Source organism: Malania oleifera, chromosome 4 (assembly GCF_029873635.1).
Source record: "Malania oleifera isolate guangnan ecotype guangnan chromosome 4, ASM2987363v1, whole genome shotgun sequence".
In the NCBI taxonomy this organism is placed as follows: Eukaryota; Viridiplantae; Streptophyta; class Magnoliopsida; order Santalales; family Ximeniaceae; genus Malania; species Malania oleifera.
Window position 1 is genome coordinate 123,207,665 of NC_080420.1, and position 135,253 is coordinate 123,342,917.

The 135,253-nt window shown below is 35.5% G+C and overlaps 4 protein-coding genes and 1 non-coding gene across 9 annotated transcripts; all 5 read left to right on the top strand.

Moving 5' to 3' along the window:
* Nucleotides 1-912: 912 nt before the first annotated feature.
* LOC131154392 (peroxidase 5-like) lies at nt 913-2,401 on the top strand. The gene is made up of 2 exons (XM_058107122.1): nt 913-1,288; nt 1,486-2,401. Exons 1-2 carry the CDS (start codon nt 1,046-1,048, stop codon nt 2,257-2,259), a joined length of 1,017 nt encoding a protein of 338 aa, XP_057963105.1. The 5' UTR covers nt 913-1,045; the 3' UTR covers nt 2,260-2,401.
* Nucleotides 2,402-9,926: 7,525 nt separating this feature from the next.
* LOC131154393 (uncharacterized) lies at nt 9,927-24,802 on the top strand. Of its 5 annotated transcripts, none has more exons than XM_058107126.1 (9): nt 9,927-10,193; nt 10,274-10,330; nt 11,463-11,671; nt 21,189-21,491; nt 21,795-22,003; nt 22,094-22,142; nt 22,245-22,334; nt 22,461-22,523; nt 22,724-24,802. In XM_058107126.1, the coding sequence occupies exons 3-9, from the start codon at nt 11,504-11,506 to the stop codon at nt 24,392-24,394; spliced, it is 2,553 nt and encodes an 850-aa protein (XP_057963109.1). In that variant the 5' UTR covers nt 9,927-10,193; nt 10,274-10,330; nt 11,463-11,503; the 3' UTR covers nt 24,395-24,802. The 5 variants fall into 5 exon arrangements, with proteins under 5 accessions (XP_057963109.1, XP_057963106.1, XP_057963110.1 ...); XM_058107123.1 differs by having other exon boundaries at nt 9,973-10,193; nt 10,274-10,415; XM_058107127.1 differs by having other exon boundaries at nt 9,973-10,193; nt 11,463-11,675; nt 21,196-21,491.
* A 7,374-nt stretch (nt 24,803-32,176) lies between these two features.
* On the top strand, nt 32,177-32,249 carry TRNAF-GAA (transfer RNA phenylalanine (anticodon GAA)). Its single transcript has one exon. It is a non-coding gene; the product is annotated as a tRNA-Phe (tRNA).
* Nucleotides 32,250-35,748: 3,499 nt separating this feature from the next.
* Nucleotides 35,749-101,158, top strand: LOC131154394 (mediator of RNA polymerase II transcription subunit 13). Its single transcript, XM_058107128.1, has 23 exons — nt 35,749-36,125; nt 42,328-42,432; nt 57,435-57,508; nt 57,608-57,747; nt 57,848-57,934; nt 58,103-58,190; nt 58,266-58,349; nt 67,536-67,613; nt 67,836-67,912; nt 78,149-78,227; nt 78,346-78,669; nt 79,118-79,177; nt 80,231-80,474; nt 84,177-84,446; nt 85,188-86,552; nt 93,008-93,275; nt 93,352-93,499; nt 94,296-94,383; nt 94,716-94,794; nt 95,441-95,736; nt 96,816-97,920; nt 98,923-99,288; nt 100,210-101,158. Exons 2-23 carry the CDS (start codon nt 42,409-42,411, stop codon nt 100,818-100,820), a joined length of 5,955 nt encoding a protein of 1,984 aa, XP_057963111.1. The 5' UTR covers nt 35,749-36,125; nt 42,328-42,408; the 3' UTR covers nt 100,821-101,158.
* A 13,849-nt stretch (nt 101,159-115,007) lies between these two features.
* Nucleotides 115,008-119,457, top strand: LOC131154395 (S-adenosylmethionine synthase 1-like). The gene is made up of 2 exons (XM_058107129.1): nt 115,008-115,312; nt 117,967-119,457. Exon 2 carries the CDS (start codon nt 117,976-117,978, stop codon nt 119,155-119,157), a length of 1,182 nt encoding a protein of 393 aa, XP_057963112.1. The 5' UTR covers nt 115,008-115,312; nt 117,967-117,975; the 3' UTR covers nt 119,158-119,457.
* Nucleotides 119,458-135,253: the final 15,796 nt, after the last annotated feature.

Sequence of the window (135,253 nt, forward strand, 5' to 3'; positions counted from 1 at the left end):
GGATCTAAGAACCCGACAGATATGTTGACTAAGGGTGTCACTATTGAGAAGCTGAAGCTGTGTGCAGCTTCAGTTGACTTTCTAACTTAGGATAGGAGGATGAGTTATAAGGATAAGAGATTGTTCTTTTGGAGGATTGCGGTTGATGTTGGTGATTGAATTAGTCTCCAAGTGGGAGATTTGTTGGGTTTTATGGAGTCTAATTGTGTTTGATCCGGATAATGATCCGGCTTGAAATAATGTTACGTGATTTTTTAATGGGAGATTTTTTACTAAAGCTTAATCCATGGGTGGAAAAAATTTTAGAACCTGTTTTGTAGTCCATTGTGAATTCTACGCGTAGAATATATATAGAAATAATTGTTTTTTGGTGATTAGTATTTTTTTTATGCAGTTTTAGAGAGAGAGAGAGAGAGAGAGAGAGAGAGAGAGGAAAACTGTACGACCGCACTCTGTATTTTTTCCCGATAATAGTGAAATTCCTGCAACTTTGTGAACGTATGTAAAATTACTGAATCACGTAAATATTGTGTTGTGCGTGTAATTATTTTTGCTTCTATTTTTCTTTATTTTTATTTGAAACGAGTGTTTTGGGAATGGAAATTGCGTGCTAATTCCCCTACATTAAATTATTGCTACTTGCTGGTGGACATTGTTGAAAGTCAAAAAAAGACGACAAGCAAAGGCGCTCACTTCAAGCCTGAAACTGAGATAGAAGAACAGGTAAAAACAAGATTGAAACCTCGCAAGGAGCAGAAAGAGATGAATATTTCCATTCCATGGGACTACTGTTCAAACTTGGACAGCTACAGCCGCAGCTTTACACGTTTTGGTTTGGTTTACTGAGTAAAACACTGCTTTCAATCCTTCTTCTAACCTATATATGCTCTGCTGATGTCTCCATTTCTCTCCATCTCCATCACCTTATCTCTCTCCCATTTTCTCCCCCAGTATCAACATCTGCATCACATATAATTACCTGAATTTCCTCTTGTTCTAGCTCTTTCATCCTTTGTTGTTTCTTTTTCTTTGCCCATTTCAATCAATGATGAGTTGCTGTGATTGTAGAGTAGTGAAAATGACAAACTCATTCTTTTGCTTGGTTTTAATCGTGGATGTAATTGCAATGGCATCCCTCTCATCAGCATCCCTCCTAGTCGGTTTCTACCGATCCACATGCCCCTCCGCAGAGGCCATTGTGAGGAAATCTGTGAACAAAGCTGTGTCAAGAAATCCTGGACTCGCCGCCGGCCTCATCCGAATGCATTTCCATGATTGCTTTGTCAGGGTACGTCCATTTGCTCTATCTTCATAATCATAGATATATAACTATATAGTATGCAAGAGTTCAGTGCCTGCAAGTTTCATTTGTTACCCAAAAACCAAAAAGATTATTCGCTATTATGTGCTATGCTATCGGCAGCTATCGCTACTAAACCCATGAAGTTACTAATGAGTGTGATTGATTGGACTTTGTTAAAACAGGGCTGTGATGCATCTGTCCTACTTGACTCAACACCTGGGAGTCCATCAGAGAAAGAGCATCCTGCTAATGATCCGAGCTTGCGAGGCTTCGAAGTGATCGACGAAGCAAAATCCGAACTTGAAGCTCAATGCCCACAAACAGTCTCATGCGCAGACATTTTAGCCTTCGCTGCTCGCGATAGCTCCCTAAAAGTTGGAGGAATCAACTATGCAGTGCCTGCAGGACGCCGGGACGGGAGGCTATCCCTCAAGGATGAGCCTACTCAACATCTCCCCCCTCCTTCCTTCGACGCCAAACAACTGGAAGAAAATTTTGCACGAAAAGGACTAAGTCTCGACGAAATGGTGACACTCTCCGGGGCGCATTCCATTGGAGTTTCCCACTGTTCTTCCTTCTCGAACCGCCTCTACTCCTTCAACGCCACCCATCCACAAGACCCTTCAATGGATACCAAATTTGCTGCAGACTTAAGAGCCAAGTGCCCTCCAAATTCTGGACCTGGCAGTGATGATCCGATCGTGAATCTCGATGTTCTTACACCGAACAGGCTGGATAATAAGTACTACGTGGATTTGGTTAACCGCCGGGGACTATTAACATCTGACCAGACACTTATGAGCAGCCCTTCAACTGCAGGGATGGTGAGGAACAATGCAAGGCAAGGTGGGGCTTGGGCTAGAAAGTTTGCTGCAGCAATGGTGCACATGGGTTCCATAGAGATTCTCACAGGAACTCAGGGTGAGATCAGGAGGAACTGCAGGGTTGTGAACTAGTGCTAGCTCATTTCTATTACACAGTGAATTTCAGTATTTTTGTTGCATTAATTGTTTCATTTTTGATTTATGATTCGAGTGTAAAAGTCATCTCAATTGTAAGTTCTCAAGTTGATTAATTTCATCAGTTCAGTTAAAAATATTAATTGCATTCCTAATTTGAACTTGTCCTCATCAACATGAACAAACTGGTTCTCTGTTCATCTGTTGTCTGCAGTATGTGATTTGGTTTGTGAAACAATTGAAAAAACTGAAAAGAATAGGTATCTCTTTTCAGAAATATAATTATTATTACCAGTTTAACAAAAGAAAATGACAAGCATAGCCCACAGAAAGCCAGAAAATGAAATAAAAGAACAGGTGAAGTTAAGATTAATGAAGCCAAGCAGCCATGCAATTAATAAGGATCAAAAGCCCTAGGGCAATGTTTCAAGTGGCAGGTGCGGGCTTGGGATGGGCCACTTGGTTTAAGTCACCGGTTTGATTCCTGTCCGAGTGAGCAAATCTTGTATTTACCCCTATGCAGTGAGAGGGGCGTTGTTGCATCGGCGTGGGAATAGTTTGAGTACCCTGTGTTGCCACCATAGTGTTGTGCTAGGCACCCTACTTGTGCCAAACATCTACTAGAACTATTACTATTGAATATATAAGAAATTAAAACAATGCAGAAACTAATAAAAAAACAATAAAAAGAACAAGACAAGAAATTTACGAAGTTCGGTATAGAATTACCTACGTCCTCGGGCGCCGAAAATCAATCCACTACTTCTTGATAAAATACAACTTTGAGGTGTGTTTTACAAATGAAGAGTTGAGCTTTTTATATAACTTCAACCTCAAGTCTAAAAAACACTTCTCTCCAATATGGGACAAATAATATAAAAAATTCAAAACAACCTTTTACACTAATGTGGAAGTATTCTACCAATGTGAAACAAAAAACAACAAATCTCCACCTTGACGACAAATTCAACAAAGTTTTTAGTCACCAACATTTTCTGGAGTTCCACATCGGCGCCTTCCAAAAATATTTAGATTTGCAGGATATTGATCAAGTCCAAACAATGTTTGAACTTGATTGTTGTCACAATTTTGGTCAACACATCTGCAGGATTTTCAGTTGTAGCAATCTTCTAAAGAAGTATCTTGCCTCCATCAATAATATCCCGCATAAAATGAAACCGAACGTCGATATGCTTCGTTCGTGCATGGTAGACTTGGTTCTTTGCCAAATGAATAGCACTTTGGCTATCACAGAACACAACAATGTGCTTCTGAACAACTCCCAAATTTTCAAGTAAACCCTACAACCAAATAGCTTCCTTAACAGCCTCTGAAGCTGCCATGTACTCTACTTCTGTTGTAGACAAAGCAATGGTAAACTGTAAGATAGACCTCCAACTCACTGGACCATTAGCAAATGTAAAAATATATCCAGTAGTTGATCGACGTTTATCCAAATCACCTGCAAAATTTGAATCCACATATCCAACAATAGGTTGATCAATAGTATTATTTTTCTCAAATACTGTACCAATATCAATCGTATTCATAATATATCTCAAAATCCATTTCACAGCTTGCCAATGTCCTTTAGCCGGATCATGCATATACCTGCTCACCATACTAACAGCTTGTGAAATATCAGGTTTAGTACAAACCATTGCATACATTGGACTACCAACAGCACTTGCATAAGGAACCTGTGACATATACTTACATTCCTCATCTGATTTAGGAGATAAAGCAGCACAAAATTTGAAATGAGGAGCAAGAGGAGTGCTTACTGGTTTTGACTGCTCAGACATGCCAAAACTTTGTACTACCTTCTTCAAATACAGTTTCTAAGACAAACTAACTCTTCCTCTCATTCGGTCTCTGTGAATCTCCATGCCAAGTATCTTCTTTGCTTCACCAAGATCTTTCATCTCAAACTCTTGATTTAACTGACTTTTCAACTTGTTGATTTCTTCCCTATTCTTTGAAGCTATCAACATATCATCAACATACAAGAGTAAATATATAAAAGATCCATTTTGTAGTCTGCGAAAATAAACACAATGATCATGTTTATTTCTAATGTACTTCTGACCCATCATAAACTGATGAAATCGTTTGTACCACTGTCTTGAAGACTGTTTTAAACCATACAACGATTTACCCAGTTTACATACCCAATTTTCTTTTCCAGCAACCTGAAATCCATCTAGCTGAGTCATATAGATTTTCTCTTCCAAATCACCATGTAAAAATGTAGTTTTTACATCGAGTTGAACTAGTTCAAGATCAAATTATGCTACCAAAGCCAACAAAATTCAAATGGAAGAATGTTTAACAACTAGAGAAAATACCTCATTATAATCAATGCCTTCCTTCTATGCGTAGCCCTTAGCTACCAATCTAACTTTGAATCGAACATTATTTGCATCTGGAAATTCTTCTTTCTTTACATAAACCCATTTACAACCAATTGCTTTCTTATCCTTGGGCAGCTGAGCTAGCTCCCAAGTCTATGAAGAGATTGCATTTCTTCATCCATTGCTTTTTTCTACTTGTCTGATTTAGAGTTCCTCATTGCTTATTTGAAAGTGTAAGGAACATTATTATCTACAACTGGAAGTGCATAGGCCACCATATCAGTATACCGAGCAGGTTTTCGAATTTCTCGTCTTGGCCTTTAAGAAACAATTGATTCTTGTTGCTATGAAGATTCTCGAATTGAAATCTCCTCTTCTTGAACATTATTCCCCACTGTAACTGGAGTGTTGCCTTGTGTAGTCTCATTTCTCACTAGGTTTCCCAAAATTGTCTCAACCTCCACCTGTTGTTGAGTACCACTGGTCTTCTCTTCAACTTGTGACTCCTTGCGTATTGTTTTTTTCATCATCGCAAGTTCATCAAAAGTTACATCTCTACTTAAAATCATTTTTTTCGTCTCTAGACACCAAAGACGGTATCCTTTGACTCCTGCGCTTATCCCTAAGAATATTACTTTCTTGGCTCTTGGATCCAACTTAAATTCTTTAACATGATAATAAGCCATAGTACCAAATACATGTAAAGAATCATAATCACTAGCAGGCTTTCTAGATCATACCTCATAAGGTGTTTTTCCTCCTATTGCAGATGATGGTAGACGATTGATGAGATGCCACGCATACCTAACAGCCTCAGCCCAAAACCTTTTGTCTAACCCAACATTAGACAACATACATCGAACTTTCTCCAGCAAAGTTCGATTCATGAGCTCTGCCACCCCATTCTGCTGTGGTGTATTTCGAACTATGAAGTGTCGAGCAATACCTTCATCCTGACATACCTTCATAAATGGATATCGTGTATTCACCACCATTATCTGATCTGAGTTGTTTAATCTTTTGCCAATTTGAGTTTCAACTAATTTTTTCCACTTAAGGAAAATATTACACATTTCATTTTTATGCTTCATAGAATACACCCAAACTTTTTTAGAAAAATCATCAACAAAAGTAACAAAATAATGTATACCACCCAATGAAGCCGTTTTTGTGGGCCCTCATACATCTGTATGGATGTAGTCTAAAATACCTTCAGTCTGGTGGATTGCTGTGCCAAATTTCACTCTAATTTGTTTTCCCAGAATGCAATGCTCACAAAATTCAAGTTTGCACGCCTTTACACCTTTTAACAAACCTCGCTTAGCTAATTATTGTAAAGATTTTTCTCCTGCATGTGCTAATCGCATATGCCATAACTTGGTTGTATCTGAACCTGCATATTTCTCAGAAACAACAGCTGTTGTGCCAATAACTGTACTACCTTGTAAATAATACAAGTTATTTTCCCTTATTCCTTTCGTCACCACCAGTGCACCTGATTTAATCCTTAAGGTTCCATCTTTCAAAGTGATAATGAACCCTTTAGATTCTAAGGCACCCAATGAAATCAGATTCTTCTTTAGGCTTGGAACATACCTAACATCAGTCAAGGTCTTAATAGTTCCATCTTGACATTTCAACTGTATTGATCCTATTCTAATTGTTTTACAGGTATTATCATTTCCCATAAAAACAACCCCACCATCTAATTCTTCAAAATTAGAAAATCATTCCCTATTGGGACACATGTGATAGGAACAACCAGAATCCAAAATCTTACCAAAATAATGTGATGAAGATGTTCCAATAAGAGAAAAATATGATTCACTTCCATCATCATTGGCTATATTGGCATTAGAATGTGCTTTGCCCTTATTCTTCTGCTGTAATTTAGGTCAATCTTTCTTCCAATGGCCTCTCTCACGACAAAAGGCGCATTCATCTTTAGTAAGTCTCCCACGAGATTTACTCCTCCTATGAGATTTACTCTTCCTTCCAAGCATATGACTCTAAGAACATCCCCTTATTGTTAGTGCTTTTGCTGTTTCCTTATGGGCCCTCTGATCCTTCTTTCTGCATTCAGTACTAATCAATGCAGTACAAACAGCAACATAAGTAACTTTATCTTTCCCATACAATAAAGTGGTGGTCAAATGTTCATACTCATCAAGGAGAGAATTCAGTAACAATATGGCTTTATCCTCATCTTTCACCTTTTCATCCAAATTTAACAAATCGATCAAAATTTTATTGAAAGCATTTATGTGGTCATTAATCGAAATACCTGGTTGATACTGGAAGCGAAACAATTTCTTTTTCAAATAGAGCCGATTTTCCAGACTCTTTGTCATAGATGTATCTTTCAATGTCTTCCACAATTTCTTTGCAGATGTCTCCCTCATAACACAATATTTCTGATTTTTGGCGAGACACAGATGAATCGTACCACATGTCTAACGATTAATCTTTTCCCAATCTCTGTCACCCATATCTACCAGTTTATCATCCAAAGTAATATCTAGTTCTTGTTGATACAAGATGTTCATCACCTCACATTGCCACATACCAAAATTATTGGTACCATCAAATTTCTCCACCTCAAACCGAGCATTAGCTATCGTCTTCGATGACGATGTCGAAGCCGAAGGGGTTGGAGTTCGTGTGGACAGAGTTTCTTCTACTGCTGCACTAGTTTCTGGCATCTTCTATATATTCAATAGCAACCAACAAAGCAAAAGGCTTAGGATGAATAGTACGTACTAACTGTGTCTACTCTGTTTTATCCTATGAAATTTCACTTTGATCAGGCCGACTTCCAAGGAGCGACTGAGCCGCAATGGTCTCTGAGCACTCGCTTAGACAAGGTCTTTCTTAGGCATCAAACGTGGAATCAAGGATCCTAACAGAGGAACACCTCCGTATCAACACTATTCAACCTAGCTCTGATACCAATTGTTGTGTCGGGCACCCCACTTGTGCCAAACACCAATACTACAACTATTGTTATTGAATATGTAAGAAATTAAAGCAATGCAGAAACTAATAATAAAGCAAAAAAAAGAACAAGACAAGAAATTTACGAGGTTCGGTATAGAATTACCTATGTCCTCGGGCGCCAATGATCAATCCACTACTTCTTGACAAAGTACAACTTTGAGGTGTGTTTTACAAATGAAGAGTTGAGCTCTTTATATAACTTCAACCTCAAATCTAAAAAACACTTCTCTCCAATGTGGGACAAATAATATAAAAAATTCAAAACAACATTTTACACTAATGTGGAAGTATTCTACCAATGTGAGACAAAAAACAACACATAGTGTGTCAGAGTGTGCCCGGTCAATGGGAGTGTCAACGGGATGACCCGAGGGAAGCCATGACACTTGAAGTAATTAAAAAAAAAAAAAGGATCAAAAGAATATGGCTATTCCCATGGGACTACTATTCAAATTTGGACAGCTATTAGCCTATTGCTGCATGCAACTTCAATTAACTCACTTCAGTTTTTGGTCTGGGATCGTTTGATTTGGCGGAATAACTATTTCTTGAAACAAGATGTAATATCGTGTTTTCGTGAGACTACTTTTCAAATTTGGACAGCTACCACTACAAGTAGCTTCAATTAATGTGCTTTAATATATTAAATAAAAAAGAAATATATATTTTCATGATAAAATTTGGAAACTGTTATTTCTTATTTATTCACATTATTATTTACTTTATAATAACAACTTAATTTTTTCTATAACTAGTTATAATTAATTTGTTATAACTATTTTATTCCTATTATCTCCATTTCACTTAAGTTTGAATGACCTTAATTTCCCCGTTCGTGCCTAATATTTGCTCTCTTGAGTTATTGTGAACTCTAAAATAAAGGCTAATTTGGTTATATACGGATCTAATTTGAACTTTGAGAAGTCTATTTAGGGATCGTTTAGAACTTGAAAAATATTGAGAAAATGAAAGGAAAATAAAAAATTTCATTTTTTCATATTTTGTTATAAAAAAAATTAGAATATATATATATATACACACACACACTAAATCAATGAACAAAATTTTTAATTTTACATATCTTTAATATTTAATTTTATTTAATTTTTAGTCATATTAGAATAAATTTTTATTTTTAATGGTATTTTATATCAAGAGAAAATATAGTGGAAAATGAATTTCCCTTTTATCTTCATTTTCTTTCTTTTTCCTAAGTAAAATCCTGGTCCAAATTAGCCCTTAAGGTTCCGAACTTGCTTTTATTAATTAAATCTTATTATGGTCTCTATAGATAGTACTATCAATTAATTCAGTACCTCGAAATTTGTTAAAAAAGCTTATGATTATAAATCTTTTAAATTGTGATTATGTACTTGCACAATTTGGTTTTAAACCAAAATTCTTATGTTAAATTAAAAGCCCATCTAGGGGCACATGAAATATAAAAAAAAAAAAAAAATTGAACCAAATTATTAAATCAAACTAAATCGAACACAAAATCAGTTTTTTATTATTATTATTATTATTTTGGTTTTAGTTCAGAATTATTAATTTTTTTTTATTAGCAGTTCAGTTTTGGTTTAACTCGTGAAATAATTGTGGTTAATCGAACCGAACCGATATATTATAAATATATAAAAATATAAATTATGTAATTATGTATTATATAATATTTTAATAATTATTATATTCTATAAATATTTTTTTAATAACAATTTAAAACTTGTACTGGTTATTTTTATTCTATTTTTTAGAAGTAAAACTTGAATTATGAATTTTATTTATTTTCAATTCATGATGTTTTTAAGTTTATGTAGATGCTAATTTAAAATTTATAAATTTAAGACTTCCTTTTAATAAATGAATTTTAATATTTAAGTTTTGAAATTTACAAGTTGATTATAATGAAAGAAAAATGTCAATTTGTTGTGACTAAAAAGATTTTAAATTAAATTCAATGGTTTGGTTTAGTTAATTATTGGATATTAACATAAAAATTTATTAACTGAATTTTGATTAGTTGTTTAAAACAATTCAGTTATGAGTTGCATTTTTTAGCAAATTAAAATTTTGCTTTGGTTACTATTTGAAAGTAATGGTTCGATTAATCGAATCATGTCTAATCCTGCCACCGTGTTTTTGAAAAAAATCAATTCTTTACAAAATTGATAGCAAGAATTGAAAAATATTTTCCCAAATAAATTTTCAAAAGAAAAATCATAACAGTTTTTCTCAAGTAATTTTTTGTAGCACTTTTTTACGACATTACGTAGGGAAATATCCTATAAACCAAAAATAAAAAATAAAAAAGAAGGGCGTGGGGAGGGGAAACCTCAAAACGACGTCACCCTGCGTCTTCCTGGCAAGCTTGTTTCCCCAGCAAATGGCCCTTTCCAAAATGGCACGCTCGTGAATCGTCAGATCATTGCCCCGTTTTTCTATCCGACCAGTCACTCGATCCCACCCCGGGAAAATCTATGATTGGACGCCGGGTAAAAGGACGCTCAGATTGAGGAGATTGATTTCTCGGCCATCGCTTGTTTCCCCAGCCAGAATCGAAGACGCAGAGAATTCAAATTTGTAAGAGTAGAAAACTTTTCCTCTTTTCATGTTTTCCATTTTCTCTTTTGATTTTCTCTGAAATGTTGTTTTTTCTGTAGTGATCGAAACGTCCTGATCGATTCATTTCTCAGGTGATCAACGAAGCGTGACCTCGGGTAATCTGTCCTCGTAGTTTTTGGGATTGACATTACTTTACTTGTTACTGAAGAAACTTGATGAGCTGTTTCTTGCTAATTTTTGGTAATTGCATGGCTGATTTTGTACATTTGTACGCTTATTTTTGCTGTTTTAGGTTCTAACAATCACTACTTTTAGCACTCTTGAAAGCTATTTGCTAAGTGGTCTCTAGTTTTTTGGTTTAGCACATGCTGAATTGGGAATTGGGATCCCTTAGGTCAAATAATTCATTTCCTTCAACTCTTTAAGGATAATGTTCTTACTTTCACTTGCAGAAGAAAACAAAAATCTTGTTCTGATTAGCATGTTCTTACTCAATTAAATCACTGATTTTGGATTCTTGTGCTTAAAAGGATGTTTGTTCATAGCCTTTAGTATTTATTATTGTAATTTTATTTTCTGGTGTGAGAAGCTTAGCAAAAAATAGCACATTTCCTTCATAATGGGTGTAGTTGGAGAGAATATGCAGTGGACACTTAGCATTAAGATTTTGTTCTTTGTTTCTGCCTATTTTCAGTTATGATCATAGTTGTTCGAGTCTTATGGTAAACGAGACAACAGACAGAAAATCTCAACTGATAATAACATTGCACACACAACTCTGCCATCCCCACCCCACCCCCCATGAGGAAAACATGTCACACATACGAAGGCACATAGAGTTTGCATATGTTTACTTTTTTTAACTAAAATTTCAAACTAGATGTTCTAGATGGTGAGGAGGAAGTTTAGAGACAGTTTCTCAAAATGGAATGTAATTTGAGCATGTGTACACGCGCTCATGCACACCCATACATATCATTTGACTCTAGTTTGAGGTTTTGCCTTTTAAACAAATTTTTATAAACTAGGCGTTTTAGATAATGATATGGGAATTTCGAAAATCTTTCTTAGTATGGTAGATAATTTGGGGTTTTTGTTTATGATAAGGTTAATTGGCAACTAGATTTTATTTTCTTTCTTCTTTCATACAATAGACTTACTTCTGTCTGTTTATATAAGAGCAAGCAGCTGACATCTTCAAGCTCAGTTCTTTCATTTATGTTTTCTAACCCAATCTGCATTGTCTTACCTCTTTGAGCTGTTTTTCTCTTTCTTTTAAAAAATAAGGTTGATAGTTCAATCTTAGCCGAGAGAACAGGATAGCCGTAATGGATGATACCTGCGCTGTTTGTGCTGAGACACTTGAGTGGGTTTCATATGGAACATGTGGCCATCGTGAGGTCTGCTCCACTTGTGTGGCTCGTCTCCGTTTTATCTGTGAGGATCATCGCTGCTGCCTCTGCAAATCTGAATCCAATATCATCTTTGTTACTAAGGTTAGTGTTTTTCCAAGTTTGCATTGTTATTTGTTATGTCCTGCAGAAACTAGTAAGTTTGGTGGATGCCTTTTGTTCTATGAACTGCTTGTTACTTCCTTACTGGATTCCATAACTGTTGTTTTGTAGTCGAAGTTGTTTCCTATTAATGTGTCCTAGTGTTTTAAAAAGCGAAGGCGTAAGGCGAGGCGTAAGCCTTAAGGCGTTGAGGCATAAGCATTTTGGGACTGTATTTTATTAAAAAATTAATAAATAAAATCAATTTATATATAGTAAAAAAATGAGAAAAAATTTAAAATAATAAAGAAAAAATAATAATTTTTAAATATCATATTGGCCAAAACATTACAAATGGTTCCCATTAATTTTTAAATTTAAAAATTAAAAGCTTAGGCGCCTTTTAAAACATGGGTTTTTACTGTAAAAGAGGAGCCCAAATGTTTTACATTAAGCCCAAAATCTTGAAATCTAGGGCAAAATAGCTCCCAGCTCTATTCGACAGCTTCGATGTTCCCTTCGAGCACTCTCGTCTCCCTTTGGCTCTCCTCTACTCTAGTCGAGAGAGGAGAAGAAGCTTTGTCGAGATAGGAATCGTCGCTGGAGAAATCGTCGAGAAAGGAGGAGGTTGGAGGCTTCGAAGAGAGAGCTGAGGCTATCGTCGAGGAGAAGACTCGTTGGAGGCTTCGTCGAGGGAGCAGAACAGAGGAAGCTTCGTGGGAGAGAGGGAGAATAGGGTTTTCGATGCGTTCTGGGTTTTGCCCTGTTTAATTTATGTTATAAACTAGAATCCCAAAAGGTGTACGCATTGGCATTTGAGGCGTGAAAATGTGAGACTTTATGCCTGAGGCGTACGCCATTTAGGAATTATGCATTTCCACTAACGCCTTATGGCGTTTTAGGCCCAAAACGCATCAAGAGGCGTGCCTCAAGAATGCCTTTTAAAACACTGATGTGTCCAAAGATTGATTTTGCATGAGGTCTAGCCACAGTTTGTGTGGTTTCTATGGAAGTGTTGGAGGAATTAGAAGATACAATTAGATATTATATATTCATTATTTTAGGGTTTGTTTGGTACCGTTTATGTTGTGTGTTTTTTGTACAATAAAGATATTTATTATGACTGAGCATTTGTTTTATGTTGCTAGTTTTCTATTCCTGTTATTGGTTTTTTATGGTTTTTCATTGCTATAACAATCCATTGTTTGAATGCTTTAAAATGCAAAATTAATTTTTGTGAATTAATTCATTCATTTATACATAATTTTTAATTGAAATTAAAATAAAATTACTATGTGAATTGAAATTAAAATGAAAATATCCATAAATTTTTTAATAATTTGTAAAATTAATAAGTTGTTTTAAAAAATATTTTTTTGCCTTTTTTAAAATTTTATGTACGATAGGATGGTTCTTGTAGCATTAAAAATTGAGTTTTAAAATATAATAACTAAGTAAAATAATTATAAGAATTTTTTTTTTGTTATAATATTTTAAATTTTTAATTTTTAATTTTTAATTTTTATTATTGAAATCATGGTTTTAAATTTTTTATTTAATTTAAGGACATAAATGAACATTTGTTCGGTCAAGCTTTTAACTTGTATTAGTTTTACAAATATTAAGGTTGTTGGTGTTTAATATTTAGTTTTTGTTTTGGTTTTCATTTTCATAATTTTTCACAGTCACCCCATTGACCCTTTAGGTTTGGAAAATCGACACCTGTTGAGCTTATCAATAAGTGCTCAACTGAAAAAAGTAATAAGTTTGATTAGTGATGATCTAAATAAGTTTTGAAAGTTATAAACGTTGCATGGCTGTATTTAAAAAGTAAATAAATACTGATTATTAGTACTTATAAAATAAGTAGTATCTAGCTACTCACACATTTGTAATAACTAATGAGTTTTCAATTAAGTGTGGTACACTCACAAACACATTCAAATAAATATGTTAAAATTATTAGAGGTTAAACCAAAATTATTTTAATTTATAAATCTAGTGATAATAATACATTACTAATTTGATACAAACAACAAACAACAACCATAAAAAACCAAGCCTTTAGTCCAACTAGGTCAGGTCGGATAATATCATAATATTATTAATTTGGTACAGCATATGAAAATTACAAAAAGACAACAACAATAAGAAGAAGCCTTAAAGTCTCACTAGGTGGGGTTGGTCACATGAATCCTTTTCCACCAATTTATCTGATCGAAAGCATTTTCCTCTGCTAGAAGAGCTTTTACATCCTTCCTCATCACCTCATTCCAGATCATTTTAGTCGTACCCCTATCCTTTTCATGTCAAAAACATAACTAACTCACTTGTCATCATAGATGCGCTACTAGGTCTGCACTTCGAATGTTCAAACCATCTAAGTCACCTCTCCCTTATCTTGTGTTCAACCAGTTCTATGCCTAGATTATGTGTTTATGCTCGTTTCTTATTTTATTTTTTATGTTATACGACTCATCCACCTTAACATTTGCAAGGTATTAAAATCTACAAATGCTATTAATTTCTTGATTATCAAGTTTAATTTTTTCTCCACTACTCCTCCTTATGTTGCTGAAATTATATTTCATATATTCTTTCCTATTCCCACTTATCCTAAAACCTTTAAACTTTAAAGCAGTTCTCTAAAGTTCTGATATAATTGGCGTGATCCCAAGAGGGGAGATGAATTGGAGATTTAAAATTTCTTCCTTGGTTCAATTCAAATCACAAACAATATTTCTCAACCTAGGGTCTTTCTAAGTAGTCTCGAATCTCCCAATTGATCAAGTATGCAAATATTCAAAACATATATGGCATTCTTAATAAATTAAATATTTGCATACATCCATCACTTCATATCCCATTCAAATATAATTGTGTATGTAAAGTGATTAAGTTATGTGTGCAGACATTCACATGTAGAGCATATCTTATTTAAAATAAATGTGTGCATTCAAATAATTATATCCATGGATGAACAAGCATACACATACTAAATTTAAAATGCAGTAATTAAATGACATAGAGAGAGAAAGCGAGAGACACGATTTTTTTATCGAGGTTCGGCCAAACCAGGCTACATCCCCACCTTGGGCATACCCCTCAAGGATTCCACTATCCCTGCTCACTTACAGGTGGAGCAGAAACTGTTTACAACCTCCTCTCCTTACTGGGTGAGGAATACCCCAGGTCACATTATAGGGCTAACCCCAACCTACACACCTTTCCTTACGAGGTGAGGAATACCCTAACTCAATTACCGGGTTGAACCTAACTGGTCTCCCTTATGGGGCGGAGACTCTCCAGTTCAATTCCAGGGCTGAACCGAACCGGTCTCTCTTATAGGACAGAGACTCCCCAATTCAATTTACGGGCTGAACCCAACCGGCACATAAAACATTTTTGTACATATAAAAATGCTTCTAAATACAAGCAGAGATGTACAACATTAAAGCTTTAATGCATTGTCATATGATATAAAAAATAGCTCAGAGAGTAAGGGTGTATTTTTCAAAATTATTTTGCAATCTTTGAAGAAGATGTATATGATAAAATACTTCAATGATTTAACCTTAAGTAAATATTTCTCCCAAAAATAATTTGTCAATAAAAATAGTAGGAGAACCTAGGGTGTTTGCTTTCAAAGAAATTTTTGCACAAAAAGGAATGTATGATCTTTGATTAAAAGATGGAGTAAGTAATAAAGCATTTCAAAGATTCGAATATGATAAATATGTTCTCCAATAAAAATCTTGCAATAAAAATGTTTGGAGAAGTTAGAATTTAAGCTCAAAAATATTTTTGTAATGAATGCTATTTGAGCATTTGAATCTTGCAATAGAGGTACAAAGATTCAAAGGCTATGAAGAGTTTCCCCACCAAATATTTATCAAAGAAATAATATGGAAAGAATTCTATACCTACTCTTAAAAATGATTTTCAAACCAAAAGTTCAAGAGAGAGTAAGTGCTTTTGATAAACAAAATGCCCAAACAAAATACTTTCTTGTAAAATAAATTTTCAAAAAATTAATGAAAGAGAGTTGGAGTATAAAAGATTTAACCCCAAAATGATTTTTGAAATAAAAGTGTATGTGGGGAAACTTTGATTAAGTAAAAAATTTGAGAGAAAAATTTGTTAATCAAAGTTGCTAATTAAACAAATGAAAGGGTATTTATAGTTTTTCTAAAAAATATGACCGTTGGGGACACGCTTGTCATTTTCAAAAATGTTTAATTAAAATTAAAACGTGATTAGGGCTGAAAAATTAACCCAACCCAAGAGTTTTGGCCGACTATCCTTTAGCGTCGGTCGACCGTACACACACAACCATTTTGAAATTTAAAACAGATTCGGTTGGCTGTGGGAGGCAACCGATTGGTTGACCAAGGCGATTTGCCAAACTTTTGTAGGTTCGGTCGGCTGATGGCATTTTGGCATAAGAGATCGGTCGGTTGGGGCATGTAGAAAGGCCAAGTTTTAAAGTCGATTGACTGTGGAAGCAGTGTTCAAAAATGGTCGGTCAACCGAGCCGAGTCAAACATTTGATTTCTGGCTAGTCGGTTGACTTAGGCACTTTGAACGTGCATGGGTTGGTTGACTGAGGTCAGTAAGGATCCTAGGTTTGGCCTTGTTTTTGACCCTAAAGTTATTTTAAACCTTTTGTATGATTTTACTTTTTATGAAAAAGGTTTTCTATGGATGGTTGAGTCCCTTAAGATCAGTCTATGGTCCTATTTGAGCATTCAACCATATCATGCAGATGCATGCATTATTACAGACCAATTGATAAAAATTAAATGCAATTACAAATGAAAATATTTGTCTTCTTCTTCTTCTTCTTCTTTTGCTCTTCTGTTCTTCATGGAATGTGCCAGATGGTGTATTCTTTAAGTCTTCTGGCTTCCATCATCAATCCCTTTATGTGTGTGTTGAATTATAACTTATTCAAGCACTTAAAAATACACATAAGAAACTTGTGCTTTGTCAGCATCAAAACAGGGATCAGACTCAAAAAATTAATAAGTTCTAACTTAGATTTCACTCTTAAAACTTTTAAGATTGCTAACATACAACAAAAACAACAACAACAAGCCTTAAGTCCCAAAAGGTAGGATCTGCTACATGATTCCTTTTCCGCCAATTCAACTGATCGAGAGTGTTTTGCTCTATTAGATTAAGGACTGTTAAATCCTTTCTCACTATCTCATTTCAAGCTATTTTAGGCCTACCCCTACCCCTTTTCATGCTAGAAATAATAACTAACTCACTCCTCCTCATAGATGCTCTACTAGGCCTATGTTTCAATTGCCTAAACCATCTAAATCAACCCTCTCCTATCTTGTATTCAAATGGTGCTATGCTTAAATTATTGCACATATGCTCCTTTCTTATTTTTTCTTCAATGTTACGCCCCTCATTCACATTAACATTCATATTTCAACAACTTTTTCTTTTTGTACATGTTGTTTCTTAGTAGCCTAACATTCTAAACCATAAAATATAGTCGGCCTTATGGTCGAATTATAAAAATTTCCTCTTGATTTTAAGATTATTCTACAACCACACAACATGCTTGACGCACTCCTCGATTTTACCCAACTAGTTCTAATTTTATGTATTACATCTTCTTCAATTACCTCTTACGCTTGCATAATATATCCAAGATATCAATATCTTTTGGTACTATTAATTTCTTGATTATCAAGTTTAATCTTCTTTCCACTACTACTGCTTACTTTATTGAATTACATTTCATATATTATGTTTTATTCTTACTTATTATAAAATCTTTACTCTAATGAGGTTCTCCAAAGTTCTAACTTAGATTCTACTCTACTCCTACTATCATCAATCAGCATAATATCATTTGCAAACAACATACACCAAGAGATATTATTTTGGATATTCCTAGTGAGTTTATCCATCACTAAAGTAAAAAAATAAGGACTCAAAATAAAACCTTGATGTACGCCTATTGTGATTGAAAAATATAAATTATATTTTAAAATTACTAAAATATTTATCTATAAATTTTTTAATTATATATTTTATTATTGAATTTTTATTTGTAATAATATATTAAAATTTTATAGTTATTAAATAGTAATTTTTAAATTTCAATATATATAATTTTAATATTTATATAAATTTATATATTTAATATAATAAATATTATAGATCAATATTTTTACTAAAGTAATCTATATAATTTAATAATATAGGAATTATTATAGACAAAAACTTAAAAGATAGCGTTGTGGATGTCACTAGAGTAAGGGATAGAATTATAAAAATCAAGATGGTATTAGGACAAGAGATAATAAATATCATTAGTGTTTATGCTCCTCAAGTTGGCTTAGCAGAAAATCTTAAGAGACAATTTTGGGAAGATATGGATGGTATTATACAAGGCATACCAGGGACTAAGAAAATATTTATAGGAGGAGATATGAATGGACACGTTGGAAGAGATAATAAAAATTATGAGAGGATATGTAGAGGATATGGATATGGAGACAAAAATGAGTCTGGGGAGATGATTTTAGACTTTGCTATGTTATATGATTTTAGTATAATGAATACTTACTTTAAGAAGAGAGAAGAACATTTAATAACCTTTAAAAGTGGACAAAATAGAAGTCAAATAGTTTTTTTTTTTTAACTAGGAGGATAGATCGTTTATCATGCAAGGATTGTAAAGTTATTCTAGGTGAAAGCCTAACCACACAACATAGAGTCTTAGTGTTAGATATATGTATTAAAAAATGAAAGAAAAAGGATAAAATGAACCAGTGTAGGAGAACTAGATGGTGAAACCTAAAAAGAGAAAATATAATAAAATTTAAAGATAAAATGATCAAAGATGGGGATTGGACCTTAGAGGATGGGATAGATACAAATACTCTTTGGAATAGATTAGCTAGCTCTATTAAAAAGATAGTAAAAGAGATTTTAGGTGAATCAAGGAGAAGATTCTCGAATAGCAAAGAAAGTTGGTGGTGGGATAAACATGTACAAAAAATCATAAAGACAAAAAGAATTTGGTATAAAACGTGGCAAAAAACTTTGAAAAATATAAGGAGGCAAGAAAAGATGCAAAAAGGATCGTTAATGAAGCTAAATATAGATCATTTAATAGTTTGTATGATAGATTAGGTACAAAAGAAGTGGAAAGAGATATATTTAAACTTGCTAAAATTAGAGAAAGGAAGAGCAAGGACTTAGGAAATGTAAAATGTATAAAAAGTGAGGATGATATTGTCTTGGTTAAGGACGAAGATATTAAAGAAAGACGGCGAAATTACTTTAGTAAGTTGTTTAACAAAAACCAAATAGAAGACTTAAAGTTAGAATTGTCAAATGAGGAAAAGACTAAAAATATAAGATTTATTCACAAAATTAGAGTTAACGAAATTAAGTTTGCACTAAAAAAGATGAAAAATGGGAAAGCTATGGGACCAGATAACATCCCAATTGAAGTTTGAAAATGCTTGGATGATAACGGAATTATATGGTTAACTAATTTATTTAATACAATTGTAAAAACTAAGAAAATGTCAGATGAATGGAGGAAAAGCACTTTAATACCTATATACAAAAATAAAGGAGATATTCAAAATTGTAATAACTATCGTGGAATTAAACTTATGAGTCATACGATGAAACTATGAAAAACAGTAGTTGAAAAAAGATTGAGGTTAAAAACGAAGATCTCGGAAAATCAATTTGATTTTATGCCTGGGAGATCTACCACATAAGCTATTTATCTTTTAAGAAGATTAATGGAAAAGTTTAGGGAAAAGAAGAGGGATTTGCATATGATATTTATTGACCTTGAGAAAGCATATGATAGAATACCTAGAGAAGTTCTATGGTGGGTTTAAGAAAAAAATAGTGTATGTTGTAGGTATACCGATGTCATTAAGGATATGTATGATGGAGTAATGACTAGTGTAAGGACTATAGATAGAGAAACTAGAGAATTTCTAATTACCATAGTTGTACATCAAGGATCTGCTTTGAGTCCTTATCTTTTTGTTTTAATGATGGACCAATTGACTAAGAGTATTCAAAAGGAGGTTCCATGGTGTATGTTGTTTTCAGATGATATTGTATTAATTGATGAAACTAGGGACGGAGTAGAGGCTAAGTTAGAGTTATGGAGAGAAGCTTTGGAATCTAAAGGCTTTAGGATAAGTAGAAATAAGAAAGAATATATGAAATATAATTTTTGTAATGATAGGAGAAATATTGGAGACAAAGTTAAACTTGATGATGAAGAAATAAAAAGCACTTGTAGATTTGAATACCTTGGATCTATTATGCAAGCTGAAGAAGAAATTGAAGATGATGTAATGCATAGAGTTAAAGCAGGTTGGGTAAAATTGAGAAGTGCTTCTAGTGTGCTATGTGATCGTAGAATACCCTTAAAATTGAAAGGGAAGTTTTATAGGACAGCTACAAGACCAACTATGCTATATGGATCATGTTGGGTGACGAAGAAATATAATATCCAAAAAGTAAAAGTTGCTGAGATGAGAATGCTTAGATGGATGAGTGGTGTAACATTGAAAGATAAATTTAGGAATGAACATATTCGTGGTAAGTTAGGTATAGCTCCTATAGAAGATAAGATAAGAGAGGGACGACTCAAATGATATGGACACTTGCAACGTAGGCTTAGTGCACCTGTGAGAAAGGTGACTTAGTTACTGTGGGGGGCAGTAGAAGGGGTATGGGTAGACCTAAAATAACTTGGGAGAAGATAATGAGTAAAGATTTAATATCCTTGAATCTATCAAAAGAAATGGTCCTTGATCCCATAAATTGGCTGAAAAGAATTCATATAGCCGACCCCACTTAGTGGGACTAAGGCTTGGTTTTGTTGTTGTTGTTTAGGAATCAAGGCAACTAAATCATAAAATATATGAATTGTATTAAAAAGGTTAATATATTATGAAGGCTAATTAGCTATTAAAAATCAATAATAATAATTTATTACAAAATTTCAATTTTGCCAAATTAATCTTTTTTTTGCCAAAATTACTAGCTTTCCACCATGCAGTAACATTAGCACTCCTAAAGCCATCCTCCTGTACTGTTTATAGAAATCAACTAGAAATAAGAAGTTTTTTTTTCTTTTTTTTAATTGTTATTTTTTTATTACTCGACATGCATTTTCTAATGTGCTAAGCAACACTTATTGTGCACAAACACTTATTTAAGGGATAAGTGCTGAAAGCACTTTTTATTTAGGTACTGCCAAATGGGGGTTAAGTTTCTTCTGTTTGCCTCCATTTCCAAAGCAGCCTAATGGGCTTGGGCACACCAAGTAAAGATTGCTTCTGTATCGATGGATTGTCTGTCCTCTTGTGAACAATGCATGTAAACCTTATTGACTTTTGAGAGCTACTTTCATTTACTTGCCAGGTTATTGCTGCACTTGGATCAATAGTGTTGATATACTGCTGATGGTCATAATGATGTGCTTTGTTGTTCCTGGCCTTTTCTCCAGGCTTTAGGAGACTACACAAGGACGATTAAGGACTTCTCAGCATTCCCAGCTGATCCAAAAGAGGGTCGAGTTGGGTCATACTGGTATCATGAAGACACACAAGCATATTTTGATGATTTGGATCACTACAAGATGATCAAGGCGATGTGTAGGCTTTCATGCTGTGTCTGTGACAGGATGGATGAACAAGGAAATGAAGGGTCAAAGAGAAAGGGGAGGTTTAGAAGCATTGAGCAGCTGAAGGGTCATTTGTTCCATCAACATAGGCTATTCATGTGTAGTCTGTGCCTGGAAGGCAGGAAGGTGATATCTGATTATAGTATTATACTACTATATACAACATCTATAAATTTGTAGCCTTTTTTTTTTTTGTTTGTTTAGATATCGTTGTGGGCTATTCAATTATAATGTGAAAGTTGAACTCATTTTCCTTATTTTACAGCTAACCCTTTAATTCTCCTTTTTCCATTTCTTTTTTAGGGCATTATCAAACACCTGTTTGATTTATACATTTTTTAAAAAATTTCTTCTTTCATTCTAGCAACATCTTGATGTTTGCAGGGTGATCCATTGATTTATCTGACTTTATTTTGAAATGTGAACCAGATATTTGTGTGTGAGCAAAAATTATATACCCGAACTCAGTTGAATCAACATATAAAAACAGGTGACTCAGAGGTTGATGGCAGTGAGAGTGAAAGAGGTGGTTTTGCTGGGCATCCTATGTGTGAATTTTGTCGAAATCCTTTTTATGGGGATAATGAGCTATATATGCATATGTCTACTGAACATTACACTTGCCATATATGCCAAAGGTGTGATTTTGTTGACTGGGTGTTTGTTTTTGTAATGAAGTTGAAGGAAACTTATGCTTACTTTCATCCAATTTACCTTGTTCAATGCAGGCAACACCCAGGACACTACGAATATTATAAGAATTATGATGACCTAGAGGCCAGTTATCTCTTTTTTATTTCATATTAATAACAGTGCTTTTGTGGCAAGTTTCTCTATAAAAATTTGTTAAACTATTGACACTGGTGTCATATGTCACAGATACATTTTCGGGGAGGGCATTTCTTATGTGAAGATGAGTGCTGCCTTGCTAAAAAGTTTGTTGTTTTTGCAACTGAATCTGAAATGAAGGTGAAAGCTTAGTTGTGCACTGGTGCTAAAAAATAACTGTGGTGTCCAGTATACTTTCTCACGTTTTATCTCCTGTTACTGTTTAGTTTTTCAACAAACCCAATCTTTTATTTCGAATATCTGCAGAGGCACAATACCATGGAACATGGAGGGCGCATGTCTCGATCCAGGCGCAATGCCGCTCTTCAGGTATGTATGGATCTTTATAATTCTTTGTTATGTCATCTGGGTTCCTTCATTCCCTGCACAATTATCTTTGCATTTTATTCTGCACTGTTGGACATTTTGGCTCTATATTGCTGCGATACTTCCATGGTACATTCTTTTTTTGCTTCTTCTATCTCTTTTCACCATAATATCATGCCCTAATTTCTTTTTTCATTGTCTAGATACCAACAAGTTTCCAATTTCGACGAAGGAATGAGCGAGATCTCAATGGAAGAGAACGTGATTTTTTTTCTGATTCAACCAATGATCAACTTTATTTGGCCATTCAATCTAGTCTGGAAACTGCTAATGCAGATGCATTCAATGATACTGTTTCTAGTGCCCAAGCAATTTCTAATCTCAGAGGAACTAGGGAAGTTGATTCCATTCTACAATCATTTGAATCACTAGCTTGCATGGATTCAGAGCTGTCTTCAAGGTCCACTCAGGGTATGAGGCAAAACTCCCAGAACACACCATTGGAAATATCCTCTTTTCCTCCACTTCCTTCAGCTCCAAGCAACAGTAAACGGAAGACCAAAAAGAAAAAGGTGCTGGGTAGGAATGCAATGGCCGCCTGCCCTCATCCCCAAAGTAATGGAACCATAAATGGTTTCAATTCATCTCAGGCTTGGCCACTTGTGAGACATCAGCCTATGTCATCAGGTAGCGTTTCTTCACATTCAAGGCCAATATCAAATTCTGGACCTGCATTGTCATCCAGTTCTGTCAGTTCTTCCTTGGGTAAGCCTGCTACAGTTAATGGACTTGTGCATTGTAGTTATGCAAGCCCTGCCCAAGCGACTCAAGCATCAGTTAATGGACTTGCGTCGTCTATTTCTGCAAGTTCATCTAAGAATTCAAGCAGCAGAAGTAAGGTTCAGCATTCAAATTTGGCTCCAAACCTTGCAGATGGAGGATCTTTTCACTCTTCTACATCTGATTTTCCCCCAGTTTCTGCCGCACAAACAAAAAATCAATTGCCCATGAGCACCCAACCGTTGCTAAAGGCAGAAGATGTTCATGTTGCCAACAAGTCTCTGACCAAAAGAATCCATGCTGCCTTAGAATTCGACAAGGATAAATACTCAGCTTTCAAAATAATATCGGTAGAATATCGTCAAGGTCTGATTGGAACTGGGGAATATCTTGCATATGTGCATCAGTTTGGTCTGTCACATCTTATTCTTGAGCTAGCTAAGCTGTGTCCTGATGTTCAAAAGCAAAAAGAGCTTCTCGAGGCTTACAATGCCAATTTGGGCAATGGTCCTTGTGATGGTAGTGTGGGAAATGATAGTGTTAAGCTAAAAAGCAAAAAAAGTTCCAAAAAAGGTAAGGAGAAGTGTGAAGAGAATGGGACCAGTGACCTGAGAGTTACTTTAGCAGATAGCATTATAAACACTGTGAGAAGGTTCCAGTCAAGTAATATGCCTTCTGAAAAAGTAGAGGTCTTATCAAAAGATGGGTATCGTTCTGCCAAAGGCAAAGGTAAGATTTTAGTTTCAGATGAACCGGCTGTCCCAGATTCTGCGATTCAGCCATTAACAGAGTCAAGGAGCGTAACTGATTCAGAGTCAGCTGATGGTTGTTTGAAGAAAAATTTAGGAATTGGAGGAGCAGGGCATAAGCAACGGAAAAAGACCTCAAAATTTCATAGAAACCGTCTAGGTGATGGTTCACCAGGAGCTACTTTAGATGTCAACAATGTCATCCCTGCTCCGGCTGAAGAAAAATCAGCAGAAATAACAAGTTCTTATGATAGGCTGCCAGTTTCTTTGAACGGGCGTCCAGTTCATGGAGCTTGGAGGAACCAGGGAGGCCAACGGCTTGTGGCAATTACACTGAGAAAGTGATAAATTCGACAAAACGAATTATCAGTTTTCTCAAATGTTGGTTGGGAGGCTGTTGTTTGTAATTACAGAAGTGCAATGCTTCTTATACAGTTTCTGCTGCTTACAATATATATATATATATATATATATATAGAGAGAGAGAGAGAGAGAGAGGTGACCATAGGGTTCTAAGTTATGATTGGTGTTTGGATTTTGGGGTCTGGATTTTTGCTTTTGTTTGGTTTTGGCCATATGGCAACTGGCAAGTATGGTTACCCCCTTTTTCCAATGTCAATACAACATCAACTGCATTGCTAGGTGAAATTTGGAACAGAGATGAGCTTTTGTTTTTTTGTTTTGTTTGATTATGTTTGTTTATTGTGTGTTATACTTTTAATGAAAGGAAAGAAATGGAAGGAACTGTTTGTATTTTGTTTTGTTTGACCCTGTTAGTATATAGCTCTAGGTTTTTTGTTTTTCAAGTCTCCCGTAGGAACTTGGAAAATATTAAGAATTAAAAAAAAAAAAATTTACATTTGCATGTTTGAAGATTGAAAAACAATAATTTTGTTTTACATATTATGAACTTTAGATTTTTCTTAATTTTTAATTATATGAGAACAAATTCTCATTATTAATATTATTTATACATAGAACTTCTTTTTGTTGGTTTAAGTTTTTCATAATAGCGGTGTACAAAAACTTAAAAGGCTTGATCAATAAGTTCTTGAAGTAGCACAAACTCAACCTAGATGTTGCTCCTAAATGTCTAGATTTACAAAACATAGAGAAGAAAACATTAGAGGCCTTTAAGGAATATACATAAAAGTGGAAAGGTTAGCAACCGAAGTAGACACTCCTTTATTAGAGGAAGATCCAATAGACGTTTTTTGTTGCCTTATAGGGCTAATTTTGCAAGCGTTGTACAAGTAAGTGAGAAAATTGAAAAGGATTTGTTGTAGAAACCCAAACCAAAAAATAAAGGAAATAAGTAAGAAAAGAAGAAAGAAAAATTTAAATGGGCAAAGTAATAGGACTCGTCGATGAATCCTCTATTTTTGTCGACGAGTGACCTTCTGTGTCTCATCGACGAAGTTCAAGCGTCGTCGACGAAGAAATCCCGAAAGTCATGAAATTTCAGGCTTAAAGTTCGTCGACGAACCCTTTCTTTCGTCAATGAACGTCCTTCTACAACTCATCGACAAAGGCTCCATTTCGTCGATGAAGTCGGCCGAGTCAACGACCTATAAATAGATTTTGAATTACTTTTCGATTAAGAAAACCAAAATATCTCTCTCTCTCTCTCTCTAAACCATGCACCCCACCCCTTCTCTCTTCGATTTCTCGTCATTCGTCGCCCGAATCGACGATCGAAAGTCACCACGAGAATCAAAGGGTAATTCTCTACGAATTCACCGGAACGGAATCGTGTTTTGGGATTTTCCAGACATCACTCCAAATTTGAGGTAAGAGTAGAAATGGGCTATTTGTCTAACATTTAACTTATTAAATGGAATGTATGTGTTTAGGGATGTTTAATGAATGTGTTTGAGTTGTTTGAATTGGGGAAATGTGTTTTCAGGGTTGTGGAACCCATGTTGCGTGGGTTGGGCTTTAGGAGTGGCGTAGGATCTCTCTTAGTAAACAGGTAAGGGGATTAAGTTAAGTCGGGATTTTACTAAAGTTGAATCGATTAAACTACTATATATATATATATATATATATATATATATATATGATTTCAAGGGATATTTCCAAAATTGACTGTTTAAAGTGGACTTTATAAATTTATGAGATATGATATGGTATTTTGGATAAAACGAACGGTGGAAAATTGGGTTTTATCTTACGAACTTCAAACTGTGTTTTCTTAGTTGTTTAAATGGCTATATTCAAATATTGAAATTGTGTGGTAGGTGAATAATCGATATGGGTTATGGTATAACTGAATTTGGGTATGGTTGTGAAATATTGAATTGTTTGTAAAAATACTGGAACTGCCTTTGTGAAATATTGGGTTGTACTTAATGACTGTGAGCCGGGTTTTATTTAACGACCGAGGGTCGGGTTGTACTTAATGGTTGTGAGCTGGGTTTTATTTAACTGTCGAGGGTCGGGTTGTACTTAACGGCTGTGAGCCAGGTTTTATTTAAGGGCCAAGGGCTGGGTTTTGACAACCTGCTTAATTTCCCCATAAATTATTATTTATTTATTTTTTCCAAAATATAATAAAATCAATATCACAATCTTGGCAGATCATAATCCACCGGACCTGTAGGTACCAGGGATACATCAGAAATACATCACGGAAGCCTATGCAGCAGGAAACATATAATCATATACATCTCATTATACCATACATCACAATACCAGAGTTACTACAATCATTATATACATATATACACAACACTTAACCCAAAAAGATGTCTTAGGGCCATTTCCACAAAATACATCTGACCCTATCAAATTACTTATCCTTCTGGAAGGGCAGATCTACCGTACTAGATCAACGGGGCTTTACCCACTCTCCTATCAGGGGTTCTTGAAAAGTTTATAAAATTTAAGGGTGAGACACCTCTTAGTAAGGGAAATAAACTAATACTAGTGTATGGCAACATGATTATTTCGTGTTATACATATACCATACATAACATATTCAGCAAGTTGTTATGTCAAATCTGGGAAAACATATATATCATCAAAACATGGCAGAACATACTACATTTTCATAAACATATTTCATCTCATATAATAATAACACAAAACATTCCTGGTAGGTTAACTGGTTGTTGTCATGTATTACCCTCACATGATTGAGTTGTGTGGCTCGAAGGCGGAACCTGACAATGGTTGACCGACCACTACCAAGTCAAAAGTACAGTCTGTAAGTCTGATGGGTCTGCCAGACCTGATTCGTACACTAGGGGCACTCACACACTTCTTAAAAACCACATCGACCATCCAATCTCACACCACTCCGTACAGCGGCGTTAACACAAATATCATGATCACGAAGACCATGGACAGATAGCAACGATACCGTGTAAGTGCTAGCTTAGACCAAGCCAACCAGGTTCTGATATCATATAACATATACTGAAATTGTGATACATGGATATTTCATATCATTAATTATCAGATCAATTATAACATTTTGCATATATATGTATATCATGAAAATCATCGGCCCGTATACCGGTATTACACATTTTATCATAACTCCGCCCGTACGCTGGCAAATCATAGCACAGCCCAAACGCTGGCAAATCACATCCATAGCTCGGCTCGTACGACGGCAAATCATATCATAGCACAGCCCGTACGCTGGCAAATCACATCCATAGCATGACATATACGTCGACAAAATATATCCATAACTCAGGCCGTACGCTAACAAATCATACACATAGCACGGCCCGTACGCCGGCAAAACATATAAAAATCTTGGCCCATATGCCGGTTTTCTATTATAAAAATCTATATCATTAACACATTCTCAGAAAACAGTGTTTCATAACAATTTCTACTCATGCCACACTAACAGGTTTTTCGCATATTCAACATACCATCATTTTCAACAGTATTTTCCCAAATATAAAACATATAAAAATATATTTATTTCCTGAAATCAAATGCTATAACAATATACATATTTTCATAAAATACTAGCTTAATTTATCCCCTTACCTGATTCCTAAAAAGTCCATAAAAAAATCTGTCCCGCACCCACAGGGTTCCAACTCAACACCCTAGAAACAACATTTCCTAAAACTAAAGTTCAGTATTTCTAAGCGTATAACACTTTCTACAACTGCCAAAAATCCAAATATTGAGTATAAAGTCTTACCTTGGATTTGGGATGGTTTCCACTTCAGCCCCATCGACGATATGCTCCGACAGACTTGCAGAAAACTTTTCCAGGAGCGTCATGGTGGCTTCAGATAGTCAAACCGGCGGAAATCCGACCTGAAATCGAAGAGAGAAGGAGGAGGGACCGAGTGGTAGGAGAGAGAGAGGTGCTGCGCAAGAAATTTCGGCCAAAAATGAGTTTTAGGCTTATTTAAATTGTGGCCTTTGTCGACGAGCCACGTCACCTCGTCGATGAGGTCAATACAAAATTCGTCGATGAACTCTCCCCTTCTTGGACAAAATTTAGATACCCCAAAATCATCCCCTCGATATTTCCTCGTCGACGAGCCACGTCACCTCGTCGATGAGCCTAATTATATTTTCGTCGAAGAATCTTATCCTCGTCAACGAGCTCTTGTTATACCCTCGTTGACGAGTCCCCTGTATTCGTCGACGAGGAGTTGAAAAATTTCTGAGATTTATCCTTTCCAAAATTCAACGTCGTCGACTGCCTCCTTTTGTTTCCGATTTCCATTTCCCTTTCTTTTTATTATTTAAATACCATTATTCTTCGGGTTGTTACACGGGTTGTCTTTAATGGTTGTGATTCGGGTTTATCTGACGATTGGGGACCGAGTTTTGTGAAATGACAGATTTTATACAAAATGAATTTATACTACAATTTTACTACTTAAATTGTATGATATGATTTAAGAACCCCAAGGACCAGTTGTGAGCACGGTACTGTTGTTAGGGAATTATTATTTGGCCATGTGCGCCCATACTGGATAGAGAGGTGTAGTGTGGTTTCAGCCGATTGTCCTATGTAGAGGTGGTACCTTCCCTGGGGTCTGGACCAGGAAGTGGTAAGGCAATTAGATCTGCAATTGGGTTGCGAATGCCTACAGGTGTATATTAGTAGATGGATACTTTGACTTTGTCTGAGTTGATTCCCTGGGGCTAAGTCCAGCCTTTGGGTTGCACAACCCGTCATGGGGGTTAAGCATGTCATTAGTCCCAGGAAGTGTCTTATACGCATATATGCTAATTTATGTAAATGGTATCTCTAATTATTGAATTGGTTTATATGGTGGAAATGAAAAGGGTATTTTCAACTAAGTAGAGTGAGTATAATGTATAACTGCTATTTTTGGTTAAATGGAGAATGAAATATTTTCTATATACACTAAAACTCATGTTGGCTACACACTGATATTAACTTAATCCGTCTTACTGAAAAGTGTCTCACCCCAATATACAAATAATTTTTCTAACCATATCAAGATCAAGTATAGCAAGCGCCAGGGTAGGGCAGTAGCTAGTTTTTGTGTAAGTGTCTGCAAGAACTCTGTTGTATGGAAGTTATGTCGTAAGTCTTTGGATATGTAATATAATTTTATGGACTAGGGTAGGATACCTTCAGTTATGATTGGTATGGGTATCTAGAAACCCATATGTATAATATTAGTTAGAACTCTAGTAATGTTTTGGAGAATGTGTTATTTATGTTCGCTGCATTTTTATGATAAATATGATATTAAGTACATAGACGTCACTAAAGTAGCACCTCGGGCCCATGTGGCAGGTCGGGGCGTTACATTTGTAGTTTGGGAAGATGGTGGATTATACAATGGTGCGATCACCTCAACCATAAATGTAGGAAAAACCAATATATGAAGATGGGGTTAAAGAAGTTTGTCTCATTGATTACAAGGGTAGTAGAAAGGCAAGACCAACGCCACAACCTATTCGTCAATTTCACACCCAACCTGCCATCCGTTCTCAATTTCCAATCTATCCTCAACTATATCTTTCTCCAGCACAATTCTTAAGAGAAGGACCTTTATATCAAGCTACCCTAGTAATCTAAAAGCTTTCCCTTGTACCATACAACAAAACTCCTAAACAAAAAAGAGAATTTAGTCCACTGCCCTTACCATTGACAAACCCATATCATCAACTAGCATCCCAAGGCAAAATTGCTTCAGTGTCTCTGAATATTTGGCCATCCTCAAAGTAGCACAATCCCAAAGTTTCTCGTGAATTCCATATTAATGCTTTTCGTCACTCCACAGAAAAGTGCAAAACACTAAAGCACTATATACAAGATTTGATAAATGTCAAGATCATATATTTCCAAGTGAGTAGTGGAGAAAATACAAGTGTAAGAATTAACTCACCAACAAACTATGGAGGCCACTCAGTAAACATGATTGAGTGTACAGTTGAAGAACCTTAGGGATCGAGATTAGGCAATCTCTAGATAGAAGCAACTAGCTTGGAGGAAAGGATGGAAATCATTGAACAAACGTTGACTTGGCTATTGGTTGAAGTAAGGGGAAAGAACCTTTGTAATGCTCGCAAGGATCCATTACAATAACTTGGCATTGTTGATCTTTTAGAAAGGGCTGAGGCTGTCGAAAAATTTTTAGTAGAACTTGTAAAAGCCATTAAAGGGAAGAACCCTATTGATGATACTATCAGCCCTTCAGTCACTCACACCTTCCCACTCCACCCACCCTTACCAAAACAAGGGCCCTCACAAGTACACCAATCCAATCTTCCTTGTCTCAGAGTTTATGGATCAAACATGTCAAACTCCTTTAGCCTCCTCTGTGAAAACTTCATTGCTTAGAAGAAAGGAATGCAAAAAAGCTCTTAGTGTTCCCACCAAATTAACTAGTACTCCTAAAGTTCAAAAGTTTCACCTAGAGTTCACATCATTGCCCATCTCCCTAATAGTGCTCTTGATAGAATTGGTTTCTTAAGGGAAAAAAAATAGTACTTATCGTTGAAACTTCAAGCCAAAATATGGTGGAAATGTTTCTTTTTTATTGTTTAAAAAAAATAAAATTTTTGAATTAAAGATTATAAGAGAAAAAAATTAATGAAATTCAAGAAAAATAATTCTAATTGTATTTTTTCTCAAATTCAAATATTCTTACGAATTAAAATTTGTTCAAATAAAATAAAAAAGTTAATAACTTGTGCAATGTAAAGAAATTTGTTTATTGGCGTACATTATATGTTTTATTTCATTTTTCATTTATGGATGTTTGTCAATCTCAAAACAAATACTAATTAATATTGCACATTATATGTAATTATAAAAACATTTTACTCTTTTAAAAGTAACAAAGCATTCTTAAAAATAGAGTTTCAACTAAACTTAGATAAAATTTTAATATCATTTAGATAAATAATAAATCTAATTCTGAAAATTAAAATTAATAATTAAATTATATCTAGAAGCTCTTTTCAAATTTATTGAGCTAGATGAAAGTGAAACTCGAGAAATAATACAAAATGAAAAAATAACAACTATAAAATTGTTGGTGATCCACAATTTAAATTAATACATGAAGGAATTTTGCATCAAAATTAAGCCAATATTTTGCAAATCACTAATGAAAAAAAGGAAAAATATATATAAACTAATAGTTTGAGCATTTTTAGAATAATGTATACTTGCTTACCCACATTGAAATATATTATATTTATAATTTTAGTTTTATTGTATTTATGAGTAACGACTCCCTATTTAACAATGAATACGAAGAACGATCTTTTGCACACATATATTTACATAATATTTATCTACTATGAGCGATCGAACAATCATTGATAAACCACAATATTACCGTGTATATATTTAACATCAATCGTTCAATTATTCATACACGTGTAACTAATTCTAATTTTTTTAAATAAAAATGTAATATTATCTGATTACATTTGCTTAACAACTCGCAGTAATTAATAATGTGTTAGAAATTAAAGTATAAGATATATATATATATATTTAATAGATTATGTTATGAAGAAATAATAAGAATCTATTCTATAAACAAATAAATAGAATTATATTTTGTATCTAATTATTTACGCGCATACAGAATTATTGACTGGTTCAAGCAAGAGTCTTAAGTTAGTTTGGTTGCCTGTTGTCAAAATGCGGGGATAGCTCAGTTGGGAGAGCGTCAGACTGAAGATCTGAAGGTCGCGTGTTCGATCCACGCTCACCGCAATTCTCCCTCATTAAATTCTGCTGTGACGTCAGTCGAAATGCCGACAAATAGCATAAATTTCCCACTTTTTGACTGAAAACATAAACTACTACAAAAACCATAATTAAAAAATTCCAATTAATACATAAAATTTTTGCAAATTGAAAGCAAACATTTAGACTGGACATAAGAGAATTTATTGAGATGTTTGTAGAGAGATTAATTGAAAAACATAAAAGTTAACTTGTTTAGAAATTATAATATTTAGAAACAATGACACTATATTTTTTCGCCCACCGTAATTCTCCCATATTAAATTCCGCTGTGATGTGAGTCAAAACGACAACAAATAACACAAATTTCCCACTTTTTGACCGAAAAACATAAACTACTACAAAAACCATAATTGAAAAATCCAATTAATACATAAATTTTTTGTAAATTAAAAGCAAACATTTAGATAGGACCATAAGAGAATTTATTGAGATGTTGCTAGAGAGATTAATTAAAAAACATAAAAGTTAACTTGTTTAATTCATCTAACAAAATTTACAGTTAAATTTAAGTTTAAGGTTCAAACGAAAAATGCAAAACCTTAATTCAAATTATATTAATGTCTGCTTATTCAAATTCAAGTATCGACATAATATAGTGTCATTGTTTCTAAATATTCGGATTTGTGCAAGTACAAATGAATAATGAAAAAAAGGAGTCGAAGCTTGATTATGCAAGACTCTCGAATAAAGAAAAAGAAGATTTTCTTAAATTTGTTAGAAATTTAAACAACACCAGTGATCAACCTTTTATGTGGAAAGCACTACTCAGCCTTTGAAAAAATAATTAGGGATCATTTAATTTTGAAAAATATTTTTTAAAGAATCATTAAAAATTTTAGCTTTTCATTTATTTATTTTTTAGACTCGTGTTAAAAGGATAGAAAATAAAGAATTTATTTAACTGTGTAAATTAGTTTTTTATTTTTTATAACAAAAAATGTAACTAGTTTTTCAATTTTTTAAAATTTATATAAGGTAATATTTACAATTATGGATTTGGGACTTGAATTTGGATTTATGTGGATTTATAAGAAATTCTATATATAATCACATAAGCTAAAACTTAACATTCAAATTCTATGTCTCCCATACAGAAAGTAAGATTTAAAAATTTAGAAAAATAATGAAAATATGTTTTCTAATTTTCTTTTAAATATAAATTTGCAAATTTTAAAAAATAAGGTGATATTTTTATAATTATTTTAAAAATTAAAAACAAAAAGACAGTACTATTTTCACAAGTAGATAGTGTCAAAACTATTTATTATTGTTCACTTATTTCATACAAATGTTGTAAAATGAAAAATTAACTACTTTTTATTATTTTTTAAAAAGTAAAAATTATTTTCTAAAATTCAAGATTACTCTTAATTAAGTAATTACGAGTTACAAACTCGCCTCTCTTGTTTCTTCTTACTTTATTATATTAGTACATTATTTATTTGACTTTCAAATAAAGAATTTGTTCTTAAAATTGCGTCAGTAACAAGAGACGATTGAAGCATCAAAAATGGCATTGAAACAAACCTTAATTATTAAGATGTTTTATGAAGGAATGTTTTAAAAGTTCTGTGTACAGATTACGCGAAGTAGTTATAATGTAATTAACTTTTTTTATTTTTCAAATAAAAAAAATAAATTTAATTTACTTTAAATGCTATATTTCAATTTAACATTCTTCATCATTGTCATCATGACCCCTCGAACTATAAAATCTTAGCTTCATCCTTGCTCGTCACTAGCAATTGGTGGTGTTGCGAAACACCTCTCCTCCTCTCTTCTATGTCACATAAGTTTCCTTGTTCACAAAAATGGAGTTAAAATGGAATAAAAAACTTGACCCTGATTCTCATGCTCGTGTTTGATTTGCTTAATGAAGATAGAATTGCATTCCGAGAACGCTAATTTCTCCATTTAATGGAATGATGGTTTCCATATGTCTTCATAGATGGGAATGGCATTTTTTAAAAATTACTTATTTATTATTTATAATCCATATATTTATTGAGTCAATTGTAGCTAAGCTTGCAAACATGCCAAGTTGAGCTATGGCCAACTCGATCTTGGCCCGATTGCTTGAAAGAGAGCTCGAGCTCAACTAATTTAGCATATAAATAATTGGAACTTGATTGGATTAAAACTCGTTTCACATTAATGAACAAATGAATTTTATGTAGCTCGAAAAGCTTAAGTTGAAGCTCAAATTTGTCTGGGTTGAGATTGATATTAAATTAATAAGTAAGCCAAGCTGCTAAATTATTTAAATTTAATTGATAATTAATAAAAATATATATATCTTGAAGAAAATATATTTTAAAATTTATAAATTTAATATATGAAACTAATATCGAGTTGATTCCTAAGTTAGTAACAAACTAGTAAATGAGTAAGTTCGCAAACTTAATTTGAGTTCGACTTATATAAACAAATTCGTGTGAGTTATTATTGAGCTAAATATTGAATAATCATTTAGTTTAATGAAGTGAATATTGAACCAAACAAGATATAATTGATTAGGGCTAACTCTTTTGAACCCTAATGAACTAATGGATATGGATTATAAAACCAACCAATTAAGTAGGTGATGTGATTATTTTTTATAAAAAAAATTTGTAATTTAAGTCTCCATTGGGTATGGGCGGGTCACCCGCCGTTCGCTGTGCTTCAGTTGTGCTTCTCAGTTCTCACGCTTCAGCTTCACCCCCCTTCACTTCAAGCCTTCACGCGACTCACGCCTCACGGAGTCACAGTTCACTCTTCACAAACACAACCACACACACTTAAAAAAAAAAAGCCCTAACCCTAACCCATGCCGCGCCTCTCAACTCCAGTCTCCTCGTCTGGCCGTCTGGGTCTCTGACCTCTCGGCTCTCGGCTCTCACTCTTTCTGTCTCTCAAATTCTCAGTCAATCCTCTCCAGCTCTCCTCTCCAGTCCGGCAGTCTTTCCTCTCCTCTGGTGACTAGTGCGCTGCTACGTGCCGGATCTGCCAGGCTGCCAGTCGTCGTCTCCTACGAACGATCCACAGACGCGCGCAGAGTACCAGCCGGCAGACGTGTAAATATTGTAGGATTCATATAAATTTAGATTTATATATAAATATTTTATGAATGTATTATGCATATTTAATATTTTTAAAATGTATTTTTTTAATTTTATATTTTTTAAAAAATGTATTGATTAAAAGGATGTATTATTTTTTACATGTTCTTTTTATTTCTAAATTAATAAATAAAATACAGTTTTTTTTTAAAAAATGCCAGTTTATATGAAATTTTAAAATAAAAAATTATATATTTTCAAAGGATGATCCGTTATCCGTCCGTTTAATAAACGGGCAGGTTAGGGTTAGTATGTATGTAATCCGATTAATATCGGCCCTTAATGATTCGGCCCGTTTATGACCCGCCCAAACCCGGCCCGCCCGCCCGTTTTGCCAGGTCTAGGTACGAGCCGCCCGACTCACCAACTAACCCATCTGGCCATCTCTCTCTTTCGCCTGTCTCTCTTTAGCATCAATCACCCTTTTCCCAGTCCCAGGCGGCAATTCCCTCTCCGCAAATGGAGCTGAAGGGCACGGGGAATCCTTCTGCTCTCTCCTTATTTCTTGTCATTTGATCTTCAATCCGTTATAATCAAAGCTTGCTCTTTTGATTTGCTTTTTTTTTTTTTGGAGAAATTCTTCATAGAAACTATATATTAGTTATATATAGAGGGGAAGGGAGGAAGGGATTTGCAGGCAAGTGAAGGAAGAGGTCTGAGGGTGGGAAGGAGTGACTCTGCGTCTCTGCCGCTACTGCTAAGGCTAGAACGAAGAGAACTTCGCCGACCCGATTCAAAGGTAAGCTCCAATTCCTTAAAATTTATCGCTTAATTTTTTTTTTTTGGTTTTAAATTTATTGCATGACACTAGCACTATAAACTCTGAACTTGATTTGGGGAAAAACCCTACTAGAATCAAGCAAAATTTGGTGGATTCAATTAGGTTTGCGGGGTTTTAGTGATGATTGCAGCCAAAAGTTTTTGAATTGTATTTATGTTTGTTTCTGCTTGGGAGAATTTTTACCATGTTTAGCATGATTTTAGTATTGGGTGATTTGAACTCAGTGCCAGTTATTGTTTTAGTGTTTGTTGTCGTAGTTTTTAGCATAAAATACCTGATTTTTGTTGAATTCAGTTGTGTGCCGTCTCAATTGTTTTTTTATTCAGTTGAGCATAAAATTTTTATGTTGGGTAGACTGGAAAATGCTTGCCAAAGGGGTGTGTGCATAACGTAAAACACGGTTCTGGTCTATTATCAAAGTTTTTCAGTGTTGAAGCATGTTGTCATTTTATTTATGAAGTTATGAACTTTAAAATTTCGTATATTTACATTGATCATGATTGTATTATGTAAGATAGATGCTGATGCTCTAATGGTAACTTAACAATGCAAAATAATTGAGGGCTAAAACTTCTTTAGAACTTCAGTTTGCGTAAATAATCTTAGAACTTGGTTGAGGGAATTATCGTGGAGCTTGGTTGACGGTTATAATATTGCTTTATCGGTGCTTGCAATATGGAACGGAATATGTTTAACTGTTCTTAGGTCTATGGTTGTGTCATTGTTGGGATATTCAATGTTTTCAAATAGGCCATAATTTCTCTTTAATAAGTAGAAATCTATCAGAAACTTCAAGAATGGATGTAGCGTTATTCAGTTTAGGCCTCTAGTGTGTTACATGCCTCTAGTGTGTTACATCAATTTCTTACTGATGTTGGGGAGGGTAGGAGGAGGATGGAGGTGCCATCAAGTTTTCAGGCATTTAGCTGACATATGATTCGGCATCAACAGAAGCACAGCATAGATAATGTTATTCCCTCTTGATCATATGACCTCGTTTGATTTTTTTCCCTGTATGGAAAGATAATTGAATTCAATTCAGTAATTTTTTTGCATTAAACTTGTTATTTGGTGAGTAAGCAATAGGAGTATGGGTTGAGTATGCAACAGAGATTGCTTTGTACACGTGTTTGAGCTAATTAATTAGCACTCATGCTGGCCGCCTAGACCAAAGACAGATAAGAAGATGCTAATAATAGGTGATGATTCTGAATGACCTCATTTATGTAAGTGCATTTCTCAATTTCAAATCAATGGTTTTGGTGAATTCTGATCAAAAGGCGTTGCTGGATGCATGTATGAAGGGGAAGGTTGTATAACATAATAATATTTACTTTTTTAGCTGATCATAAAATGAAGAGCTTGTGGCAGCCGATCTTGGTTTGTACTTCTCTTTGGAAGTACTTTGAGGGGTTGATACTTTCATGTTGTTCACTTGCTCTTGGGGGATTGAGTTTTCCAATTTTAGGACAAAATCTTTACTTCTCAGCATGGATGTGACGTTGTTAAGTCCTGTCAGAAGCTATTGCAAAAAGAATCCAAGACAGAGTCGGAAGATCCAGCCAATCCTGTCAGAAAAAGCCATATTTCTAAAACACCTTGTATTGAACACCTATATGGATTCTGAAAACACAATCCTGTCCCAAATCAAATCCATCGAACACCCACAATCTTGAAAGATCTGAGCATTTCTCTCCAACCAAATAGCCAAAATAGAACACCACCACAAAATCCTGACTTTTCTATGCTTGCCAAAACCTCTAAAATCAACCATCAAGAAAGGCTCCAAACTCCAAAGAATAAGGACACACTCAACACTTCCCCACCAAATAATTTGCTCCATAGCTACCAAGCTACAAGGCAATGCAAAAATAAAATGAGCACGATCCTCGTCACTACTGTAAAACATAGCACACACATCTGGAGACAGTGCATGGAGGGTCTTCAACCCTGCAACAGGTTGCTGGTGTAAACTTATTAAGAATAGTGATCCACAAAAAACCTTTACTTCAGGAACTTTAGCCCTCGACAATCAATTGGAAGGAGGAAAAGAATGAAAAGATCACTTTAGATGAGTAGAGAATGATTTACAAGAGAAAATACCTAAATTATCCAAACATGAGATCATAACATCCCAACGATGAGAATAATGAAAAGAATCCAATAACCACTGGAGGGAAGAAAGTTCCTTCACTACCCTACAGTAAGATTATGACAAAACTGAAAATCGCAAGAAACCAAGAAGAAAAAAGTGCTTAAGCATGCACACAGAGAAACATGAACAGTGGACCATAATTAAACTTTACACTCATCTTTCACAATATATTAGATAGAGGGAAAAATGAATAAGTTAACCATGAGATGAATTTCCATGGGCGCATATGCAAAACTATCTCTATAATATTAGCATCCCATCCATTCTCTTGCAAACCAACTGAATTTACTTTTAGTAATCCTATGTCAACGAGACCTGAGCCTCCCTCCTTCTTGGTCCTACTGACTAAAGAAAATTCCATGCAATCCCCTTGAGCTTATGGGCCACTCTCCCCGGAATCTTAAACAAGGAAAGAAAAATAGAAGAGATCAAAGAAAGACACACTTGAATTTAAGTAATGCGACCCCCTAAGGAGAAGATCGTACCCTTCCAACCAACAGTTTAGGTCAGCTGTCAAACTAGTAGGTCAATAATAATCTAATTAAAAATGATGCTAATGAAATTCTCTGACCCACACTTGTTTGACACCCATCTTCAATCCTTTGTATGTTTGTCGATCCACAACCCCGCAATGCAGCACCAGTCTTCCTACTCTCTGCTGGCTGTTGTACTTGTACCTGGGTGATCTGCGGTGGTCTAGACAAATGTGGAGACAAGTTCTAGCAGTTGGGCAATGGCAGTTTGATCGGTGGCCAGGAGAGAGACACTGCGGTTGTTTTGCACTTGTGCAGCCATGTTTTCTAAAAGCTCGTGGTCCAAGTCTAGAGGCTTTCTTCAGGGCAACCATTGCGAAGTTATATAAAACTTGGAACGTTGTTTTCCTCAATTATGAGAATGAGATAAGTACAATTTGTGGGCTTATGTGTGGTAGATTTAGCAGAAAGTGGGTTAATTTTTGTTGCAAACTTTTCTTTTTCTTTTCTGGGCCTTGGGGGGGGGGGGGGGGTTTCTTTTTAATTTAGCTGTGAAGTATTACATATTTATTTTTGGGCAGGGTATAGGAAATTTTTTTTGTAAGTGGAACGAACATGGAACAATTACCAAAGGAAAATAGAATTTGCTCAGGAGGATGATGGAAGTATGAACCAGCTGTTGCTTCATTGTGATATAGGCAGAGACTTATGGGGCTTAATATGGGCAGTCTTTTGTTTATAGTGAAAGGTTTAAAAAGATGGTTAGAGCCATGAAGATGGATACAGATGAGGGGTGTACAATTATGATGCCACATAGATTTACCTTGACAGCAATTCTTTAAAATGTGGTGTACCCTATTGCTACTAGTCCATGACAAGGACATGTTATCTGTAAAAATATTTTATTATGTTTATGATGATTTTTTCTTAGTCGCACATTATTTTACAGTTGAAATTTATGGTAGATTACTTTTGTTCATGCTCTTTCAGATAAATAAGCGAAAAGTTGTATAATATTGTTTTTTTTTTTCCTTTTATTCATAAATTTATTCCTTAATTTATTTTTACAAAGATTATTTCTGCCAACATGTATTTGTTATGTATATAGAAGTTCTAATGCTCCTTTCTTTTTCTGATCGAAAAAGTATATATATTATACAGAAGAAAAAAGAGTGTACAGTGAAAAGGATATGAAATCCTCATTCAAAAAGGAGAAACATAAAAATAAAATACAATCAACTTAATGAAGCTGTAGAATCTCGCTTAACATCCTTCAAACAAGTACCGTTGAAACAGCCCACAATAAAAGATAATTTCTTTATGGAGAAGATATGAGCATTCCATTCCAGCCAAATACCATGCATAACAACAGACACACCTCCAAAAAAGTTGATTCCTCCTCCCTCCACTTTGGGATATGAAGGGAGGGGTATATGTTTAGACAGGCATTGTCCTTTGTGTCCCATTGTTTGATGTGATTGATCTGGAGGGAGGGAAAAAAAGCGCCTTGGAAGGAGTTGAGTTCCCCCTTCCTAAACTCTGAGGTTAGGTTTGGTTCGTGGAATATCTTTTCTTAAGAGTAGAATGGAATAAGATGGGAGTGTGATGAAAATAATATAGGGATAAATAATTTTGAAAAATGTAAAATCGTTCAAAAGTTTGTGTTACTCTGTTTAATGAGGAATAAGATAGGAATAGACAATCCCAAACTGAAATTTGGGAATAGTCATTCCTTATCTGTTCCATATTATGGATTCATTAAAATTTTTGCATTGTAATTTACTTTGTAACGAAACACGTAATCTTTTGTAAGCTATTAAGTTCTTATTTATGAATGATCTGTTCCTAGGAATTGACATTCTGGGAATCAAACATAACATAGTTTGTTATTTCTGCAACTCAGCCTTTTGGGGAGTAAGGGACTGGGGGTCCTTTGTCCTCCTTTTGAACAGCTGAATAGATTTGGTATTTTATAAATATTTTTTCAGTATACTTATCACGTGCTGGATTGCACTCCCATTTTACCGTGTACAGGATTGTCATTGTTGGTTGTTCTATGGTCGAATCAGTTTAGTTTTTGGGCGCACTATAGCAAAATAAACTTTTCCCCACTCATCATACAGTCTATGAAAACTGAAAATGCTGAAACTTCACCAATTGGGAGTTCAAATTTATAAAAAATTCTAAGTTTATTTATTTATTTTTTGTTTGATTGAAAAATAAGGAGGAGAAGAAGTACAATTAGGAGCATAAGGAATCCTCCTTGAAAGTTATGAGAACAAAAAGCCAAAAAGATTTAAAAGAAATCAAAACAGCACAGTGAGCCAATTTGCACTGTAAATTGGAAAAGGAAATCCCTTCGATTCTGAAACATCCTGCTGCAAAAGCCCACAAGGAGGCCAGATACTTAATCCTATCCCAAAGCACAAAGGCATCCTCTTTCCCGTAAAAATATGAGCATTCTGCTCCAACCAAATCCCCCACAAAACTGCAAAAACTGTACACCTCTACAAAGCCAAACCATCTTTTACCCCTTCCAAAACCCAAAAATGAAATAGCCAGCAAGTTCTCCACCGACTCCGGACACACCCAACTCTCTCTAAATAAGCCAAAAAGATTATTCCACACCCTCCATGAAAAGAAGCAATGAAGGAACTGGTGAGAAGCAGGTTCTGAAATTTCAAACAAAAAGGCATACATCTTTAGATAAAGCCTTGAAAGGCCTTCTACTCTGCAGCATCTAATCTTAAATTTTATTTAAAATTGAAGTAAACTGATTTCTATCAGGATGAAAAAAGTGAGAACCTTCTTCCACCACATGTATGAAGACTTGTTGCCACCAAGGATGAATCTACATCTTGTGTAACCATTTGTTTGATCTCCTATATATTTGACATAAAAGGAGGAAAAGAAGTTTGCTTGACCGGTGAAAAGATTAAACTTTTTATAATTAAAAAATTAATAGCGCTACTATTTTTCAAACCTTGGATCTACCATGCAAGCGGAACAAGAGCTTGAAAAGAATGCAATACAGAGAGTTAAAGTAGGTTGGGTAAAACAAAGGAGTGCTTCAAGCATGCTATGCGATCATAAAATACCCTTAAAATTAAAAGCAAAGTTCTATGGAATGACTATAAGACCAGCTATATAGATCAGAATGTTGGGCAACTAAGAAATAACATATCCAAAAAGTAGAAGTTTTTGAATGCAAATGTTAAGGTGGATGAGTGGTATAAGATTAGAGGATAAATTAAGGAATGAAAATATTTATAATACTAACATAGCACCAGCATAAGATAAGAGGATGATAGCTTAGATGGTTTGGGCATTTGAAACACAGGTCAAGTAGTGCACCAGTAAGGAGGAGTGAGTTAGTTAACTCTTCTGCCTCATGTTGACTTTACTCAACAATTCTTTTTAAGTGGATATGTTTGTACTCTGCTAAGTATTGATTGTTCAGCAGAATTTTTTGAAGCTGTTTTCTTGCTGAATTGACCTGTATTCATTTGAACAATCTGTACTGTATTTGCAGGAGTACTTATGCTTGGGCTTTCAATATATTTATCCGAGCATAAGGATTGAAGTGCAGTTGAAGCCTCAGCATATTCAAGTAATGTGGACAAATGTGTTCAAAATAGTACGTTTCTTACACTATCCTACTTAAGAAGCTTTCCTACATTTTCCAACTTCAATAGCTCTTTCATTTAAGAGATAATTTGTTTCGTATATTTATTTGCTTATTGTTATGTATATGGATTCAGTTTCACATGTCATTTGTTATAGGTCCTGTTTTTTTGTTTTTTTTTTTATATTTTATTTTATTCATCTTGAAACTTAGCTGAAGAATCATAGCGTCCTATTTTTTATTTTTATTTTTGTTTTATTTTATTTTTGAAAATTTCTATTATATTTTGCAGTATCTGTGCAATAGAGGAACCTCTCATGGAAGTACTTTATGTAGCTGTTCATAAATTAGGGATATGATTGGGTACAGATTCTGCAATGTTCCTTTTTTGTGGAATATTTTGAGCAGTTTTTGTTTTCTATCCTTGGTGAGCATTACTTTGTCCACCTTCTTTGGATAACTTCTGTCTCCTTTGATTTAGAGGTTTTAGGATGAAGAAGGAGAGGAAAGCTCCTTGAGGTGTGCTGTTTTTGAATTTGCAAACAAGGACAAGTAAGCAACCACAAACTATACTAAGTGCTGTAAATAAAGAGAGTAAGGGAGAAGAAGTGCAAAGAAGAAGAAGAAGAAGAAGAATAAAATTAATCCGAGTTCTACTTGAATTGAAGAAAATTAATCCAAGTCCTACTTGAATTGCAAACAATGACAAGTAAGCTACTGCAAAACTATACTAAGTGCTGAAAATAAGGAGAATAAGTTAGAAGTGCAAATAAGATTTATAGTTGTTTTGAAAAACCTGGCGTGTGCATTCATCAAGGCTCTTTTGTAAGAATTTCTCTTGCCAATCTTTTTCATTGAAAAGATCAAGACAAGTACAATGTTCTTCACATCCCCCATGCAAAAACAGCAATTAAGGTCACACACCCCTTACCAAGCAGCAGTTTAATAGTTCACTCAAGGACATTAGTCCTTTTACAATGTTCAACATCCCACAAGGTGGGATAACTAATTGTGTGTGCAATAGGAGTAAGGAGAGTTGTCCCATTGTGTAGCTGAATCAGGTTCATTCATTGTAGTTCTTGATTCTCTTTCTTCACGTTTTAAATCAGTTTTTTATTTTCTTCTAATTTTTTTTAATGTTCTTTTAGTGTGAATGTTGTAGTTGAAATTCCAAGTACTTGGCGGTTTAAGGCTTGAAGCCTTCCCAAAAATATCTTTGGCAATTTAGTTCTTTGAAGTTGCGTGAATTGAATTCAAAATCTGATAATTTGAATATGTGTGTGTGTGCATTGCAAAATTGAACTATAAATTAATTTGAATCTTCTAGTACGCTTTCAGCCATTAGAGAATAGCTTTTAAGTCATCATACTTTCAACCTTACAGTCTTCAACACTTTTGAATTCAAATCAATGTGCCAGCTCGTGTTCAAATTTTGGCAACAATTTTGAATTCAAATAAATGTGCCAGCTTGTGTTAACATTTTTTGGCAAGCTACGATCTCAAAGCCTCTTCAAAATTAGAGGAGTTAACGAGGAGTTTTCTATGGTCTGGCTTGGGAAATGGTAGAAGAGACCGTCTGGTTACTTGGGAGGTGGCTTATAAGCCTTGGAGAGAGGACGGGTTGGGTTTGAATAAATTTGTGGCTGAAGGCATCGCCTTGCTAAAGCAGACCAGAAGGCCTAATAAGATGTTGTCTCTTGATGTTTGTTTGATGTGCCTTTGTCATGAACATGGTTACCGAAAGTTCTAACGTCCTAGTGAACCAAAAATTGGTATGGACATTCCAAAAGGCAGTTTACTTAATGATTAAAAATTTTAATTCAGTATTTTCTCTTATTTTTTTAATTTTTTAAATTGGATAATTAATAACCATGTTCTTATTTTATTTTCAGTCATTATTAATCTATTTCATGAAAGAAAATCTCTTCTAGATTTGAAAACACCTCAACATCCCATCCAAAATGAGTGCTATTACAACTATACCTATAAAGTCCCTCATTTAGAGCATGTACAGTAGTTGTGAACTTGTGATTCTTCCCATTCAATGAAATTGGAACATTCTATTTCGAGGTAACATTGGTAGTGAATCTTATTCTCTCTCTCTCTCTCTCTCTTTCTTAGCATTGTTATCCTCACAAAGTATGTGTTAAGCTCTTTGGTTAGCTGGAGGGCAGTGGGTTTGCTTAGACTCTTTGGATGCTTTTCTGCATCTTCCTTTTGGAATTTGGGAAGGAATAAGGATGCAAGAAACTTATGGACTCATGCTGCAATTTCTGTGATTTGGTGTGTTTGGTTGGGAGGCTTGCCCAGATCTTTAACAGTCGCCTTCATGTTTCCTTTGGGAGAAGATTGTTTTTCTTGCTTCCTTGTATGCTTATGTTTTCGAAGCTTTCGAAGGAGTGTGCTTTACTCATTTCTTGTGTTCCAATGTGATTGAAATTCTTTATCATGCTCATTTTTCTTTGTTTTTAATTTTTACATTTTTTTGGTGAGGAGGATGTCTTATCATCCTTTTGTTTTAGTATTATTTTTCTCTCTCTTCTCTTTAATAAAATCATTCCTTTATAAAAGTCGCCTCCTTTGTGGGGAAATGGTTATGGTGGTTCTGCTGTGGTGAGAGTTTAGTTTTACAAATGATCATCAAACTGGGGATGCTTCCTTTCCCTTGTTTTTCTTTCAATTGTCTAATGACTCTAATCTCCAGAGCTTCTGTTTTTGAATTTTTCCTTACACATGGGGACACAGCTTAGTGGCATTTCCATTTTGCAAGGAGTTTGGATGAGAGGCAAACAAATGATTTGATTCTTTGTTTCTTTGTTTTTTCATATTATTTTTCTTCTTTGTTCTTTCCTTGGGATTGATATAAAGTGGGGAATGGGTTTCAGGTTTGGTTTTGGAGGACTTTTGGAGAGGTGATGTGGTGTTTTTTTTCCCCCTGTAGATTGCCTTGTCTTTATCATCTGTCAGGACTTCATAATGCTCCAATTTTAGATTTGTTGGTTGTTGAGGGGAGGATTGTATCTTCAAAATTTTCATTTTTCAGGGATCTTAATGATAGAGATGTTGATGAGCTCACATTGCTTATTGTTGATATACACCCTTTTTTAGACTTTCCATTGAGATGATACAAGGATTTGGACTTTGAGTACTTCTGGAATTTATTCTCACTAATTTTTCTACCCACGTATTATAAGTCATATACTTCCTTCTCTTTAGTAAAAATCATGTTTGGAAAGCTAAGGTTCCTTCTATGGTGAAAGCTTGTGTTTGGTTGGTGGTACTTGTTGAAGGTAACAACAAAAATCTTCTGCAGCCTGCAGGCTAGAAGGCCTTACAACTTTTTATTTGCTGAATATTATTTTTTCCTGATGTTTTTCAGTAGTTGGGAATCTCATTCGTGTTTTTTCCACACTGTTCTATACTTCTATTGTGTGGGGTATGGGAGGAGACTCTCTGGTTTGCTTGGAGAGCAGTGGCTTTGCCCCGTTTAGAAACAGATTGTGTGTATGAAATTTGATCTTCCCAAGTAGTGTTTTTGAAACTGATTACGATGACCATGAGCTTGTGGTAGATGTCTCTTGAGTTTTGGCATGAATAGCTGCACATAGAGTGAAGTATTCCTAAGAAGATCTCTGAGGGTGCTCAGGTTAGTGATGATCATCTTAAGAACACGAGCAACCAAGACTTGGTTGAAAAGAGATCTTTGGCCACTTCACCTGTTCTTGAACAAATTCTAGTTGATACCTAGGGTGTTCTTACCTTTTTTTTTTTTTTTTTTTTTTTTGTTTTTTGGGGGTTGGGGGTTTGGCGGTGAATGATGAAAGGCTATGAGTTCCTTTGGAGGCTCTGAAAACTTCTGAGTCCTAGGTGTGGTGGGGGTTGAGAGAACCTATGAGAGGGAGAAAAAAAAACTTAAAAATTTAGCATCTTTTGTCAATTATTATTATTGTTATTGTTATTTTTTTTTTGGGGGGGGGGGAAGAGGAGTTAAATTATGAAGATAAATAGTTTGAATACTAGGGGTTTAGGGGATTTTAGGAAGAGGGGTTTAATAGGGAAGTATTGAGTACATATTCTCTAATATTTTGTTTATCGAGGGAACAAAGCTTGAGAGCGTTGATGGGGGGTTGTGAATAGAATTTGGGAGGGAAGATGTATGGACTGGGAGTTTCAGGGTTTGGCTGCAGGCATTCTTGTCGTGTGGGATACTTGTTCCTTGTCTAGAATTGATAGTTTTTGTTGGGTTCTTCTCCCTTTCTGTTTTGGTAGATGTGAAAGGCAGGGGTCATGGGTTTCTTCTGCGTACAGCCTTCTAGACATACTTTCAGGATTGGATGAGTTATGTGCTGTTTGGGGCCCTATTTTTTTTTGTTTGTTTCTGGGAGTATGCGGTTGGATCATTATTTTTTCAGTCTTTGCAGATCATTATTTTTTCAGTCTTTGCAGGAATTCTTGGAGTAAGGGCTTGGAGAGTGGGTGGAAAGGGTTTAGGTTTATAAAGAAGCTTAAACATCTTAAAGTGATCCTGAAAAAAGTGAATAGGGAAGTCTTTGGGGATGCTAGGATTAGGAAAGCTAGCATTTTGAGTGAGTTGGATTACTTGGATAGAAAAGAAGAAGATGTTAGCCTTTTGGAGAGTGAGGAGATTAATTTAGTTTCATTGAAGAATGAGTTGGAAAGTTCCATTTTTAAGGAAGTGAGAAGTTGGAAATAGAAGACTAACTTTAATTGGGTTAAGGAGGGTGATAAGGTTAAAGAATTGGATATGGGCAAGTGTGAGGTTATTTCGGATCCTTTTTTGATTGTGTTGATAACAGTATCTCTATACTAAGGAGGATATGACAAGGCCCTAGGGCTTTATCATGGAGAAATTGGGGAAATTTTAAGAGGGGAAAATAGTAAGAAAAAATAGGGTTTGATCACTTTGAGGGGATTTGCCTCCAAATTAGCCAAGCTTTGGCTATGAATTATGTTATTGCTTGGATGGAAAAGCCCCGTAGGGTTGCATATATATAGGGTAGGGAAACTTACTCCTATTAGGAGTGTAATATATCCCAAACCAAGTACTTGATGGACTCATTCCCAATTGATTTGGGAATCCTAACACATTAAATAAAAATATCAATATTAAATAATCCTAACATTAAATAGAATTCATTGGGAATCATAATAGATTAATTAGAAATCCGAATTGATTTGGGAATCTTAACATTCTCGCCTCCTTCAAATCAGCCTTGTCCTCAAAGCTGAGCAGCGATAAACTTTGGAAATCTCTCCTCCAAGGTTTGATGAGTATTCCAAGTTGTATCTTCAAATGGTAAGTGAGACTAGTGAACTAAAACTTCTATGATGTCTCGACTTCTATGTTTGACCACCCGGCATTCAAAATAACTTGTGGCTGCATTTGAACCTCACCCATAGGTGCAACATCAGGCAAGTGGTGCTGCACAGTAATGTGCTCCCCGAACTTCTTTTTGAGGCAAGAGACATGAAAAACTAGATGTACCTTAGAACCTGTTGGTAAGCCAAGAGGAAAAGCAACAGGGCCTATACATTTTAGGATCTTAGAAGGCCCGTAGAATCGAGGAGACAACTTCATTGAAGAATGAACAGGCACAGATATCTGTCTTTAGGGCTGTAGCCTGAGAAATACCCAATCTCCCATTGAGGATTCCCTTTCACTGTGGTGCTTATCAGCTAGCTGTTTCATACGATTTTGAGCTGCAACAAGATTTTCCTTGAGGAGCTGAAGTACTTTGTCTCGATCATGTAACTCCTTGTCAACTTGATCAACTCTAGATGATCAGCTGAATACCTAGTAAGAACAGGAGGAGCTCGACCGTAAACAACCTCGAATGGAGTCAACTTGATGGCGGAATGATAAGTGGTATTATACCGCCATTCCACCCATGGGAGCCATCACATCTAGTGCTTCAGTTTGACGCTAATAAAGCAACGAAGATAAGTCTCCAAGCACTTGTTAACAACTTCATTTTGCCTATCTGATTGTGGATGATATGCAGTGCTTATATTCAATTGTGTTTCTTGCAAACGGAAAAGCTTCTTCCAAAAGTTGTTGGTAAAAAGTCTAAAGACTTTGTCATGATCACTAACAATAGACTGAGGAATTCCATGCAACTTGACTATATTCTCAACAAAAGTATGAGCTACACTTATACTAGTGTAAAGGTGAGTTATGGCACAAGAATGAGCATATTTATTCAGATGGTCAAGAACAAACAAAATTGTAGACTTACCTTGAGAAGATGGTAGTCCCTCAATGAAATCCATGGAGATATTAGTTCAAGGTTTTTTTTGAATAGGAAGAGGCTGTAGAAAGCTACTTGCCATGGTTTGCCCTTTCCGTCTTTGACAAACGTCACATTCTATCACAAATTTTTTGATTTCACTCTTCATTCCCTTCCAGTAAAATTACTGAGAAATGCACTTGTAAGTTCTAAGAAAACAAGTGTCCTACAGTCAGTGATGCGTGTAATTCTTGCAATATGGTTCGCTTGTGGGCTGAATTAGGCACTGATAAAATCCTCCCTTTATATAGTAAGTTTAAAGAGTCCCAAGGGTAAGGAGGGACTGAAGTTGGCTCTTTTTGTTGCTTTTACCTGTGGTCTCCAAATTATGCCACCATTCTTTCCTAATTTGTTCAAGAGTAGTACATGCATGTACATAAATAGCTATAAGTTCAACTTGTTCAGGAAGTTGTGAGAGTGCATCTACTACCACATTCTCGGTCCCTTTCTTGTAAATAATCTCATAGTCATAGCCCAACAACTTAGTGACCCACTTTGTTGTTTCATAGGAGAGATTTGTTGCTTTAAAAGATACTTCAGACTCTTGTGATTAGTTCAGATTTGGAAATATTGACCAATTAAATACGGTCTCTACTTTGTAACTACATGTACTATGGCTAGCATCTCTTTGTCATAAGCAGACATGTCGATGTGGGATGGAGAAAGAGCCTTGCTGGTAAAAGCAATGGGACGCCTGTCTTGCATTAAAATGGCACCAATGCCAACTCTTGATGCATTAGACTCAATGATGAACACCTTGTTGAAATCTAGTAGGGCGATAATTGGTGTGGTGGATATTGCATGCTTAAGCTTGACAAAGGCTTGTTTAGCTTCCTCACTTCATTTGAATCCATCCTTTTCAGTAGAGCGGTCAGTGGAGCACTAATCTTTCCGTAACCCTTGAAGTACTAGTTAACCCAAAAATCCTTGCATCATATTAATTGTTTGTGGAATAGGCCAGTCTGTCATCACTTGTATTTTAGAAGGGTCAACTGAAACACCTTCTTGGGAAATATTATGTTCAAGGTATTCCACACGTGATCAAGCAAAACTGCATTTAGATTTTATGATAAACAGATGATGCTCACGAAGAGTGTTGTGTAAAATTCGCAAATGAACTAAATGATATTCAAGAGATAAGCTCTATATTAGAATATCATAAAAAAAATATAAGAACTAACTTATGTAGGTATGTTCAGAAAATGTCATTCATGAGACTGTGGAAGGTTGAAGGCGCATTGGTTAACCCAAAGGGCATAACCAAGAACTTGTAATGGCCATCGTGAGTTCTAAACGTAATCTTATGAATGTCATCCTTATGTGCCCAAATCTAGGGATAGCTTGATCTCAAGTCGAGTTTGGTGAATTGCTGGGCACCTCCCATCTCATCCAACAAGTCATCCACGATAGGGATAGGATATTTATCCTTCGCAGTGTTTTTATTAAGTGCTTAATAATCAACACACATCCGCCAAGAGCCATCCTTCTTCACCAATAAGGCAAGAGAAGAATATGGACTGACACTTGGTTGAATTATGCCTTCATATAACATTTCTTTCACTATCTTTTCTACTTCTGCATTTTGAAAATAAGGATAGCGATAAGGACGAACATTAGTAGGGACACTACTTGGCAGTAGAGGAATATAGTGATCATGTGTTCGTTGAAGTGGCAAGATTGATGTTGTAACTCTAGTGCTCAAAGTTGTACCAAGCAACCATGTCATCCCTTTTAAGGAGCTTCTCCATATGATGGCATGAAATTGTTGTGACATTACCACAACAGTTGCCTTTAAGAGTCACTCTCTGGCCATTCATGACGAACTTCATAACCTATTTAGAGAAATTCTAAGCTATATCACCTAAAATCCTTAATCATTCAATACCCAAAACCACTTCATAGTCTTCTAGTGGTAGCAAAAAGAAATCAACATACAAGCCATGGTTTTGCATAGTAAGTTCAAACTTCAGACAGTTGCTTTGACATGTCAAGGTCCTTCCATTTGCAACCTTCGCATCAAAATTTTCACATTGCTCCATAGGATAGGCTATGTTTAGCAATTTTAGTGTCCGTGAAATTATTAGCACTACCCATATCAGTGAAGATAGTAACAACTGGTGTTTTATGAAGCCACTAAGTTTCGTGGTTTGAGGATTAGCATAACCAGCTGAAGCATGAACTGAAGAAGTGGTAGATTCATGATTATCATCAAATTCCATACCTTCTTGATCTGAATGGGGGGGGGGGGGGGTGTCATCTTCAACCTCTTGGTCCTCTTTTGGCTCCTCCACTGGTTCAATCATCAACAGTCCTTTATTGCAATGGTGCCTTTTGTGCCTCTTTTCATCACAACGCTAGCACAAACCTTTTGTCATTCTCTCTTTAAGTTCCTCTTGAGTCAATCATTTGGCAAGAGAATTGTGAGGAGCAAATGGTGTGATAGTGTTGCTGACATTCTATTTGCTAATGGTCTTGTTGGAGCGATGTCGTTCGTCTTAAATTTTCTTCATCTAACTGTGCAAAGGAAATTGCAACAGTTATAGTTTGTAGCCGACGTATTATAACCTCACGCCGGCTGTTAGGTAGGAGAGCTCCAATAAATGTATTGACGAGTTGACTTTCATTCCAATCTTTAATCATGTTTGATAGTCCCTCAAATCATGTCTAGTACTCCATGACAGTGCTAGTTTGGTGTATTTTAGCAAGCTCTCCATTGATATTCTCATATTTATGGGCCCAAATCGGACAAGTAATCTTGAAAAAAATTCTGCCCATGAAGGCATCCCCTAACAAGCTTCAAACCAGCCGTACCACTGAATAACATCGCATTAAGACTAATAGAAGCAATCTCAACTTTAGATGTTTCTAGAGTGTGGTGAAAGCGAAAGTATTTTTCGGCCCTAGAAACCCAATTGGTAGGGTCATCATTGTCCCACGGAGGAAATTCAACCTTCATACAAGAAGGACCACAATCATGCTTCCTTGGTAACCTCCTTTCGCATACATTTGGCTGCTCCCTATGATTAGTTGATGTAGAGGCATCATCGTCTCTCTCTTTGTAGGAAGATGTAATAAGTAGTTTAGGGAGCGATGCTTGGATCTCTTCAAATTGAGACTTAAACATATTGCCTTTAGCCTAGCTTCCATCTGGGACTCCGCTGAATTTTCTGAGGCCACTGCGTTTGAGTAAAGATCAAGAATTCCAAGATCTTACTTTTGTTGGCAGGTTAACGACATCCACAAGAATGCCGGCTCTGATACCAAATGATAAGACTGTAGGGTTTTATTGTGGAGAAATTGGGGGAATTTTAAGACGGGAAAATAGTAAGAGAAAATAGGGTTTGATCACTTCGAGGGGATCTGCCTCCAAATTTTCCAAAGGCGAAGAATTATGTTATTGCTTGGATGGAAAAGCCCTGTACAGTTACATATATATAGGGTAGGGAAACTTACTTATATTAGGAATGTAAAATATCCCAATCCAAGTCCTTAAAGGACTCAATCCCAATTGATTTGTGAATCCTAACACATTAACTAAAAAAACCCAACATTAAATAAACCTAACATTAAATAGAATTCATTGGGAATCATAACATATTATTAGAAATCCCAATTGATTTGGGAATCCTAACATGGATGCTTGTAGGCCTATGATTGAGGGATTAGATTGGAGTACAATTTCCGGGGTTAAGATGTCTTGGTTGGGAAGAGCTTTTGAGGAGGAGGAAGTAAGGGCCACAACGTTCGGGATGGATGGGGATAAGACTCTAGGTCCAGATGCAAAGGAGATGTCTTATTCTTGTGTTTGTACATTCTTAATGTATCAATGAATTTCTTTTGTTATCAATATATATATCTTCTTTTTTTAATTAAAAAAAAACTATTTTTAAGGTTCAATGTGAGTTTGTGCTGAGTAGGAAAATGTTGGATGCTATTTTGGTTGCTAATGAGGTAGTTGAGGACATTCGAAGAAGAAAGGAGAAGGGGATTATTTTTAAATTGGATTTTGAAAAATCTTATGATAGGGTTAGTTGGAATTTCTTGGATAAATTTTTTTTTGGAAAGGAGTTTAGGAGAGCAGCATTCTTGGATGAGGGATTGCATGTCCAATGTTTTCTTTTCTGTATGGTGAATGGTGAACCCAAATCTTGGTTTAATGCTTTGTAGAGGATTTTTGTGAATTTGAATATGAGAGCTAAACATGTGTTTCCCCTTGTACATTCTTACCTCTCCTTACATCTCCCTTTTCGTCCCCTCTCCTTTCCCCTACTTCTCTCCATATTTCTTTCTTGGCACTAACTTCAACTACTTTTCTGCATCGCATATACAATTCTATCTTTTAGGTCTTTACCTACGTTTCCTTTTCCATTCTTATGTCTTCATTTTTTGATGTACCAAAGTTCAAAGACTTTTCTTCGAAGGCTTGTTCTGAGTTTTGGCAGGGTTAGAAATTTGAAGCTTCTTCTTCTTATTCTTTGACAGGTCCAAACTTCATATACTGTTAAAAACTTAAGGCTAGGTCTCTTTTTCCCCCGTGTAACAACTCTCTCACTTTCACGCAAACACAAAGATGGCTGTGTTAGCAGGAGGCAATGTTAAAGCGTTCGGTGCAGATTGAAGGAAAATCCTTTGATCTGAGATGGATAGGGAGGGGTGAGATGAGGATATCCCTTTACTGTGCATGCTTGAGAATAACGTTTCTCGAAAGGAAACAGTTTCCTGGCTTGATGCAGTCTATCAACTTTCGTTTGGTTGGAAAGCAGCTCCAGAAGCATTTGCAAGGGAAACTTCCATTGCTGGATGGCGATTAGGTGGACGAGGGTGGCGAAGTTTTTGGAATTAGGGCTGAGGGGGAAAGGTAAGAATTTTTCAGTGTTCATTCCTGGGGGTGTAAAAGGTATTAGATGGTGAAGCTCTGCGAATGAGTTCTGCGAATTTACAAAGGAAATTTGTCACAATTTTGAAGGAGCAGGTGTTGCAAGCACTTCAGCTCCCAGATTGTGGAGTAAGGCGGTGATGGAAGGAAAGATAGGTGAAGGCTGCTCAAGTAGTCCACAATCAGAAAAATTGTCTTAGTTGTGGGGTTGATCTGTGATTGAAGGAATCAGGGGTGCCATTACCAGAATATAGCGCTGCTTGTTCGGAGGTGAACATCCACAAGGTGCAGGGAACTAGGATTCAGGTGTTTGCTGCTAATCTTGCATAGGCGGCTAGGGCCACGAAAGGGGATGATGAGGCTATGAAGTCTTGGCCTGGTCGGCTGCTACTCATTCTGGATTTGGGCCAAGTTTCTGAGAAAGGTGGTGCTTCTTTTTTTAACAAAGTTCGGCCATGCAATAGAATAGGTCCAATGTTTTGACAAGAGTGCTATGAGCCTTTCTCTGGATTCAAAAGAAGTCTGGGATTTCACAGATATGCCTTGTATCTAAAAAGGCTCGGGGCTAGGATATGGGTGTTCAGGTCCTTCCCTTGCATGACCCTGTTTCTGTACAAGCTTTTTTTCCTAGCCTAAATTTAAATACGGGAGAGGTTGGCATTCAGCAAGATGTCAATGAAAGGCAAAATCTTTCTCCATATCTCCAAAATCAGCATAGAATGGATCAACATTCAGTGTAATCAGGATGATTTTAATTTGGTTTTGAAATCAGTTTGTGAAGAAAATGATGATAATAATAGGTGTCAGATTGGCTGTTGATTCTGGTTTTGCAGAGGGACTAGAGGCTGGTGTTGACAGGATTAACGAAAAAGAAGAAGCTGAATTGGGTAGGAAATCTGGTGTTTCAGGATTTAATTCTGAAATATCTAATGGTCCTAAGGTGTATGCATGTCAGAAGGATGCAATGATGGGTACGGAAAGGAAGAAATTTTATGAAGCAAAAGAGAGCATTCCAATGAGATAAGGCCAAAGATTGTAAGGAGAGATTTTGAAGGAGAGTTGAGCATTGTGGAAGATACACTTGCTAAGGTGAACGATATAGCAAGCGATGGAGTTAGCAAAGGAAAGGAGGCTAAGAAATGGGGAGATTTTTCAGATAACGATTGTGATGACATTGGGTAGTTTTCACTGTGGTGGTGGTTTGCTGTTGGATGAGATTTGGGAACAATATGGATATGTTTTTGATTCCTGTGATGTTCTTGGGGATCTATCATATGTACATCCTGCCATGCTGGAAGGATTGGAGGGGTTCCTATATTTGAGAATGATGGATTGGATGATACTGCAGTACAATGATGGAATTTTACCCATGCCAGTAGAGGTGATTTCTAGGAAGGGTTTAGAAGCCCAAGATTTAATAGATAAATTGGATTTAAAAATGTGTGATGCTGGTGGAATTGAAGTGCACTTTGATGGGGGTGAGTACAAAGCAAAGAAGGGTCAGAGGGAGCTTGCAAATTTAAAGTGCTTGGTGAATTATGATGGAAAGGGATTGAAAAGGGGTTTTCTTGCTTAGGAGTTCTTTACAGTTTTTATTTTTTATTTTTATTTTTATTTTGTTTTTTTATTTTTAATTTTCATCTTTATTATTATTTTTGTTTTGTTTCTGTTTTTTATTTTTTCAGGGGGACCTCTTGTCTCCTTAGGTTGTAACTTCTCTTCCTCAATCTAATATACCTTCTTTTATTATCCAAAAAAAAGTGCTTCGTAGGGTGTTAGACAAGGGGATCTGATCACTCTTTCCTTTTTTGTTTGTGTTAGTGGTTGATGTTTTGAGTAGAATAGTTTATAGGGCGGTGGATATGGGGTTGGTGAAAGGTTTGGAGCTTGAAGAAGTGGGGAGGGAGGGAGTGATTGTGTCTCATCTCTGTGATACTGTGTTTTTTTTAGGTATTCACAATTTTTTTTTTTTTAAATATTTTGAGCCTCCTCCATATTTTTGTGTGGTGCTTAAAATTAACGTGGGTAAGAGTGATATTGCTGCTAGTAATTTGAGTGTGAATAGAGTTAGAGGAGTTTGCCTTTTTAGCGGGTTGTGGATTGGCCTTTGGCTTATTTAAGGGTCCCCTTGGGTGGTAATTCTAGGACATGTGGATTTTAGGATCCAGTTGTGGAGAGGGTGTCTAAGTGTTTAGATGGGTTGAAAGGTGCATTATTTTCATTAGGTGGTTGAATTACATTGATTGAGGCCTGCATTGCTAGCATTTGTATTACTTATCTATTTTTAGGATTCCTATGGCATTGCTAGTAAGCTTGAGAAAGTTAAAGAAATTTCCTTTGGTCCAGCAGGGGGGAAGGGTGATAATTTGGTTAGCTGGGTTGTGGTGTGTGGGTATTAATTGGAGGGATGTTTGATTTTGAAAGTTTGGTGTCTAAGAACACTACCCTCTTGGCTAAATGGCTTTGTCAGTTACCTTAAGAGGATTCCTCTCTTTGGCATAGAGTTACTAAAAGTAAGCCTGTACAGCATGTGAATGGTTGGGATTCTAACTTGGGATTAAGATGTTATTTGGAGAGTTTATGAAGGTCTCACTCTTATATTTTTCCCTTTTCATTCCTCAAACTAAATTTGTTCAATGTGAGGGTTCTCATATTCATTTTTGGGAAGATATCTGGATATATAATGTCGTGTTGTCCACTTCTTTTCCTTGTCTTTATCGCTTGACTTCAAGGCATAATGCCATTATTTCTTCTTTTTTGGTTTTGGATGGTCCTTTGTCTTCTTGGATTTCCACTTTTGTAGGCCCCTTAATGATGGGGAGGTGGATAAGCTTTCTTCTTTCTTGTCGGTGTTGGACAATTGTCATTTCTCCATTGGAGCAGATAGTCATTCTTGGTCTTTGGATTCTTTGGCATTTTATTCTTGCAAATTTCTTTGTGATCTTTTAGTGCTAATTTTTCCTTTTTCGCTCCATAAAAAAATTTCGAAGGCCAAAGTTCCCCAAGAAGTCGAGGCTTTTATTTTGTAGGTTGTGCTTAATGGAGTTTACACCTATACTATGTTGCATTGTTGGCAGAGTAGGAGACCTTCGAAGACACTTTCTCCAGATGTGTGCTTTTTATGCTTTAACAGTTCAGAAAAAGCTTCCCATTTGTTTTTGTGCTATTATTTTGCCTGGAAATGTGGAACATTCCTTTTGATTTATTGGAAGAAAGTTAGGTTTGCCTGAACTTGGTGGAGAATTTGTTGGGCATCTCTTTTTCTGGTTTCAGTAGGAAGAAGGATGCTATAGTATTGTGGAGATGTGCATTTTCGCAGTGTTTTGGGGTTTATGGCTGGAACATGATGCACTTATGTTTTCTTGAAGAACCAGAATATATCTTTGTTATGTGATAAGATTCATTACTTAGCCTCTGTTGGCTGTGTTGGTTCGAGGGGGCTTTAATTGAGCAAGTTTACCTGACATACAACAGGATTGGCTATCCTTGTTGGTTCAATGATGTTTTATCCTTTCTTTTTCCTACTTCTTTGCCTAATCTGTTTAGGAGGATTTCTTATTCTCCTCTTTTAAACATTCTATCTTCTTTAATGAAATAATCTTCTTTTGTTCTTATAAAACAATTTGATCCTCTTTTAATGAGCAGATTCCATGCACCAAAAATATGGCTCATATTTTTTTGGATATAGTATTGAGTCTTATTGTTACTTGCATATTTCATTGCCTGGTTTCTTCAGCTTTCAAACACACGCAAGCTTTTTGCCCCTTCCTCATAAAAACAACTGAAAGAATATTTTCTTCTTATATCCATATTATTGACTACTTCTACAGGGAGGTCTTCATCATGTATCATGGTTCCAGTTTCTCCCTCATGAATCTGATCAGAACCCTCCACCTGATAAAAGGTTTGATTTCATTGCAGTTAATGTAGAAGTTTTAAATTTATTCTTTATTATGTCTTCTGATTTAATATTGAAGTTGGATTTCTTTTCATACTTGGGAAGTGTGAAAGTGGAGCAGAATGATGCTGCTACCATTGTTGTGCTTTCATCCCATTTGGAGTTGCAGAGGGGGGGATTTCTTAGCACATGGACCAATTCCTTTGTTGGACCTTGGGACCCATCACAGGGTTTACACAATCCTGGTAAATTCTTGAATAAATAGTTAATGACTTGTGCTATGTTTTTTTTTATATCTGACCGTCTCTTATCTCCAAGCGCTCCCCTTTTTTACAAAATACACAGATGAGAAAATAAAGCTCTGGCTTTTTCTTCCTGGGCACCATTCAGCTGTTGTTGAGCATGCAGAAGCTGCAGTATCTAGATTAAGAGGTATTTTGTTCATGAGTTGCTTTACATATTTTTCTGATTACCGATGCTAAATTTGGTCTGTATTTAATTTATCAATCTCATTTTTGAGTTTTTTTCCAGATAATAGGTGAATATATTATGTAATTATGTTATTATGCTTATTAATGAATTAATTAATTTTTGTGGAAGTTGTTGCATCTGGATTGTGGCTGGCTCCTGGTGACTCAGAAGAGGTTGCAGCTGCTTTATCTCAGGCTTTGAGGAATCGCATAGAAAGGTTTCATTCTTTCATTGCTAAGTCTGCAGTCCATATCTGGTATTCTTGACATGACTATCTCATTGGAATTGGCAGAGCAATGATGGGACTTTCCTACATGAGATTTGGAGATGTGTTCTCAAGATATCATCCACATTCACAGACTGAAGAACTTTTCAGGTTTGTTGCAATAGATATTCACGTTGGTAGTCCAAGTAATGGTTATGTTAATAATTTCTCTCGCTGATTAGCAAAAAAAAAAAAAAAAATCTCTTGTTTACTTGAGCTTTTGAAAAGGAATAGCATTGAAAATAATATGTACGGTGAAATAAAGGCTTTATCACAATATGAAACCAATCCACATGGCATGAATTTGTTTTTTAAAAAAAGAAAAAAAGTTCTATTCTTGACCCTTTTATAAATTTGTTTCAGTGGTTCACCCTCTCTTCAGCATGTTTGCATGCATGCAGGTTAGGGTTAGATCATGGGTGATTGGGTGGTAGAAGTGGATCATCTTTTGCATGGACATAATCTCTCTGTTTATTCTAGTATGTTGCAGTCCTTCTGTCTCTTTAGAAGTTAATAGGACTTTTGAAAGGTCACGGTGATGCAGGGGCAGCATCAAGGTTCTGCAGCCATGGAGAAATTAGAAGAGAAGAAGGAAGGGGAAGGGAGGAGAGAGGAGATACCTGGGTGGAAACTCACATTCTACTTCAATTCAAATTCATCAACAACTAACTACAACATGGCTTTCACACACTATTTATAAGAAAGCCTCTTTACCTGAAATTACACCTAAACCCCTAAGACTACATTATGTTACAAATATACCCCTACTTTACACAAATATTACAAAAAACCAACAAAATACCACATAATACTGTACTAATTAAACTAAATACATAATGAACTACTAATTAAACACAAAAATTATCAATCCAATTCTTCTTAAGTAGTCTCCAACATGGATCTTCCCAAGGTCTTGCTTCTTGACCTACATCAACTCTCTCCCAGTTAGAAAAAATTCGGCCTCAAATTTTGAAGTGTTGGAGGATTAGAATTAAGAAGCAAACTAAAATTCTTCGAAAGCCAGTGGTTGAATAAGACATGAAACCATGCTCCATTGGCTGCACCATAGGCTTGACTTGAGAATTAGCATCAATGAACTCATCAGGGATGACAAACTCTACAATAGGAATGTTGGTTAGACTTTGGATGTCTTCAAAAACATTCTTGCCTTAGTTGTAGTGTCTTTAAGTTGAGTAACTTCGACATGATCAATAATCTCAGATTCTTTGTCTTGGTTAATTGGTAGATCATACTTCAAAACGATTTTATTCCCATTACAATGGAAGACATATGTGTTCTCAAGCCCTTGAGTCACACCCAAGTCATCCAACCGAGGAGAACCAAGACATTATCAAGGTATGATATCACACCAAACATTATCAAGGTAAGCACCCATTTGGATAGGAACTAAACATTTTTCATAAACATTTAAGGTAGTGTTATCATTCCAAGATATGTTGTAAGGCCTTGGATGGGGTTCCAGATAAAGTAGCATACGAACAACTCCATTTTAGGAAACCACATTCATTGGACATCTCCCATCAATGATGATTTTGCAAATCTTTTCTCCAAATTTGAGAAAGGTGTTGAAAAGCTTGAAATTGTGCTCAAAGTTTGGCAAATGGCATTCCTTTTTCCTATAATTTGTCTCCATGTTGCTGAATTTATGCTTATACATGCTGCAACTATATATCTCAACCCTTTAACACAATTTCCCACAAGCCTTACTCCCAATTTCTCAAAAAAAAAAAAACTGTCTTTAATTTACCTTGATATTGATTGTCCTGCTGAAATGAAACAAATTTATGAAGAAAACTCACAAATTACAGCAACAAAACCTTATTTTTGATGCTGGTAGTGACAATTTTTTGGGTTTCGTGCCAAATTATCATGCTTGCTTACAATATATTGTGTCCGCAATCAAATATCAAGCTGCAGATCAAGTTATCGTGGAGAAATTCAGAATATCGTGGCTGCAGGCAATTTCTCACGAGACAGGAAATTGTAGAAGACTCTGGGAGACTTTCTCACATGGTATGCCAGCATGTGAGGCGCGTGAGTCACCGACAGCAAGATTCTGGCGATGAAACTTCAGGCGACTGCAGATCAGTGGGTGGGGAGCACAGTGGTGGTGGTGTGATGAGAAAAACACAAGACACTAGTGATTCTTGAAGGCTGATGGGTGGAGTATGTTTGGCTGGCATGTGGGAGTCCTCCGGTGGCTAGACGGCGATGAAATTTTGAGGGGAAAGGTATCAGGGGGTTCTGTTTTTGGTTGTGTTCCAGGATGGTCGCTGGGAAGTGGTGTTCGAGATATGGGGACACGACTGGAATTTCTGAAAAGTTCAGAAACTGCCGAACTGCTTTTCAAATTTTCTTTTTTTTTTTTAAACTGAAATTCAGAAGTGTATATATATATATATATATATATATATATGTATGTATGTATGTATGTATGTATGTATAGAGAGAGAAAGAGAGAGTTAAAAAAACTGCAGGAGAGAAAAGAAGAAGATGGGAGGTTGGAGGAGTTGCTGTATAGAAAGTGCCAGAAACTGCCAAGAGACAGCCACAGAATTCTGAAATGAGTAAGAGAGTCGAGAATTATGGGAGAGAAAAGAAGAAGATGGGAGGTTGGAGGAGTTGCTAGACACAAACTGTTAGAAACTACGAAGAGACAGCCACAGAATTCAAAAATGAGAGAGGTGAGAGAATTATGGGGGAGAATTAAGAGAAGAACAAGAAGAGAAGGAGAAGAGAAACAGACAAGAAGAAGAGGGCAGACATGCTGCTGGGCAGCGGGGAATTATGGACAGAACAGGAGATCAGAAACAGAGAAGGAAGAAGAGGAAGAGAAAATGAGAGAAGTGAGGGGGAATGGGTGGACTGAAATGGAAGAATGGAGATCGTGGTTGGGCTCTGATACCAAATGATGCAGGGGGAGCATCAAGGTTCTGCAGTCATGGAGAAATTCGAAGAGAAGGAGGAAGGGGAAGGGAGGAGATACCCGGGGGAAACTCACGTTCAACTTCAATTCAAATTCATCAACAACTAACTACAACATGGCTTTCACACGCTATTTATAAGAAAGCCTCTTTACATGAAATTACACATAAAACCCGAAAACTACATTATGTTACAAATATACCCCTACTTTACACAAATATTACAAACAAGCCCACAAAATACACATAATACTGTTCTAATTAAACTAAATACATAATAAACTACTAATTAAACTCAACAATTGCCAATCCAATTCTTCTTAAGTAGTCTCCAACATGGATCTTCCCAAGGTCTTGCTTCTTGTCCTACATCACATGACCTCATGGGTCTCTTCTTTTAGTAATCGTATATCGGTAGAGGATGAAGGATAATCTTGTTTGAAGTGTTGATGTTAAAAGTGTAGTAGAGGCTGAGGTACTATTTCCGTTCTTCTTTTAGAAAATGTAAGAATTATTTTTTATGGGAAGATTTTTGGAAGTGTTTTTCTCTCTCTCTCTCTCTCACACGCACACGCGCGCGCGCATGCGCGCTTACTCACACACAATGCTTTTCTTGTTTTAATTGCTTAAGACACTAAATTGATTAACCCGATAATTACACACAACAATATGTGAGGAAAGAGAAGTCGCGATGTTCTCTCAGCATGACAACTTTCCTGATGTCGTCCTGACCCTGCAAGCATGATTGGTTTGACCTTTCCTCTTGAACCCTACTACGTGCTCTCTCCCTCCATTGATATCATACTCAAGAAAGCAAACCTTAGCACTGGTATTCCAACCTTAATCGAGTCCTATTTTCCCTTCTTTTATTAGAAAACTTTTCTGTCTCCCAACAGACCACCCCAACAAACTTTTGAACACCCCTTCAGTAAATCATCCTTAGCCTCCAAAGACGATTGTTGTACCTTCTTTCAGCCTTCAGAGAACCCTTGCCCGTGATTCTGAGTCTCTGTAGTGTTGAGCGAGCCTGTTTTTCTGGCTATTTTGCGACTCTGGTTCATCGGAGTTCGTATTGAAGAATGGGGGAGACCAGCGGCTTGTTAGGTAAGAAGTTGTTTGGGTGAGGAGGTCATTCCTTAGTGCGGGTCGAATGCAAAACCTTTTGTGCTAATTGTCTTGAGCCCTTAGTTTTCGGGATTTTAGAGTTTTCAGAGAGAAAGTTTTCGTGCACTCATTTGGATTGTGAAGTTATTGGGGGTAATATGTGAAGGAAATCGAGGAGTAGATGAGCGGAAAGGAGAAGGGACTTGGGCCTTGATTAAATTGCGATCCAATGACAAAGGGAGATTCCTTCAAATAGAGAAGGGTATCTCAGGAAGGAAACACAGCATTCTATGTGTTCCTGAGAGTAAGAATAGTGAAGCCTGGAGGAATCTTTTTGAAGCTCTTTTGCAATTTTCATGTGAATGTAGCAAGGATATTGCAATTAGATATTAAGACTAGTTTCTTAAACATAATAAGGCACAAGAAGTTGATGATGGAGCTGAGCTGGGGCTTGAGCCAGTCAAAAAAGCGCACCTTTGCAGAAGTTGTTGGCTATGTGTCAGCGAGGGGGAAGATTGATTTAGGAAGGAATGATGGGGAATCCCGTGCTTTCAGGAAAGGTTCTCTAATTTCCCTACCCAGCCCAAATTTTAAAATTGCTTCCAAATTTAATATTGGGCTTGGGAGAGGGAAATTTGGGCCTGTTACCAGTGGGCCTCTTACAGCCAATAAATGGGTGATTAAAGGAAAAGGGGTAGCGGGCCAAGCCTTATCCAAAAGGATGTTGGGCCTAACTCAGAAGATAAGAAAATAATTGCTTATGCCCAAACTCGAGAGAACACTATGGAGAAAAGTGAGGGAAACAGGGAGGGCAGAACTGTGGCAGAAATGAAAGAAGTCAGCCCAGAGGTAGAGGGTTCTAGCAAGCATACTCCGATGGTTTCAACCTTAATGGATATGATTGAGCGGCCTAAAGACCCGATGACGAAATTACAGGGGGAGAGTAGTCCACCATTGCTTTGTCAGACTACCATAGCCATCGTTCTTGAGCCACCATCATTCTTGAACCACAAGTTCTCAAATGAGAAAGGAGTTGGCTGCCACCGAATACCTCCTATATATAGTAGGATGGGGGAATGATCTGAGATGGGCCTTAGGGAAATGTTCTTCCCAGTATGGGGATTAGGAACCTAATTGATCCATGAAAAAGAGGGAGTCTCCATGGAGTTAGACCAAGAGTAGAAACTGCCAATAAGGGGTAGATCAATGAGTGCATTCTCGTTGATGAAGTGAACTCTTTCATGCTTGCAGTGTCTGAGGTGCTCCCACTTCTTTTGTTGGGGTTCAAAACCATATTAAAATCTCCCCCATGGAACCAAGGATCCCTATTATCTTTAATTTTGAGGACCTCTCCACAGGATTTGCCTAGAAGGTTCTTGACCTGGACTTCCCCCAAATTTGAGCAGCCTGCAATTTTGTTTTTATTTACTGAAAACTCCAGTCTTTGAAGCTCCCAATTGGCATCCTTCTTCTTGCTATGCCCTGTGGCTTTTTAATGATGAGTTTCCCTTCTTCTCTTCTCTCTCTCAATTTCCTCAGAGATTCATTGGCCTATCATTGAACCCTTCAAAAGGAACTCTAATCCACTTGCTCTTTAAGCCCGTCCCCTTCAGAGTCCATTCCTTTGAGCACCTCAAAAACAGGGGAGGGAGAAGTGCTTTCCAAGCTACCTTGGCTTAGAAAGGGGGTTGAAACTAAAGCCAGACACTCTTCCCCTTGCTGGAATTCCAAGACTCCAGGACATAGTGCTGACCATCCTTCTTTAGCCTGTATTTCTTGCTCCTGCAGTGGCAGGATCTTCATATTTTCCTGAGTGGGGTCCTCGAAAAGTGCCTCGGGGGAGCCACTACTTGAGCCCCCCCCTGTAAATTGAAAAGGGGGATAAAGTATAGGGTACTAGCTCGAAGAGCTTACTTAGCTCGTTTCTACTAGAACCCAAAGTAAGGCCCACCCCAAGATCTTTGAAGCATGCAAAGGTTTTGGGCTTTAGTAAGCCTACCCCATATTAATTCAAATTTTGGATGTTGCTGGCTTTCCCTTTGGAACATTGAGACCAATCTTGAGGGTGCTGCCATAGTTGGGGTGAGAGCAATCAATTAGAAAAGAACTTGTCGCTACAGGCAAACCCTGGGGTGACGTAGCATAGAGAGAGGGATATTGATGCCCAATCTTTTGCCACGACTTAGGAAAAGTCTCCTCATCCTTCTCTAAGCCCTTTGGTAATGTTTTCCAAATGGGGATCATTTTTTCCCTCGGATCTATAACTGTCGAGGAGATCTTACCCCAACCTAGAGCTTTGAAGCCTTCTGGAAAGGCTGTTCCTCAAACCTCCATCATTTTCCTTTGTTAGGGCAAGACGAAGCCCAAACTTGTTTTCTTTGAGTTTGAGCAAAAACATTTTCCTTGTTCTTGGTGTGGTGATTCCACAATGGAGACACAAAGTTCTGTCTCTTGGTCTAGAAGTCTTCCCATGCAGCAAGGAACCATATAACTTTGTCTACCTCTATGAAAATGGAGATTTTCCTTGGCTCTTTGATTTCCTCAAACTTTGGGCAGATTGACTAGCTCTCCATAGAGAACCAGGTTCAAGGACTTCCTTTCGATGATCATTGCCTCGCATAGGTGGAGAGAGGGAGAGAGAGAGACCTGAATATTTTAAGTTATAGGCTTGGAGGTGCTTGTCAAGGGGATCCGTTGTTCCTTTGTTCATTTGCACTATTGATGCTTTAGGTAGATTGAGGGCTTGTGATGATGAATGGACTAGGAAGTGAGGGAGTGGTGGTGTCTCAAACTCATTACAGTTTGCGGTTAATACCCTACTTCTTTTGATGATCATACATAGCTCCTTTTGAATGTTATCACGATTTTATTAGACTTCCGAACAGAATTCTCATTTAAAATTTGAGGAATAGTGGGATCGGAGCTATCAATCACAGATCAGAGAGGGCTTTGGAGTTGCATTTTGCATTGGCCTTCAACCTATTTAAGTGTTTCTTGGGGTGGCGGCCCTAGATTCTTTGCCTTTTGGGATCGTGAGGTGGCTAAGGTGTCTAATCTGGCAGTTGAGTGGAAGTGTTCTTTATTCTCTTTAGTAGGTCACATAACCCTTATTCAAGCCTCTCTCTTTCTCTCTACTATCCCTCTTCAGTTCTTGTCTTTATTTGGAATTTTGTTGGTGTAGAGAATGCGGTTGAGAAAATTATGTGGGATTTTCTTTGGTTAGGGGTAGGGGAGAAGAGGGGTCATTTGGTTATTTGGGAGGTATTTTGTAGGTCAAAGGTCAGGAGAAAGAGGGGGGGGGGGGGGTTGTGTCTAGGTAAGTTGGTGTCTAAAGAAATATGGCTTTAATGGGTAAAATGGTTGTGGCAGTTTCCTAAGAGAACTCCCTTCATTACAAAGTTATTAGAAGTAAATTTGGCTTGCATGCGAATGTTTGGGATGCAAATAATAGGTATTAGATGTTCTTCTAAGAGTCTTTGGTGATGGTTCTCATATTTGTTTTTGGGAGGATATCTGGTTGGGTGATACTGCATTATCTATAACTTTTCCTCGTATATTTTTGCCTTCTTTATGGTTCATAATGCCATCACTTCTTCATTTATGATCTGTGATGCTAATACTTTATCTTGTGTTTTCCTTTTTGTATAAATTTAATTGGTAGGGACGTGGAGGAGATATCTTATTTGCTCTCTTTGTTGGAGGTTTGCTGTTCTTCTAGCACTGAGGGATGTTTGGGTTTGGAATTTGGATTTATTAGGAGCTTTTTCATGTAAATTCTTCTTCGACAATTTCTTGGTTCTTGTCTTTTCTTCCCCATTGGAATATTTGGAAGGCCTAACTCTCCCTAGGGTTAAGGCATTCATTTGGCTGGTTATTCTTAATTGAGTTCACCAATAATCTTCTGAAGACTAGGAGGCCTGCTAAGGCATTATCCCATATGTTTGTGCTCCATGCTTTGACAGCTTAGAGAGAGAGGTTCCTATCTTTTCTTGCATTGTTTGGTTACATGGGGTTGGGCTGTGTAGAATAGACTGTTTGGATTACTTGGAGAGAGTTGGGTTTGTCTGGAGTCACTGGAAGATTTTTTGGTTTTCTCCTTCAGAGGTTTTGGCAGTAGTTGGGTTTTTCTGGAGTCACTGGAAGATTTTTTTGGTTATATCCTTTAGAGGGTTTGGCAGGAGTAAGGATGCTAGTAGAATGTAAAGATGTGCGATGTTTGTGGTTTGTGGTTTGTGGGGGATTTGGGTGGAATGGAATGTGCGTATTTTCACAGGAAAGATGTTGAATATATCAACATGTTTGCAGATTTCCAGTGGGATTGCAGGCTTTGTTTTGTATTTTACCTCCTATTAGGAGTGTTTCTTATCTATCTTTATATACATCCTTACATCTTTTACTGACATTTTTTTTTCAGTTAAAAAACCAAACAAAAGCTAAATAAAAAATTCCCTCTTTATTCCTTTTCTTTTATACTCAAGAACTGCAAATTCTCCTCTTCTAGCTGGTCTTGCTTCACTCTTGTTTTTTTACCATTTAAATGAACTTCTTTTCCTTGACGGGCAAACAGCCACAGGCTCAACTTGTCCAGCAAATGTTGAGCAGATATCTATATCCTTCCCATTGATCTCCTCCACAGGGGTAGGCAAAATCTCACCCATACATTTTTTTTTTTCTCATTTAGTGGAGGGCCGTTTTTTGGAAGGAGGGAATATAGAAGGGTCCATTTAGTTGTGGAAAACAATTGTCATTTTCCATTTTAATTTTTCCAAAAAATTACAAAAAGGTTAGCTAAATTTTCATTTTTTACAACATTTGTATGAAATATATGAACATCAGTAAACAGTTTTGACACTATTTTCTTGTGAAAATAGTTTTATGTTTCTTTTCAAATTTTTGAAATAATTACAAAAATACCAATTTGTTTTCCAATTTTCCAAATTTATATAGAAAAGTTAGAAAACATCTTTTTACTATTTTCCTAGAGGGACTGTAGGAAGAACAGAAGGGATTCTAAAGTTACAAAAGAAAGAAATTGTGATTGCATGTGCTGTGATATGGTTGGGTTTTTATAATTCTTTTGTCAACAGGACTATTAGCTGGAAGTTACTGGATCCTTTTGTGTGCCTTTCTTTTCCCAGTTACATCAGAACTAGTGCTGCTTGTGTCGGATGGTTCCTACTTTCTTGGGCGTGTCATTGTCTCATATTGGATTCTTTATGTTGACTAACATTGTTGGCTTTCTTTGTAGGAGGGGGCAGCTTACAGTTGAGTTTGTCTTTGCTGCCACAGAAGAGGCAATCTTTGTGCATGTTGTAATATCTGCAAAGTACGTCAAGTATTTACCTCTTTTTCTTTTTGATCTGATGTTACGGTGTTATTGGACCAGTATCTGGTTAATAGATCTTCATGCACATTATACTCAGCAAAGTATATGAATTCATGCATGTTATTTTGTTTATTGCCCTCCATGTTATTGTGCTTATTTTGTCATTAAATCTTCCTGGTACATGCGGTGAATTTATATTCATTTTTTCTCATTCCTTTCCAGGCATATTCGTGCACTCTCAAGCAGTGACATTGAAAGACTATTAAATTCTTCTAAGAGTTCTGGTGCAAAGCTTCCAGGTTGTTTGCTTGAATTTTTTTTTTTTTTTGCTCTGTAGAAATTGCTAATGGCAGAATCTGATATTTAGGGTGTTAGTTATGATGATGTTTCATAAGAACTTTTACCTTACCATTCTTATAGGTTTTGTATCTAGATTTTTATTCTGATTGTTTATAAAAGAGGGAGAATGGGGATATGTTATGTTTATTTCTGATCATTTAATACCTGTTATTTTGATGCAAATTGATTATCAAGTCAGGTTTATACTCTTCTATGATTCTATCTAATGCAGTGTCATCATATTCCCAAGATATTTTTAGTAAAATGCTCTATCCGTGTTCTGTCATGTTAACTTGATGAGCTTCATTGCTGTCTCGAGGATGAACTTCTATGTTCCTGTGCCCAATGCCGATGAACCTCACATACATATTCATTTGTTGAGTCATTGTTTGTTTCTTTGCCTGTAATAACCAGAATCCATTCGATTTCAAACCCAGAAACATACCTTTAACACAGCAAGGGTTATATTCTGAATCCTACTTAAAATCATACTTAGATTCCTGAAGATATTCTGATTCTTTTGACCCTTAACCTAGTTTCTGTCAATCCCTTACTCGGGAGAAATGTGACTGGATTGGAGAAAATACCTGCCTTGTTTAGCCAGTATCCTGGTTTTCTTATGCCTGATCTAGAGCAGGCAAGAAAATTTTTCAATCTGAGATATTGGTGTCTTGAATGTCCTGCAAATTATGGAGAGAACTGGAAGAGGGTTATCTCTCCTGTCACTGGGGGTGAAATGAAGATAATTGGGTGCACAATCACTTTCATCAGTTCTTGTCAGCGAGATCAGACTACATGGATATGAAGTTTAGATTTCTGAATGGGTTCATTCTTATGTAATTTCTGGAAAGTAAATTGAGCAATTTAACATTCATTGAGGCATTTTTAGATTCCGGAAGAAGGTTGTTGTTGAGAATTCTTGATGGAGAAGAAGCATCAGGGTGGTGGCTGTCAGTTCTTTAGAGTTTTGGATGAAATTGAGACTGGCCACACTCTTGTTGATCGGTAAGGGGTGCTATGACTGAACTGCAGAGAATTGTGAAAGCCGAAGAGGAGCTGCTAGATTTCCGGAGTATTGGCCATAAACCCAAATCTGCTGATATGCTAATATGTTGATATCTGGAGCTCAATTGGAGAGGGATGGGAGTTCCACCGAAAACATTGGCTGGACTGTGCAGGTCGGAAAAAAATTTCACTGGAGATTGCAGTTGGCAAGAGAGATATTTTGGTGCAAGAATGTCAGTCGTCATAAATCATGTTACACTTTGAATTTGAACAAGCTAGAGATGGAGGTAAATGGAAGGGAGATAATGGGCTGGGCACCAAGTTAGTGCATTTTCAATTCGGCCTCTTAGGAGGGAGGATGTGGGGAAGGAGTGGGGCTGCTAAATGGGCATAGTAGGAATTGTGTAGGGAGGTAGAGGGCTGTGGAGGCAGAAGGTGGCCTGGGCTGTATGATTTTGGGCCTTGTCCAAATTAAGAAAAGGAAATGACTACTAGAGTGGTTTCTTCTAAGCCAGCACAGCTGCTAATGGGCCACTAGGAGCTATATGATTTTAGCCTCCAAACTTGTTGCTTGTCGTCTCATTACAGTTGGGAATGCAACACAAGTTGCCACTCAGATTGAGGAGGACATGCAATGCGGTTCTCCTAAAGCTACATCAGCCCTTCAGTTTGAGAAGAGTACTAGTGGAGTTGTACGAGAGAAGAAAGTTGAGCAATTGGGTAAAGGTGTTCAGACTAATGCCTCTTGGAAGACTCCTGAGCATTTTGGAACAACTTCAAAGAGCCAACCTTCACACAAATGCTTTAAATGTCGAGGTTTTGGACATCGAGTTGCACAATGTCCTAGCCAATTCATGGCTGTTGCAGAAAAAGAAGAAGAAGAAGATGATGATCAGCTCAAGTAGTTGAAGCTGAAACAGAAATTCCAAGTGATTTAGATGATGATGACAATTTGAGAACCTATTTAGTGCTTTGACATATGCTTTCTTCCCACAAGGTTAAAGAATGATGCAGGGGCAACATCAAGGTTCTGCAGCCATGGGAGAATTTAGAAGAAATAAAAGAGAGGAAGGAAAGGGAAGGGAGGAGAGAGGGGATACCAAGGGGGAACTTACGTTCAATTCCCATTCAAATTCATCAACTGCTGTCTGGATCATGGCTTTCAAACACTATTTATAAGAAAGCCTCTAAACACATGAAATTAAACACATACCCTTAAAACTACATTGCATTACAAACATACCCCTGGGTACACCCCAACATAAATAATCCTAATACAAGCAAACTACACATCTACTTAAGCACAACTAACTAACTAAGCACATTTGGGGTTTCAGACCCAATAAACCATTCACCCTATTCTTTGACATAGGCCTCCTAATTGGGTCAAAATGATTCATCCTGCTTCTTGTTCTACATCAGGAACCATTAGATAAGACAGTGGCCAACCCAAAACACTACAACCCACCTTTGAGACAACTCCCAAACGCGCTCATTAAGCATATTAATAGCTGCAATACCGCTCTTCCCTATATTAATCTTAAGCCTAGAAACCTTCTCGAAAACATGGAGAAGAACCAAAATATTTAAAAAGAAGGGTCTATGGTTCTCTTAAAAAAAGGATAGTATCATCAGCAAACTGAAGGTGAAAACCCTAACCCCCTCCCTCCCCAACTTTAATCCTTTCACTAGAGCTCTATCCACAGCCCTACCCACCACCTTACTCAAAATATCAGCCACTAAAACAAACAAAAAAAAGGAGAGAGGGTCGCCTTGCCTAATCTCTCCTGTAACCTTAAACCAAGATTTAGGCTCACCATTCACTATTACCGAGTAGCTCATATTATGGAAGCAGCTTCTAATCCAATGATGCCATCTCTCTCCAAACCCCTTTCTCACAAAAATCTTATCCAGGAAATTCCAACTCACTCTAAAGCTTTCGCAAATCCAATTTAAAAAATGAGTCATTCCTTCTTTCTTCTCTAAGTATCCTCAACAACCTCATTGGTAACGAAAATGGCATCCACAATTTGCCTACCCCTCACGAATGCATTTTGACCCTTAGAGATAGTCCTATCAAGCACCACACTCAATCTGTTAGCTAAAACTTTAGTGATGATTTTATAAACACTAGGAACTAAACTAATAGGTTATAGTCTGACATCTTGATGGATTTACTCTTCTTCGGCGTCTTTATTCTTCTTCGGAGTCAAAAGTTATGAAAGTGGATTGAAGTTTATACATAAAGAATTTGGAGTTGGAGGAGGAGAAACAGCAAGGTTTTATAACAAGGCAAGGTCTGTGCTCATGATGTGAAGTTAGCTGTTTCAAGGCATCTACCTGGTTATGTCCATATTTGTAAATCTCCATAAATAAATGACGCAGATTGTTTAGTTATGTGCTCAGTCACTATTCTGTTTCATGACCCTCATTCTTATGCTCTTGTTTAATGCATACGTCATAATTAAATTATTTGAAGTGCAGTTTGAAAGAGAAATTTATTTATAAACATGCATCTTGTAAAGCTGTTTGAGTACTGATGTACATAATAATATACTTATTGACAACTTATAGTTTAGGGCGCAGGCCCTAATCTGCAAGCTCCTGCAGCACCCAGGATGCATCTGTCCTCCCTAGCTCCTCATTGCCTCACATCTCCATTGTTATGTATAGGGATTTAGAAATGCATGTCCTTTATATGGTATATTGATGACTTTCATTTTAGCTTATTAACATGTGCTATGAAAAGAATTTCGACATATGACAATAAAAATACACTGTGCAAGGTGGGGTAGAAGTGTCGCTTGAGATTTTTTTATTGGCTTCTCAATACATAGCAGACTCGGCATTGGTTGGGATGATTATAATTCACATGGACATATTTAATTTAATTTAAGCAATTAGAATTATTTAGTCAAGATTTAGATCGTTAAGTTTTAGGTTTTGCTTGGATTTATGAATGAATGAATGAATTAAGCATGCTTTGGATGAGTATGTATGTAAGGATGTAACTAGGAAACACAGACACTTCTAGAAGCTCTAAGAAACTCCCGACATGTATCCTACATGTATCGGAAACTAATTAATTAATTTTTATTTTTAGACATGGTTGAGACTCTTCCTAACATGATGAGAACACCTTGGGGACACTTCTTGCACCGAAACACTTCATTTTGTTGCCTCTTTAATTCTATTAACAAAACCTAAAAAATGTTTTTTGAATTGAGAGATTTGATGTTGGAGTGGTTGGATTTTGAAGCCCTAGTGCCATTGCACCAACCTTGTAGAGCATCATCGGACCTCCTAGATCCTATAAGCATAGTAGTCAGGCACGCCAAGGCATGAGGCGGCGAGGCACACTGAGTTGTTGAGGCTTGTGCCTCACATGGGTTAAGGTGATGTGACCTTTAAGAGGCTCGCTGTGAGGCACACCTCACAAATGTTTACCTTATACTTTGCAATCTTCCCCTTCTCTTTTAATCTCAGCCATATTATTTGCGTGTGAGTATAAAAAGGGTTAAATGCACAATATAATAGTTAGTTTATCCTGCATCTGATATCTTTTAACCCTCAGCAAGTTAGCAGTCTCAAAAAAAAAAAAAAAAAGCCTCAACATCCCATGACACAGGTAGAGCTTCAATCAAAGGCCAACTCTCAAGCCTAAATTGAAGGAAAACTTGGTCTTTTCTCCATCTTCTTCTTCTTCTTCTTGATCAAGCAAGTCTCCTTTCTTCTCTCTTCTTCTTCTTCTTGGGTTGCATTAGGTAGTTGACAACCAGCGTAAAATTTGTCAGATCACTATGATATGAATTCTTACCGAATATTTGTTGGGGTGTCCCCTACGAGCGACGCGTTGCACTTGAACCACCCGGGTGTAGTGAAAAGTGGGCGAGGTCATCACCCTGAAATGACGTGCCGTGTCGGCGCCCGGGTATAGTGTCAAATATGTGAGGGTTCCTGCTTCATTCTGGACGTGGGCAGGTAAAGACATTAGTTCAGGAAACCAGGATTAGATTAGTAACTTGGAATATAGGGACACTTACAGGTAAAAGCATGGAAATTATGGATACAATGATCAGAAGAAGAATTAATATAATTTGCCTTCAAGAAACTAAGTGGGTGGGGGAGAAAGCTAGAGAAATTGATAAATCAGGATTTAAATTTCGGTACACTGAAAAAGAAAAACATAAGAATGAGTAGGCATTATTATAGACAAAAACTTAAAAGATAGCGTTGTGGATGTAACTAGAGTAGGGGATAGAATTATAAATATCAAGATGGTATTAGGACAAGAGATAATAAATATCATTAGTACTTATGCTCCTCAAATCGGCTTAGCAGAAAATCTTAAGGGACAATTTTGGGAAGATATGGATAGTATTATACAAGGCATACCATGGACTGAGAAAATATTTATAGGAGGAGATCTGAATGGACATGTTGGAAGAGATAATAAAAATTATGAGAGGATACATAGAGCATATGGATATGGAGATAAAAATGAGTCTGGGGAGATGACCTTAGACTTTGGTATGTCATATGATTTTAGTATGATGAATACTTGCTTTAAGAAGAGAAAAGAACACTTAATAACCTTTAAAAGTGGACAAAATAGAAGTCAAATAGATATATTTTTTTTTAACTAGGAGGGTAGATCGTTTATTATGTAAGGACTGTAAAGTTTTTCCAGGTGAAAGCCTAACCACACAACATAGAGTCTTAGTGTTAGATATATATATTAAAAAATGGAAGAAAAAGGATAAAATAAACCAGTGTAAGAGAACTAGATGGTAGAACCTAAAAGGAGAAAGTATAATAAAATTTAAAGATAAAATAATCAAAGATGGGGATTGGACCATAGAGGATGGGATAAATACAAATACTCTTTGTAATAGATTAGCTAGCTCTATTAAAAAGATAACAAAAGAGATTCTAGGTCAATCAAGGGGAAGATTCTTGAATAGCAAAGAGAGTTGGTGGTGGGATAAAGATGTACAAAAAATCATAAAGACAAAAAGAAGTTGGTATAAAACTTGGCAAAAATGTAGAAACAGAGATAACTTTGAAAAATATAAGGAGGCAAGAAAAGATGCAAAAAAGACTGTTAGTGAAGCTAAATATAGATCATTTAATAGTTTGTAAGATAGATTAGGTACAAAAGAAGGGGAAAAAGATATATTTAAACTTGCTAAAGCTAGAGAAAGGAAGAGTAAGGACTTAGGAAATGGAAAATGTATAAAAAGTGAGGATGATATTGTATTGGTCAAGGATGAGGACATTAAAGAAAGATGGCGAAGTTACTTTAGTAAGTTGTTTAATGAAAACCAAATAGAAGGCTTAAACTTAGAATTGTCAAACGAGGAAAAGACTAAAAATATGAGATTTATTCGCAAAATTAGAGTTAACGAAGTTAAGTTTGCACTAAAAAAGATGAAAAATGGGAAAGTTATGGGACCAGATAACATTCCAATTGAAGTTTGAAAATGCTTAGGTGATAACAGAATTATATGGTTAACTAATTTATTTAATACAATTGTAAAAACTAAGAAAATGTCAGATGAATGGAGGAAAAACACTTTAATACTTAGATACAAAAATAAAGGAGATATTCAAAATTGTAATAACTATTGTGGAATTAAACTTATGAGTCATACGATAAAACTATGGGAAAGAGTAGTTGAACAAAGATTAAGGTTAGAAACGAAGATCTCAGAAAATCAATTTGGTTTTATGCCTGGGAGATCTACCACAAAAGCTATTTATTTTTTAAGAAGATTAATGGAAAAGTTTAGGGAAAAGAAGAGGAACTTGCATATGATATTTATTGATCTTGAGAAAGCATATGATAGGATACCTAGGGAGGTTCTATGGTGAGTTTTAGAAAAAAAAGGTGTATGTAGTAGGTGTACTGATGTCATTAAGAATCTGTACGATAGAGTAATGACTAGTGTAAGGACTATAGATGGAGAAACTATAGAATTTCCAATCACATAGGTGTACATCAAGGATCTGCTTTTGAGTCCTTATCTTTTTGCTTTAGTGATAGACCAATTGACTAAGAGTATTCAAAAGGAGGTTCCATGGTGTGTGTTGTTTGCAAATGATATTGTATTAATTGACGAAACAAGGGACGGAGTAGAGGCTGAGTTAGAATTATGGAGAGAAGTTTTGTAATCTAGAGGCTTTAGGATAGGTAGAAATAAGACAGAATATATGAAATGTAATTTTAGTAATGATAGGAGGAATATTGGAGACAAAGTTAAACTTGATGATGAAGAAATAAATAGAACTTGTAGATTTCGATACTTTGGATATATTTTGCAAGCTGAATGAGAAATTGAAGATGATGTAAGGCATAGAGTTAAAGCAAGTTGGGTAAAATGGAGAAGTACTTCAAGTGTGCTCTGTGATAATAGAATACCCTTAAAATTAAAAGAAAAGTTTTATAGGACAGCTATAAGACCAGCTATGCTATATGGATCAAAATGTTGGGTGACGAAGAAACAGAATATCCAAAAAGTAAAAGTTGCCAAGATGAGAATGCTTAGATGGATGAGTGGTATAACATTGAAAGATAAATTAAGGAATGAACATATTCGCGGTAAGTTAGGTGTAGCTCCTATAGAAGATAAGATAAGGGAGGGACGACTCAGATGGTATGGACACTTGCAACGTATGCCACATAGTGCACCTGTGAGGAAGAGTGACTTAGTTACTGTGGGGGGCAATTGAATGGGTAGGGATGGACCTAAAATAACTTAGGAGAAAATAGTAAGGATTTAATAGCATTGAATCTATCAAAAGAAATGGTTCATGATCGCATAAATTGGCGTAAAAGGATTCATATAGCCGACCCCACCTAGTGGGACTAAGGCTTGGTTTTGTTGTTTTTGTTGTTGTTTTTTTATTTTTTATTTTTGCTGATTTTATTGAATTTCTTTTTCTCTACATATCTGCTCAGATGCTCTCAGACTTCTTTCTTTTTTTCTTCTTCTTCTGGTCTGCTGTGCTGCTCTCAGCCAGAGCTGCAAACCCCCTTTTTATTTTTTTATTTTTTTGGAATTTCTGCACCTTTTTTCCTGAAATTTCTGCTCTGCTACTACTTAAGTCTTCTTCTGTAATGCTCTGCTGCTCTAGGCCCCTATTTGTTGTTCTTTGTTTTTTTAATTTTCCTGTTTCATTTGGAAACTAAGCTGTTTTTTTTCGTGGAAGCATTTCTTTTCTTGGCATTTCAGCTTTTGTTATCTGGAATTTCAGTGAGAGTGGCAGTGCTGCTGCTTTTTTGCTCTTTTTTTTTTCGGTTTTTCTGCTGCTTATTTGTATTTCTATTTTGTGGAACTGATGGCCTGAACATTATATATTATTGAAAATTTGTCTTATAGTATTTATATTTATGTTCTAGTATTAAACAAGTTGACATTTTAAAATTCAAATATTAGTGCTAAGTTGTCTTCAACCAAGAATTCATTATAGAGGGTATTTTACAGACAATTTTATTAAATGCGTGCCTCACTTTTAGGAGGCATGCCTTTGCCTTGTGCCTAGGCTCTAGATACCCTTTGAGCCTCATTGTGCCTTGCGCCTCGACTACTATATTTCGAAACCCCCCCCCCCCCCCCACTTTTTTTTTCTCTAAAGCAATTGCAATATGCCACTCTCTGTTAATCATTTTCTTTTATTTCCTTTTTTCTTTCTTAAATTTCCGGATGAGCCATGCCCATTGCCCGCATCAGCCCCACCCTTGAGTTGTTTTATTTATTTATTTATTTTTTGTCGGACCAATATATTCTGTAATATTAATGTAGCTGATGATTGTACAAGTGTAGTTTGAAATGTGCATGCATGAATGGTGCTTACATTTCATTTTAAATCAAAATTACCACAATGTTTGTCATATAAAAGGAAAACATGCCTATATATATATATATATATATATATATATATATATATATTATTTAATTAACGTCGTTGTCCTGTTGTATCCTCAAATTTTTCAAAATTGTCATATCGCCATTAGTATTGTGTCGTATCTATGTCTTTTGTCAGTATTGGTGCTTCGTAGGTATACTTAAAGTACAAATATTTTAAATATATCAAGAAAGAATTTTTAGTCTAACTTGAGTTAATCTAACCTAACACCTTCAACATTTTTTTCTTCAACAGTCATATTCTCCCTATTAACACAATTTTTGTTGAAGAAATGAGATAATATTAAGATCTATCGATTTATTCTTCATCCATCATATTTGAAATTATTATGACATGAAAACAGATGGTGAAGTTTGATTCTGCACAAAGGCTGATCCTTGATATCAGGAGGGGGCTGTGGGGTGGGTGCTGTCTCCTGCCAATTTGGTGTTGCCTGCCCTGGGGGTGGGTGGGAAGGTTTCTGAAGGTTTGTCTTTGTTGGAGTTCCGGGATATCAGAAAAGAAGAAAAAAGCTTTAGACTAAGTGGCTATATGAGTATTGTGTGGAGCTGTGGATCACCCAAGAAATTGGGAGAAAGCTTTTCTTTGTTTCTGTGATTGCTGTTTATGTTAAAGCTACTGTAATGACTTTAATCATCCATCTAAATTGCTTGTGTTGATTCATGAGTGGGCACCTGCAACTTCTCACCAAAGAGGCCACAACTGTTTCTGCAGAATTCCAGGCTGCTGAATGATGCAAAGAAAAATGAAAATGAGTTTTGGGCCTCTTAGCGTATCAAAGCATGTAATGCAAGCATCCTGGGTTAAAGCCTCACAGGGCTTCCCATTCTTCCCATTCTTGATTTAACATCACGATTAGAAGAATCTTGCCTCTCCAGTTGCAATTAACAAGAGAAAAAAAAACCTAGGAGAACAAATTAAACGAGAAGAGGAAAAAAAGTTCTAGAAGAAAAGGTCCCGAAACTATCCAAAGTTTAGAATCTTGAATCTCCCTGAATGTTGCCCAAAAACATATTTAATTTCGATACATATGCTCATCCAACCTGAAAACACTGAGAATATTAAAAAAAAAAAATTGTAGCAGAGGCACTTTTTCATCACTCCGCGCACCTTCATGCCTTCAGCTAATAGTGAGTGCATGAATTGCTGACTGCAGTTTTAGTGACGTAGAAGATGTTACTACTATTTTTCTAAAGTGTTGGTAATGTAGTGTTTGCTGCTTTTGGTATCAATACCAATTGTATTTTAATGTGTTTTGGCAGTTATCGTTTCTCCTCATGGAATGCGTGGCAGGCTTACTGGATGCTGTCCAAGTGATATTGTGAAACAAGTGTATTTCAGGTTGATTTATTTGTTTATCTATTTATTTAGTTATTCAACATTTTCCTTATACTTTTTGGTTCTTTAATTAATTCTTCCATGGGTATATTCTCCTCCTCTTTCTTCTACATGTGAACAGTTCTGGAAAGTGTAGGACTTCGTGTGGTGTCATTGGTCTACCATACAATGTTTCTCAAGGTTTTGGTTGCCAGCTGAGGGGGCAAAATTGTTATGTTGAAGTTACACTTGGCTGTCCCAGCGGTGGAAGTGAGAAAACACAAAACTCAAATTCTGTTAGGAATTTTTCAAATCATCAAATTGCTGATACTCAAGCAGTGGGAAGAGGTGTTCAGAGGGGATCTCCAGATCATTCTTTGATTTGTGAAAGAACATTTATTTATCCAACTGAGGCAGTGGTTGTCCCGGTCTTGCAAATGCCGTCTGCTAGATCTTCTCTAAAAAGGTGAACTTGTTTTTCTGTGCCTATTTTCCATGTATAAACATTTGCAGGCATGCCATGGACCTTGGATTTTAAGGGTGTGCGTAAATTTAGCTGAGCAGGTGTTGTGTGTTGAACTAACCCAGTGATGTGGCCATATCCAATACTATGAAATTATGTGAATGGGTTTTGTTAATGCTAATCTAACTATTTCTCTTGTGGTACTCCATATCTTCTGAAATTGATCTTCTTCTCTCTCTCTCCCGCTCCCTTTCTCAAGGGATGTGTATGTGTGCATATCAAACTGGTCAGGTTGGTCAGGACCACAAGACAAGGGATCTGATGGTCTTAAGCTTAAATAATGATGCTTGCACTTTCTTATTCTCCTTTTTCTACTTTCTTTCTTAATAAAATTTTCTTCTTTGTCTATAAAATAATAATAATAATAATGACAGTGTTTGCAAATTTGCAGGTTCTGGCTGCAAAATTGGATAGGCCCATCATTGTCTGGATCATCTTTTTTTATGTACTGGTTAGTCAAAATTTCAAGTTATCTATGTCAATGCATTACTTGAGAAAGTGTCGATTATATTTTCCTTTTACTTTAGTTGTAGGTTAAGGTTAATTACTTAATGCCGAATGGTTCCATATGTCATTTAAATGAAATTATATTCATATGTTCTTTTTATTGAGTGAATTATTGTGGATGAAAGTTATCTTTGTTACTTACGCATTGTTTGGCTCTCCAAGTCTCTATAGCTGATAAAAAGAAGAAAAAATAGCTGATTTTGGTTAAAAGTGTTCAACCAAAATACTGTTGGCAAGTTTAAAATGTCAGGGGGTGACAAAATAATGGGATGACAAGGAGGGAAGATAATGACTCTATAGGTAACTCCAGTTCTACAATCCTTTCCTCAAATTCAGATGCACAATAGAGGATCCCTCTAGTGTTTCCATGTTTGGCCTCAAGCTCTGTTGGCACGATTTGACCACGAACGCCTGGAGTTAAAAGAATCTTGTCTCCAGGGTTGAGAATGGAGATTTTACGCATGGTTCAGTTTATAGTTTGGTGATGATGTTCATGTTGGGATTTTATAATTTGGAGAAACTCTTTACACTATTGAAAAAAAAAAAAAAAAATGCTTGGTGCACTCATTGAATTGATGCCCATGACTTAAAAGCTGTTTGGAAATTATTTAGGAAGTTCAGTTATAGTGTTTAAACTCAAAGAAGGATTATGATGGTCAATATTAGCCAATAATTTAATCTAGTGAATTCCTCCACTAAGTATAGGACATAAATGCAAGTTACTTTTATGCAATAAAATCTAGAACATCCTGCTAGAAAACTTGGGTCATGAAAACATTATTAATTGCTGTAGATTGGAGGTGATTTTTTCCTGCAATATTGCATTACCGATTTTTATCATTTACTAATGTATGTTGATTCTTGTTGTTCTGTCTCTCTGCTTCTTTGTGAGTTGATGTTTAAATTTGCTCTTAGATCTTATTTAAGTAGTCTTTTGTTTTGTTTTCTTTTACACTAGTTTGATTTCTGCTATTTCATCTTTCCTCTCATATTGTAGTTCCGATTTTTATGCCTTGGATGGATCATGTATTGAAACCAATGGAAAACATGCACCACATGGTTATAATAGTAGCAGCAACAGTAATAGCAGCAGCATCAGCAGCATAACTAGCAGTTCCAGTGATAGTGATTGCAAGATGACCAGTGGCACTGGTGACCTTGAGGCAGATGCTGATTCATTAACATGCAGACAATCTGGTCTATCTTCTAATGATCAGTTGGAGAATGACTGCCTCAAATTGGTATTGCATTTTATTTATGTTCAGGAAAGAAATATTTTGCAGAGAATGTCTGTGTGCTTGTGTTTATTTCAATGTTTTAAAAGGCGAAGGCATAAGGCGAGGCATTTTACCCTCCGCGAGGTGAGGCGTAAGCTTCAAGGCATTGAGGTGTAAGCATTTTGGGACTTTATTTTTTAAAATAATTAATAAATAAATTTAATTTATATATAGTACAAAAATGAGAAAAAATTTAGAATAATGGAGAAAACAAATAAAAACATAATTTTAAAATACACTGGCAGAGAGTCTCATGGGATTCTGCGATGAACAGCACTGGAGAGAGAGAGTTGAATACTCGAATTAGTTCGAGGAGAGACCTCAGACTGAGAAGAGACCTTGAAGCAGAGAGGCTGTAGGGGTCGCAGAGAGAGACGAGAGGCTGTAGAGGGTCACTGGAGAGAGATGAGAGGTTCAAATGGGTCGTTGGAGGCAGATGAGTGGTTGGAAGGGGTCGTCGATTGGCCGGAGAGAGACGAGAACATGGAGGAGTCTTTGAAGCCAGATACAAGCTTGGAAAGAGACGAGAGGTTTGAAGGGGTCATTGGAGAGAGAGGAGATGTCAGAAGGGGTCGTCGACTCGTCGGAGAGAGACAAGAAGCTGAATGAGTCTTCGAAGCCAGATGCAAGCTTGGAAAGAGACGAGAGGTCTGAAGGGGTCGTCGGAGAGAGAGGAGATGTCAGAAGGGGTCGTCGACTCGTTGGAGAGAGACAAGAAGCTGGAGGAGTCATCGGAGAGAGACGGAAGCTAGGAAGAAAGAAAACTTTGTCGAGAGAGGGGGGGGGGTTTGATGCTCGTCAAAGCCCTATTAGTTCTTTTTCTTTTTTCTTTTTAAATATTTTAAATCAGTCTGCTCCCAAAAGGTGTACACCTTCCCATCTAAGGTGTAAAAGGTGCGCCTTTTGTTCTGAGGCTTATGCATTCTCCGTTGAGGCGTACGCATTTTAGGATTTACGCCTTTCAAGTTATGCCTTAGGGCATTTTATGCTCAAAATGCATCAAAAGGCATACCTCATGAATGCCTTTTAAAACACTGGTGTATTTATCTATTTTTTGATAGAAAGAGAATACATATTAGAAGAAAAAAGGGCATGCGCAGAAAATCATACTAAGATGAGAGGAAACATACAAATAAAATAAAGCCGTTCCCTATCCCTCTTAACATTCCCAAAACAAGTACCCTTGAAACAGCCTGCATTCAAAGCTCGAAGAGATGCCAAAGATCATATCTTGTTGCTAAGCAAAGATACTTGCATTCCATTCCAATGAAATTCCTTCCTAACAGCAAAGTATACGCACCTCCACAAACAAACAGCAACATTAGTCCTCACAAATCTTATAAAAGAAATACTTTGTAGCTCTTCCACTGTCTTTGGATACACCCAAACCTCATTAAATAAGCCAAATTATCTATTCCATATTCCAGGTAAATGAAAAATGCAGAAATAAATGAGAAACAATCTTCGAACCGTTATAACACAAAAAACATACATTGGTGTACAATGCATTTGAAAGCCTTCTACTCAGTGGCATCTTGTTGGTGTTAACTCTATTAAGGGCCACCGACCCAATGCATCATCCTCATTCAGACTTGCCTTTCTAGTATTCTGCTTTATTTGTTGTCTATTTTTAGAATTCCAGCAGAGTATCTAGGAATATAGAGAGAGATTTTCTTTGGTCTGGGGTTTGAGAGAAGAAGGATCATTTGGTTAGTTGGAAGATTGCTTGTAGGCCCAAGGAGGAGGGGGGGGGGTTTGGGTTGTGGTAAGTTGGTGTATAAAAACATTGTTTGAAGAGTAAACAGCTGGGGCATTTTTCCTTGAGAGTGGAGAAATCACTTTAGCATGAACTAAATATAAATTTGTTTGGCAGTTAAATGGGTAGGATGCAAATATGGGTGGTATTCCTTTGAGTCTCCTTGGAGGTATATTTCACAGATCTATTTTGTCTTTCTTCGCTACATCAACCTTTTTTTTTTTCCCTGCAGGTAATGGTTCTCTTATTTGTTTTCAGGAAGACCTTTGGTTGGGTGATCATGCACTTTCAGTTTTTTCCCCCAAGTCTATGTTGTCTCTCCTTGCCAAATGCTGAATTTATGTTTTCCTTTTTGATTTCTAGTGGGGATAATTTCTTTGGTTGTGTTTATTGGAGGGTTTTTGTCCATCCAATAGAAGAGATTTTCGTTCATAGATTCATTGTGGAATCACTCTTGTAAATCCTTTTTTTGAGCATTTGATTTGAGAAAACACATCTTTCTCGCTTCATCATTGTATTTGGAATGCCAAAGTTCCATCTTAAGGTAAAGGCTTCTATTTGGTTGGTCGTTCTTGATTGAGTTAACATCGAGAATCTGTTGCAGAGTTTGGGGGGGGGGGGGTGTGCTTTCTATGGCTTTATATCTGGATATATGTGTTCTTTTGTTTTGACAGTTCGGAATCTGGTTCTCATATTTTCTACTAATGCTCTCTCTATTGGAGGATTGAAATAAGTTGTTTGGCTAGCTTGTAGAGAGCTTGGTTTGTCTGGAATCAGTGTAGGATTTGTTGGCAAGTTCCTTTACAGGTTTTGGGAGAAGTGGAGATGCTTTGGCTTTATGGATGTGTGTGTTTTTTGCTGTTTTGTTGGTATTTGGTTGGAACAGAATGCTCAAATCTTTTTACAGGGAAGAAGATGTTGTGTTTGATGCTTTGGGATACGTTTCCTTATTTGGCTTCACTTTGGGTTGTTGCAGCTGGTTGTTTTAAAGGGGTGTGCTTTTCGGATTTGCAGCAAGACTGGCTGGCTATGTTATTTTTTCTTATCTTTTTCTCATGGATTTTTTATGCTTCTTGTACATTATTTCCTCATAAAATATTTTATTTTTCCATAAAAAAGTGAACCAACCAAACAAATGCTTAGTCTTAGATTGGACTCCGCAAGTTTATGCATTTGTCTTTTCTGTTATGATTGTTTTGTTGCTTTCAGTAATTGTTCTTTTTAATGCTTAACTTGCCATGGTTGGGATTGGACCTAGTTTGCATTCAAATTAGTTCATTTAGTTAGAAAAGTTTTGAAGTCACACCCATTACATTGGGAAAAATTATCTGCCTTCATTCTGTTTACACTTAAATGATGAGTTTGCTTAGTCATATCGGATTGCTGAACAATGCCAGTGTGAAGGGATGGAGATGAGATGTCAACCAAATTATTTGCTTTATAGGGGAGTGGGTTATTTTTTTTGTGTTTTATACTGCAGAATGGGTTCCCATTTTGTTGGATTTATGATCAGTCGATTGCTTGGAGTCGTGCAAGCTTCATTCTGGATAAATTTATTTTTGGTTTGAGTGGTCTTTCAGTGGTTGTACTAGAATCTGGAAATGGCAGCATGAGTTCAATACTTTTACAGATAAACTATATACTATGTGAAGACAAGAGGGATAGATGAAGGGTGGTGGGAAAGAAATGGTATGTTCACCCAAATATTCTGGGTTTAAATCACGCCCTCGTATCTAATCAATATGCCAGAAAGTTTCGTTTTCATTCTGACTGCTATCTAAATCTAGATGCGGGACATGCTTTTTTTTGGTAGACATATTTTGTCCAGGGAGAATGGTAAAGTTTTCTTCTTAGCTGATTGTAATTCCACTGTAACATGACTGAAAGAACATTTTTTTTTTTTACTGCAGGGTGCCAAGCGCCCTCGAACAGGGATGTCGGAAACATTTGGTCAAGTGGGTACAGTCATAAATGCTCCCGCGCAAGATATGTACAAATCTGAGTTTGGCTCTGTTGAAGTTAACAATTCAGCCATTACTGGAGTTGCAAACGAGCCAATTGGATCTCATTGGGACTGGGATGACGACGACAGGGGGGTAGGCATGGATATCCAGGCACTTCTCTCTGAGTTTGGAGATTTTGGTGACTTCTTTGAGAATGATGCTTTGCCATTTGGAGAGGTACATACTTAATTCTCTACATAGGGCATCTTGATATCCCATACATTGTATATAAAATGATGGTTGCAGGCCCCCATTTCTTATGATATATTTACTGAAGGGGACCAATAAGGTTGAAACTTTTATAACTAACATGTTAATGGAAGTTTCATTTGGAAGCAACGTTTTCCCTTGTGCCTGTGTGAATTGTCTATGCAGGTTGCCTTTGCAAGATTTCTTAGATTGTTGGGGATAAGGTAGCCTTTATTGCTTCGATTGGAACACAGAAGTTGCTGTTTTTATTATAACAATTTATTTTATTGTGATCTATATGGACTCTGCTGCTCATGAGTCATGACAGCGAATGTAGTGTTTTTAATCTTAATATGTTATTCTTCTGGGAAAAACATGTATACTTGATGGTTGGGATCAACATTGTGCATTTTTTGATTTTCTATCCCATCAATGGCCCTTAAATTATATATGAGTGTGTGTATCTATATCTAGTGATATTTTCTATTTTTTTTTTATAAAAAGTAAATTGCGGTGATCTTCAAGGTATGATACAAGTCAAGTTTTGCAATTTTTATCTTGAGCATCATTTTCATTGTTGTTCTCTTTTGAGAGTTGTAGTGTGAGTAGGCCCTATCTCGTCTGCTTCATTTTATTTATTTAACTATTTTCTTAGTTATTCATTTTCCTGCATGACAGTATTATGCTAGATTCATGTCAAAACTTATCATGGCCCTTTTTCTGATGAAGCCTCCAGGAACTGCAGAGTCACAGGCTCTTATGTATTCTGCTCCAGATTGTGGAGATGTTGGTAGCAGCCCCTGTGCTGCTGTTATGGATATTTCAGATCAGATGTTTTTGCCTATGACTTTCCCATCCTTTGAGAGTCCTCTTCCGGTGGCTGCAGAGGAGAGTGTTAGCAAAAATCAAGAATGCACAAATAACATTATATCGGCAGGCCCAGCATACTGTACTCCAGCGTCCTCCACAGGTGAGTTTGACCATTTAATCAAAGCTGAAGCACTGATGACATTTGCTCCTGAATATGGAGCTGTTGAAACCCCTACAAGTGAGTTATCCTCATCAATTTTCAGAAGCCCGTATCTGCCAAAATCTCGAAAAGTTGAGAGTCCAGGTTCTAGCTCAAACAATTACACATATGGTGCAACACCACCTTCTTCTCCTTGCTTTGATGGATCAGATGGGAAGCCTGACATGCCTGTAAATTCAAAAGCATGTTCTGGAAGCCATGATTCAAGTGGTAATCCTCAGATGAAGAAATATTATACATTAGTGGACTCTGGGAAGGAGCAGAATAAAAAGTTCAATGCATGCAAGAATGGTGTTGCTTCAGGCAAGGTGGTGACCCAATCTCCATTCTCTGGTTTCAATTCTGTTAATGCTGTCAAATCTACTTACAGGAAAACAACTGAAGGCACATATGGTGCAGAGCATTTCCTTTTATCTATGAAGACTCTGCTTGCAACTGAAGTTGAATGCATATTGTTCCAAGCTTCTATGTGTAGGATACGGCACACACTGTTGTCTTCCAATAGCCCTATGCCCATGGGTTTTAATAGGATGGCTGGAAACACTGTTTTCAATCAGCTATCTGGAGACCCAAGCACCATGGCAGACAGCATATCAAACAAGTATGAGGTAAAGAAAAGAGAATCAATACCCATTAGAATAGCTGGTGATATTGATGGTGGAATGCAAGATGGGCCCCTTCATGCCCCTGTTGGTGTTTGGCGCTCTGTTGGAGGGCCTAAAAGTGTGAAACCTGCTAATTCACCTAGTGTTGAAATTTGCCCCTCTTTGACACATACTTCATTTAATGAGGAAAGTATGCTTTCATATGGGCAAAGGCAACCGCTTCAAGAACTTCTGGATGGGCTGGCATTACTTGTCCAACAGGCTACTTCCTTTGTTGATGTGTCACTGGATGCTGATTATGGTGATGGGTTTTATGGTTGGCTTGCATTACAAGAGCAGTGGAGGCGTGGACTTTGTTGTGGGCCTTCCATGGTCCATGCTGGTTGTGGGGGAACTTTAGCTTCTAGTCATTCTTTGGACATTGCTGGCATGGAGTTAGCAGATCCACTATCAGCTGATGTAAATTCCTTTCTACTTGTTGAAATTCTTTTTATTATGATATTTATGCTTTTTTTTTAGTTCCTTTCAGGCATAGCCAAATAAAAATTTAACAGATTTCATTTAGAATAGTTGATTAATTAGCTTGCAAGGCTTAAAGTTGCCACAGAACATTGGATTTTGTGTTTGATATACTCATTACAAGGGAAGAGAATGAGTAATTAATAGATCTATGTAAGAGAATTAGGCTGTGGAACTTGAAGGGAGATATCTCAAAAATTTTGAAGATAGAATAATATAAGGCAATTAGATGGTAGAAGATAAAAAGACCACGCATACAATGTAATAAATAGCAACTTACGCTAGGAGTATAACAAAAGTGGTTCTAGGTTAATCCAAAAGATGGTTGTGGCAAAGAGAGTTATGGTGGGATGAGGACATTCAAAGAGAAATCAAAATGAAGAGGAAATATTCTGAGGCATGACAGCAATTTAAAAATTGTAAAAGATAATTGGGCAAGAAAAGATGCAAAAAGGTTGCTAGAAAAGCTAAATTGAGAGCATATAGTACACTTTAAAGCATACTAGGGGCTAAGAATGGAGAAGAAGATATATATGTGTGTGTGTGTGTGTATTTTTAAGTGTTAAAGAAGGATAAATATGGAGAATGCTAATGCTTGGTAAAAAAAATTAGAAAACAAAGGTGATGAATATTGCATTAATCTATTTGATGAATGCCAAATAATACAACAACAACAAAACCAAGACTTAGTCCCACTAGGTGGGGTCGGCTATATGAATCCTTTTCCGTCAATTTATGCAATCATGGACCATTTCTTTTGATAGATTTAAGGATATTAAATTCTTACTCAATATCTCCTCCCAAGTTATTCTAGGTCTAGCCCTACCCCTCTACTGCCTCCCATAGTAACTGAGTCACTCTTCCTCACAGGTGCACTATGTGGCCTACGTTGCAAGTGTCCATACCATCTGAGTTGTCCCTCCCTTATCTTATCTTTTATAGTAGCTACACCTAACTTACAACGAATATGTTCATTCCTTAATTTATCTTTCAATGTTATACCACTCATCCATCTCAGCATTCTCATCTTGGCAACTTTTATTTTTTGGATATTATGTTTCTTCGTTGCCCAACATTCTGATCCATATAGCATAGCTGGTCTTATAGCTGTCCTATAAAACTTCCCTTTTAATTTTTAGGGTATTCTACGGTCACAAAGCACACTTGAAGCCCTTCTCCATTTTACCTAACCTGCTTTGAATCTATGCATTACATCATCTTCGATTTCTCCTTTAGCTTGCATAATAGATCCAAGGTATCGAAATCTACAAGTGTTATTAATTTCTTCATTTTTCAAGTTTAACTTTGTCTCAAATATTCCGCCTATCATTACTAAAATTACATTTCATATATTCTGTCTCATTTCTACTTATCCTAAAGCCTCTAGATTCCAAAGCTTCTCTCCATAATTCTAACTTAGCCTCTACTCCGTCCCTAGTTTCGTCAATTAATACAATATCATCTGCAAACAACATACACCATGGAACCTCCTTTTGAATGCCAAATAATACGCTACCTAAAAATCTATGCATACACACATACACGCACATATATATATTATATGTAGTTAGGCGGCTTAAATCTATAATTAACCATGGGGAAAAAGCTAAAATTTTGAGATACATCTAAACAAAAATATCAGAGCAGAAAAATTTAACTTTGTATTAGAAAAGATGAAAGTTGGAAATTTTGTAGGACTGGATGGCATCCCCCTAGTTAAATTTGGACATATTTAAGAAATAATGCGGAATAAGGTTGACTCGTTTATTTAACAAAATTATGAGGACTAAGAAAATAAAATGAATGAGGGAAGTATTTAGAATTGTGATAACTATGGTGGAATTAAACTTACAAGTCATAAAATAACTGAGAAAAAACACTAATTGGACAAAGATTAAGATAGGAAATGAGGGTATTAGAAAATCAATTTATGGAGATCCATTATAGAGGTCTTATATATATATATTATGAAGATAAAATGAAAATAATATTGGGAAAAGAAGAGGTATTTGGACATGGTTTTTATCAGTGTTTTAGAAGGCTCAATCGAGGCCCGAAGGCAAGGCATGCCTAAAATGCCTCGAGGATCAATTTGAAATAGCAAATTCCAAAAAGGCTAAAACATTACATCCCGAGGCTTACACATTTTCACAAAAAGCACTCCTTTTGTGCATTTTTAGTTGAGTCTTACGCATTTTGGGTGTGTGATTCTCAAGTTAGAATCGGTTAGAAAATTTTAAATGCATGTTTGTATAAAAGGAATGTCATAATATGAGTTTATTTCAAAAACTCTTGAACCTCAACCTTTTTGAAATAACTGAGAGTTGTATCTTGCATCATGAAAATATTTTGAACTTTGTAATGGTATAGCTATCTCTTGTCATGATTTATATCCTGTATTCAAGTTAGCAATTTTTGAATGGCCAACCAGTATTTGCAAACTACATCTTGTTTTTTTTTTTTACATTATATTTGTGATTTTATTAAATTTTACTTTATTTTAAATATATATAATTTATTTAACGTATTTTTATCTTAAAAACAAATTTTCGAAAGGCTTATGCCCCAATGCCTTAAGGCTTACACCTTGCCTCCTAAAATTTAAAACGCTTTGCCTTGTGCCTTTGCCTTTTAAAACATTGGTTTTTATTGACTTGAGAAGGATTACGATAAAGTGCCTAGGAAAGTTGTGTGATGTGTTCTAGATGAGAAAAGAGTATATAGTAGAGGTCATTTAAAATTTTGTATGGCGTGATGACTAGGACTGCGGGAGGGGAAACTAAGGAGTTTCCAGTTACATCAGTTTTACATTGAGAATTGCTTTAATTACTCCAATTTTTACTTGAGTTATTTAGTAGATAATCAAGATGAGGTTCTGTGGTGTGTACCATTTGTTGATGATTTTGTTTTGATAGATTAAGGGAAAAGTCCAAGTCAGAACTATGAAGAACCATGAGCTTTCAAGAAACATAGGAGTAAGAATGAATACATGAAATGAAATTTCAGAAAAATTTTAGGGGAGTTAATAAAATCATAAAGTAAACTTGATGGTCAAGAAATTATTGGAAGTAGTAGATTCCATTAACTTAGATTGATGATAAGTAGGAGAAGAAATTAAAGGAGATCTGCTCTTCAATTTATACAGAGAGTAAGTTTTTATGATCTGGTCTTGGTGATTGTTGGAGGATCCTTAATTGGAATGTGGATAGGAGGCCAAAGAGGGGGTTTGGGTTTTTGGAATTGGTGTTTGGTGTTTAAGAAATTTTCTTTGGTGGTGGAATGGTTATGGATTTCTCCGTTAGAAACAAACACCATTTGGCACAAGATTAATAGTTGCAAATATGGTCTTCATTATAATGATTGCCATGTGAAGGTGGTAATTTTTATACTCATTCGAGTCTCAGGTAATTTATCGTCTGGGATCTCTTCTATTTCCAACCCCCTCCCCCAATATTGGAGTTAGGGTGGTATGGTAATTCTAATAGTTTTTGGGAAGATATCTGGCTTGTGCATGTTCCTTTGTCTGATTCATTTCCTTGTTTCTTTAGCCTGCCTTATATCCATAATGCCCAAATTTATTTGCTTAATCTAGGGAGGAGAATTCTCTCTTTTGAGATTTCAATTTCTTTCAAATTCTCAATGTAAAAGAAGTGGATGAACTCGTTAGTTTGGTGGTGGTTCTTGATTCTTTTGTTCCTCATCCTAGGAGTGATGTTCAAACTTGGCATGTGGTCTTACTCTGGCACCTTTTCTTCCAAATATTTTCTGTTGCAATCCTCTGCTCCCCCTCTTCCTTTGGAAAAGGCTATTTCAAAGGCAAAAGTTCCTTCTAAAATTACAGCATTCACCTGGACTTTGATTCTGAACAGAAATACTGATGGCTTGTTGTAGGTGAGGAAACCTATTAAAGCAATCAGTCTGGATACCTGTGTTATGTGCTTAGCTTCCAGTCAGAAAAATGATCGACTGTTTCTTCAATGTCACATGGCTATTCTGTTTACTGTTTAGATCTTTTCACTGTTCTTATCAAGATGTAGATTTGCCTTAATGGTGTAGGTGAATTTTCAAGGATGAAGTTTTGAGTCTTTGCAAGAATAAGAGAAGGGAAAGTGCTGTGGCAATGTGCTTGGTTTTTTGTTCTTTGGGTGCTGCGGGGGAAAGAGATGCTTTAATTTTTGAAAATCCTGTTATTTCTTCTCAATATCTTTGGGATAGAGTTGTTTTTCTTGCTACTCTTTTGGCTTTAGCTGTGCTGATGTACTGATATGTTTCTTCAACTGATATGCAAAGCATTGGAAGATAACTCTTTTTTAATTATTTCTTATTCCTGAGAGGATAACTTAGTTCTTTACTTTTTTCTTTGACTTTATTAAATTTATTTTTCAATATATGGACATGTTAGTACTGGCTTATGTGTAAGGGAATGAAGATTGAGATGGTTGGGCCCTTGTAATGTAGACTGAGTAGCGAACTGGTAAGAGATTGCCTTTAAATGATGTTAGAGGCTCTTAGAGAGATGATTAGACTTAATAACACATATGGAGACGGTAAAAGGATTTGATAGCTCCAACTTTAAGAGGATGTTCCATTGGTTTAGCAGGCAGTAAAAGGATTTGATAGCACTACAACTTTAAAAGGATGTTCCATAAATCAAGCTGACCTGTGAAAAAGATTCCCTATAGCGGGCATCACTCAGTGGAACTCGAGGCCGTGCTGCTGCAGCTGTTGTGTCATTGGGGAAAATATGTATATATATATATATATATATTTTGTGGAATAATGGTTATAACATATTCTTGCACTAAGATCTCATTCTTGCTCATCTAGATACACTAGTGTGAAATAGCGTAGATAGGGACTTTTTGCAGCATCACTCTAGGCATTGAAGAATGGATCCCTTGCTATAATGATTGATGCTTATATCAGTTGCGTTCAATAACATAGAACATTAAATCTGGTGCAGCCAAAGTCAAGTGAAAACACAGAAACATATTCTTGACATGACCAATGAGTGTTACTCCTCAATAAAGAGTGTCATTTTAGTGTTGATGGCTTTACCATTTCGATATGCTAGACAGAAGAATAAAATTGAATTACTGCTCACGTTGGTGCAGAGCTCATTTTGTTCTACAATAGTGGATTGGTTTGCTTATGCAATATATTGTAATTGCTTAGTTTGAGGTAGAACAGGTAAAAAGCATAACTGCAGGATATTTTTAGATATTCCAAATGTTTTTGTTCCCATGAACATCACAACATTGTCTCATTTTATGTAGTACTCATGTCAACATTGTCTTATCTTATGATACGAAATTTTTTTTACTGTTTACCATGACAAATTTATTGTGATTATTTTTCCTCGCTTCTATTTGACTTGCACTTTTCTAGTATATGCTTTAATAAACTGTATGTTTTCAGGATATACTAACCATATTGTCTATGCATACTGAAAAGGCTGGAGATACTTTTTTTTATAATGAAACAGCTCACTTATGTTGCTAGTTAAAATTTCTTTCTTTGACTAATATTAAAAAAAAAAATTCTTTCTTTGACTTTCTCTTCTGGGTTTATATAAATTTGTTTTGGTATTTTTATCTTTTTAGTTATTAGGTTCATTTGCATAAAAGGATTCATGTAGCTGACCCCGCCTAGACTTAATGCTTGGCTTCTTGTTGTCGTTGTTGCTGTCGGTTGTTTAGTTATTAGGTCTGCGCTGCTATTTTCTTTTTTATTTTCTGTAGCTTGAGATAAAGGAAAGATGAAGGTACTTTACCTTGTCAGGAATTAGAAGGTGGGAACTCTCTTTTAAGACAAGCAGATGTTTAGCTCATGAGAAATGTGACTGTGGCTTGTGTGCTTGTTATTTGTGCTAATTTTGTTTCAATTTTTTTCTTTTACTTAGATGAAATTTTGTGAAAATAATTAACTGGTTTAGGGTACAACTCTCTCTCTCTCTCTCTCTTGTGGCACGCAACCTACTGGTTGGCCCTACAGCTAATGCTGTGTGCTAATGCTAGTGCACTCTGCTCCTCCCCCCATTTCTGTTTTACCCTTCTGTTTTGGGGAAAGAAGGGTGATGGGGGTGGCGGTAAGTTCATGTCAGTTGTAGTTTCTTATTTATACACTAGTCAAATGTTAATATTTTTTAGGATATGATGGGAAGCTATAAGGATTATTAAATTTTTTAAATTGAAATTACTCTGTTAAATTACTTATATACCCATGATTTTTTAATTTTTAATCAAAGATAGCTTGAGGGCTTTTTACGAAGAATGAGGGAAAAATATGCAGGTTGAAAACTGCCCCCTCTATCCTTAACTCATGGTCCCTTATCCTGCAATTATTTTTTTGGATGTTTATTTTATAATACTTATGCAAAGAATGTCTTGCCTCAGGTTCATGCATCATGTGTGATTAGCTTGCTGCAGTCTGACATTAAAACAGCATTAAAATCTGCTTTCAGCAATTTGGATGGTCCATTGTCTGTTAATGATTGGTGCAAAGGCCGCAGTCAATCTGGTGATGTAGCGACCACATGTGAAGGATTTTCTGCTGATTCCACTGTTAGCGAGTGTCGGGATTCTTCAAGTACTGTGACCTTATCTGTTGGTGATCCAATCAGCCCATCTCAGTCTTCTAGTGGTGGGTCATCTTGCCTTAAAGGTATGGGTAAGCATTTCTGTACTTTGTTGAGATTCTGAGATTACAGATGCTGTACTAACAGCTGGGCTGTTGGCAGTGTCCAGTACTGCAGATGGAGTTAGAGCTGACGACTCATGCCAAAGGAGATTTAATCAAGACAGTTGTAATCCAGAGTTGGAGCAGCAAGTGGGCTCCCGTCTCCGACCAACACTGCTTGTTCTTCCATTACCAGCTATTCTTGTTGGGTATGAATTTGTTTATACTGGATATCAATTTCAATTTTTTTTTTTTTCAAAAAAAAGTCATATTATCAAGTGGCACTTGATTACTGTTTAAGCAAGGATATTGTCAATTGTTGACTAATATGTAGTGTTCCTCTAATAGATAAATTGAAGTAATGTTGATTTCAACTTAAGGTACAATAATGTATAAATTTATGAAAGCTTTGGTAAGATATGAAAATTAGTGATTAGGATTTAGGAACAATTATAGAGCATGGGCGGTTTGGGATGACATCTACATGGCAATATGCAAAGATATATGTATTTATGCAGATAATGGAGCAATATTAAGTATATACCCCTCCCACCAAAACAATACAAAGCACATGTATACACACACTTCTTTCTCATCCGCTTGCTTTCATAGAAATTCTAAATGTATGGTTTCTCCTGTGAAATAGAGAAGTTTAGTTTATATGAGTTCCAGATAGACTGTTGTAGGGTTCTCTTTTATTTAGAATTATCTTACAATACAATAAAAGAAAAATTGTCATAATATTTTAAATCTGTATATAAAATGAATCATCAGTATATTGAAGTGTTAGGCCAGTCAAGAAAGTGTCCTAAATTTGAACTATATTGTAAAACTATACCCAAAGACATGTTGGATACACTCTTTACTGAGACTTATTAGATGATATTTGATGCTTACTTGGACATGCATCACCTGTACTGGAAGCTTTTGGCAGATACAGGGCCCTCCTTTTGCTATTATATAGCTTTACTCATTGTTAAGCACAAATAATGGTTCATGTTATAGGTACCAGGATGATTGGCTTAAGGTGTCAGCAAGCTCTCTGCAACTATGGGAAAAGGCTCCTCTAGAACCCTATGCTCTTCAAAAACCTGTAAGAATCTTTGAACAGTTTGTAACTAATGCTCGGACATCTCTAGTTTGTGTGATTGAGGGCGAGCCTTGACACAATGTAATGGCATTACTCTCAGACCTAAAGGTCACAGGTTCAATTGACACCAACAGCCTCCCCTAATATGGAGGCTAAGTACATTATGCCCACCCTAGACTACCCCGAGATAGCCTGGGAGCCTTACACAGTGGCTGTTGCAGTTGCATTTGTTTGTGTAATAGCTGCAAAAGAAATTTTAGAAGATAAATTATGGCTTCTGCTTGCCAATAAATTTACAATGTTTTACCTTTCTTATTTTTTATTAACTGTTGCAGATGACTTATCATGTTATATGTCCAGACATTGATCCTCTTACCTCTGCTGCTGCTGATTTTTTTCAACAACTAGGAACTGGTGAGTGAGATGAATCAGTAAAATTTATGCACAATATTTGAATGCACAGGTTGTTGCCCGCACCATAGATAGCTGAAAAGTTTTATTTTTGGTATGTTTCATATAGAAAAATTCTTCTCCATTTATTTTCTGTGTTGAATGATCTTCCACCTTCTACATTATTAAACCTGTTGGTGTTTTATTAAAAAGGAATAATTAGAGAACTATATTTTGGATACTTTCATGCTGTTTTTTTTTTTTTTAAATTTTATTTTATTTTATATGTGGTGGTGGTGGAAGAAGGAACAATGTAGCATGTGGGCAAACTGGAGCAGGGGCCAACTCTTTGCGCCAAAGCCCCTTGTTTTTGCTCCTCCTTTTTGCCAACTCTGGTTGGTGTTGGAAAACATGTGCAAACTTCTTGTTGAAGTATGTGCAATTACGGAGATACCCACTGCCAGTTACCGAGTTTTATGCCTCTGAATCTTTATGTTTCTATATTATTGATGCAATTTCTATCTCAAGTATTTCCCCCTTCTAATTCCACAAATGAATGATCTTCCTTCTCTCTCTTTTTATTATTCATCAATGATTGAGGTTGTCTTCTTTTCCCTCCTTTTATATCTTGTGAGTAATCATTAAGTCTTCTATGATTTTTCTTCTCCAGTTTATGAGACGTGCAAACTGGGAAGTCATTCCCCCCAAAGTTTGGGAAATCAAATGGAGATTGACTCTGCAAAATCTTCATCCCCTGGTTTTGTTTTACTTGATTGTCCTCAATCAATGAAGATAGAAAGCAGTAATGCATCTCTTGTGGGATCAATAAGTGATTATTTCCTATCTCTGTCCAATGGATGGGATTTAACCAGTTTCCTTAGGTCTCTTTCAAGGGTTTTGAAAGCTCTGAAACTTGGTTCATGCTTGACAACAAATCCAAAAGAAGGAAATAGTGGTCCTTGTACGGTAAGTTGCATGTTATTTTCAATTCCACTATTTTATAGAAATTATTTATTTCAGCTTACTTAAGCTAAATCCTAGCATAATTGGTTGCGACTCTTAGTTCTTAATATTAGGTGGAGTGGTACTGTTTGCATGCACGAGTTGTGCTTTGTTGTTCCAGATGGTGTTAGCTTTTTGATACCACTATTCCACACCTCTCTGCTTTCTGTATTTATTTTCAGCTATATGGAGCTTTCATATGTCTTTTGACAGCCCTTAAGATATTGGTTCTAGAAGTTGAATTATCTTCCATCTCTCCTTGTACAGTTATACCTCAAAGCCATGTACCATATGAATTAGGTGTCTTAATAAAACTGCTTTAAATATATATGAAAGGCTAGCTTTGGCATTATTTTAAATTTCTTAATTTAGTTTTAACATGTTCTTGCAATTGTTTTGGAAGAAATATTTATTGTTAAGCTCCTCACTGCACTTCCTGCTAGCACATGGCATTGGCGATTATCCCTGACTGCATGCCTGCCTGCAAGAACCATGCATTGGGAAGGAAGTTCTGAGGTGATTGTCAGGATGACCTAAACCAGGGCATTCCAATTGGAGTGTAACACCTGTGGAATTACATTATTTAAATCTGTTGATTCATGACCCTCTGGCAGTTCATTTTTGAGACAATTCATTAGCCTAATGAGCACACCCGATATAATGGGGTGAATTAATGTATCAGAAAACAAAAAAAATACGCAGAGAAATATGTAGAGAGATGCTGATCTTTTGTTTCCTTTCCTCTTCTGACTAAAGGTTCTCTGCCATGTAACTTGTAAGGTGGCTTATTCAGATCATTAGTTCATTGTGTTACATTATGAAAGGACAATTTTTAGCTCTCCAATATGTTTAAGAGATTTTCTTTTCTTAATTTAGTCGCTTTTGCCTCATGTGCTTTGCTATTAGTTTATGATTGTTAAGGTTTGATATACATTGTTGTCCGACAATCTAACAGCTTAAGCTTTTAGATGAAGTGGTAATCCAACAATGATGAAGAAGAATCAGCGATTTCACTTATTTATTTATTCATTTTAATAAATTAGGTAATCTATGTGGTGTGCCCCTTCCCTGAGCCTACTGCAGTTCTTCAGACTCTTGTGGAATCTTCCATTGCTGTTGGATCAACCATTATTTCGTCAGACAAAGAGAGGAGATCCATATTGCAAAGTCAAGTTGGGAAGGCATTAAGCTGTTCAGCATCCGTGGATGAAGCATCAATATCAAACGTCCTTACTCTCTCAGGGTTTAGTATTCCTAAATTGGTACTACAAATTGTCACTGTTGATGCCATTTTTAGGGTTACTACGCCAGCTCTTAATGAGCTTGTTGTTCTTAAGGAGATTGCTTTCACAGTTTACAATAAGGCTCGGCGGATTTCGCGAGCATCCTATAATGATGCATTCCATTCATCGTCTTTACCAGGCAGATCTCATTCAGTTATGATGCAAATGACTTCAACAGGCCTTGGAGTGTGGAAGGATTGTGGTCCTCGAATTACAGGAACTTCCCTTCCGAGAGAGGGTGAACTTGATCCGAGCTCAAGGCCTGGGTCTTGGGATAGTACTTGGCAAAGCCCAAGGACTGGAGGATTAAGCTGTGATCCAAACAGAATTGGGGAGTTTCTTTTCCAAGAGGAAACCCAGTACATGTTTGAACCACTTTTTATTCTTTCTGAACCTGGTTCTGTGGAACAAGGAGTCTCACCTACAGTGTTTGGTAATTCAGCATCAGAATCTTCTAGATTAATTTCTGATGACAATAGTGGCTTTATGCAAAGTTCTAGTTCAGCAGGCAGTGCTGATACTGGACCAACCTCCCAACTTGATGGATCAGAATCTGATGGCTTTGTATATGGCCATCAAAAGAATCTCCCAAGCATACATTGTTGCTATGGATGGACAGAGGATTGGCGTTGGCTAGTTTGCATCTGGACAGATTCGAGGGGAGAATTGCTTGATAGCCATATATTCCCCTTCGGTGGAATCAGCAGTAGGCAGGATACAAAGGGTCTACAATGCCTCTTTGTGCAAGTCCTACAGCAGGGCTGTCAGATACTTCAAGCATGCTGTTCTTCTGATTCTGGCATAGCCAAGCCTAGGGATTTCGTGATTACGCGCATTGGATGTTTTTATGAGCTTGAATGCCAAGGTACATGATTTGCTTCCATCATATTATATTTTTGATCTTCCATTATTTTATAACTGTATATTGGGAAAATTACTGCCAGTTTCTACGTTTATTTTTTAGTATATTTAAGCAGCTTCTTGGTTTAATAATTCCAGGTATTTGCTTCATCAGAAAACTAAAAATAAATCATAAATTAAAACAACCATGTTACCTATGAGCTATATTTAGACTCTGAATTGTCCCACCTGTTGAGTTATTCAGCACTAGCATGAAGAATAAGGGAAAGTGAGTTGCCACCTGCATGAGAATTTTGTCGTGATTGTCCACAGGGTATTGAATCTACTATAAGTCTTGGTGCCCCTTTTGCATTTTTTGACCTGGTGGATTTGGGAAGAACTGGCTTATTGATGAGTAGATATTGGGGTGTGGGGGGGGGGGGGGGGTGCACAAAGCTCCCGCATATGCACGGTCAGGGGAATTGGTGGGCGGATATCCGGTTTTTATTTATATCTGGAAGGGTATGGATTGGCCATTTTGATTGGGGGGTTCGTCCTCTATGTTTGGAAAGTTAGGAGCCAGATTTGATCTCTAAAGTTTTGGACCAGGTATTTTGGTCATTCAAGGTGGGGATCAGGCTGCTTTGATGGATTCTTTTTTTTTCCTTGTTTGACCAAATTCGTATGACGAAAAGCAATAGGTTGGAACATTTTTTATTTTTCCTCTCATGCACATTCCTAATTTGGTTACTAAAATGCTATTGTTCAGGCCTTGCACTTAGTTGGCACATTTGATAAGTTGTTGCCCTATTTATGTACTCATTTGGACTTGTGAACAGTTCTGAACATAGGCATTTTAGCATTGTTTGTTGTATGATCCGGGCTTCGTATTCGTTTCCAAATGTTGAAGCAAAACATTGTGCCATTTACTATGTTCTTATAATTATCTGATTTAAAAGGCCTGTCGCGAAACGTGGGGACTTTTCTTTTCTGTTGCCTGAGTTTCATTGTCCTTTTGTGTACACAGAGTGGCAGAAAGCCATTTATACTGTTGGGGGTTCTGATGTGAAAAAATGGCCACTGCAACTGCGCCGATCAGTACCTGATGGGATGTCTGTAAGCAGTAATGGGACTTCATTGCAGCAACAGGAGATGGGTTTGATTCAAGAGAGAACCTTACCTTCCTCGCCTAGCCTTTTGTACAGCTCTCACTCAAAAACTACTGGCTTTATGAAAGGTGCTTTAGGACAACCTGTAGCCAGAAAGCAGCTTATGAGTGGACATTCGGTTGACAGTTCAAGAGGTTTGCTTCAGTGGGTGCAGAGCATAAGTTTAGTCACCATTTCAATTGATCATTCATTGCAGCTTGTTTTTCAAGCAGATTTATCACCTGGTATATTTTCTTTTTTACTTTCATGGCTTATGTCCTCCTTGTTGCTTTCATCCTACTGCAAGGCACGACTTAGAAAACGTGAGTGAAAGGATTAAAGGAAAGAAAACATAATGGAATTTATTTTTTCTTGTTTGTTTATAAAGGAAAAAGAGAGAAATATAATATATAATAAATCAATGGAGAATTTTTTTTAACTTTTCATCTCATTCACCTTTGTTTTCTAAAAATTTTAAATCATATTTGACCTAATTTTGATTCTTAGTTGTATTTGATATAGAGAGAACAGAATGGGAAACTCATTTCTTTCTTATTTTCTTTTCCTTTCCCTTTTCTCTTAGGGTTGGTTGGGATCAAGGTTTTTGCTTGGGGGAAGGAAAGCAAAGGAAAATAAGGAGGAAACTAATTTTCCTTCTCTATTAAATACTGTAAAAAATGAAAGTTTGTTTTAGTATGATTAAAAATTAAGAAAAAATAAATATAACTAATGTGTAAAATTAAAATTTTGCTCATAAATTTAGTATATTTTTTATTTTCTTTCCCACTTTTCTTGATATCCAAACATGAAAATGTGACTACTTTAATATTTTCCTTTCCTTTCCCTCTAATATTTTCCGCGTTACAAATGGAACTTTACAAAATCTTTGATCCAAATGAAGCCTAAAAGGCAATGTAATTTTTATCTGCTTGTTGGGAACTTTTTCCAGTTGAACATGCACTGATAGTTCATGTCTATAATAAGCACAAAAGGCATACAACTGAGGTCTTTCAAGTGGAAATGAGACCTTTTAATAGATAATGTCCAAGAGCGTTGCAATTGCAACTGCATGCATCATAGACTTGAATATTGGAATCTTTTTTGTTTGGTGGGTTGTGGGGTGGGGTTGGTTCAAATGAATTGATGAATTTTATTTTCTTGCACAGGAGGAACTCAAGGTGGCAGCATGATCAGTCCACAGAGCTATCTTGAAGGTTTCTCCCCAGTTAAGTCCCTTGGTTCTACATCTGCCTCGTACGTTCTCATTCCATCCCCCAGCATGCGCTTCCTTCCTCAGGCACCTCTCCAGCTCCCAACGTGCCTCACTGCTGAATCCCCGCCACTGGCCCATCTCCTACACAGCAAAGGCTCTGCAATTCCCTTCTCCACAGGCTTCGTTGTTTCAAAAGCCGTACCCTCCATGAGAAAAGATTCTAAGAGCAACTTAAAAGAAGAATGGCCTTCCGTTCTTTCAGTCAGTCTCATTGATTACTATGGAGGCAATAACGCAACCCAAGAAAAAATGGTTAGAGGAATAGCCAAGCAGGTTCCAAGGAGTTTGAGCTCTGAGGGTCGAGATCTCGAGATTGAGACACATTTGATTCTCGAGACACTTGCTGCAGAGCTTCATGCTTTGTCATGGATGACGGTTAGCCCGGCATACTTGGACAGGAGAACTCCCCTCCCTTTTCACTGTGACATGGTTTTGAGATTGAGAAGGCTTCTTCATTTTGCTGATAAAGAGCTCTCTCAGCAGGTGGAAAAGCCACAAGCTTAGGCTAGAAATATGGCAGGCAAAAAGAAAATCCACCCACCAAACCTGCACCTTTGGTCTATTGTGCTTTGTCTGCTTTCATATTTCCATGTAAATTAATTGTTGCATTTAAAATTATGTATGTAACATTAGCCAGCCCATTTGTGGCAGCCTTTTTGGATTTCCCAGAAGGTAAAATAGCAGTCTGGGAAGAAGAAATCTGTAAATCTTTTAACAGATGTAGCAACAGAACAGAACATCAGTTTCTTTAATTTTATTTGTGTATAGATCTGTTTATTAATTTGTTTGAGAACAGTGTTGGAACCCTTCTCTTCTTAATTGTGAAAGTTCATTATTTTCTATAAGATGACGACTGGTGTTATGCACAAATTGCAATTTTTTTTTTTTTTGAGTTTATCATTTGTGTGAATGACATTGAAGTAGCATTCAAAGAAAAAAGAAAAAAAAAAAAAAAACTTCATTAACATGATATTTGTCCCCTCCAAATATTCTATTCTAGATCCGTATGTTAATTTTTTTTTTTTGGTCAAAACCACATCTCTCTAAAAAAATAAAATAAAATAAAATGTATCCTACCCAACAATAAGTCTTTGAAGATGCAATAGTTTATATGTGCAGAATACAAATCTTCATACCCAATAGAGAGGGATTAAATTTGAATTTATATCTAAATTTGTTCAAATTTACCTAAAATTAAATCTAATATTTAAAATTCACACTCTTAAATATAATGACAGGATAATTTAATAAAAGTAAATGCAAAGAGAATGTAGAAAGAATCGAAAAAGAGGGTGTATTGTTTTTTGGCTGCAAGTGCTTAAATAGAAATGATAATGGTTATCTTTTTGTGGAGAGTTGTCTTTACAAATTTAAATTTGAAGTTTGATCGTGTAACTGTTAATTTTTCTGATAAAAAAAAAAAAAAGTTGAAGGGTTGAACTAGCTAGAGAATTGGTTTTTGATTTTTGGTTTCATTGATCTATTTTATTCCATTTAAAAAATTAATAGAAAAGCAAATGATCACTGCTAATTTATATTTTTCTTTTTTATCCAATTTTGTTACTCTACTATGGATACATTCATTGTCTCCATCTACACAACACTATCCGATATAGATGTTAAAAAATGAAAGCCGATTTTCGCATTTACGGTACATGACGATCACATTCAATTAATAAGAAAAAGAATGCGCAGAAACTCTTAGTAACTTTCAAGGGCTTGCTCTGGTGCTTAAGTATGGATCGAGAAAGTGTATAAAAACGAGCAATGATATTGAAACTACATCATTGAGTGATGACTTATCTTCTTCTATGTTCTCTTTTTATAATGACAAGACCCTTCAGATAATAGATAATACATCGCACTTAATTTAAAAACATAAGATTATAAAGATAGATTTGTTTATGCTGTCAATTTTTCTATTTTTGTCACTCGTTTTCAGATATTTACCGAAAAACTCAAACTTAGATTTTGTGATTTTTAATTTTCTTTATTAGCCTTTATCAGATATTTTAATATCTAGAAACAATTTTTTGGATTAAATCATTTATTTATATACTTTAAAATAAAAATAAAAATAAAAATAAAAATAAAATGATCATACGATTTTAAATATAATTAAAACAAAAATATAAACAAATTTGAAAAATAATTATAAAATCAATTACAAAATACTTTTACAAATTTTCAATTGTCATGTTCAATAAAATTTTATTATAAAGTAAATTTTAAAAAAATATAAAAATTAAGTAAGAAATAATTTTAATATTTTAATTCTATTGTAGTATTTAAAAAAAAATATTTATTACTTGTAATTTTATTATTTTTGTTAGACGCCGCAGCCCAGGAGTATAAACGTGTGCCCCGCAGCGGATATACAATGTAGAGTCAGAGGGGGGGCGTGATTGATTCTTTTTGCGTATTAAAAATTTATTTCTACAAAACAATAATCTTGACAAGATGACAAGCAATTATATCACAATATACAAAATATAAATCATGCACAAGACAATAAATAAAAGAGAAGGAAGGAAAAGCTTAACATCGTTGTTTTAACGTGGATCGGTACCAAGCCTACGTCCACGCCTTGAGACCAACTCAAGGATTCCTTAATCCACTGTAAACCTCCTTATCGGCGGAGAAGCCTTTACACTTTGCTAACCAACAACCCTTGCATCCGGTTCACCAAGAACCTTCACACGGGAACCAATCCCTTTACAACAAGATGATGAGAATAATACAAATCAAATGCTCCTTGAATGAGCAGATATTTAATACAATACAAAACCTCACACAACTCTCTCAAAGTAATGAATCAACACAAAGATTATAGAGCAAGAGAGAAGTTGAACACTTGAAATATGAACAAAAATGAAGTGTGTTTAGGAATGATGTATAACTATTAAGATCAATTATAAAACAAGTCTTTGGACTTGTATTTATAAGAGAAAATGGGCTACTAGCTATTTTATGGTCGTTGGGCATTTAAAACAATAAAAAACTATGCACACTAGTCATTTATAGTCGTTGGGGCGGAAATCCCGACGCAAACTGTTGACGATTTTCCTGAAACCGTTAAATTCATCAACATGAAAGTTATGAGATTTTTTCTTAACTTTCCATAGACATCAAGATCATCATTTTTGGATTTTTCTAGTAAAAGTTATGCCCCAAACCAAAAGGTGTTTAGGAAATTTAATAGACGCATAACTGAAGTTTTAAACCCAACCAAAAAACCTTTTAATCATTTAAAACATTCTTGAACAAAAGTATATAAAATATATAAAGTCTAATGAAGATTAAAACTTGTCCAAATGAGCTTTTCCTCAAATATAAGATACCTTGATTTATGAAAAAATAATTGAAAGATCATTTGATATCTTATATACTTAAAATGTCATTTTACAAAAATATACTTAACTTTCTTAAAGTTTTAGGAAATTAACCATGCTTTGACAAAATCAGGACTAAGTATAAAAATATTCTTAAAATTAGGATGTTAAAAACTTGTCCATTTGAAAACATATTTTGAGTTTAGGATTATTTTTGACAAACTCTTTGAATTTAACTTTGAAAACCATGAAAATGAGATTGTGACTTTAATGCAATCCTATAAATTCAAGTGTCCTTGTATGCATATGCAATGCTCAACTCTTACTTAGAAATCATGGAAGAAACACACCCGCAAGAGTTACAACATAGATCAAACACTCCTCAAATACATATAAGACTAGATTAAGCTTCTTTTAGTCATTCATGGGTCCTTCCGAGTACGTGTCCATTTGATCTTTCCTTCTTGACATCTACTCGGTCTGATCTTTACCTTTGATCCAGTACTTCATGTACAAGTACCTGTACTAAACATGATCTACAAAGATAAAAAAACACTATGAACAATATATAGGTTAATATCATCAAAATATTTTAAATAATGATGATGTAGCCACCAAAGCTAACAATTTTAATTATATTTTATAATATTATTTGAATTAAATATGAAAATGTGTATTTTTAATTAAAATTTTAATTTATATTAATTTTATAAATATTAATCAAAAATATATATTTTTAATTAAAAATTTTCTCCTTGGTAAGGGTGCAGAGATATGTATGAACCAAGTTCATACTTGGGAGGCTGGCAGAGATTGAATTTTTTATTTTAATTTCTAGATTTTAATTAGAAATATAATTTAATTATTTTTTTATTTTCATTTTTTCTGAGTGGTAGGAGGGTTAGGTGAACCCATTTCTTGATAGTGTAAGCAACGTGTATGCAACATCTCATGAGTGCTGCCCATCATCTCAATTAATTCTTAAATTAATACGAGTTTTTTATATTTGTCTCATTTACAATTTATTAAATATTAAATGCCTTTACGGGGTGATTCGATTCTTGAAAATGTAATATTTATTGTATGTTTGGTCATTCTGGGTTCGTTTGGATTAAAGATTTTATTTAAAAAATAAAAAAAAGAGTAAATCTATTTTTTTTTCTTTATATTTTCCTTTTCAATCAAGATCCAATCTAGAAATCAAAAAATATAAAAAAGAGGAAAGGAGAATATCAAAGAATACCGATTTTCATGTTTAATTACCAAGAAAAATGAGAAAGAAAATGAAAAATATATCAAGTTTGTAAACAAAAATTTTATTTTATACGTTACTAATAGTTAGTTTTTCAAAATTTTTGGTCAAATTAAAATAAATTTTTTATTTTTGATAATATCTAGTAGAGAAGGAAATATAGGGAAACATGAATTTCCTTCTATTTTCTTTTTTCACTTAAAATTTTTGATCCAAACAGACCCTAAATATGACAAAAAATGAAAATTTATTTTTAATATGATTAAAAAATATAAAAAATTAAATATTAATGATATGTAAGATTAAAACTCTGTTTTTGAATTTTATGATATTTTTCTTTTCTTTCTTTAATATTTTCTGAGTTCTAATTCCGCCTATGATGCACTTAATGCCCTAATTTTTTCACACACAGCTGGTCGCAAGCCCGGGTTAAAGAGGAGGGTTACGTTAGGTAGCTGACAGCCAGCGTAAAATTTATCAGATCACTATGATATGAATCCTTACTGAATATAGCCGACCCCACTTAATGGGACTAAGGTTTGGTTTTGTTGTTGTAATTTTTTGAGTTCCAACAGGGTCTTAATTATTTCAAAATCTTATAATGAAAATCAATTAAAAATATTGTTATGTGATAAATATCATTACTGAAAACAAAATATTTGGCATATTTTATTTCAACAGTAATTCTAAGTTCTGTAATTAGACAGTACCTTAAAATTCGCACATTACAAATTTATTACATCATTTTTTATCTCTTTAAACGAAATACGAATGCCCATTACTAGTTTTTTTTTTTTTTTTTTTTTTAATTTAAGAAAAGTTAGATTTTTAGCTATTTTTACTATTGTCAAATCAACCTCAGTTAATCAATATACACTAATTTTAGGGTTTTAAAATTCTCATGCAAGAAATTAAGTTTCAAAGTAGTAGTTGACTTTGGCGTTACCAAACATGGATAGATGAAGAATATTGAAAGGAAGTAATAACACACTCGCAGCCCCTTTAAAAAATGTGGAATAAATGAAAATCTCGTGTAATATAAAGTAGATTTATAACTATTTAAACAAAGATTGTGGGTCCGAGTCATAAATTTTCAAATCTAAAGTTTAGATTACGTAAATTTAAGCAAAATTTATCAAATTTTTTATTGATCAAACCTAAAATTCTAAGTTCGAGCTCACAAGCATAAAGTACGAAACTTTCTTGCTTTCAGCATAAATGATAAACAATATATAGATTCTATTATATTAAATTTGATTTATAGTTAAGTATTAATTGATTGTTTTACTACTTTTTAATCACAATTCTTATAGGGAGCAAAGCCTTTCCGTGCATCCAAGATTGATCATATGGTACTTGGTTGGGTCCTCGAGATAATCAATTTTAGGTCTTGGGACGTTCAAGTGAAGTTATTTTGCAACGATCCCAAAAATATATATACATGATTAGTGTAGTAATAAAAAAATTATTGTTATTATTATTATTATTATTATTATTAATTAATTAATTAATTAATAATATATATATATATATATATATAAATATATATATAAAAGAAGATAAAGAAGATGTCTCAATCTTCAATCTCTGAGATTGAATTGACCCCACCCTTAGGCCTGGTAAAACGGGTCATGAACCGTCGGGTCACTCGGACCCGCCCTTTTAAAACGGGTTCGAGTTGAAAGAAGTCAACCCATTTAATAATTGGACGGGTCACGAGTCAACCGTTTATAAATGGGTTCAGCCGGGTTTGGGCGGGTGACCCGTTAATTTGGATCCTTAAGCTTATATGCTTTGCTTGATGCTTCACACTTCACAGCTTTAGCCTTTAGTCAACACAGTGGACAACACAAAAAAACCCTAAGGCTAAGACGCTAAGTCCCTGACTCCCTAGCCCTAACCCACGCCGCGACTCTCCTCGTCTCTGACCTCTCAGCTGGTGGGGCACATGTTGGGCTTTTGTGGAGCCTAGTTGTGTTTTAATTTGGATGACGACCTGACCTCTATTTAATTAGAGATTTCTATCCTAAGGTTTAGTCCATGGAGCGAAGGCTTGGGCCGTAAGGTGAGAGTGAGATTTGAAAATTTTGGTAAATTAGTTATATTTGCGGGTATAACTATTTATTTGGAAATTAAGACCTTAAGAAATATTTAAATCATATTTTATTTAGAAATAATTTAATGGAACTAGGGTTTTTGAATTAGGGTCCGAGTGAACATCGCGGGCATCTGTGTGGGATTCTTGTCGGTATAGTTCGAGAATTCAGGTAAGAGGAAATTATATATTAAATTATAATTTATGAAATTAAAACTAATAATTTACGTTATATTATATGTATGTTTTGGTGTGAATTATTAAAATGCCAACCATGTAAAACTATGATTTTTGAGCCTAAGATCACTTATTTAGTTATGTATTTGTGGAAATGAACTGAAGAAAGTGAAATGAATTTTCTGGATAATTATGTAAGAAATGAAAATTGTATTTTTAGTAATTAAATGCTAAATGTGGGTTGACATATTTTATAGGAATATGTACGAATTTTACTGTTAAATTGTGTGACATGAGATTCTGTACAAATATATGTTAAATGGACTATGTTACTTGTGTATGTTAAATGCAACCATGTAAACGTAAGATAGCTGAAAGATAGCCATGTTAGCAGATATAACACACTTCTGTGTAGACTAACTGATGACAGTTAAAAGGAGTTATATACTAACTGATGATGGCTAAAGATCAACTGTAGTACGAAGGAAAGAAAGGAAAATGTTATGAAATGACAATGAAATGACTTGGTATGAAATGAGAAATGTAAATGATGTAATGATGAAGAATTACGTAAAGGGAAATGCAATGCAATGTTTAAACTATGAACATGAATATATGGGTATGAATGAATAATGACAAAAATGAATAATGTATTATGAAATTAAAAGTATTATGTCTATAGAACATGTTACGATTGGGCGAGGCAAACTTTTCGTTTAAGGGCTTGATGAGAAAGGCGAATGCACTAATGACTTTAGATGAGGCAGCAGCTGCATAACGCACTAGGACAGAGGGAACCTATTTGTATGGGCGGATGGATTTCCCTATCCTTAAAGCCTTTGCCGGTAAGCTGTTGTTGAACTATGTGAGTACGAGATTAATCTAACACCTGAGGGCTTACTGAGTAAGGTGAGTGTCCTGGTATGCTTTAGTTGTGACCCTAGAGTTGCCTGAGTATCAAAGCAGAGGGGTATTACTTGTATAGGTGGGTAATCACCCCTATCCTTAGGTAATCTCATGGGTTAAACCTTTACATGTGATTGTTTAGATTCAGAGAATGATTTCAATGTTTATGAAATGGCTTTATAAATGTTATTCAAATGATATTTATATGCCTCATGTTAGCCACACGCTGTGTTTAATATATTATTTCTTCCTTTACCGAGATATGTCTCACCCGAATATGATGATTTCTTTTTAGGACATCCTCAAGGTCGAGCTTCGAGAGCTCAAGAGTATTTAGCTGTTTTGAGGAACATAAAGATAAAAGGTATATATTTGTTAATACTTGGGGATGTATTTATTTCATGTTTTATGTCGTTATGTTTTAAGTCTGTTGACAACGGAATGGTTGTGAACATACTGAAATGTTTTGGAGATTTGTGTATTTATGGAAATGCATGTGTTGGATGGATATTGTGAAATTTAGATAGGGTTAGTAAACTCTGGTATTATGAAATTATGGTATTATAGGATTATGTTGTATGGAAATTTTATTTATATGTTTTGCTGTGTATATGTTGACTTGTGGATTATCAGAGATTTTATCAGGAGGGTTCGGGGCGTTGCAAACAATAAGTCTTTGAAGATGCAATAGTTTTATATGTGCATAATACAAATCTTCATACCGGGCTTAAATTTGAATTTATCTAAGATAAAATAATATTAAAATATGTTCAAATCTATTTAATCCCTTTAGATTTTTTTTGCCCTTCAATATTTATAAACTAATATTTTTTAAGACAAGCCATCTATAGATATTTTTAATTATAAATTTTCTCTTTGGTAAGGGTACTGAGACATGTATGAACAAAGTTCATACTTGGGGAGGTTGGTAGAGATTTCTGATTGGTTGGAGGGGTTAGGTGAAGCCATTTCTTGATGATGTAAGCAACATGTATGCAACATCTCATGAGTGCTCTCCATCAATTCTTAAATTAATACAAGGTTTTTATATTTGTCTCATTCACAATTTATTAAATATGATGTTTGGTGATTCTTAAAAATATAATATTTGTAGTGTGTCATATCATTCTCTTCAGTTTGAATTAAAGATTTTATTTAAAAAATAAAAGAAATAAAAATAAGAAAAAAATTATTTTTTCTTATATTTTTCTATTCTAAGACCCTGTTTATAACTCAAAACATATTAGAAAAAAAAAAAGAAAAATATCAAGGAATACTCATTTTTCATGTTTGATTATCAAGTAAAATGAGAAAGAAAATGAAAAATTTATCAACTAATAGTTAGTTTTTCATAATTTCTGGTCATATTGAAACAAACTTTTATTTTTGATAATACCTGATAGAGAAGGAAATATAAGGAAAAATGAATTTTTTTTTCTTTTTTTCATGTAAAATTTTTGATCCAAACAAATCCTAAATATTATAAAAAAGAAACTTTAATTTTAATATGGTTAAAAATTAGAAAAAATTAAATATTAATGATGTGTAAAATTTAAACTCTGTTCGCAGGTTCTATTTATTAAAATATGAATTTCTTGATATTTTTCTTTCATTCCTTTAATATTTTTTGAGTTCCAACGGGGTTTTAATGATTTCAAAATCTTATAATGAAAATCAATTAAAAATATTGTTATGTGATAAATCTATGAAACAAAATATTTGGCATATGCTATTTCAATAGTCATTCTAGGCATTGTAAATGAGACAATATCTTAAAGTTCACACATTACTAATTTATTACTTCGTTTTTTATCTCTTTAAATGAAATACGATTACTGATGCACATTATTTGTTTAATTTTAATTTTTGTAAGAAATTAAGTTTCAAATAGTAGTTGACTTGGCCTTTAACGACCTTTAAAAAATTGAAAACATGGTGGAATTGCCAAATTAAACATGGATAGATGAAGAATATACATATATGCATTGAAAGGAAGTGATAGCACATTTGGTATTGATGAAAATCTCGTGCAATATAAAGTAGATTTATAATTATTTAAACAAAGATTGTGTTTTGAAACATAAATTTTCAAATTTAAAGTTTAGATTACGTAAATTTAAGCAAAATTTATCAAATTTTTTATTGATCAAAGATAAAATTCAAATTTCGAGCTTACAAGCATAAATTATGAAACTTTCTTGCTTTTTAAAAACATAAATGATAAACAATATACATATTCTATTATATTAAATTCGATTTATAGTTAAGTATTAATTGATTGCTTTACTAATTTTTAATTTCATAATTCTTATAGGGAGCAAAGCCTTTTCGTACATCCAAGATTGATTATATGATACTTGGTTGGGTCCTCGAGATAATCAATTTTAGGTCTGGGGACGTTCATGTGGAGATATTTGGTTAGTGAGTTTTAACTACAAAGTTTATTAAGAACGACATAGGTCCTTTCAATTGAGAAATTATTAGGCACATGGAGTCTATACATTAGAACTGAACATGATTCACAAGTGTAAAAAGAAAAAAAAAATTATAATTCTCTAATTTAGTTAAAATACAAACATATGGTAAAATCATATTGATTCTAGTATACCTAATATTTACTCCTTTGTAATCTCTTCCTTAATGAGATTAATATTACACCGGCGCACGTTCTTTTCTTATTGTTTCTTTTGATGTTATGTGTCAATGTATGTCATTAAGTAGTTCAATTCCTCTTCTCTTACTAGCAAAACCCTTATGAACAATCATAATTTCCTTTTGTTGAAGTCTCACTCTTAGCTAGCGCCGTCAATATTCCTCCATTATAACATTTGGGAGATTTCTTGACCCTCAATATCATTAGTAAAATTCTAGCTCAAAGTTTCTCTTTCTAGAACTATGTACATAATATCTATGACCCTATGCCATATTCCAGTCATGTGACACTTACTCTTAAAGATTGACCAATTTTTCTCTCTTATGGTTTGTTTGATTCATCTCCTAGCCTCCAAAAGGGTGATTAGGTCTCAATTCCTTAAAAAAAAAAAGAATTTAATTTGTTCACTTTAGGGGTGTACTATTTGGGAAATGGGTTATTCTTATTCATTAATAAAAAAATTCAATAAGACTCCCAACTCATTTGGTCATTTCAAAGAAGAAAACTGTGTCAAAATGTACAAATCTAGAAATTTTCATTCATTAAAAAATTGTGTGCTCTAAGATTGATCATATATAATACTCAGCAAAGTCCTTCAAGATAATCAATCTTAGGTCTTTGGATGTCAATGTGAGAGATTTGACTTAATAAGCTTGAAATAAACTCTATTAAGAATGACACAAACCTTATAACCTTTTCATTAATTAGCTCAAGTGTCACTCACAACACGCATCCTTTCTTATTGCTTCTTTTTAGGTTGCGTGTCAATATATTATTGAGTAGTTCAAATCATGTTCTCCTATTAGCCAAAGCCTCATGTAAATTCATAATCTCTCCTCACTAGTCACTAGAGCCTCACTCTTTAAATAGTACCGTAAATACTCCTTTACAATATTTAGGAAATTTCTTGACCCTCATTAGCATATTCATATTACATGGCTCTTGAGCTCTTAAAGCTCGCCTAATTTTCCTCTTTAGGAATCTCCTTTACTACCACTACTTGATGCAATGATGATCTTTTGATTGGAAGTTTGACTTCTCCTTGCCTGGGTATGTTCAATGTATGTTGTACATATCAATTTTGATCAATATTGTTTACCATTAATTGTTAAAAAAAAAAAAAAATGACGCCTCTCATTCGCATTCAAGAATCTACATGAAAAAATGAGTGTCATGACCAATTTAAAGAAAACGCAGAAATACAAACCCATTCCTGAAATTAAATCCCAATTTAGGCATGATTCTGCAAACCTAAAAAAGGGTGAAGTCCGGATTGCTCTCGGGTCATTGTGGCTCATTTGATTCATCTCCCTGCCCCCAAAAGAGTGATTGGGGCTGGATTCCTTAATAAAAATAAATAAATAAATTTGTTCACTTTAGGGGTGTTGTGTTTGGGAAGGGGGTTATGTTGAGAATTCCACTTGTGAGTTTGTCGCACATTGAAAAATTAAAGTTGATTATGGGTACTTATATATATGGTTGGGCCCAAGATCTAATAAGTTTAAACTTTTGAATTAAGTTGGTACTCACTCATGTGTATCAAGCCTACCCATGGGCTCCTCTGGTCCTAACAAGTGGTATCAGAGCCGACGATTCGTAACTTTGGGTGAGCAACATCTTAAAAAGTCGAAACGTGAAGTTAATTCTCCTGACATGTTAATAATTGGAGGACCAAGTGTGTGGTCGAGGCCAATAAAGATCATTTAGGCTGCGAATTGATTTGAATAGAGTAAAGATGTGAGAGGTAAGATTGGTTCGGAGGCACGCGGAATGCAATCCAATGCACGTAAGGCACCAGTGGTAAGACCTACTAGCAACTGTTTTACTTGTGAGTTTGTTCTACATTGAAAAATTAGAATGGATGATGAGTGTTTATTTACATAGTTAGGTTCAAGATTGAATAGGCTTAAACTTTTGGGTCAAGTATGTCATTCTTATTCATAAAAGGAAAAGAAAAGAAAAGAAAAGAAAATGCAGCAAGGCTCCCAACTCCCTTGGCCATTTCGGCATAATGTATGGATCTAGGGATATTTTTTAAGAAAAGTCAAAATCACATTTTAATTTCTTGCATTCAAAGGAAAGAGAAGAGAAAAGGACAAAAAGTGGACAACATTAACTGCACAATTCCATGTGGAGGCCTGATCCTGTGGCCCTTTTGGTTGCCCTAGAAAGACACAGCAGTTTCCTTTTTTGTGCAGGCTCATCTAAGAAAAGAGATCAGTCAAATCATTGTGTGCCCATGTAATAATTTTTTCAGGGTTAGAAATTAGAACTGAAGTGTCGGCAGAGTTAAGAAGATTTTCACTTTGTCAACTTTTTACTAAAACTCGAAATCATGAGTCATGCTGCCCATGAGCTTTGTCTGAATTTTGATGCAAACAATTACTAAAGAATTTGTGGATTTATCTTTTGGTAACCAAAAAAAAAAAAAAGGATTCATGATTAAATTTAGGGATCAATATTATATGATTGAACTTATTTTCTTGTAAACAATAGAAGGAAGAATTGTACGAGGATAGTTTTTGAGTTAAATCATATCTGATATTTAAATTAACTTTACTCTGTATTTTGAGAGATTTTAGATTTAAATTTTTATTAAATTTAGATAAAATGTAGTATAAATTTGTATTGAATTTTATTCTAATTCATACAAATTCAAATTCAAACTATGCTGCCCTTGTGAGTATGAATTACGAGTTTTGAACTTAAATTTAGATGAATTTAGGTAAAATTTAGTTTAATTTTGTGTTACACTTTATCTAAATCTATTCAAATTCAAATTTAAAATCCTCTTCCAAACATGAGATAAAGAATATTTGCAGACAGCAAAAATAAGGTGGCTTGAGCTCGGGTTTTAAACATATCCTTCGAAACGTATTAAATAATATTATATAATTTGTTATTAAAAGTGGGGTTCGAAGTGTTGGCAAAACTTATCAATGCATACAAAATATTGATGCGACATTACATTATTATACTGTTAGTTGAAATCGAAAAATAGAAGAAGAACAAAAAGAAAATAAAAAAAAAATGAAGAAAAAGGTGTAATTGTGAAGTTGTTAGATTCCTTTTTGTTCAAGAACTCTAATAAATTTACACATACATCTCATGTTTCTGCATCAGTTCGTTCATAGAGATACCTTTTAAAGTAAATGAGTAAAAAATGTTAACATTTATTTTATATTTAAAAAAATACATAATTATTGTTTGAATAACAAATTATTACTATATAAAATTAATAAATATAAGTCTTTAATGGTATAATTAAAAAAAATTAAAATGGGTCAAAGGAGGGTATGAGAGATGTGCAATGGTCAAAGGAGAGAGGTGTGAAATGGTCAAAGGAGTCAAACCATGATAGAGTACAAATTTGAGCCAATGTAATAATTTTTTCATTTTTCATTTTTTTTTCTTTAAGGGTTGGTGAGCTCCACCTACCTCTTTATTATTATTAATATTATTATTTAATTTTAAGATAGCAACTAGTAATGACTTCCCCATTACCACAAAAAATAAAAATAAAAATAAGCGTGTTATGATAATAAAAGGTAATTATTGTGTGACCTGCATTATTAAAAAATTAACAATAATTTATACTTATATGAGTATAAGTAATAACATAATATTTTATTATTAGTAAGGATATTAGATTAAGAACCATTGTTTTTAAATTTAAAAACATAATTTGTTGTCCCCATGGACATGACGCAATAGAAAGACATTAGCATGTAAAAAGAAACATTGAGATTCAATTTCAGGGAGATACACTCACGAAACTAGCGGTACCTATGAGAGCTTACTCTATGATCCAATAGGCATAATTTGTTCTCTGTATTTTGAAGAGATTCGTATCTATTTTCATTCTTGAAACATATTGTTTTATACAATTATTTTAAGTTTTATAAATTAAACCCTCAATAAATGTAATTTTATTAACATAACTTAAAAAAATTTTGTACATAAAAAATAATTTAAAAATCATGATAATATTTTATAATTTAAAAGGAAAATTATATTATAATAATAAAAATTAAAGCATGTGAGCACATTTATTTATGCATAATAATTTGTTAAAACTTAATTTTTTTGGCAAGATTTTCCTTATCATTTCATGTTTAAACAACTTAATTTAATAATTATTTCATGCAATGATAATTTATTTTGAGGATACCAAATTTAATTTAAATTTAAATTTATATAAATTTATACAAAATATAATATCAAATTAAATTAAAATTTTAAAAATTCAAATAAATTTAAATTCCACCTTGGAAGTGCGGCCTCCCCAAAGTCACCTACTTCCTTCGTCCTCCTTTCTCACCGACTCCGCGGAATCCCAGCCGTCGACTGCTGACCAATCACGATCCGACGGGCGGTATTCCCAGTAAGAGCCCAGCTGTACCTAGCTGGACCCCACCGCCAGGAACATCAAAGACTGTATAGAGATCCGGCTTACTTACCGCCCGACCGGCTTTCTATAAATAGAGCATCCGAAATTGGAGGCTGCACCTCGCCGAAGCACGACGCTCCACTGCCTTCCATCGTCGTAGACCTTCGTCCTAGGGTTTCTATCTTCCACAGGTACGCGCTTATGCTTGTGCTACGTCTCGAGTTTAAGTCTATTTTGTGCTGGATCTTTTGTTTTGTGCTTTGATTAGCTCGATCTGGTGGTTGGTTTGTCCTTCTCGTTTGATCCGTTCATTTTGGTTGGAGTTCCACGTATGCTGCAGATCTGAGCTTGTAGGGGGATTTTGTACTTCAAATGCTGGGTTTGGAGCTTTGTTTATTAGTGATTGGCTTGCGTTGTGAAGATTTTAGTAGATCTTGCAGCTGAGTTTGGTGTTGGAGGAATTCGTTATTGGAAATGTCTGTGGTGTTTTGGAATAAGTTTTTATGCTTGAAATCTTTGGCTTGGTTTGGTGTTCTCTTGTTCTGCGTAGATTTTTGGGCTTTCGTCTTGTAGGAGTTCGTAGTTGTAGATGGCTATTTTTTAGTTTTGTTTTTTTTTAAAGGATTGTTTTTAATTTCTTTCAGTTATTTTTGCATTTGGACTCAAGTGACGGAAGACGAGTACTTCGAATTTTTGTTCAGATTTCTAATTTTTTCCTCCTCCTGAGCCTATTCACTCTATTGTATTCCCGGTCGGTGTTAAAGCGGATTTATATTAGCCTTTGTTATCCCTAAAATACCGATTTCATAATTGCAGATACGATATTAACTGCAGCCATATGACTCTCTGACAGTTTGCAACTGTGCAGATCTCAATTCACGACAATTTAGGCATTTGTATTCTGTCTAATCTCTGTTGTGTCTGTTTTCTTTCATGTTTGCCAGCAAGAAAAGCATTTTTTTTTTCTTTATATTCTGATTTACTTTTCGACTGCTTGCTCCGAACATCTGGATCTTTATGTTCTCCAGTTTTTTATTTTTGCTCTTTTTGTGCCAGCGATCTTTCAATTTCAGGCCCGTTCTATTTTCTTGTATCACAAGATGACTCGTACTCCGTGTCAATTTGATTTCCGAAATCGTCATTGAGTGATCCGAAATAACTTTTTTGTACTATTGGTATGCTGGGAAGTGGGCCAGCTTTAGATTTCGTAGTACATGGGAAATGAATCGAATAATCAGTACTCTTTTTAAGACGCAGCTGTTTTATGGATTTTACTGAGCATTTAATTCCCCAAGTATCTACTAAGGAGTTAGTCTTCGCGCTTTTGTAATTCGTTCATTTGTTGTTTTAGTATTTTTGGTCTGGATGGTTCGTTCTGTCTCTGCTCCGTTAGTGTTCATTTGTTGAAGTATTTGTATGGAGAAAATTTAGGTGCTCTCTTGGACTGGGAAACATCTTTTTTAAAAAAAAAAAAAAAATTGTGAGGGGTTCTAAGTTATAAAAACTTTAGAACAGAAATTAGAAATTGGATACAACTGAAAATTAAAAGCAGATCAGGTTTAATATTTCTAAAACTAAAATAATTTAAGAAAATTTATTGAATAGTGCTCTTTGTTAAAAGGAATAATGTTTATGATCTTAAAAATATAGAAAATTATTAATTAGAAGTATTATAATCAAAATAAAATTTATTATAACTATTTTACTCAATTATTATAGTTTCTAATTTATTTCATAAGAACAATCTTACTGTACATTATAGTTGAAAAGTTGTAGAAATAGGTTTTAAATGACCACAAATTTTATGGGTATTTATTTTAATTATATTTGAAGCCCAAACTCCAAATTGGCATTTTATTTTTAATTTTAATAAAAAATATGTATGAAATTAATTATTTAATTAGCAAAAGTTGATTTTAGATATTAAAGGGTTTTTTAGTTGAAAGCATTGTTCTGTTTTAGTTTTCCAACAAATTAAAAAAATTTCAGCTTATTTGTTTTCGAGTTTTCCAAAACTGGGATGGTGAAGTTAGAAAATAAAGATAGAAAATAAAGAGTTTTTAAAATATGCAAAATATATTTTTATTTTTTGTAGATACAAAAAATGTCCATAATTGCATAAATTGGCGGAAAATGATTCATATAACCGATCCCACTTAGTGAGACTAAGGCTTGGTTTTGTTTGTTTGTTTGTTTGTTTGTAGATACAAAAAATCTTGTTTTTTTTTTAAATTTTTTTAAAATTATATATGTAATTATGTGGGTTCATAGGTTTTGGGGTTTAAGCTTGGATTTGTGTTGATTTATTTTTATTAGAAACTCAATATGTAATTCCTGCAAATTGAACTTAAAATTTAAATTTCATGCTCCTTGTGCAAAGTAAGAATTAGTAACCTAAAAAATAAATAAAATAATTAAATATTATGAAATTTAGTTTTAAATTTTTTTAAAAAATAGTTGAAAATTGGTACTAGAAAACTAACAACTTAAACAGAAATTTCTTTGTGATCTACTTTACTGCAAAGAAATGATATAATAAAGAATAGAAATGGTGTGGTAGTTTTGGGATTTTTTTTTTTTTTTAATGAAATTTTGAAAGGTTGGAAAATAAATTTAGAAATGGAAAATGATAATACTTTGCACGACTTGACAAGCTCCTGTTCCTTTTCTACTTTGGCTTCTTCAAAATTTCTTACTCGAATTTTGAGGTATTTGTTAGTGTGTACTTTTCCTCTCATTCATGAACTATTGAGCCAAGTATTTGTGGTTCTGGGATGCGTGTATTTTCCTAAGCTTGAAACATTGCATGTCAAGGCATTTATATGTGGGTTTTGTGTGTGTTTAGCTTGAAAGGATGGACACCTTCCTATTCACCTCTGAATCTGTCAACGAGGGCCACCCCGACAAGCTGTGTGACCAGATATCCGATGCAGTGCTTGATGCCTGCCTTGAGCAGGATCCAGATAGCAAAGTTGCCTGCGAGACCTGCACCAAAACCAACATGGTCATGGTTTTTGGCGAGATTACAACCAAAGCCACCGTAGACTACGAGAAGATTGTCCGGGACACCTGCCGGAACATTGGATTTGTGTCTGACAATGTTGGCCTTGACGCCGACCACTGCAAGGTCCTGGTCAACATTGAGCAGCAGAGTCCAGACATTGCCCAGGGCGTCCATGGCCACCTCACAAAACGCCCAGAGGAGATTGGTGCTGGTGATCAGGGCCACATGTTTGGCTATGCCACCGATGAAACCCCTGAGCTGATGCCCCTCAGCCATGTTCTGGCCACTAAGCTCGGTGCTCGCCTCACTGAGGTTCGGAAAAATGGGACCTGCCCGTGGTTACGACCTGATGGAAAAACCCAGGTGACGGTTGAGTACCGGAATGAACAGGGCGCGATGGTTCCTCTCCGGGTTCATACTGTTCTAATCTCTACCCAGCATGATGAGACTGTTACAAATGATGGAATTGCTGCTGACCTCAAAGAACACGTGATCAAGCCTGTGATCCCAGAGAAGTACCTTGATGAAAATACCATCTTCCACCTCAACCCCTCGGGCCGATTCGTGATCGGAGGACCTCATGGCGATGCAGGCCTCACCGGTCGGAAAATCATCATTGATACCTATGGTGGGTGGGGAGCTCACGGAGGTGGTGCATTCTCTGGGAAAGATCCCACCAAGGTCGACCGGAGCGGAGCATACATTGTTAGGCAGGCTGCGAAGAGTATCGTGGCCAATGGCCTAGCTCGCCGCTGCATTGTGCAGGTCTCATACGCCATTGGCGTGCCTGACCCCTTGTCAGTCTTTGTTGACACTTACGGAACTGGAAAGATTTCAGACAAGGAGATCCTTGAGATTGTGAAGGAGAATTTTGACTTCCGGCCTGGGATGATCTCCATTAATCTGGATCTGAAGAGGGGTGGCAATGGCAGGTTTTTGAAGACAGCTGCATATGGTCATTTCGGGAGGGATGATTCTGACTTCACCTGGGAGGTGGTGAAGCCTCTCAAGTGGGAGAAGCCCCAAAACTGAGTAACAGTTGTTCGGTCTCTTGATATTTTTCAAATCGCTTGGAGTCTCCCACCTGGTGCTTTTGTCAGTGTTGTTTCTGTTTTTATTTTATATTTTATTTTTTTCAACTACTCCCTTATATTTTGTTTTGTTAATTTTCGTAATGTGTTTGGACCCTAGGCTATACGAAGCAGGGGAGGGGGTTGCAAGGGAAGAATGGGTGACTTGCAGGGGAAGTGATGATTGTATTAATGCATTGCATTTGTTAACCGTAATATTCTGAATTAATAATAAATGACTACAATTCCTTTTTTTGTACAAGCCATTCCTCTTTGGGGACATTTTAATACAATTGAAAGTTGATTAAATTCTTCAGTTCTGCACTCCCCACACGGCCTATATCCGTATCTTGTGCTTTTCTCAGTCATCCTACACTTATGTTTTTTGGATCCAAAAATGGTTATACAAATTTAGTGGAGTGATTTAAAAAAAAAAAAAATAATTAAATTTATTAAAAATAAAAATAAAAATAATTAATATTTATTTTTATTAATAAAATATATTATTATTATTATTATTATTATTATTATATAAGTTATCTTCAATTCGGATACCAAAAAAGAAAAAAAAAAGAGAGAGTTGTAAGGAGGAAAGAAGCTGCGCAGAAGTAGCCCCCCCAATCTCACTCCTCGTTCTCTCTTCCTCTCTTCTCATTTCCTTGATGATTACTCGCTTGATCGAAAATCAGAAGATACCGTTGGACTCCATTCTCCGCTGCCGTCATTTTTACCTGAGCGGATTGATGGTAGAAGCGGGGTAGACGTATCTCCTAGGGTAAGGTTATTTTCTTTTTTTTTTTCTTCTTAATTTTTTACAAATTATAAACCCAATTGACGATCAAACACCACCACGAAAATTTAGGGATAATTCTCTACAAGTCTAGCGGAGCGGAATTCTCGTGTGGTCGTCGTAGGCAAAATCCCAAATTTGAGATAAGGGGGTTATTAAGAAACTTATTATCATTTAATTAGTATTAATTTAGAAATACTAGAATATTGAGCATCTGAGGTGGAAGTAGGATTTTTGAAATTTAGGGACCGAGTGAGCGCCGCATGTGTAATTTCGGGATCCGCAGACATAATTCAAAAAATTAAGTGGGGGTGTTAAATATTAGTTTAAATGTTAATTTGACGTATATGGAGTCTAGGGAACGTTAGATGAGTATTATTTTGGGAAAATGAGTTAATTAATCTGGTGAAAATGCAAATTTGCAGGATTGGAGTTTCGGGTGCCAATGGCGTAGGATTTGGGATTCTAACGAAATTCTCAATAAGTCAGGTAAGGGAAATAAATTATAATAATATTTTTAGAACTACTATTTGAATTAATATGTGAAAATGAACATATGATATTTTTTTTAGAAATTATTATGATATAAATATTAGATAAATTGTGTGGCATTTGAGTAATATTAAATTGTGATATTTTGGTGTATTAAATTGTGATATTGTGATATGTTATGAATATTAGATGAGAACTGTGTGGCATATGACATGTATTGAAAAATGTGAAATATAACATGTATTTAATTGTGATATTCTGTTAGGGATACTCAACAGAATGGACTAGTTGAAAGGATGAATAGGACTATTCTAGAAAGGATAAGATGCATGTTAGCCACTTCAGGTTTACCCAAGACCTTTTGGGCAGAGGCGGTGACCACTGCTGTATACCTTATTAATAGGTGTCCTTCCATAGCTCTAAATTTTAAAACCCCTCAAGAAATCTGGTCGGGTAAGCCTGCTAATTATCAGGGTTTAAAAGTTTTTGTGTGCGTAGCCTATGCCCACATTAAAACTGATAAATTAGAAATTAGAACTATTAAATGCATTTTTGTGGGATACTCAGAGGGGGTTAAAGGCTATAAGCTCTGGATTATAGAACCTGGAAAACAACAATGTATTATTAGCAGGGATGTAGTTTTTAATGAAACTAAAATGGGGGGAAAACCAGAAAATTCAGATGAAAGTGTTAGGCACTCTGATACTAGTGACCCACAGCTTAAGGTGGAGCAACCCTCCACTTTTCATAGCCATTTAGAAACAGATGCTGCTAATTTTGAGGAGCAAAACTCAGAACCAGAAACTTCTGAATTAAGTAAAACCTACTTTCTAGCACGGGATAGGGAGAAGAGGGTCATAAGACCTTCTTAAAGGTATGGGGAAGCTGATATGATAGCTTTTGCTCTTTTTGTTGCTGATACAGAAATTGAGGTGGAGCCTAGAACTTTTAGAGAGGCCATGGATAGTAAAGAGGTTGAAAAATGGATTCTTACAATGCAAGAAGAAATGGAGTCTCTAAACAAGAATGAGACATGGGTGATGGTACCTAGACCGGAAAAACAGAAACTCATAGGATCCGAGTGGATCTTTAAGAGGAAAGAGGGAATCCCTGGAGTTGAACCACCTAGGTATAAAGCTAGGTTAGTAGCTAAGAGATTTACACAAAGGGAAAGGGTAGACTATAATGAAATATTTTTCCCTGTTGTGAGGCATAGTTTAATTAGAATTCTATTATCCTTTTGTTGCTGTACATGACTTGCATTTGGAACAACTTAATGTTAAAACTGTTTTCTTGCATGGTATTTTAGAAGAAACAATTTATATGCAATCTCCCGAGGGCTTTGATACGGAAATGAATAAAAATCATGTATGTTTATTAAAGAAAATATTTATATAGGCTGAAATAATCACCTAAACAATGGTATAAACGATTTGATTCTTACACGATTCAAAATGATTTCTGTAGAAGCAATTATGATGACTGTGTTTATTTTAAATCATGTGATAAATGTCATATATATTTGCTATTATATGTTGATGACATGTTGGTTGCTTGTAAAGACATGGATATGTTAAATCAAGTTAAGTGCATGCTTAAATCTGAATTTGAAATGAAAGACTTAGGACTTGTTAAAAGGATACTTGGTATGGAAATAACTAAAGAAAGGAATAAAAAACTTCTTTACTTGTCTCAAAAGTCTTATATTTCAAAGGTGTTAAAATGATTTGGAATGAGTCATGTTAAATCTACTTCTATTTCTATTGCACAGCATGTTAAATTGTCTAGAAAACAATGTCCTGAAACTGAAAATGAGTCACCGTTTATGAATAGAATACCTTATGCTAGTATGATTGGCAGTGTAATGTATGCTATGGTATGTTCTAGACCTGATCTATCTTATACTGTAAGTCAAGTGAGTATATTTATGAGCAAACATGGAAAACCACATTGACATACTTTGAAACAAATTTTTCAATACTTGTCTGGAACAAAACAGTAAGGATTAATATTTGGTAAAAAGGATATGCATTGTGAAATAGGATTAAAAGGATATGTAGATTCTGACTATGCTAGAAATCTAGATACCAGGAAGTCTTTGTTTGATATGGTCTTTTCTTTTTTAGGTAGTGCTATTAGTTGAAAATCACACATGCAGTCGGTGGTAGCCTTGTCTACCACGGAGGCTGAATATATTGCCATAACTGAAGCTTTTAAGGAGGTTATATGGATAAAAAGGACTGTGCCTAGAGTTAGGAATGTATAGTGGAACTGTTATAATTTATTGTGACAATCAAAACACTATTCATTTGGCTAGGAATCATGTTTATCATGATAGGTCCAAACATATAGATGTCAGACTGTATTTTGTGAGAGATATTATTTCTAGTGGAGAAATAGAAGTGAGGAAAATTCCAACGGAGGATAATCCTTCGGATATGATGACTAAAGTAGTACCTAAATCCAACTTTGAATATTGTTTGAACTTGGTTAACCTTAGAAGTTTTTAGTGTTTGTTTTGTAGGAACTGCCATAGGAGATGCTAAGGAGGTGCAACGGTTACAAGCTTGCCAAGGTGGAGAATTGTTGGAGTGTCAAGTCTTGAAGAAATCCAGGCCGTCCGTTTAGTTGGAGAGATCCAATGGCTGCTGCATTTTTTTCTTTTACTTTTGTTTATTATGAGGGGGCATTGATGTAATTTGCCATCTTGTTAATTATAAATAAGTAAAATGAAAATAGGAGGGCTGGGGTGTTGAGGTTTTTTTCTGCGTCAGAACAGATTGAGAGAGACTGCTTCCTTTGGAGAACCGCGAGGAGGCTCCTTCACCCGAGCTTCAAAAGGGGTTCAGCGCAGCCGAGGATTCTACTTGTAGAACCGCGAGTGTCTTCACCAGCGCGAAGGAGACCCGCAATCGCGAGGAAGCCATCATCGCCGAGAGAGATCCTTCAGCCGTAGAGCACGGGAGAGGGAGACGGCAGGAGGTGGGTGCGGCGTTAGGTATCTCCAACCTCTAGTGGAGGTTCACGCAAGGGTAAAGCAAGGTAAGCACATATTTAGTTTCTTGGGAGGGTTTCTTTTAGGGAAATTAGGGAGAAGGATATGAAGAAGCCTAGGGTTCTTCGCAGGTTCGAAGAAGGGCTTTCTTGGGTCGTTCTTGGGCTGATTTCCAGAGGAGATTGGTAAGCCAAGAAAGGGTAAATCTGTGTATGTATATTATTTCCGCTGGATTTAATATAATATCTCCGAAAGTGAGTTTCTGCCATGGATGTAGGCCAATTTTTGGGTCGAACGACGTAAATGTGTTCTTGTGGAATGTTTACATTTTGCTGAATTTATTGTTGATTGGCTGAATATTGGTTTGGTGTATAAAATATTTTTCTTGTTCAGACTTAGCATACACGTACATATCAAAATAAACAGGTTTTCGTTTACGTGTGATTGTAGTTGATGCTTTGATTAAAATCTGAAAATAGAATTAACAGTCAGCTGAATTACACACAACAGAATTCATAATAAATATTTAATTTTTTTTTGTACGGGCCATTCTTGTTTCTCAGGCATCATGTGTTTATGGGTCCTTCTGTTTTTTTTTTTCTTTCAAAAGAGGAAAGTGGTTGCCCGAATGTTTCATTAACTAAGTTTTCATACTTTGAACTAATGAATGCTGCCGAATACAAGCTGGGATTGAATAAGTTTTGTTCATTAATACATCCGGAAGGTCTAGGTATGTATTGAATATGTTTTATTCATTGAAATAAGTTAGATGTAAAGTCTGACTTTTTGTATAAAGATTGTTGCAGGCTTTGGGTTCTTATGACCAAGCTTGCAATGGATCTCTTTTCTTTCTTGAACTCCATGCTTATGCAAAAAGGCTAGGAGTGGATGAGAGATGTGCAATGGTCGAAGGAGTCGAACCATGAACTCATAGTTATAGGCATGGGGCTCATAAATTTTATGCTATATTTTGATTAACCTCCATCTCAATTCTGCAGTGCCCACACAGGGCCTACGCCCATATCTTGTGCTTTTCTCAGACATCTGCCTACGCTAATATTTCATTAACTAAATTTTAATACTTCGAAGTAATTTATACTGCAGAATTTCAACTGGGATTTATTGAGTTTTATTCATTAATACATCCAGAAGGGCTACATATATATTGCATGCTCTTTCTTGATTGAACATATATATATATATATATAAAAGTTCATTAGTAGAAGTACTCTGTAGTAGTCTTGGGCTTGCTTTCCTGCCCTCCTGGCCTAGCTTGGATCCCATCGGCACTCATCATTCGTATTTGCATTTCTCAGTAGCTGCACCGACACAATGAATTAAACACAGGAGCGCACACAGACCCTAACGCAGTTCATGTAGGATTTACTACATGAACTGTGTAGAGTCGAAGAATGAGAGTTCTACTTGTAGATAATGCAACATTGTCCTTTCAACAATCATTCACATTCCTTAAATTTTGACTGGTTTTCAATCTCGAGCTGCTTATTTTAATCAAAATTTTCAACAAAAATTCCTCAAAATCTTAAAATTTGATTAATTGTTTAAAATTTTATGTTATTAAATAGAGAGAGAGAGAGAGAGAGAGAGAGAGAGAGAGAGAGAGAGAGAAACATAAACGAGAAAAATATATTAGTATAATAATCTGTTTGATTAAACTATATCGTTAAAAAAAGAAAACAATGCTTTGAATCGTGAATTAGACTTTCAGATATGAGTGATTATGACATAACTTTGCTCGATGATGGTGCGTCTAAAATACAGCGTGGCTAAGTTAGATGGTTAGATTTCAGGGCTAACAATTTTTCATTGACTAAAGCTCACTGAAATATGTAATAATCTTATCATAAACTATTGCAAGAAAAATTTTATGTGGGAAAATATTACTAGAGGAGCTCTCCAATCCTCACTTATATAGAGTTAAGTCAATAGATTGTTTGTAGTTAAAATTATTAATTTTAGAAAGTGAACTATTACCTTTATTTCCAATTTCTCATTCCTTGTATTCTATGTATCTTATCCCTAGGAATAGTTATTTCGATCCGCAAACCAAGCATAATCCGAATTTCTTTAAAATTTGCACAAAATTCGGGCCTACATCACAAAGATCATTCTCTCAAACACCACCAAAAAGGTCTCTCCAGCTGTAGAAAATTGTTTTTATTTTCCATTTTCAACTTTCTAATAATCAATAATAAAAAAAAAAAAAACCTTATTTCCTTTGTGTTCCAATATGTATATAGAATTTCTTTAAAAAAAATGAAAAAATATTTATCAAGTTTTCCATGCAAATGCCAACGAGAGGGAGCGAGAGAGAGAGAGAGAGAGAGAGAGAGAGAGAGAGAGAGAGAGAGAGAGAGAGAGAGAGTGAGTGCTCACAGGGATCTGTTTCAGTGATTTTGCCCACTTCTTTAGAGCAATAATCAGTATTAGAATCGTGGGACTTGTAGATTAGATTAAGAACGACAGATGCATGAGCTGGAATGGTGTTGGGTTCTTCGCATTTACCCCCCTTATTTATTATGGCGCACTCCGCTTCATGGGCATTGCAATATTCGTCTGTGAATTTTTGCAGTGCCTCTTTACTTGCATGGTCCTTTGCCACACACCAATTCTCTGCTTTCTAGACCAACAGACATTTGAAGAAAATGATGAATCACAATACTCACAGATGCCAATTTTTACTTCACTCATTGCTAAAATGATGAGTATGACATGAATCTACCGTGAGTGATCGAATCGATAACTAGGTTATAATAAACCTCAACATCATTACTATATAATTAACATAAAATATTCATACTGTTTAATGCATGTTATTACACGAGCACGTATTGACATCTATAAGTACTAACTCAACGTAGCCATAGAGCCTCACAAAATGGCCACGGCCTTTTCTTTACAAGTAGAAACTATTTTCAAGTCATGCTTAAATTCGGGCGATGGTAAATGAGGATAGTGGAAATTCCGACACGATGATGAATCAATTGCAAAATTTTTATTAGCCCTCTAAGATAATTATTTTTCATTAGATAAAGTGAGGTATATAAATCATACACACTAGCGCAGTGTCATGCAATGCACATGGTGTCACGCTTTTATTTTCAATGTTTTGAAAAAAGTTGAAATAGATTAAAAGAATTCATAAGATATATAATTATGTCAAGCTAATTGCAAAAGTTCTATTAGGCTAATGAGTAGCGTCATAAAACTAGAACATGATTTATTAAGTTGCTTGAATTGCTCGAGCTTATTTCGAATTTGAGTAAAATCAAGTTGAATGGCATAAGTCTGCTAAATTGTTAAGTTTGAAGCAGAGGGAAAAACTTGTATATCGTAAAATCAACTTGAGTTTTGTGCAGTAAGTGTTTAAGTTTGAAGCAAAGGGAAAAAAAACTAGTATATTTCCGTGTGTCGTGAAAAAGATATGAGGTAGATCGGGGTTACCATGTAATTCATGGACTACCCCCCTATAAAACAATATTAACTCATGAAAAGGTAAGAAGCCTCAAAGCCCTTTTTGAAAATATTTATGATCGAAATTCTTGGTTATTATGTTCCACTTTCGCCCCGCCTAAGGAACCTATGCCAATGACCATGTCAAGGCGATTGTTCAAGACTGTGACTATCTTGACATTTTTATTTATTTAATTAAGCTCTACACAAGATGCAGTTGTTGTACGTACGCCTTTCATATCTTCCTCTATGAAAGCAACAACCTCATCTTTCGAAGCTTGCTTTTTCCGATTTTGCTAGTCCGTTTGTGTGCCAAGAAGGTTTGTTTGGCACTATACCTCTTTCTTGCTCTCCCACTTCCTCTTCCACTAACGGGACTTCCAAATATCACAGCGATTTTGCCTATAATTTGTTCTCCTTTCTGGGAAAATCTGACTTTTGTTGATTACTTCGCTCTACTCTATAATTATTCTTTAATTTGAGTGACGGATTGAGCAGACTAGGAAGGAGGCTGGGGCGAAGATCAACACATGTAACTATATTATCGTGGGTATATACAAAAATTTCCATTTGATTATGCCATAGAGGTGCTTAAATGACATATAAAACATAAAGCAAAACAAAATAGTCACAATCAACTCTATTAGTATATAGTCCAAACATATGAACTTAACTAACACACATCCATGCATAAAAATTTACCTCGTGCGGGGGGGGAGCCTTCCCCTTTTCCTTTTCCTTTTCGCCATATCCTAAGTGAAGCATCAAGCAGAGAAGCAATGTGAAGAAAAACATATTCACTCCCTTTGCCATTACCACTCTTTCCTTAATTCACTCAATGCTTTGGTTTTGTGATGTTGACTGCCATCAAATAACCACTGCCCTTTTATAATGGTCTATTATTACTGTTGTATTGCTGCTTAGTAAAAAAAAAATGTGCATGTGCATCACAAAGTTAATGTTTTGTTGGGTAATTTTTTCTTTTAAGTAAAAAACATCCTTAGAGATATGCCTTTATGCTAGTGTAATATTTTAATCGTGTACTTTGCATGTGAAAGCCGTTATAAAATATTAGCTATTGAGATAGCTTACCTTGAAGTAGATAACTAAATATGTAATTTATTCTATTAAAGTTTTATTCTCAAAGGGTGGATGTGAGCTGTAAAGATAATTTACAACTATTTAGGTTACTATGGTTAATTATAACTAATTTGTATTAGGAATAGACATTCTGCAAATCAAATGTAATCTTAGTCCTCATAATTATGCTTTTAGATTGAAATGTTGATTAAGCTTGTTGCAGCATTCAATTTGAGGTTGTGGCGGTCCGACGCCAAGATCGACTTGGATGGTGACCAAAAGAGAGTGATTGATAAGATAATGTGCTAATTGAAGTTCAATGGAGTCATCACGAACATATTATTTACTTAGGTGTGGTTCGATTACCTAATTGCTATTGATTGATTGGCCTCTAAGCTAAGAGTTGCGTTCAAAACTTTAGTTTCTGTCTCTATGGTGATGATATAGGGTTTATGAGTATGGTTATGAGAGGGGAATGTATCAACAATCTAACATACACCCGTTTTATGAACGGTACTTGATTAACTAATGACTACTTTAGAATTTAATTATCCAAAATTCATAACTCTTCCATGTCTATTTAACCATCATTTAAATGTTAAATAGTCCGGCAATTGCAAAAACTATTCTCACCTTATTAAGAAGCTTATAAGGATGTTATTAAGAAACTTACAAGGACGTTATTTCCCACTTTCGAATTGGAAATTTTTTTTTTTTGATGTGAATTTTAATCACCTTTTTTTTGTTGGATTACATAGGAACTCTAACCACCAACGAGTCTTTCGGACCTCTTGGTGCGACACCAAACCTACGGATTAACATCCTCCGCCCTAAGTCTTGCTGATTAGGGTAAAGTCCAGATGCAGACACGATTTCTGTGCATTAGTTGGACGTTCGGCCAACCCCTGGGATACATCTCCATTACCATCCACGGTCCCCGCTAGCTCATAGAGAACTCTCATCATCCACGGTCCCCGCTGGCTCACAGAGTAAACTCTTACCATCCACAGGTACCGCTGGCTCCATGAATGTATCTACCTGGAATTAAACCCCTGATACTCCTTCTTACGTGTTGATGCCTTTTCACCGCGCCATACCCGTGGGAGCAATTTTAATCACTTTCTTGGTAATATTACTATTGGAACTAATTTGCTTTCACTACTTTCGCTGATTCGATATTAATGCGCCCATAAAACAACTAATTAAACAACTAATTAGTAGAATACAAGGAGAAAGAAAGGAAAATAGGAATGAATTTACTTTTTCATGTTTTGTTGTCAAGAAATTGAGAAAGAAAATAAAATGTAGAACAAATTGATCAACAAAATTTTAATTTTAAACATAATTAGTATCTTACCTTTTTAAAATTTTAATCATCCTATGGATAATTTTTTTTAATAATATTTTATATAGAGAAAAAATACAATAAAAAATAAATTTTCTTTTTATTCTTTTCATCTTCTGATTTAGTGTCATTGGGGTGGTGGGTGGGTCTAGAAGGCTCACTTAGATTAGAGTTCCTGGTCATCACAAAAAAGAATAAAATAAAATTACGCTGTGTTTGAGAGTATAGATTTTGAATTTCAGATTTAGATTTTGATCGATTTGGATAAATTTTAATATAATTTTGTATTATATTTGAACCAAATCTAATACAAATTTAAATTTAAAATCTTGACAAACATAAGGTTAGTGCTGTCAGTTTTTTTTTTTTTTAATATTTAAATGCTGCTTTTAAATTATACAAACTGTTTATTTGCACGAGGTTGCACTTAAATTTAGGCTTTATAGGTACATAAATAATTCATTGGATCTTGTGGAAAATGGAGCTTAAATTTTAGTCAATTGTTTCCATTTGGCTCAATCATTAAGCTCACATATTTCTATCACCAGACAAACGCAAGCAACTTATAGGGTTCGTACTAATATTTGGACCTTAATATAAATGAATCCACATGCTTTTTGTAAATGTGTAAAGCATTGATCATTTCTTGCCAAATGCATTTTAAAATTTGAAAAAGTAATGTGTAACGGTCCTAAATCCAATTCCAGTGAGGTATTATCTGCTTTGAACCATTGGTCTCACGAATTTGTTTGATAAAGCCTCACATAGTTAGAGTCCAACCCATCTTTATAAGTTCAAGATCTCCATAGTACACATCTGATGTGAGATCGTGACTGGCTCTCTCGTATGATCTCTAACGCTCTCGTTAGACTGACTTACACTTTTGCGTAAGATTCACCCAAATGATAGTACCCATAGGGTAACTCTGATACCAAATGTAATGGTTCTTGTTGTTTATGATGTGACTCATATACTTTGGATTTCATAAATAAAGAAGGAAGAAAAACATAAAGGAGCAACATGGCAGGGACTCGTTGACGAGTGCCTTGTGCTCGTTGACGAGTAGATCCTGAGAGCAGAAAAATTTCAGAGATCCTGAGATACCGAGAACAGAAAATGGGTTCGTCGACAAATGTCCTGTACTTGTCGACACGTGTCCTTCTATGGATCATCGACGAATCCCCTATACTCTTTGACGAGTGCGCCTAGACTGCTAGCAGTTTTTTGCATTTTGAATTTTGAACGTTGGGGTGGTTGGGTAATTGGAGGAAAACCTCCGAGGGACTTTTATATATGTCATTCTGGGCGTGTATTAACAGAGAGTGTGTATTATGCACTTTGTGATTTCCTTAGTGAAATTCTTGTGCCATTACTTCCGTGGATATAGGTTTTGCCGAACCACATAAATCTTGTTTTTGTTCTTATTGTTTATCATTTTCTGGTTGTGTTTCATTTACTTGTTGTATTTATTTTGCTGTGCTTTATATTTATCCAATCCATATTACAAAAAATTGGTATTAGAGTGATTGTTATTATGACATCGGGATCGTTTTCTGCAAGATTTGACATTGTCAAATTTGATGGATGAACTTTTGTTAATGGCAGAGGAGAGTGAAAGACATTCTTGTACAACAATGAATGAGAAAGACATTACTTGGTGTTCAACCAGATGGAATGGATGAGGTAACATGGGGAGAATAGCAAGCAAAGGCTGCTTCTACAATATGCTTGTGTTTGGCCGACGAAGTACTCTATTGGGTGATGGAGGAGGATTCTTCTGCAGCTATATGGTGAAAGTTAGAGAACCGGCACATGTCCAAATCTCTCAATAATAAACTTTTTCTTAAGCAACATTTGTATTGACTTAAGATGGTTGAAGGATTAAACTTAGATCAACATATTAATGTCTTCAATCAAATTATTAGTGATTTGATGAGAGTTGATGTTAAGTTTGATGAGAATGACAAAACTTTATGTTGCTATACTCTTTGCCCTCGACTCATACCTATGAAAATCTTGTGACCACTCTTACGTGGGGAAAAGAAACTTTTGATGTAACGACCCAGAAAATACTGATATTTAAATAATAAAGAAGGAGGAAAATAGAAACAGGATCAGAAGGAGACAGTAGACTTCGTCGACGAATACAGGGGTTCATCGACGAGTGCATAAAGGAATTCGTCGACGAATACAGGGGTTCGTCAATGAGAAAATACTGAGAGGCGGATTTAGGCTACTCTGAAATTGGTCAACGAATACAGTGATTCGTCGACAAAGTGACGTGTCTTGTCAACGAATCTGACCCTATAAATAGCTAAAAATCGGATTTTTATCCATTTTCAACGCCACTCTCTCTCTCTCTCTCTCCTTTCTCTCTTTACGATGATATCTCACTTCTCTCTTCGTTTCTAGGCCTGTTTCTTGCCGGATCGAAGATCTGAGGCTACCACGATGCTTTTGGCGAAGTTCTTTGCAAGTCTGCCGGAGCTGATCATTGGAAAAGTTGGGTTGGATTTCGTCCCAATCTCAAGGTAAGGCATTTTAATCAGTTTTTGTCTTTCCCTCAGTTATAAGAAATGTTATAGGTAAGAAAATACTGATATTTTGTTCTGGGGAATTGTGTTTTCAGAATGTTGAGTTAGGAACCCTATGAGTAGAGAGCTAGAATTTTATAGGGGTTTTTCAAAGTTAAGGTAAGGGAAATATGCTATGCTAGGAGTTTTCATAATGTTATCAGAGATTTCATAGACATATATTTATACTAGTTTATTATACAGTATTTATAGAACATGAGTTTAAATGTTTGTATGGCCTGAGTAGATTTTCAAGTGATGAAAAATTTACACAGCTTTTATAATGTATCATACTGTACTGAATATACATATATAGATAGTATATACAGTTTATATAGTTTTTCCCAGAATATGGAGTTATACAGAATATACAGATATAGATATATATTCACAGAGATTATACAGAGAAATTTACAGGCATATACAATTTTTATATGAATAGTTTCATGTGTATATATATATATATATATATATATATATATACATGTATACAATTTTTATTCAGATCAGTATATATATATATATATATATATATATCATAGCTTTATACAGAATAGTATACATAGAGTTATAGTATGCCATGTTTCCTATTACCATAACATACAGAATATACAGACAGAGTACATAGACAGAGTATACAGATAGATATACAGAGGTAGCATTAAGATGCTACAGATACAGTATACAGAGATTACAGTATTTACAGTACAGAAAGATAGTGTTATGGTAATTTTGGAAACATGATGAAAACAGTAAAAGAGTATATATGTATATATATAGTATCAGATCCTTGTAGAAAGATTACAGATAGATACAATACAGATATAGATTATAGAGCACGATACCGTTGCTATATACAAATAGAGTGCAACCACATATCTCAGATAGTGTGTGGGTACCGTCAGTCGTGCTCGGAGAGGATGCAGCTCCCCAGTTCACTAGGTGGAAGGGGCCGGTTTTGATGAGGTAGTAGTTAGTCCCGAGCCTAGGAGTGGATGCAGTTTGGTCAGGCTGAGGTAGTGTAGAGTATATTGACTTATCTGGAGGGCCGACCAGATGAAGTCCTGCCTACGGGCCGTACAACCATATCATCAGGGGTCAAATCATGATGCACAGAGTCCCAGGGATAAAGCAGAGTTATGTATATGTACACAGTTTTACAGTATATGATGAGTATAATATGATATTATCAGTATGAAAAGTAGAAAATACAGACGATACAATATATTTTAAATTGAGAAAGAAAGATATGCTTTACAGATTATTTGTTGCATTACAGTTTAATTATTATTTAAAAGTATCCTTAACTTAGTTGCCACACACTAGTAATAGCATATTTCCACTTACTGAGCGTCGACTCACCCCATTACTTTAACATTTTTCAGGTGAGTTAGTTAAGCGAGCAGATCAGGCTCGCGGATAGAGAGTGTTTGGTCACCCTGGTTATAGGGTGAGTTTTTAACAGAGTTGTGTATATTTTTGAGTAGATGATGCTGGAAGGGTATTTTTGTATGACTATGGTCTGTATACACTGGATTTTGGTATTGTATAATATATATTTGAATAGTTGTATGGTTTATTGTTCCGCTGCTTAGGTATGGATGTAGATACACAAATATATATATATATATATATATATATATATATATATATAAACAAATGGTAAGAATTTTGAGGATGTTACACTCGATCTTGAAGAGGTAAAAAGTGCTTTGCTAAATTTTCATCAAAGATTGAAAATATGTGATGGAGGAGAAGGACTTGTGGTAAAGGGTAATAACGAGCGAGGCAAAGGAAAATCCAAACATGGATCAAGTTAGAAATCCCGAAATCAATCCAAGAAGAAGAAATAAATCCAGTGTTATAAATGTGATAAAAAAGGGCATGTGAGACCGGAGTGTCTAGATTGTAAGAAGGGAAATTCTGAGAAACATGAGGGTACTTTAAAATCCGCGAATGTTGCTCAAGAAGGAGGTTCAGCGTGTAGTCATGATCATGTTCTATCAGTTTCAGTGGGGTTGGATAAGCTAATGGACTCTTGGATACTTGACTCGACATGTTCTTATCACATGACTTCGAACAAGGAGTGGTTCAGCACTTACAAGTTAGTGAATTCTGGATCAGTTCTTATGGGTAATAACGCTTCTTGCAAGATTATTGGCATAGGAAATGTAAAGATAAAAATGTTCGATGGTGCTGTGAGAACGTTGTATAATGTAAAACATATACCATAGTTAAGGAAGAGTTTGATATCATTCAGTACTTTGGATTGTAGTGGCTGTAATTACAAATCCAAAGGTGGAGTTTTGACGGTATGGAAAAGTAATCTAACTGTAATGAAAGGGCAAAAAGTAGATGGAAATATCTACACATTGCAGGGAACTACCGTTGTAGGTGGATTTGCAGCCATAGATGCTGAATCATATGAGACCGTCTTGTGGCATATGCGCCTTGGGCATATGGGGGAACACGGCATAAAAGAACTACACAAGAGAACTTTTGAAGGGCTTGAAATCATGTCAGCTAGAATTTTACAGGATTTGTTTTCTTGGAAAACATAACAGAGCAAAGTTCAGATCAACTATGCACAAGACAAAGGGTATTCTTGATTATGTACATTCAGATGTTTAGGGCCCGGTTAGAGTTGCATCAAAGGGTGGATATGTGGATTATGTGAATTTTATTGATTATTACTCACGGAAGGTTTGGGTTTACTTCATGGGTCACAAATTAGATACGTTTGCCAAGTTTAAGATTTGGAAAGCTGAAGTGGAAAACCCGACAGGGAGGAGAATCACAATACTTAGGTCGGATATATGACGGGCCGGGTGCTAGTGATGAAAGAAGAGGGGACTCTTTTCTTGGTGGTTTGGTGGACCATTAGCCGAGGTTTAAGGAAAGTTTGCAGGTTGATTGTCGGTTGTTTTTATTGGATGGTGTATCGTTTGTGAGGTAGAGAATCCTTGAGTAGGGGCATCGAATATCTTCAAGGAAGATACTTGTATAGTTCGGCCAAACATTGTTTGGTTTTATAGAAAAAAATGGGTTGCCTTGGTTTGTGGCAATTGGATTATGAACTAGATCTTTTCTGAAAAAGGGCTGATGGATCAGGCACAATAATGTTAGGGCTACCGAGAAACTTTTGGAAGCCGACGAGACAGTTAGTATGGATGGTTGGAGGACTTTAACTACGTGAGAAGAAGGAGATTAAATTAAGGTTCAGAAAGGAGAGGGTAGAGTGGTACTGATTTGAGGGTTTTTTGGAACGGGGAGAAAATGCAGTTAGTAAGTTTAGATTACTTAGATTGA

What these genes read in the sequence shown, in the direction of transcription:
- LOC131154392 (XM_058107122.1), top strand. Translation starts at nt 1,046, where the DNA reads ATGATGAGTTGCTGTGATTGTAGAGTAGTGAAAATGACAAACTCATTC. An exon ending in TCCATGATTGCTTTGTCAGG is followed by an intron (nt 1,289 to 1,485) that starts GTACGTCCATTT and finishes TTGTTAAAACAG; the next exon opens with GGCTGTGATGCATCTGTCCT.
- LOC131154393 (XM_058107126.1), top strand. Translation starts at nt 11,504, where the DNA reads ATGGATGATACCTGCGCTGTTTGTGCTGAGACACTTGAGTGGGTTTCA. An exon ending in AGAATTATGATGACCTAGAG is followed by an intron (nt 22,143 to 22,244) that starts GCCAGTTATCTC and finishes CATATGTCACAG; the next exon opens with ATACATTTTCGGGGAGGGCA. An exon ending in CAACTGAATCTGAAATGAAG is followed by an intron (nt 22,335 to 22,460) that starts GTGAAAGCTTAG and finishes GAATATCTGCAG; the next exon opens with AGGCACAATACCATGGAACA.
- LOC131154394 (XM_058107128.1), top strand. Translation starts at nt 42,409, where the DNA reads ATGTGGACAAATGTGTTCAAAATA. An exon ending in TTCTGGTGCAAAGCTTCCAG is followed by an intron (nt 67,913 to 78,148) that starts GTTGTTTGCTTG and finishes GTGTTTTGGCAG; the next exon opens with TTATCGTTTCTCCTCATGGA. An exon ending in TCATCTTTTTTTATGTACTG is followed by an intron (nt 79,178 to 80,230) that starts GTTAGTCAAAAT and finishes CTCATATTGTAG; the next exon opens with TTCCGATTTTTATGCCTTGG.
- LOC131154395 (XM_058107129.1), top strand. Translation starts at nt 117,976, where the DNA reads ATGGACACCTTCCTATTCACCTCTGAATCTGTCAACGAGGGCCACCCC.